This window comes from Aquila chrysaetos, chromosome 18 (genome assembly GCF_900496995.4).
Source record: "Aquila chrysaetos chrysaetos chromosome 18, bAquChr1.4, whole genome shotgun sequence".
NCBI classification, from domain to species: domain Eukaryota; kingdom Metazoa; phylum Chordata; class Aves; order Accipitriformes; family Accipitridae; genus Aquila; species Aquila chrysaetos.
Window position 1 is genome coordinate 21,821,866 of NC_044021.1, and position 144,179 is coordinate 21,966,044.

Consider the following 144,179-nt stretch of genomic DNA (forward strand, 5'->3'; position numbering starts at 1 on the left):
GCACATACCAGAAGGATGTTACTCAGGTTCATTTTACATACAGCACACCAAAGGGGTCTGTTGTCCTAGAGGCTTGAACTAGGTTTTACTTTACGTTAAAAACTTAGCCAAAAATGATACAGCCTAAGACTGAGAGATTTCTAAATAGTAGTAACTGTACTTTCACTAACACCAGAAATTTGGCAGTTATGCTTCTGGTAAGAAAATGGATTTTACCAATAACAAATATTAGTAAGAAATACTGTTGCTGTGTTTTTGTACATATGTATGTATGTATGCACATATGCACATGTACATTATGTACTTGCCTTTCTTTTAGGCAACCACACAGTGACGTCGTCCGATGAATAAGAAACTGAATGAGCAAGTAAGAGAATGGTGTGGGTTTTTCTTTTTCAGCAGTGGGAATAATATTAGTCAACTATGTGGCTAGAAATATTTTGGAGAGAGCCTTCAGCAAGTTCCCATTTATTTTCTCCTTTCAGAACCTCCACAAAACACATAACAAAAAATAGTCAAGATATTTCAAGATGACCTGTTCTTCTTGTGTAAGAGGACTTGTAGCTTCTTTATAGAAGCTATTGGTTTGTTTCTTCCAGGTTGCCTGGAGAATTACCCCAAAGCAATGAGAGACATTCTCCCCTTCCCTAGGACTCTAATATGATCCATGGGACCCTGGTGTTCTGCCAGCTCCAGGGGTGCAACACGAGTGAGGGATTCTGCCTCGGACCCCCACGTGGCAGAGTGATGCTTTTACATGGGTTTTAATGGTGTTATCCTCAGATGAATTCAAGTGAGGCAAGCTCAGGAGCTGACAAGTGCAAATAAATCTCCAAGTGAATGACCTGGTAGTTTATGTGTGTATACGTGTGTGTCCTTCTTTCCAATTTAATTTTATTTCAGGAGTGGCTAACGTCTTGTGCTGTTGTGGCTTTGTTTTCTAATCTCCTCACGGATGCCTGCCAGCTGCTGGATACTCAGAAGACGACAGTCACTTGGGCTCTTTCCTGTAAGCCATGTCCCCAAGTAAGTTCTCACACGCAGAAAAGAAATTCAAGACAACAAAAAGATATCAGTGAAAAGGTTCTTTTAGAGTAAAAATTTGGTGGAGATTAAAATAGGGCAAAAGTTCAAATGAGAACGAGCCACTGCCAAGCAAGCAAGAATCTTGGCAAAAAAGAAGGAAAAGAAACATTGGTTTAAAAGGCAAGTAACCATGGCAAGGCAAGAGCTCAATGCTAGAATCTGGTTAAGAAGTAATATCACACAGAGCTGTGATTGTTTATTCAAGGCTAGCCCATGAGAGAACAGTTGTCTCCAATGAGTGTTCTCACAGCTTGGATCCAAAATTATAACTGCGTTTTTTTAAAGCATCCAGCACTTCTTCACAACCCATTTGCTGTTAGACAAAAGAAAAAGAAAGTACAAAGTTTATTCTTAGTGTCCCTTGTGTTTTTAAGGCACAGCTTTACATATGGAAAGGCATTTCATGTCAGCTGTTGAACCAGTATCATGCTATTCTGCAGCAGTTGCCAATGGAAACTGTTGATACATTTTCAGTACCTTTCCCAAGTTTCAGAAACTGGAAGCAGTGTGTGGTTTAGGGATGTTTTGTTTTTGGAGGGCGAGAGAAGAGGTCTTGCATCTATGAGTTGCATTACTGCAGTTGCAATACAAAGCAGATAATGGACTCTGGGAGCTAACAGCTGTGGAATTAAGTTTAGGCATGAAATAAAAATAATGGCAGCTTTGATACAAGTAATAATTTACTAAAGATGTTTTGTGGCTATCAGCAAACTCACAACATATGCACACATCCATACACCTGCTTAAGTTGTGCACCTGTTGTCCTACAAATAAATCAAAAGGGAAAAATGGAAGCTTCCAATGTTCCGCTATAAATAAAAGATGATTAATACCATTATAGTGACAAACAGGTATTGGCAGCACACAGAAAGAATGGAAGATTGTCATCTAATTTGTGCTTTTGTTTCGATGTCTAGATGAGCTTGGAATACATATACAGTGCTAGAGGGCACAGCTGCAGCCCAACAGATGAGAAAGAGAGAGCAGGTCAAATTCATCTCTCACTGGAAGTCAAAAGTAGCTCAACCAAAGCAGGGATTTGCATGGAAATGAACGCAACCTGATTTTTCTACAAACTGGGTGATTTTATCGCTTACACTATTTTATTGCTCAAAGCATCTTGTGCTAAACTAAGACACAGTGGTCTGTACCGCGTCTGCAGGTCTCAGCACTTTTGGGAACCTGACTTTGCTGCTATTCTTTGGAGACGTACAGGTCTGCATGGAAGGTCTCTTTTTGGAATTAGCATGCACGTCCTTAAAAAGATCTTTCAGGCTAAGACCTAAATCACCACATTTGCACTTTGTGGAATCATTTACACGTGTGCAGAGGGCAGCTTTGAATGTTGCTGGAGTCTTTGGTCTCTTCAGGTCAACAGGGCACATGAAAATCGCTGTGTAGACAACTTCAAAGTTCCCCATTTATGCACAGGCTAATTAAAAATTAGGCAATAGAAGCACAATATCTTTGAACTTTCCTACTTCAGAGCTGGCTACACTGGCTGTCAAGGTGATTTTGAAAAAATTTCTTCTTAAAGAAGACGATTGGATTTTAGAGGGTAAAGCTAAAGTATTTCCTCTGCTCCTGTCCTGTCCTTCTCCCCATGCACCCCCCACCCCCCTGCAACAAATGGATGCCATTCCCTTCCACCAAAGCCGCTAGCTGCCTTACCTGGAATCAGGCTCTCTGGTAGGCTGAGAATGGCAGTCTTGTTTTATGGGGCAAGGCTACTATACCAAGGTGCAATTTATTTTGTTGCGTTTATGGAATCTGAAGTGTGTTTTGCCCACTCTTGAGTAAATGTAGCATATGTTAGGGGCAGATAGCTCCAGTGCTGAGAAACAGGGTGCTCAGTGTCTGATACGACTGGATTTTCCCTATGCCTTTACAGTTCGAAGGAGTATCTCCCCAGACTCCCAGCTGCCATTGTATCAAGCCAAACTGCTACAGCACGTTAGAGAGATACGCACAGTCTTCTATTCCATTTGTTTCTTTGCCTGTCATCTAACGTGAAATCACTCAGAGCAGGAGTCCCTCATCAGTCTTGCTATATGGAAAAATCATAACATTGTCTTTTTGTGGTGCTCTGGATCCCACCTGCACTGTGCTAATGTCCTAATGTCAGGCTCTGTCTTTGTATCCCTGGCACATCAATGGAGCTGCATGGGAAGAACAGAATTTGGCACATTGTTTTTAGCTATTTTTTGTTTAAGAGCTCAGAGGTCTTCAGGAGCACAGAGGCTTTACATTTATTTTTATTATTACATATACTTTGTGGGGGGCAGAGCAGGAATCACCACATTTGATCCCATGCTCTTGTGCAGGGCAAAATCTGCTCTCAGATTCTTTCTGCATATCTCCGATCTGTCATGAAGATCTCTGTGGTGTCTTTCGTATTCACAGCCTGATCCAAAGGGCACCGAGTCCCTCTCTGCGCAGATATATCACTGCTATAAACAGGCACTTGTACAGAAATCAAGAGGCAATCCAAAGCATATGTGAAAGCAGAACTCAGCCCACTGTTAGTGCATATCTTAAGGCTGCTGAAGAGGAATATATGTTCCACTTTTGTGTTATTGTCTTTTCCTTGTTTGACAGTGAGAACCTTTGGATTCCGCAGTATGAAGTGGGGACACGTTGTCACTCTTCCTTGACAACTTTCCCCTTCTTCACCACTGTCAGGAATTCACAATCCAAATGACTCATGTTATGTGAGCAAATATTGCCTTAGCTTGAATTATTTTATTTTCGTTGCAACCACCTTTGAATGTTACTATAGTAATAGCTCTGTTTTTCCTTGTCAAGGAACTGTCACAGACAATTTCATAAACCTTTTCTGTAGCTACAGTGCAAAGAAAATGATGCTTCTATTTTCCTCTTATGCTTGCCTGTAAATAAAAAGGATATTTTAAATGGATAGCATATCATTGCACCATAAGAAAAGAATACGAAGATGCCAGAATCAAGCTGGTTAAAAAAATGAGAAAATACTGGAATTAAGGTTGAGATTATCTCTTCTGCTCAACTTTTTCCCAAAACTCTACCTCGTCCCATTCACTCCTTTTTCTGGGCATGAGCAGATGGAGGAGAACTGGGAATTGAAAGAGATAGTTCCCTGGCTTTGTGCTCCAGTGACAGTAACACACTGTCCTTCAGCAACTGCAAGGATGGACTAGGTTGTACTGCTGTCTGGAACATGCCAAGTCACTTGATAACAAGACCATATAATTTGGTCTCTAGGCATGAGAGGATGAAGTGTCCTCCCTGGAAGGGTCTGAAAGTGGGATTCTTGAGATACTTCAGTTGCTAAGCTTCAAAAAGTCTTCTCCAGACATGAACATATGGTGATTTTCATTTTATATATATGTATAATTTGCCACATTTGAGAAAAATGTCCACTAAAATGGCAAACAAGCATATGCACAGTAACATCCTGAAAGTAGATACCAAGTTTCAAGCAGCACAGCGTTAGAGCATCTTAATGAAGGTTGTATGCTTTCTTTTTTCCTAAACAAATAATTTTCCTTGATTTCAATCTCAACTTAAGAAAAAAAAAAGGCTGAAGTATTTTGATTGATCCCAGTATTTCCCAGATCCTTACCTTTGGATGGATAACTGGAAAAGAAAAATATTCAGTTCGATAATTTAGTTCAAACAACTAAGTTTGGTAAAGTTCTGAGAATATGAAAGCAGGATGTTGCAATGGGAAGATCATGGAAGAAACTGCGACATGCATGTGCTCTAAAGCAGAGTTATCCGTCAGGTGGGCCATTTCAGGCTGGCCTACAGACTTTCTCTGCTGCAGAGCAATATGACACCCTGGAGGTGAACGTCACTGGTGTGTGTGTGAAGATGCCTAGATGACTAGGCGATGGATGACTAGAGACATCCATCAAGGATGGAAAAAAGACTGGAGATGGGTCATGTTGTCCACGTGGTCTTTGAGCAGGCCTAATAGCAACACCTAGTCTCCCCACAGTCATCCCCACTATTGTCACAGTAGAGGCTGTGAGACACTGCTAGAAATGTTTCCATACATCTCTCTCCTGTCACCAATAACATCCCATACTAAACAGGTCTGCCTGGCACTCCCACGTGTGTGACTTGGTGAGTGTTTTATGGGTTGGCTGCTTCATCTTGCACAAGAAATCCCAGCGTGGCTTTTTCTGAAATTCAAGAATTTGCTCAAAGCACCTGAGAAGGGGTTGATTTGTGAACCCTGCTCCACAGATTGACATGTGTGCAGTGAGCAGACCAAGACCCAGAGGGGCAATTCAACATCCCTGCAGTGTCTGGCAGGAATTCCTCTTTCTTCTCCTCTCTGCCCGCCTTGAGCTTCCTGCTGCCAGTTATCCCCCTCGGAAGAATGGGAGCACCAACAATAGAGATGTCAGAGGCTGCAGAAGAAGATGCTGGCTGCTGCTGTATGAGCAAATCCAGCCAAGTGTCTGAGTTTGTGTTTAAGCAACAGGATCTGGCAAAAACTGAATGCGGGTTTTCTCTGAGCCTGAGATGAACTAAAGAACCATCCCCACTCCTGTAGGAGTGGAGCCTCAGCAGAGCCTCGGTAGGCATCCTGAAGTCCAGTCCTGCCCTGGGAAAGTGACCTCTCTTTGCAATGAGTAGGATTTTCATGTGGGCATTAGGATTTCTCCACTGAAACCATTCCTGAATAAATTATTGTCTCTTTAAAAGCAATTGAAAGCGCGGACCAACTAGGAGAAGATACAGTATTCCCCGTGTTAAGTGAGGTTACCGTGGCAGAGTCCCACTGCTGGAGTCACAATTTTCTGCTGCTATACCGTATGCTTCCTAGGGAGGCCTGTTATTTAAGTTTCCTTATATATCTCTCAGAAAAGGATGCTGTTAGGTAACAAAAATCTGCCAGTTTCTTTATGCTTAGATCAGTGGTAGACCAAAGACAAGGATTATTGCATGGATGGATGCTTTGTCAGGGTCATGAACCAGCCCACACAGATTAATTTTATATTTTAGGCTTCTTGTGGTTGCCATTTTATCAGTCACTGTAAACAGCCAGCAGGCTCTCATTTCATCTGCGAAGAATGCAGCCTTTTATATGATGCAAATGGTGTTAGGAACTTGACATAGCTGTGGGATAAGATCTTTAAAAAAGAACATGCTTGTGCCTTTTGGAAACACAAACAAATGGCCATAACTGGCTAGGGGCAAAGGATGAAGGAAGTGCTAGTATGGAAACACTTCTGCAGGACAACTGCCAGGGGAGCTTACAAGTACTAGCTGGAGTCTATAGAGTAGAGAGAGGATAAAACATGATGGCACATGATGGGATGTTGCACAAAATGTCCAAGAGGAATGAGAGAAGGCAATAGCGAAAAGAGAAACTGGAAGAAAAGAGAACCATTGCAGAAGGGAGAATGGAGCAGCAGACAGCGGAGGCATGGCATTTAATCAAAAATAAAGAGATGAAAAAGTGCAGGAAGGAGATATTTTAGTGCTGTAGGAGGATAAGCTTGCAGACAAATTCTGTTTACTTCCTCGGCCAGAAGTAGGCCCTCATGCTTTATACAACACACAAAGCTCTGGTGGCATCTCTAATGCCAGCTCACTGAGGTTTCTCCTTCAGATGTAACCATTCTTTGTTTGTGTACCCATGGCTGTCCTCCCTGTGGCGCAGGAGGAGGGTGCTTGGGAGCATTTTGTCAAAGTCACTTTCAATGGGACAGAATTCCAGTATCTGGGGCCAGGGGTCCAACCTGAAGCACTTGGTACTCTTGAACGGTTTAACATCAACTTTTTTTTTAACAAAAATGTATTTGCACAGAGGAAACCACTGTTCAGTATTTCACTTAGCAGCCCTGAAATGAGGCCATATTCAAGTTATCTGCAGGGATGTGTTTGCAGAGATTTCATCACTAGCAAACAATTCTTGGTAGGCTCACAGTGTAAAATAAAGACTTATTATTTCCCATCTGTTTTGCCATTTAGCATTTGTCCATCTTACTCTGACACTTCAAGCTGGCTTGTTGTGATTAGCGTAGTGTGGCAGAGAGATTGCTCACATCATCAGTCAGAGCTCAGGCTCACAGTCCTGGGCTGGAGCTCTAGGTTAAATCCACACTAAACGCTCCTACTGTCGTAACAGCACTGGTGGCTTTGAGAAAAATTCTTTCCTTCTTTCTTTCGTTCATAGAAAGGTTTGGTGAATAAGGTCTAGAAACAAGAATGAGGTGTGGGGGTGAGGAAGCAGCTGTAGCAGGGGAAGGGCAGAAGAGACAACTTATTTCATACATATGTGCTGTGCATATGTCATGACTCACCAGGACATGAATCTGCAGTGGGAATTAAAGAGCAAAGGGAAAAAACAGGGTAGGTTTTTCATTTGGAGTCACAGTGACTTTTCTTATAAAGTCTCCTTGGTCTTGGCTTCCCACAGTGATGGAACTGGTCAAGGCATTTTTAATTAAGTAACAGTTCCAGCTAAAGCTGTTAGTAATAAGAGGGCTGGCTGGCTTATGTGAGCAGTGATCAGTCAGCCGGGTCACCAGTTGAAATGTGCTCAGCTTTGTATGGTAGCAGTTCTGATCGGATGTTGCTTCCAGTGGTGGCCTGTGTGTGTTTGGAGATCTTGGCCTACTTTTCCGTGGCCACAGGTCCACATCATAAAAAGGAAGGACAAGCTCTCATTTAAGAGTTTCCCTGGAAGTCTTTGCAGAGACCACAAAAGCAGAGACATAAAGCAGAAAATCCTACAAAGTGGGCAACTTGCCATTCAGAAGAAGGCAAGCCCATCACAGACCTGTCACAGCTAGGAGACAAGCTCCTGTGCAGGATGGTTGGGCACCTTCTTCTGGTGAACAGATAGAAAATGCCTGACATTCACTTTCTGTTACTGCCTGGCTGCTGTGGGAGTCCCTTTGGGCTGTAAGAACTCATTATAACAAAGGACAGTGATCATATCACTTTAATTTAGGCAGCCAGCAAGGATGGAGAATTTTGAGGCAAATAGTAGGAAAAAACCACCCATCTCCCTCAGGGAAGGCTGCATATAGAGACCTAGAGCAAAGTGAGGGTTTCCAGAATGACAACAACTCACCTTTATAAGAAAAGGAAAAGATTTAGGATGGATCCCCCCCCGCCCCCATCACTAAATACTGCTTGTATTTAGCCTGAAGCTCCTTTAACCAGGGGCTAGTCTTGGTCCCACAGAGTACAAGAGGAATATGCTTATTCAGTTGATAGATGCAGAATCAAGCCCTGAATTTCCCTGGATCCAGATACTTTAAGGATTTTTAATTTAGTAGTTTCCACTGAATTAAGAATGGATGACATTTTTTCCACCGCAGTAAATGGAAGGTACTGTTGCCAAAATTGCTGCTACTGTGTGAGCATGGAAAACCTGATGGTTTCTTGAGACATATTATCTGAATAGCTCCTATTGGCTTGCTGTGGTTTCCTCCCACTGAAGAGCTACAGTCCTTTGAAATGTGAGTTGCAGGAAAACTAATTAATACATAAGGCACATGCCATGCTAAAACCAAGGGACATGTTATGAGATGGATAAGAAACTTGTTCTCTTGGACTAAGATGCCTCAATAGGTAATCAAGGCCACTTCAGACACTCTCGTAGATGAGATAGGGCTGTCTCTATCCTTATTTTGACAACAAGTGCCAAAGGCCAGATGACAAGCTCTGGCTGCTTGTTTAAGGGACCAAGGCTGCACATTAAGTTGTCCTGTTAGTGCTTCTCAGCACAGCAACCAATCCACTGTATACTTAGATACATGACTACATGCTTTAGTTCCCTGTTGTAACAGTACACTTCTGAATAAAACAGGGTCTCAGAGGCTTCATTTGTTCACCTTTTGTAATATCTTTGAGATCACAGAATCACAGGGCTGAGGTTGGCGGGGACCTCTGTTGTCATGCGGTCCAACCCCCCCGCTCAAGCAGGGCCACCTACAGCCAGTTGCCCAGGACCACCTCCATATGGCTTTTGAATATCTCCAAGAAGGGAGACTCCACCACCTCTCTGGGCAACATGTGCCAGTGCTTGGTCACTCCCACAGTGTAAATTTTTTCCTGATGTTCGGACAGACCCTCTTGTGTTTTAGTTTGTGCCTGTTACCTCTTGTCCTGTGACGGGGGCACCACTGAAAAGAACCTGTCTCTGTCTACTTTGCACCCTCCCATTAAGTATCTATATACTTTGATCCCCCCTGAGCCTTCTCTCCTCCAGGCTGAACAGTCCCAGGTCTGCCAGCCTCTCCTCATAGGAGAGATGCTCCAGTCCCTTAATCATCTTCGTGGCCCTTCACCGGACTCTCACCAATATGTCCATGTCTCCCTTCTACTGACGACCCTAGAATTGGACACAGGACTCCAGGTGTGGCCTTACCAGTGCTGAGTAGAGGGGAAAAATCACGTCCCTTGGCCGGCTGGCAACACTCCTCCTAATGCAGCCCAGGATGCCACTTGCCTTCTTTGCCACGTGGGCACATTGCTGGCTCATGTTCAACTTGGTGTCCACCAGGACATTCCAGGTCCTTTTCTGCAAGCTGCTTTCTGGCTGGGTGGCCCCCAGCCTGTCCTGGTGCAGGGAGTTGTTGCTCCCCAGGTGCAGGACTTGGCCCTTCTCCTTGTTGAACTTCACGATCTTCCTGTCAGCCCATTTCTCCAGCCTGTTGAGTTCCTTCTGAATGGCAGCGTGACCTTCTGGCATATCAAGCACTCCTCTCAGTTTTGTGACATCTGAAAAATTGCTGAGGGTACACTCTGCTCCATCATCCAGATCATTAATGAAGATGTTAAACAGGACTGGACCCAGTGCTGTCGCCTGGGGTACACCGCTAGTTACTGGCCTCCAACTAGACTTCATACCACTGATCACCATACCTGGAGCCTGGCCGTTCAGCCAGTTTTCAGTCCACCTCACTGTCTGCTCATCAAGCCCATATGTTGACAGCTTGCCTATGAGGATCTTATGGAAGACAGTGTCAAAGGCCATACTGAAGTCCCAGTAGATACTAGCCACTGCATCTACCATATACACAATATCCACTATGATGAGATCATCACAAAAGTGCCAGGGATTGTACAGCTGAAAAAGTGGGAACATCTGCCCTGCCTCCTCGATGAGAGGCTTTTTTTGGGGGGGGAGCAGGAAGCAACCACAGGAACTCCCCATGGCACAGCCTGCAACGACTGCTCAGGGCTTCAGGTAGAGCTCCCCATCTCGTCATCACTGACCCAACGAGGTGAGGTAGCTCTTGAGTTCTCTCTCTGAAGTATTGTGCGTTATTCACTCTGGACTCTTCAAACAGAGCTAGCACTTGTGAACATTAAATCAAGGTTTATCATCTTGTTTATTTTCAAGGCTAACATTTTCTGGCAGGCTTGTGAGTGGCTGGTTATATGGACAGATCCTGAAGGGGAAACAACATCACGGAGCTAGAGCCACTGACTTCTGAAGAAGAATTTCCTTTTCTCACTCATATCCTTCATTAGTGGTGAGCCCAGACCAGACAACTGAGAGTTGAAATTGAGGCCAGCTCACTCATGAGAACGGATTGTAAAAGAGATAATGCACACTGTGAGTAGGCCATAGTGATCAGATTGCTAAGATCATATATTTTGCCCACAGAGGATAAAAGTAGTGTGTCCTCAGAGCTACAGGCAAACATTTCCTCTTAGGGAGGGAGGATACAGACCCCAGTGCTGTCACAATCCTCTTCAGTGACAGGCATAGTTTATAAAAAACCTAGACTATCAAATCACATCTGAAGTAATTCTCACCTGATACCGTCCATGGTGGGGAGGATAAGTGTCTGGTTCAGGTTGTCTCTGGTGATTTGTGAATACACATGTGAGCATGTGTATAAGAATGTGTTGGTCTAGGTAGCCTTTGCTATCTAAATGCTAGCTAGATAGAAAGATTTGTATGGTTTCAGATTTAAAACCCCTTCTCTCACTTTTTTCTGCACATTTTTAGTCCCTGAGTCTCTTTCTTTTCCCCTCACTTTCTCTCAGATGTTTCTCCAGCTACCTGGTGATCAGCCTCAGTGAAATCTGAAATACAGTTTTGACTGCTATGCAAGTGATGGAGGAGAAGCTTGCAAGTGATTTGCAAGAGCTCAGATGGTGGGGACTATACAGTGAGAGAAATTGGCTCTGTCAATAAAAATCTATCTAAGCCTTATTTTCAAATAGGAAATAACTTCAGGTTTGAGGTTCATTGTTCCTGAAACGCAGATGAATGCATGCCATTCTCTCCCCCTCCCGCCTCCACTCAGACGCAAAACTGGTATCAAAACTGGCAACTGTCTTTACTTTTTGTTTTTGTTCTTCATTCATGAACAACATGGGTAACTGACTCTGGGAAAGAAAAGATATGAAGACAGTAAATATCACATTTTGTCAGATGAGCCCTTCCTACCTTCACATTTTAGAGCACTTTGGACCAGTTTCATTAGAAAGGGTAAATCCCTAAGCCCAGAGACCAAAAGGTAACTCACGCCCCCCTCACCCTCTCCTCATCCATGGAGGAGGGGGACTACAGATGTCAAGGGTGCAGGGTGCCCATCCCAAACGATGCCCACCTGCCGTGGCATCCAGCACTCCTGAGCCACGCTCAGCACCGCCCGACCGGGAAGAAAGCCGGCACTGCAGCAGCGCGGGCAGAAATGCTCGTGCTTCTCACGGTACCGTCAAAGACACCCGACCGCTACAAACCCCGCTTTCCCTGGATGCTCGGTGAGGTGCTCCTGACAGAAACCTCCTGACAGAAACCCACTCCAGGCTCTCACAGACTGTCTCGGCCCATGAGCCGTGTGATGGAGGCCAGGCTGGTGGGACCATCCCGACCCTGTGCCTTGTCCTCATGCTGGCAGCAGGAGTGCCTCGGCTTGGTTTGGCCGCTGCACGGGGCCACAGAGCTAGCAGCCATCTCAGGTCACCCACGTCCTAAATCATTCAGGGCTGGTTCTCTCCCTCTCACACAGTTACTAGATTGATAGATTGAGATTTAATTAAAAATGATCAGCTACTGCAAGGACAGGCTTTTTCTTTTTTTTTTCTTTCCCCAGGCACTTGGTTTACATGTTTACTGTGCTAAAAACAGTTACGAGCAATCTGGATAGCCCTCTGTTAGCTGTGATGAAAACATTCTCCAGTATACCCGACGGTGCCTGCCACTGAAGAGGCCCGAGAAACACTGCAGCTAGATGGGGAATGAGCCTTGCTTTCTACAAACCATACACTGAAGACCTGATGCTGGCTTGCACCTGGGGTCAGTGCTGTGGCATCGACCCTGGTTCACGGCGAGGTCCCTTTGGTGACTCCTCCAGCCACGACACGGGTGGCGATGCCCGTGGGCTGCGCTGGGATGTACGCTGTGCCCATCTTCCCTCCACCACGCCACACCGCTCATGGAGCTGTGGGAGACATGGATGTGGCTGCACAGAGCCTGCCGTCAGGGCCTGATGCTCTTGGGGGCGACTGCCACATTCAGCGTGGGTAATAACATAACTCCTTACGGTCCCTGGCTTTTGGTGAGCTTGGGCACCCAAATACCCTTTGCAGAAATATTATCCCAACAGGAGGATGAGTCAGGACACAGTAGCAGCTCAGAGCCTTCAAGCCAGATGTGTGTCTGCCTCCGAAATGACTGACCATTGCATCCCCTCGCGGGACACAGCTGAGCACCACTGCCCATTCAGCAGCAACGCGGTGCTACGGCCGCAGCCAGCTCTCCTTCAACTCACTTCGCTCCTCAGGGCACCTCACGGCACCTTTCTCCAGAAGCAGTTTATTACAAGCCCTTTTTCTGGCTGCAAAGCTGTTTTCTGCTCCCGCGTGCCACTGCTCGTTCCCTCACCCACCCTGCAGTTCACCACCCTCCCTCTCGTACCAGTCTGGGGCCATCTGCGTGCTGGGTCAGTGTTAAAAAATCCTCAGTGGTCAAACGGGGCCACTCCTGCAAGCAGGGCTGGCAAAAAGAAAAGAAAGTTCATCTCTGCCTTTTGGTGATAAAGCATCCATGCATTACCAACTCACTGCTCCTGAAAGTCCTTCTGCTTTGCTCACAGACCTCTGCTGATAATGCAAAAATTGTCCTTCCTTCCCATCTCACACACTATATGAACATACATGCACATATGCACACACAAATACAAACATTCGGTTAATCTCATGATTAGGATTTTTTTTTTTTTTTTTTTTAGGTGCTAGTGGGCTGTAGCGAGTCAGAACATTTCCAAAGCAAAGCTGCTTTATTACCAATTTTGAAAATGCCCCTGTCCATCATTATCAAATATCCTAAATACCCATGTTCAGCAGCATTCTGCTGGTACTTAGATTATGAGTCACTGCGTAATTTAGCCCTGCGAGGGAGATTGTAAACTGTTCTCCCCCTGTCTTTTCCAGAGAGGAGATGCCAGTGGGGGACCTTCATTAATATTCACTGTAATGTACATCTGTTTGCCCCCTCAGCCACTGCATGAAAATACACAGGGAGAGGGGGAAGGGCAGAGGGAGAGCTTTAAAATGTTTGTAGCTAAGGCAGGAGCCGGGGGTGCACCCCGAGCTGTTTCTGTCAGTCTGACAGGGACAGCAAACATTTACCATCTCTACGAGCCATTCTTTGTGTCCTTATAAGCACTGAAGCATTTGAAATAAGAAAGGCGCTAGCTCTGACTGAGGAATAATAACGGAGCTCAGGTTGATAATGCTCCTCAGTGTTAGGGCTGGATCTTGGGTGTGGATGCGAGTGACCCACTTAAGATTTTTTGTTGCTGTTGTTCAGAAAACCTCACCATCTACCTTCTGTCCCATTGAGACTCAGCTACGACAGAGTCATACTTCATATTCATCTATAGGAACATCTGGCCCATGTCTAACATTTAATTTCCACACCATTAGAGTCAAACAATACGTGTACATCAGTAGATAATGTAATGCATTATCACGCAAGGCAGAGAGCAGCAATTTATTAGCCTAATTTAAAATAGCCTTCAGCAAAAAATAGTGCATCTTAATTCATGGATCTGAAAGGAATGACATATTTTCCTGTAAAATGCAAAGGTATGAACAGAGACATGCTTTTCCACAGTGGTGCATATATTATTTCTTTTTCTTGTAAATCTTTTAAAAGAGGAAATATCAGTTCTCTGTACAAAAAAAAAAAAAAAAAAAAAAAAAAGAAAAGAAAAAAAAAGAAAAGAAAAAAGGAAAAGTTCAAAACCAAGGTACATCCATAATAATACAAAAGGAGAGATCTTACCGAGGGGACAAAAGAGAAAAAGCTGCCCCAGAACACAAGCAAAAGTGACCTTTCCTTTACAGTGAAGTTGTGATCTGAATGTGAAGATCACTCAGACTTTCCATGCTCATATTTGAACAAATCCAGGCTCCTCAAGTGCACATCAAGCATTTCCTCCTCTTTTTTATCTATTTTTTTAATCTGTCTTTCCCAATAAAGGACATTCCCTAGATAGGACCAAAAATATCAAAACAAATTAGAAGCCTTTGCCACCCTAGCAAAATGAGTCACTATTCACAAGCCTTTGATTAAAGACCATAACTTTCTTCTAGGGGAAATTAACTTCCCAAGTGGCAGAGCAATACCAGGCTTACATGCCACCCAAAGTTCACTTCAGTTCTCTGAAGCGGGATTAATGTTCTCACTTTTGGTTAATAAATACATCATGGGCTCTGGCCATACTGCTCAGCTCCTATCTCTAATATACCCAAAGTTTACAGCTGTCTGAAGCTGAGATTTGTATTCAGCATCATTTCATCTATCCTTTTTTTATTTGACATCAAAATGCCATTGAAAAAATACATACGCAGGGGCCTTGGAGCAAAGTCTAACCCAATAAATCTTGAATTGCTTTTCCCACAGTGGAACAACTGTGCTAGAAGAACTGGGGGGCTGCCCTGCCCAGCCTGGGATACAGCCTGGAGGTGGGAGAGTGCCCGCTCCTGCAACAGTGCTTTAGAAGAAAGCAGTATTATGTGGGCAGCTCAATCCTGCCGGCACATATCAGGGGCTTTGAGAGCTTCTTTGGAGACTCAGGTAGGAGAACCCCCAGTTCTGGATCTGATCAGTTTGAGCCCTGCCAAAATTGAAACCACGCAATATTCGAAGCAGAGCTTTTAGATGACCAGGAAACCTTTAAGGTGAAAAAAAAAGCGTGCTTATCTCAAAAATCTATGTCAGTGCCACCCTTGTTTGGCAGCACCTGAATGGGGAGTTCCAAGATCTCGGCTGTGGACTTTGCCCCAGACAACTTAAATGGAAATCCCAAACAAAAGAAGCCTTACAGTTAGTTATTCTTTCGGCATAAAAGCCAGTTATCTCACCTTCACCACGACGAAGTGCTCCATTCGGTGGGTTTGCACAGAATAGCATAGGGATGATTGGTCATGGGGAATTACGAACATACGAAAAGCGACACAACGCTGCAAGTATGGAGAGAGATGAGTCAGCGGTCCCAGGTTCACATGGGAGCTCTTCTGGTCAGCCAAGGGCAGGACCTGCCCGAGCACCACCTAAAACATCACACCTGTGCCGAGGTCGAGGGGCTGGGCTGGGAGGGGAAGGCTGAGGGAGGCGTTAGCTGTTCCCCTTTGGCTGCTGGCAGCTTTCCGAATAGGTCGATGAGCACACTTCGGTCAGGTGAAGGACAGCCTGGCGGGGACTCCAGGGAGAGAGCTGCAAGCGCCAAGGACAGTGAAACCGGAGATACAGCCCCGCGCGGAGCATCCCACAGCAAAACCATGGCAGGGCACGCCTGTCAGCAGCGGCAAGGGGAATTCTGGAGCTGAAGCTGAAAAATTGACGTGTTTGACCAAATTAAACAAGCCTTACTTCAACCAGGGAGACAGTCTCGCTGCTCGGAGGAGGGCTGGTACTCTTGTACTTATAAAAATACTCTGCTACTGACTTAAAACATGAACAGCAGCAAGAACAGGTAGGATCAAAGATCCAGATGGGTGATCCAGCTCAGCAGTCAACTAGATCACTGCTCTTCTGAAAAGGACTATAAAAGCAGAAGGTCGTAGAGATTTAGAAAGAGTCACACTTGACACAAGTCCGCTTGACACATGTCAAGAGAAGGAGAAAAACAATAAAACTTACACCAACCAAAAGTAATCTCATCCAACTGGCTGGGGTACTAGAAGGTTTCATTTGGATGGTTTACTAATTGGCTGCAATACAGCACGGTGGCTTGGGGGGCGGGGGGGGGGGTTGGCAGTCTTAGTTTGTGTGTGAAGGAAGTGAAAGATGGCACATTAGCAAAAGATTTTGGCTAGCCATCTCAGCTGCAAAAGAAGGGGAGTGTCTTCTGCCTACCTGAGCCCATGGTATATAAAGTGGCCTGGAATAAAGCTGGTATATCTTACCTGACCTTCTGTTTATCATCCCTTTACTAAGAGGCAGCTGGACATACTCTCCTGGCACAGTTACTACCCTTGTAAGGATGTAGCTTATGCTGAGATACCTGCATCTCTCTAGGAAAGAAATAAGACAAAGAAAAGGTGCTTGCATTAATGCTGCCTCAGGGCACCAGCAAGTTACGGGTTGGTGGGTTTTACAAGACTACTTACTATGCTATTCAATTAAAAAAAAGAGCAGTTACCATAGCAACACCCACATCTAATGGCTCTTATGCTACCTCTGAGATACAAAGCACCTTCTTACAGAGATACATTGACCAATACAGCATGTCGTGGGAAGTTTTATGCTTCTAGCAATGGTTTAAGGGGGAGAATGTGCATTCCAATAACCAGACATATTTATATCCCCAGGTTGTAATATTAATTTATAACAAATTATTTTGGTTCCTTGATATCTCTTTTCTTCTCATTACCATTTCCTTTCTAATAGCGCCTTCATTTTTTCTTTTCCTCCCCCCTGGATGGATGATATTTGATTAAGTACAGGATGAGATTTGCATATGGGAGCTCAGGGATACGTCCAGCAGTTAGGTGGGTCATATCTGTCTGTAGATCTCGTATCTAGGAAATGCTACCACTTTATCACAGTCGAGCAGTCACGGCCGAGTGGAAGCCGGGGGCTAGGAGGTGTTTGTGGAATACAGTCTGATACTGGTAAAGGATGGCTTTCTGTCCTGAAAAGGGATGGAAGGCGACATTTTTTATTTCTCTTGCCCAGGAGGGAAAAGTGGGAAGGGGAGGGGGTGGTGCATCTCCCCCAGGGGTGGAGAAGAGGGTGCGAAAGTCTCTTTCTTGTCCTTCATCACAGGCTCGGTCGAATGGAAGAGAAGTTACATCACCCTTTGTACATGGCGAGGGCCAAGCTAACATCCCCACAGGCATGCTGGAGCTGGAGGGCCACAGTCAGAAATGTGAGGAAGAGAGAAGGGACAGCTGGGCCTCAGGATGTCCTCCTCACCCCTCGGCCCTCTCTGTGGACGTTTTACTTCTTCTCAACAAGTCACAGAGGGCACACGCGCTGTTCGTGGAAGAGCAAGATACTGCAGGGTGCTGCGTCCCCTGTCCCAAACCGCTGCTTTAAGTATATCCCTACGAAGTGACGCATGGCTGGACCATCGTCACTCGGGCAGGCAGGACTGGCTCCGGCCCCACGGCGAGCTTGGAGGGTGAGGAGCAATGCAAGAGTCACAGAGCTTCTTACCCTTCCCTGGGCAAAGCTCAGCTTGGGCTCTCTGGGTCTCACAGCTCGCCTGCCACTGGAGCTCCCACCATGTTTCTGAAAAGCGGGGTCAAAGCTGACAATTAGTTTCCAGAAACAAAAAAAGAAAGCAAATCGTCAATAACCTCTGTTTTTCAGTCTTCTAATTATCTAGCCAGCCCAGTAGGAGAGGAACAACATGTTTGTCCTTCCTACACCAACTATTCCTCGTAAATCTGAAAAAAATCCCAGAAGAAACCCTAATGATTTAAAGAAAGAGATAGATACAGATTAATCACAGTAATTACTATTTAGATATAGATTATCTGCATAAACACAGGACACCACTATTTTTTTACTGCAGCGTCGCTGAAAAATCTCTTTCATTCAAATTGCAAGACTATCAGTTCCATGTTATTTTTCCATGAACACAGGGCTCCATGTATTATTTGCAATGCTCCTAATTTTTAATTACCCCAAATTAAAACAATGGGATGATATATGATGAGTGAAACCAAGCATATGTTAAAAACGTCTAAACAGTTTTACCTGGGAAAATGAACAGAAACATAAATTGCTTGTAGTGCATATTTAAAAATTCAATAGCAAGCTAAAATTATCATTTGCATTAATGTATTCTGAAATATGAATTATTAAGTGATTCACATTGGCGCAACAAAAGCCAGTTTGGAGAACCTAGCTTTAGCCTGAAGCATTCCTCAGCAGCCTTATCTTCCCAGTCCCCTCTAAATGGTGCTAAATATATAAAGGAGATTCTTCTAATTGGAAAAATGTATACACAACACCTGAATGAAAAAAAAAAACCCCTCCACGTTTCCAAGCAGCTTTAAAAAAAAAAAACCTTTCAAACAAAAGAAATTCAAATATTCAATGCTATTCAAGTCTCCCGTCTCTTTTTCTCTCTTTCCTTTTTTAACCCGCTTTGTACTTTGCACTCCTGTAATTTTTTTTTCTTTGCTTTAATCCCCGCCATTGCTTGGTTTCTTTTCTTTTCTTCTTTTTATCCCTTCGTTCTTGAAATACAGTTCCATTGTTTGGAGGTCAAGGCAACGACCTGCCGGAGCGAAGCGTGGCAAGCGCCCGCGCCCGGGGTGCTGGGGGAGCAGCCGGGGGTGCAGGGGGGTCTGCGCGGAGCTGGTCCCCGGGCCCACGGCAGCATCCCGGAGGAGCACCGGGGCGGTGGGATGAGGAGGTTTCTCCACCTGTGGGGTGGGAGCGCTGGATTCCTTCTCTGCACAGCGGCGGGGGGGCAGGAGGGAGCGTGCGGGATGGGGAGGTGGGGGGGATGGCTGCAAGCAGAAACATTATTCAGTGCTTCATCCAGCAAAATCTTAGTTCACAGAGTAAGGCTTCCTCCTCCGCATTGTGTAAGAAGGGAGAAACGTGTCAGCAACATTTTCTGGGACTGGGGCTTGGACTTCGTAACTCGGGATCCCTTTATAGGGGAGGGTTTTTTTCCCCTGCCTTTTTGTTTTGGGCTGAGGAAATGAGATCCTGATGGATAGCAAGACAAACAAGTGCAAGTTAAAGAGGACAGCCCAGTGATGGAAAAGCAGCCCCAAATCACTCTTGGACTGCCGTCCTCCTTCTGATGTGCTGAAGGTCAAGCAATGAGTTTGTGGAAGAGCCAAAGTTAGCAGCCTGTATTCCCAGCGCTCTGCTTTCACTGTACAGGCTTGATTTCCCAGAACACTTCCTTAGCTCCAGTTAACTTCAGTGAGAGGACAGTTGCAAAATATCTTTGACTAATCAGGGCTGAGATGCTGCTGCTTCTCAAAACAGTTTATCAGTCATAAATGCCAGATCTGTGATGCGTGTTGTACAGCCTGAGTTTGTAGACTTCCTCCTGCACTGAGACACAAAGCTCAGCATTTCTGAAATTGAATTTCTCTTCATGCCATGTGATTACAGATATATTCTGACTCACTATTTCCATTTCTCTTATGTATTAGTAAAAAGGAAAAAATGGTTGAAAAAAATTATCTCTGTGGCATTATTTCTAAAAAAATTAATTTCATATGCGAAGTGTTACACTGCTCTGAGAAAAGTGACACCAAAGGACTTATGTGTAATTATGTCTATGTGTTGTGCATATACAAACACACACACACAGAGCACTTGATGAGCTATGCTAATAAAGAGACAAAAAGTGGACGTGACATTTACCCAATACAATAAACATAGGTCAAAAAACAAGTTGCCATGGGATCATTAGGAGCACAGTTATGCACAAATAGCTTTATATGGCCAGCAGTATTGCTAGTCCAGTATCTTGTCACCACACAAGCATCCTTAGGAACCCTGGTTCCAAGGAATATCTTAATCCTAGTCTGCACACATTAGAAAGGTATAAACCTTGAAGTTGAAGAGTTTCTTCTGCTTTTGTCAAATTTGTTAACCTGGCTGTATATTTTTGTTATCTCATTTGGTATCAGGTCCTTTAAAAAAAAAAAAAAAATTCTGCTATGTTCTTGGGCTCTGAGATCTCCTGGAACAGTGGATAGATTAGTTACATGCGTCCAGGCATAAAAAAATCATCTGTCTTTCACTAACTTTGAATTTTCCACTTTCCTATGTCTTTGAATTTTCCCATGTTCTGGTACCAGGATCCCATCACGCTCACTGGGAGAGGAGCAGGGAGGGCAGGAGCTGCAGAACAGGCACCTGCTCGTACAAAGCTCCCATGTTTCTGCCTAGGAGATCCCAGCCCAAAGCGCAGCTCTCAAGCTTGCCCAATGCTTTGTGCGTGCTCTGTATTCGTTGACCCAGGGAGACCGAACATCACTCAAAGTAGGTGGACATCAAAGTATGCGGAGATCAAAGCATGCAGAGAAACTGCTCCACGTGAGCTTCCAGGTGGCCAGGAGATGCTGACAGATGAACTGCAAGAGGAGTGGCTACTCTGGCCCACTTTGGCCACGTTTACTGCAGACGTCCGTCTCACACTTTGCTGCTTTTCATGAGATGTGGTGCCTAGTGTGAAGTGAACATGGGGAAGGTGACCTGGCCCCACCTACCCCTGAAGATGTACTCCCAGGTAAACACACTGGCCCCTGAAGGGATGCTTCCAGTCACTGGTGGTCTAGATCAGCCAGATCCCCCCGATTCTTCACATAGGACAGAACTGAGGCCAACAGTTCCCCCGAGCCATCTCATGCCTCGTCATTACCCGCATCAAACCATGGCTGCGGAAAGGGGTACCTCAGCAGCAAACCCTGGGGGCTGCGCACCCCGCTTCGCATCCCTTTTTGGCAAGATTTCCAACCTCCTACTGGCCCAGGAGTGGAAAGAACCCCTTTTGGGCATCCCATAGCTGAGTCCCAGGACCTCTCCCCTTGCATCTATCTGCTGAAAGTCGTGAACTGGGGCAGCGACTGCTGCTCGGGCCCCATCTTGGAGACGGCTTGCTCCCACCTGCCGAGCTCAGACGGGCAGTGGTGAGTCAGGGGCCACGCTTGCCCATTTCTCCACATTGTTTCACGTTCAGTTAAAAACAAAGCTGTCAGTAATTAACAAAACATGAGATATTTGAGAAACCAGATTTGCCAAGCTGCTATTTTAGCAAATCATAACGGTGTCGCTGCCAAAATCATCACTTCTCTTCTCCCCTCTGCCCCCCCCCCTACAGAATCAGTGGTGCGCTGTGAAATTGAAAAACTCTGTGCAGGAAGAAAGTGAGGTTCAAAGAGAGCTGTGGTTTTCAGTTTGTTACACTACCAATGCAAAACATGCCATAAACAAATTAATATCACCGTCTAAAAAATTCTCGCTTCTTTGAATTTTTCTTGCTGTCTGAGTAATAATAAACAAGCTGGTCCTAATCAAATAAAGCACGCACCTACCAAAGGGTTTTGTGAAAAAATTATCATTCTCTTCCTTTAAATGGAGGGAAATCCAGGCTGGCAGAGTTATAGTAATCCATACAATATGGTTTGTAAGCCAGGAGTAAAGTACACGGCTCCAAGGACCCAGTCCAGCTCATTAACTGCTGGACTGCAATGTTGTCCCCTCCAGTGGATGAGCTTGGTTGCAGGACGGGCTCCCTACATCAGAAGTTATTACAGGCCTGATTCTGCACCACGCTTATTTAGTGTTTTAAGGTGCGCATAACTCTTTTATCTCACAAACCACAACTGGAACTGAGACCTCTCACCCTGTCACCAGAGTTGCATAGTATTAGCCAAAACCCAATGAATCCTATATTCTATAAACCTTATTGTCTAGATGTGTATGTGTTTAAAGAAGCTACATATTCACCAGCCTTTAGGCTTTTTTCTGAGTTCAACTGTGCTAGCAAATGACCTTGCGATTTCTAAGAAATTAGGCAGAAGTCAGGTACTGGACAGAATGAGATTCCCTCGGAGTTTTGTTACAGGAACAAAGCTGTATGAGGTCAGACATTAAATAGGGTGGAAAAAGCCATATTAAAAGCATGAGTCAAGACTTGTTGGAGTCATCAGAAATTTTCTGTCTGACTTCTGTGGACACTGGATCAGGCTGTGAAAGTACATTATGATTTCACATTTCAGTACTCAAACTTCAGGATGTCAAAGTCAGGCTATTTACACTGCTCCGAGGCATCTGGATTTGACAGCATTAAGGTTACTACTATTTTTCATATAAGCCAAGCTAATAAGAGACAACTTCTTTTAGAAGCCATATACTAAACCTCAAGGAATTAATTTAATACTGGGATGTTAATGTTAAACTCTCTGATGTAATCGATTAGCACATCTTTGTTGACTCATGGCGACATTTTCTAAAGTGCTTAAACAGCTGAAGAATACAAACCAATTCAAATGAATTTATGTCCCTTTGAAAAAAGAAGGCATTTTCAAAGGTGTCCAGTTTAGATACCCTTTTTCCTCTAGAAATGAGGGAGAACTGAGTGTCAACTTTCTGAAACTAGTTTTGAAAACCTCACGTTTAATTCTCTCTGTGGACCATATTTTAGTATTTTTCCATCCCAATACATTTATGCAAGCACTGTCACTCTCTCTTGCTCTTCTAACAGGTACTTTCACCAAACACAGCGATACTGCAATACTCACGTAACCAAGATAACTCCTGCAGTGCTGCAGCATCACACTTCTCAACATATGAGATGACATATATCCGGGGATTTGATGGAATTTCCTGGAGTGCTTTAGCTTCTCTCGAGATTCTCACTCTCTTCTTGCTGGTTGTGTCTTATCACAGACGGTGCCTTAGAATTAAAATAGTCTGCCACCGGCTGTGAGTGCATATGTAGACACAAAGTTGCTCTGTTATTCCTAACAGTGACCCATCACAGCTGAGAACTTTGCTGAGGATTTTTATTCCATAGTGCTCCTTCGTGGGAGCTGAAGACACTCAAATCTATCTGATGAGCTGCTAATATGGGCATTAGCTTTTACAATTACTCTGACCTCTTCCTAGAGTCATTTGCATAATTATTTCATGCTAAGTAGAACAGCTTCATGTCTTGAGGAAGCTTCTTTGCACCATTTCCAACAGTGCACATGGGAGCACTAGATTTCCTTCTAGTGTTCCTTCAAAGTTGGGTGTCTTATATCTGAAGTTATTGGGTACACGGTCACTTCTCCCCTTCCTTCCTCCCAGCACTAGCCCTCAAGTGCAAGTTAGGTATGTCTGGGAGCACCTCTTTGGTTGGCCAGACCAGCTATTAAAGGCAGGGGAAACCCAGAGCTTGAGAAACCCACCGGACCTTTGATGTGAGGTAGGTCTCTGAGCAGCTCAACAGTTACATGGTCTAAATGGTTTTGCAGGTTGGCACAAGCAGAAGGGTGGCCATTGGAGGGCTCTAGGCACCTCCACAGTTAGCAGGCAATTAGAGGTTGTAGTGAGAAGGTCCGTGGTGTTCAAACACTGAAGTTAGACTGTTCTCAGAGATGCTGTTCAGGCTGCTGCTGATCTACAGCAAGATGTTGCCTCTTCTAGCCCAGCCCCAGGTGTTGGCTACCACATCCATAGGACATCTCTATGCTTATACTCCAACCCAGTTAAGCTTGTTTAACCTTAACATTTTTGATAGGATTTTTTTTATATATATATACTTAGACCATTTTGGCCAGCTGGGGAGTGACAGTGATACTGGCAGACCTGAGCTGGAAGGGGAGAGGGAGACAAATGCCTATAAGGAAGATAACTGATGAGACTGTGTTTGGTAATCCCTTAGTCCGTATCAGCTGCAGCCAAAAGTGCTGTTTTACATCTGATTACAACCTTTGTCTTCTAAAGAGCTCTGAGTCCCTTGGTGGATCGTAGCAGTTTCAAGAAATTATCTGCTATCTGCATATCCTACATTGCTTAGGTATACAAGTAAGATATTCCTTACTGCTCCTCCCTCAGACACTCTGGAGACATGAGACAGACGATTCCAGTCTGGATCCATTCCACTGCAATTATCCACTGTTTTTTTGTAACATATTTTTTATTTAAATAAATCAAGAGGTTCCATTTAGCACGTTGCGTTTGTCTTGGCATACACTTCACACATGCAGAAACTCTATATTAAGGCTTTCATACAGCCGTTAGCGAAAGAATCAGCCAAATGTATCCCTGGTGTAACTCTACTGACTTCAGTGAAGTTTCACCGGGGTATCCCCGTTCTGTTGATTTGTCCCCTTTGTTCTCATTCCAAAAGACAAAACCCAAGAAAATGTATGTTTGTATTTAGTTAACACAATGTATTCCCTGTATGATACACATGTAAACCCCTGCACTTTCCTTCATTGTCTGCTATACTGCTTGCTGGTTTATAGGAATGATTTTCACATTTATATATCATTCTGGTTTTACAACAGATGTTGTAACAACATAGATGTTGCAAGAACAAGCAGCAGGAAATCAGGAAACATTAAACTTTAAGTCACCATTCACCCCATGAACATAAGCTGGCAACCTTGAAGTGAGACTGTTGGTACCAGCAAATGTAAAGAGCAGCAGGAGTAACTTAGGTGATGAATTATGAGTGCCAGTCTCCAAGGATCAATTCTTGGCCCTATTTCAATCTAAGGGTTAAAGCAGCAGCATCAAAGAGGTGAGAAGAAGCAGATCCAATAACAGCGTGCTGGTCTGGTGTGAGAGGTGGACAGGACTTCACCTGGCTTACAATGCGGTGCGGTGCATTGCCTGGACTATCCTGTCACGGCTCCATGTTTGCTTCAGCAGGTGTCATGAGATGTTATCTCTTTGTGCCGTATAAAAACCAGGTAAGCAGAGCACTGCCTACTATGAGAGTCAGTTTAGGAAGAATTAAAGCAGAGTGACTTCAGTCAAGGAGGTGAGACTTGAGCAAGCTCCCTTACAAATTAATTTTTGCCTCTCTGCTATCAAACACTTTTATCAATGACATGGATGGAAGCATAACTGCATTACGGACTAAGTCTACCCTGACAAAAAGAGTCAGTGGGAGCGATAAAGATTGCAGATCACCAGTCTGGAGCACTTGCTAAATTAGGCACAAGCAAATGGCATGCCTGATGATACAGGCCTATATCTGCCAACAGAGAATTCCTCACGCTGAAGCGGTGCACAGGCTACCCCCGACAGTCAGTGCCCGGAGGTGTGGTAGGTGACACGGTACGTGGCATCTCAGCGTGATGCATCAGCCATTGCAGTGCTCAGTTATATTAACAGAAAATACCGTTTCTCCTGCCACTCGTGGGTCTCTTATGTATTTGGTAGTGGCAGGATCTCTGCAGTACTGTGTCTGTTTCTGGGTGTTGAAGCACTGTGAGCACTCAGAAAAGATCCCCTCAGGGGAATGATGGGCTTGGGGCCCATGACTAGGGCACAGACCTGAAGGTGAGAGTGTGGCTAGCATGTCAAGGCAAAGGCAAAAGACTTATTTAATCGCCATCAAAACAGGCAACAAAAACCTGATAATGTGTGGGCTTTTTAGTTTAGCAGATACATAACATTCTGTGGCTGGAAGTTGAAACCAGTCAAATTCAGAATAAAACTGACATGCAGATTTTTAACATTCAGGATAATTAACCAGTGGAGTTATTTCCCTAGGGCTACAATAGAGTATACATCGTTGGAGAACTTTTCAATCAAGAGAGAATGCGGGTTTGGGCTTTTTTTCCCAAACAGATATGCTCTAATTCAAGGAGGAATTAATTGAGGCCAGTATTGCAGTCTGCACAATACAGGAGATCCCATTAAATGTAACCCTTGATGTTTTGGGCATCTTTTACTGGGCAGAGAGGCCCAAAAGCAGGATCGTACGTATACAAAAATAGTCTTATTTATTGCTAACACACACAGCAGTAGGCCAGGACTAACATTATTAGGCTAAGCATTCATATGCTCAGTATCCATGGGGCAGTCACCTTGTGAGTCTCTGCTGGCCAAGGTGCTGTCAGTCAAGAAGAGACGTGTCAACCTCTGTTTCTCCTTAGAACAGGCTGATCCTCAGTCCTGTTGATGCACTGCCTTCCTCTCTGCCTCTTCTCACAGGGTTTTTAGATCTTGTCAAGTCAATGATGGTTTTCTGCTTTTTTCCCCTGCTGAATCTCTGATGATTTTACTTCTCTGCTTTAAACTGTTACTAACTGGTACTTACTCAATACGCTCACCTCTGTGGTCCCTCTTTTTTTCTGCTTTCTTGCCTTGCACGGCTTAGTTGCTTATAAAAATCTCTCATCTCCAGATTAAAGTGGGAGTGACAGCTACAACTCATCTCCATGAAAACTGAACCATGAGTCACATAAATGGTTCCAGCGGTACCTTTTGATTTTACAGTTAACAAATATACTAGCTGCTCCAAGACTTCCCCTCACAGGTTGCATCCCATATGAACAGATATCTTAACGAAAAGTTGAGCCTGCTTATGCATGAGGGTTGCAGGCATACCCAAAGAGGTAGAAGGAATAGTTCCCACCTTACCTCCGTGTAATGTCAGCCATGACTATTGAAAGTTGGAAAATCAGTAATTAAAAACAAATTCTGCTGCTGTACAAAATACTGAGTGAGGGGTATGTATGACGCATGTGCTTTAGACCTCATAGAGGCAAATTAAACTGTTAGATAAATAGACAGTACTAGGTACTGCTGTGCTCTTATGTTTCACATTTTATATCTTTCTCTATAACTATTCAGAAAACCCAAAGGCACGGCTGTGGTTGGGGATAAAGTACGTGCCAAAGTTCAAACATCTACACCAATTCTCTAAGGTGTTAGAGTTGCTTAAAAGCCATAACAAAAAGAGTGCATTTTTCCCCCATTCTCTGTAATTCAAAACTTAATTACAAACTAAAATCCAGCAACTTCATTCTGGGTCTTTCAAGGGATATATAATATTTTGGGCAAAATATTGACAGAATGATAAATGTTCTGCAAATGCCCTGTAGAATAAAAGTATTTTAACTACAGGAGTCTCCAGAATGTAAAGCAAAGGATTTTCTAGCACTGATAACAAGTGGTACCATAGTCAGTCCTTAATGTCCTGCTTCATAAGCTTCTGTAGCATGCCATTGTTCTGTGAGCTACACAGAACCTGTGCACACATCCCACTCAAAACTGCTATTGCAAGCAGAGGGAAAAAAAACTTCCTTCAGCTTTAGTGCAAGCCTTTTTTGGTGGATAGACAAGTAATGTTTGTTCTGGCTATAGTACCTCTTTTAAATGTTATCTGTTGGAGTGCCTGGAAACTCCACTAATGGCTGTGTGTGAAACTGTGACAGATGGATTACAGAGATAGATAACAGTGGACATTTTTATATACTTGTAACCTGATAAAAATATTTCATTTTTATGTCCATGGATAACTTCAAAGAATAAAACAACAGAAAAAAAACCCAACCAAAACCAAAACACTAGCAGAGATGCAAAAGAATCTGAGGACAATGAAATTAATTATACACTCATCTACACCACCTTGAAATAAGATTCAAGTGAAGTTTCAGCAAGAGTCATGCTTGAGGCTTGAGTGCCAGTCACACCACCATGTCCTGCTAGTGTGTAGACCTAAGAAGTGATTTTTCTTTTTTTTTGCACAAAGCTCAAGGGAGATGAGATGAAGCAAATTCATCCCTTTTGCACTGCTTTGAGTTTGACCACTCTGGTGGAAGCGCTGCACATCCACAGCCCAAGAGGCAGAACCCTGCCACCCCCCCTCACTGTTACCACGCCGCTGTCTGCAGGACTGCCTGTGCTCTTGCCGAAAGTTAGGGTACGCCACTAAGAGCTCTCCAAAAGCTCCCCATGGGAACCTTCTTCAGTGGGATGTGACATCCTTTCAATCTGGCTCACAAGGGAGAGCCCACCTGATGAATTTGGCTAAAGTTAAAACTCACTAATTTGAATGCCACTTCACGCCTTCATGCTTATGAGATGAGTACCTCCTCTTCCTTCAGTTTGTAGAAAAGAAACGCAACTCATCTCTTCTTCCCTGTCTCCTCATGCAAAGAGCATCAGCACCAGCATGGTTCTCAGAAATTTGTAAAAGTTGTTTATTTTTGTTCCTTTTTCAGTCAGGAAGGTTACAGGGTAACTGTTCTCCAAGCAGTATGCCACTTCTGCTCCTAACAGAAACAATACAGGGCAGATCTGTGCAAACAATTGGTTGGTTTTGCTTTAAATTAAAGCACTTCCATTCTCAGAGAGACTGTTTCGATCTGGATGTTGAGACAATGTTTGGGTTGTTTCTTATTTAGAAGTGTTCATCCATTCTCAGTCACGGCAGAGACCGAGCACAGCATTACTTCGGTGTCTGCCTGGGGTGTATGTGCGTGTGTATGTATGCATCCTATTTTTGAGCTATTTTAACTTACGCTTCATATTCTAGTGCTTTCTGATAAGTAGAGTTTATGTCAGAATAATTGGCCTGAGGATTTTTCTTTCCAGTCCAGTACATTTCTGAGGTACAGCTACATGGGATATAATGGAAATGCCTCTAGAGTATCTGTCTGACAAGGGAAATAGCAAGGGTAAGGAGTGAACACAAAACAGGGACCTTGTCAAAGAGTGTACAAGTGAATCAGTCCAATCAGTCACTGCGGGTGACGTATCTGAACAAATTGAAGCTGACACAATGGTCAATTTGACTGGGGAAAGTATAATTTTGGATTAGGGTGAACACCTTTAATCTGTCAATTGTGGCAGTCTTAAACCTGTAATTGAAAGAGCACAGCACTGCTTTACTCCAGATGTCACTCAAACCCATTCACCCTCTTCTGATCACTGATCAGTTTGCAGTCTCTTCTACATTTACTTATTAGACTCCTATTTATTTCCTCTTTAGACAAAATTCTTTGCTCCACTTTAAAGAAAATCTCTATCTAATAAAGACAGCCTTTCAGAATAACACTTGGATTCACCTGATTTTCAAGCAGATGGTATTCAGGGCACAGGAAAAACAAAACAGAGTATCGCCATGTGTTTAATTTTAGCTCTCACTCCCTGAATTGCCATTTCAACCATAAAACACTATCTTATTTTTAGTCTGCTTGTGTGCCTGAATAGTGTCAGCAATGCCACTCCAGAATTGCAGTCATGCCTCTCTAGTGTAATTCAGAATGAGTTAATTTCTGCCCTGGGAGCACCAGTCCCAGAAGATGGTTGAGTTTCTAGCCCAGCTTACTTGTCCCTCCTGTCTCAGTCTGGGACAGGTAAGTGAATGATTTCCATAGGCATCTTACCCACAGACCTGCCTGTGAAATTATGGACCAAGGATACTGACTCATGGGATGCAAGGATCCCTTAACAGCTTCAGGAGAAGAATTACTCCAGCCCTGCCCATTTGCAGGTAGATGGTTCCATGATTTATCAAGAGAAATGGTCCATATGCTGCTCACAATCTCCTGAGACTTCTACCCCAACATCACCTCTTCCAATATTTAGATTAAAGCAACATGAAACGGAGAATAAAATTAGCCTGACCTTGCAATAAACAAACAGATAACAGAATGACTTGCTGTATGAGAGGCCCTCCAGTTCTATTCAGCATCTCAGGCAAATTCAAGACGAGAATTTCCTTATCTTTGCTCATGCTGCAGGTGGGCCGTGCCCCACACTAACATCCTTCTCTGAATACTGAACCTGACGTTCTCCACAGCATTTCGAATTCTAGCCTCTTTAATTTTCTGGTCACCACAGATACAGTTGTTTTAAATGTTTGCTAGGGCCCTTCTGTTGCAGCTCGAGAGGCAAAAGGAGAGAGAAACCTCTTGTTATTCTTAACAGCAATCTTGTCTTTGGGAGGCAGGCCACAGGGAAGCACTGAAGAGAGAAGCAGATTCCCATCCCCTGGTAGGAGAAAATGCAGCAAAGGATTAAAGCAGCTAAGCAAACTCATTTCTTCAGCATGTGAGGTTGAAATAAACAGGCAAAGAAGCATCCCACCCTCCAGAGCTTCTCAAGAGTAAATCATCCAAACTATTAGTTATCCATCCTCTACTCTGTCATTATTCTCTGCCTGTCAGCTCCTTGTAGGGGCTGTCTGTTCCATCCCTCTTGTGTTATTATGGTTGCCATGCCCTCCTCTCAGCAGCTCCTATCAGTTATAATGAAACAGTGAGAGGAAAAGAACCAAACACTTGGGCTCCCAAATTACCAGGAATTAAAGGAACAACGACAAAATTGTAAAAAAAAAAAACCCAAACAAAACAACAACAAAAAACCAAACCAAGAAACAGAATAAAAGGAAAACCAAAAAGAGAGAGTGAGAGAATTTTGCAATCTGTAGATGATTTCTGCTTCTGGGATTGCATTCGTCATTAAGATTTATAGGTCATTCCAGAGCTTAAATAGCAGATGTTTTCTCATTATTTATCTTCCTGGCTAAGGCACAAGATTCCTTTTTAAGGAAGTCTGCGTAACACATGCAATGAAAATAGACCAGGTCCTAAGATCAGCCCTTCTAACCAGCTCATAAAGGCTGAGCCAAAACACCCATCAAAGAGAAGTTTCGTTTCACCCTTCCACAACAGGAAGAAATGTGCTCACTAAGGTCCGATCCTGAAAATTTCAAATAACAGAATTGAATTTTACCTTTTATCTGGCTGTCCTCTGACTATAATTATGAACATTTGAAGAGTTTCTTGTATGAACAGTCAACTGGCTAGCAGGCTTCAGTTTCTGCGCCCCATCCCAAGACCTGTGTTTTTGAGCTTTAATCAAAAGATAGCATAGCAAGTACTACGCTGAATAACATCACTGCCGTGCACGTTCTTTATAAAGCACAAACTGTTAGTACTACGCTGCAGTCATCCAAGCTGATGAAAGTGATGTCACTTCCAGAGGCATCTCTCCTCATAAGACCCCTTCTGGGCTTTTTACATATTTAGCCACAGAACTGAAACCCTTTCGAGGATCCACTTTTCTAACCATTGCACCCCTTTGTGTGCAAATCAGCGACCACTTTCTTTCAAGCTGTTTGCAAGCTATTTGCACCTGCCATCCTTTGTCATAGGGGTGGGAGGGAAAAATTAAACCAAACCAGAATTCTGAAATTTCTTCTTGTGTTCCTTATACCAGAAACACCTTCTGATTCAGAACTACAGAATATCCTTTCCATCCTGTAACGTACTTCCAAAACGTATGAATTGTACATATTTGTAACCTCCACAGCTTTTGCATATACTGTTAGGTCTCTCTTGTCAGTGTAATTGGGCTGAATAGGGATCCCACATGTTCCCAATCCAGCTGGGTCTGGATCTGACCTTGGAAGTGTTTCTAACTCTAGGACCACAGGATGGCTTGTGTGTGAAGATCCCCTTTCTGGCTGCTCTTCCCTGAGTGCAGGGCTTCACAATTCTCCTGCTCCAGGCCCTACAAGCACTGCTGAGACCACTCATGCCTGAACAACCTACTCAACAGCACATACCTCTAGGGTGATAGATTCACTTTAGAATCAAAAGTAATTAAGAGAAAAAGAAACAGATTTGCGCAGCAACCTCACTCTCAAACCACGCAAGCGTTACAGCCCTTCAAGTAAAGCACGAAAAGCCTTCATAATCCCCTGCAGTGTCAATGGCCTCTTCTTGGAAGTCTATGGGACCTCCTTGCCTCTGCAGATGTTGAGGCATGGAATAAAAGAAACTTTGTCCCTTTTCTGAGATCTCAGTTTCTTACACCAGCTGCCCTGCTTCTCAGCATCGTCAGGCAATTAAAGCCCAAACCCCATTGGAGATGAACTGGAACAATCAGTTCCCTTAAGCCCGCCTGCCCTCTTTAGCAAATCTGTTGCTCTGAGAAATACTACTGCTGACCCGCACAGCAGCTATGACGGTGAGGTGCCGTGTGAGATTTTAGCTATAAGCACTGCCCTGTACAAGGGTTGTGTAAGCATCGCTCCTCCTGGTATACGTCTATACTCAAGGACACCGTTTGTTCATTTGCTGCTGGTCCAGAGTTTCAGAGCAGTGAAGTCATGGCACCTGCCCACTCCCTCAGCGAGTTCAGACAACAGTAACTGCACAGGACGTATGAGGGGCCTCTATTTCATTCTACAGGCAAATACTTGACCCTCATCTTCCTCTCTTGACAATCAGCACACACTGTAACAAGATGGTGAGAAGCCTTTGCCCTGCCAAGAAGCAGCTGTTGTACATTAGGGCTGCTACAGCAGATGACAGAAAAGCCCCTCCTGCTGCCCACCTCAAGACCTATGGACTCTTTAGCCCCTGTTGCCAACAAACTATACGTGTGCATTGTCTTACGAACAATAGGATAACACCCCTGGACATCTCATGACTGCTCACTAGAGTTCACACAGTAGTATCCTGGGAGTATAGAGGCTCTGATACTGTGTGGAAGCAGCAAGAGCAGGGCTGCTCCCCAAGGGAAGGTGATCCGGGAGCTGAGAGCAGCCCCAGCACAGCCAGCACCCTCATCATCCAGGACCCGAGTACGGTGGGCAGAGCCAGGGGATGGTAACATGGTCCATCAACAGCTTCAGACACAGCAAGTGCTGAATCGGGTCCGGGGACCTTCCAGGGGCTCCAGCCAGGTTCAAAAGACACAGGACCAAAGACAGGACTGGAAAAAAACTGCAACGTACATCTGAGAGGGCTATCCAGAAAACAAACCACCCACAACATAGGTCCAAGGTCCATCTAGGAGACAGGGCCAGGGACAGCGCTAGAGACAGGAGCACTTGTTTGCCACTGTATTTAGCACTGGTGCAGCCTCACCTTGAGTATTGTGTGCAGTTCTGGGCCCCACAATTTCAAAAGGATATTAAGGTCCTTGAATGTGTCCAGAGGAGGGACTGAAGATGGCGAAGGGGCTGGAAGGCATGTCCTGTGAGGAGCGGCTGAGGACTTTGGGCTTGTCTAGTTTGGAGGGAGGAGGCTGAGGGGCGACCTCCTTGCCCTCTGCAGCTTCCGAGTTGGGGACGTGGAGAGGGAGGTGCTGAGCTCTTCTTCCTGGGATCCAGTGACAGGACACATGGGAACAGTATAAAGCTCCATGAGGGGAGGTTCAGACTTGGCATTAGGAAATATTTCTTTACTGAGAGGGTGCTCAGACCCTGGAACAGGCTTGCTAGACACGTGGTTGATGCCCCATGCTGGTCGGTGTTGAAGGAGCATTTAGACAACGAGCTGCTTAACATGCTTTAACTTTTCGTCAGCCCTGAAGTGGTCAGGCAGTTGGATGCGATGATCATTGTAGGTCCCTTCCAACTCAAGTCTTCTCTTCCATTCCATTCCATTCTACCTACAACACAGGTCAAACAGAGATGGAGGCCCAGGCCTGACCTGAAATGGGGCTCTTGGGTCCATGGGAAGGGGTGTGAGTGGAGGCCCCGAGTTAGGCTGGTCACAACCACTGAGGCCTATTAGTGCCCTCAGGGCCCTGACATCCATCACGGGGCATTGACCTGTCTGCCTTTAGGTATCGCAGTGAGGCACCTCAGCTAGGCTGACTTCTCTATACTTGGACAATACAGTGTGAGTTTACTTGGGTTAGCTAGATGGTGTGACTATCCCACTGCAGGTCTCACTGCCTGACGCTCTCTGGGGAAGTATGACAGTTCTTCTGTTCTTGGGGCCCTCATGCTCTGCAGGACTTTGCTCTAGGTAGACCGCACTCTCGCTTTGATCCTGCCAGTCCCAAAGTTTGCTCAGTCATTCTCAGAGCAAGTCACCCTCTGATTCTCGTCTTCAACCTCTTTCCCGTGTATCTGCGTAGTAGCTCAATGGGCCATCTGTAGTGTCAGTCTATCCAAGCTCTTTCCACTATGTCTGTGAGGAGGTAAAGAAAATGCATTTAAAAACTGTAGAGTCAGTGCTGTGTGCTAACTGCCTGTGTCCCTTGGAAAATATTTGCACTGTTTGTTATTGACATGAAAGTTCTCTTGGTAATTTGTACGCTGCTTTTAGCTCTTCAGGATTCCTTCCCTCTTTGGCTTCCCTAAAGAAATGTGCTATACAGGCTAACATGAGCGTTCAGCTGAGCTCCAGTCCGGTACTCTTCTGTATTAGGCGAAAATGTTGTTTTCATTACCGATCTTTAATCCTTTTAAAAAAAAAAAAATAAAAAAAAAAATCCCTGCAACTGAAACTGTTTCTCATAAAGTCCACATTGCATAAACAGTTGCCCCAGGTCCTGGGAACAACAGCCAGTCCACACATGGACTGCACCACAAAAGCAAGAGCTCATAGTGGTCAGGCCAGGGCAGAACAAGGACATGCTCGCTTTAAGGGACAGATGGTATCTATTTAGCTAAACATTCTTCCACTAAGGCTGTTTTAACGCCCAGATCATTTTTATCAGCTTCTTATCACATTTGGGAGCCCAGCATGCTTCTGATGGAGGCTGTGTAAGTGCTTCCCAGAGAGTGCTGTAGTTTCAGGGTTCAAGGCAACATATCAGCTTGAAGAGGAGGTGTGTGGATGTGGAGGGAGGAAATAAAAACAACCCCATGCCATGTTTGCTGATTTTGAAATGTTCTTGGATGAATTTCCAGGTAGAATATAGATACAAGAACGTGGGAGGCCTCCTTCATCTATACCTAGTTTTGCTATACGTTCAGGGCCAGACTGTGAGCCTTTAACTCGTCCATGCCTGTGCACTGTTTTGTAGGCTGACATGAAGGAGGTCTGCCAGTGCTCTGAACAACTCAGAGATGCCTCACTGGCATCTGTAGCATGGTATTAAGCCCAAGCTATCCTGGCTCACATCTGACTGCAAAATTCAGTGTAGACATGCAACTTAGCCTGGCACCCACTCCTAGGAGTGCTTCCCTTCCCAGATACTTCTGTTGCGAGGACAAGGTGTTACTCATCATCACTACGCATATCACAGGGTGCCTTACTGTTAGACTGTCAGGCAGAGCTGTCATCTGAAACCTCCAGTGCAGTGAGGCGATACAACCCCCTGTCAGCCCTCTTGAACTGTGAAAGTACCACATGCGAAACGAGTAGCACGACATCTGCACAGTGTATCATGCACCAAAACACCTTGATGTAAAGAACGGGAGGGTGTTCAGAGAGAGCAGAGAGGAAAGTGTGGGACACCTATGAAAGGCAAAGAAAAGTCTCCCTCTCTCTTTTTCTTTCTTCACCAGGGAACTGGCTCACACAGTACTACAATAACAAACACTGGCAGGCTGCCCAGCATCACTGTACTCTGGTTGTAAGTGAACTATGAGGCTCAAGCAATCTTCTGGGAAAAGTTCACACCAAATGTATTGCATGTTATGTTTTCCCCTCATTGCATTTTTTTTTTTCCAAACCAGTCTATTATATTCCTTCCCTGTTGCATTATGGATTTCTTTAAGATCCCCAGGAGCTGCCCTTTTAAAAACCAAACATTGAGTAATCGAACAGATCTGTTTTTTAAACTAACAGAGATAAACTAGTAATCCTCCTCTCAGAGACAGCCCTCAGAATAAAACCAGAGCACAAGTCATTAAATGGTGGGGTTTTCTGTTGTTGGGAATTTGTTTGCTTGGGTTTTTCTCTCAGATAAAACCAAGAAGTTAAGTGAGAGAAAGAAGTGCATTATTAAAACACTATCATTATCTATAGGATGTACATCTTCCATGGAGTGGAAGCCAAAGCAGAGTAGACTTTACAATAGTAGTGCAGTAAAAGGAAAAATGTTCCAAAGAGCATGTCCTGTGTTTGACCTGAACCTTTCAAAACAAGTCTTATGTGGGTTTACATGATAGTCCTGGTCATCTCAAAGATGCCAACTGTAACTCCCGCTGTAAATTTAATGGGTACACAAACATTTTGTTAGAAGTACATGAATCTTGAAGAGTGAAGGGAAGAGTCATGCGTTCTGTGCTGAAGGCAATAATAAGAAGCATTTATTTATTTTTGACTGTTTCTCAATGTGGCTTTTACAGAGTCATAAAAAGAAAAATTTTTTAAGTTCACAAAAACTATGAACACATTGGACATAATTTGTCCAACAAATCAGACCACAGATAGTCAGTTGGAAACTGGATAACAAAAGCAGACCCATCTACACATAACCAGCCCAAATATGTATTCCCCATTGCCCTGCAAATACAGATACTGTGAATTTATAATTTACTGTTGTTTTTACTAATTAATTTTATTGTATTAGTGCCTAGAGGCCTTTGCTAAGCTCTGTATTGCATTGTGTGAGATGTTGTACCTATGCATAGGAAGTTTCTGCCTCAGAAGGCTTAGGAGGTTAACTTAGGGTCATTTTGCAGATGTGATGGCACTGTACAGAAAGCAAACTCTCAGCAAACATGAAACAGTTCATTCAGCTTTAATTTGCAGTGGTATTGAGTACCTGTAATTCCCGGAGACCTCAGTAGGAGTTTTGGGTGTTCAGCACTTTTGAAAGCCAGACTGAAGTTCCTTGCTATGCTTCTGACAAAAGGTCCTTAGAAATCAGAGACAGAAAAGACTTATTAGGTTATCAGGCCAAATTCATCCCAGAAGAAGACCTATTGAAGTCAATGGAATTTCATTGGGGATGGATTTACCATAGAAAGATTGTTCCCTGTAGTATATTTAGAAGTGCTTTGTCCTATACAGTTTTAATTAGCTCTACATTAGTCAAGGTACTGTACTATTGTTTCAATCAGCTACCCACGCAGAGAACTGTCTCTAGCTATCCTTGTCCATGTTTCCCCTCCAACCCCCATCCCTTGCTGCCTCATTCTCACACCCTCATTATTTTATGTCTAATTTGGCTAATGAATTTCTCAGACAGAGCCTTCTTTCATGTTTGAGAAGGACCTAGCCTGTATTGAGGTTAAAAGAAAAAAACCAAAACCAAAACAAGACCAGGAAGAAAGAACAAATTCTTCTATTGAGAAAAGCAAAGGTGTTTATGAAGCCTTAAGCTTTTCTTTGTCACTCCATCCATCCATATACAGCTAGGCTACAGTTTTTCACCACATACTCTGCATTAAGATGGACATGAGTACTTTAGTTTTGACTTTCCAGTTTCATCACTGACTCACTGCATTGTTAGAACAAGTGGCTTCACTTTTCAAACCTCTGTTTTACCACTGTTGCAACAGCCATGGTCATGCACATGTAAAGAATTTCTCAAGTTGCTTCACAGAAATCAAGAAAGCATTTTAAGTTCTGTAGTGGAAAAGCACAGTAATACAAGGCAAAGGACTGTTGCCATCAGTACTACTGTCTTTTTTTTTTTTTTAACTATTCTAACACAAACATTCATCTTTTCTCTCAGTCTTGCCCAATTTTTTTTACCTTCTCTAATGAAAGTTCTAACAAGATTATAGGGAATTTGTAGTCTGTGTATGCTTTCAGTCACATAATTGCAACTAAAACAACTGTGTCGAGAATAACTGCAGAAACTGTGGGTTCAGTGCTGCCTTCTGCCAAAGAAAAAAATGTCCACAACTAAGAAACAACCTCTAAAACCACACTGGACAAGTTACTAAATCCCATCTACGTAAAGATGTGTGTGTTCACTTCTGAGTCACTGTATCATTTGACCACGCAAGAAACAACACAGTTTGCTTGAGGAATGTCAGGAAGACCAGAATATAATTAAAAAATAGCCATGTTTTCAGTTTTCTTAATGCTCTTCTAAAACAGGCACACACTCACTTTAAAATTAACCACAGAGCTTAATTAAGCCTCTTCTGATCATGCCGGGAGGGTTCCATGTTGTCTTCCTGTGGTCATTTCATCAGCCAGGGCTTTTCATGTAAGAATGTGCTGCATGCATGTCACAGCATGGGATCTCATCAGAGACACCTGCTCTCAGCCTGTGAACACAGATTTTAATCCCCCTCCCTGCAAAAATGGTGACAGAAGGGCATATTATTTAATTACTCATGCATGCTCTCCAAGACAGGGTCCACAGCTCCACTTGTTTCATATGGCTTGTGCTATTTTTGGGGGGTGATCAAATAGGATGGTTGTTTAAAAAGGAGAAAGCTTCACCATAGACTTCTTGTTGCTATTTGATGAGAACAATATATGAAAACATTGGCAAGATGAGAACAGTTAGGGCAGGAACTGAAGAAAATCTAGGTATGGTAGATATAGTCATAAAATTATGTGACTTCTTTAGCTCTCACTGTGAAGATATGCGAGCTAAGCTGTAGTGTGTAATCTCACTCTCCTCCACTACAAGACCATGGATCCAGCAAAAATTAACTGTGATAGCCACCTCTAATGTACTGGAGAAGGTGCAACCAACTTAAACTTACTAAAGCCTTCACCTAAGTTAGATCTGCAGTAGTGGTTATGTTCCCCTCAGGTGCTAGAAGGGGGGAAAACAGGAGGAAGATGAAAGAAGAAGTATTAACTTTTAGCTCTGCTTAAACAACGCATTTATTAAATCACTTCAGTCAAAATCATTCAGCAATTCCTACAAAATCCTATCGTGGACGAAAGCAAAGCACAGCTAAATGAAAGGTTATATATTGTATCTGGCAAGCAATCACCAGACTTGCATTCTCATTGCCCTCAGCAGCACCTGCATTCTTTGATCACAGTCCTTTTATGTGCTACACTGTATACAAAAGACCAAGCCAGCAATTAGCCATTCTAGCACTGGGCCCTGAAATCTCTGCAAATGCTTCAGCCCTTTAATGAATTCCTAAATAGAAGGAAGTTGCAAACAAAGTTCAGCTTGTGTATTTTATGCCAGGTTCCCACAGCACTGTAGGTTCTTAGAGCTTAATTAATGACACTTGCATCCTGTATGCCTTCCAGAGTTTTAGTGGAAATTTTACTGGTCACTTCAAACTCTGACATCTTTTGGACAATTGTCCTCAGAATATTGGGCAACCTCCCCAGTCTTTGGAAGGAAAAGACAAGACTTTGTTGCTAATCATGACTCATCTGTATCAACGGGATGGACAAAAACTGGAGGAACAAGATGTACATCATTTAAAGTAAACTACTCATCAGAAATCCTATGCATTGTATAGGAACCAAAACGGGTGATGAAAATGAAAACCACAGCCTAATATACCAGCATTTGGGAACTCTGCCAATGCCCCTAATTAAAATTTTGTACTAATCTCTTCAGGGAATCCAAGAAATTCTTTCAGAAAATGGAACATTCTTCTACGCACATCCAACTACTTATCCTGTAAGAGGGAATATAAAGGAGATTGTATACGATCAGACAGAGGTCAGTGGAGTGGAAAGGACAGTGTGAAAGCTACAGGAAATGAGCCATCTATGAATGAAAATACTGGAATTCCTTCTTGAACCCTGACTTACATAATGTATGATTTTGCTGGTACTGGTCTAAGGATTGTTACATCAATGGAAAGACTTCATTAATTTTAGTGGGGTTTTAATCAGTTCCCAAAACAGGAGAATTAAAAATAGGTATTTAAAATTGCAAGGTATGCCAACATGTCCTTTCCCTTCTTTTCCTTTTGTCCTACCATCATTAGAGAGCTTGGTGAGAGTGGTTCGAGATGAATGAGAAGTGTAGAGACTGGACTGGAGAGGGTCTAAGACAGCACCTCTGACATTGGCTTGTAGGCAATAAACAACACATTCAGTGCTGTCAGAGGTGCAATTAGAGATGAAAGGAAGGAACGAGTTAGTAATTGGTTGGTAACTGGAGAGGGAAGGGATGCTGATAGATAAGAATTTCTAAGAAGGGAAAGACCAAATCTGCTTTATTGTTAATGAAAATGAGCCAGAGATTTTAAGAAGAAAAATAGGGTGATACACAGGTGTGAAGGAGAAGGGAATAAGGTAACTAGAGCAAGTGTACAAGGCTAGGTTAGAATCTCATTCATCTGGATGGAAAAAGAGACAAGATAGGTAGGAGGCATAAGGAAAGTCACAGACAGCAGGGAAACTGCATCATACTTTATCAGTTTTCTCTTTGAAGAAACCAGCAGGGTCCCATAAAGAAAAATAAGTGAAGGCAGTAGGAGAGAACTACCAACGATGAATCTAGGCTGGCTCTGCAATGAGTAAATCTTCTGTTTAGCTATGCAACTGAGCCTCATAATTCAAACAATCCTATCCTGAGCTCGAGTTATTTAAATCTAAGGCTTCTGTTTGGCCAATGTGGAGCTACAGGGTTTTATCATTGATTGTCTTACACTTTCCATAGTCCCTGACGCTCATGCAGACTGGCTGAACCTAGCTAAAGGGAAATGGAGGTACAAGCATGTATGTCATCCGCCCTTTGCACGGCTGTACATGACGACATGCAAATCAAGACAGTGGGGACTCAGTTCCGTCGCCTAATTCTCCCAAGTGAGTAAGATCTCTGCAGTGAACCCAAACAGGACTTTAGCTCCAATGCACTTGTCATTTGCAGAGCTTTCCCTCTTCTCCCCAGCTTAGAAACAAACAAAACTTCCTTTCCCCTACCTTTTTCTAAAGGACCTTTCTGTGACTAAGCCATTTATGTGTCTATATTCCATGTAATTCTCTGATGTCAGATGAGATAACAGAGATAATCCTCATAAAGGATTTGTGGCATTATAGATTACAGCTTCCATTCGTATGTTATATGCATTGCCTTCAAGAAGCCTTGAGTGATGCTGTAAGATCTCTGTATTCAGATTATAAGGTATTTGTATTCAGCACTGCCTTATTAGAGGTTTAGAAATACCAACACCACAACTATGTGACCAGCTGTTCAGATCCTGCTGTTCTCTTAATCCATGCAAAGGTAAAATACTATTGTGGTCAGTGGGATCTTTACCAAGGTAACAAGATTTAAACCATTTTCCTTGTATTTCTTCGCCTGCCATTTCACTATAAAATAAAGCGATCACTTAGCAGACAAAACAATTTACTCCAGAAAGAAGTCATCTTTGTTTCAACTATAGTTTGTCCAAGCCAGGAAAGCACTTAATTACTGTGCTTTTGCTTTTCTTTCTTTTATTTATTTATTTATTTTTTTTTTTTTTTTATATCTAAACTCCTGTTGACACAACCAGCAGGAATCTCAACATTGGGTTTTACTTATAGCTCAGGGGCCTACCTAGGGCTTATATATTTTTGTGGATCTGCCTGAAGGTGCCCTCACTGGGTATCTCTCAGGAAAAAGCTGAATAGTTACAGCTGAACTGCTGCTCCAGAACTCAGTTTCTCCATCAGAATGAATGTGGCATTAATAATTCCAGGAGGCGATAATCCCTAGGAAGATCTTTAGTTGCGTTTCCTGCTGTGCAACGCATGGTCTTCTGGTGAAGGAACTGAATAACTTTGGGAAACATAGCGGAGCTATACTCAGCAACTTCACAATATGACTGTTCTGATACAAGGCCAACTCTGGCTCCCAAGCCTGGAAAACAATATAGCTGATCTCTGTGATACCGGATGGCGTGAAACAGTATTCACACAAAAGTATATCCTGCTTAGCACATGTGGGGTATTCCTAGAAGGAACGTGGCTGATGATAAAGTTGGGTGACATTAACACAGATGTCATGTACAATCATCTTTTGCCTAATTATTAGTGTATTTATGTTTCTTGAATCTTGCAGTGATTATTTTTTAATTTCCTCTCCGGTGAGAGCATTTAGTAGAGTGGGGGAATTTACATTTGCTCTCCGATGATGATACGTCAATCTCTACAGCAAAAAATCTGTGTTTCCTAGCCTCACCCACACTGACATTTTTCCTGCTGCAGTTGAGCTCCTGAATGTATCAGCAACGTTCAACCAACAACAGCTGTTTCCAGTGTGGAACAATGATCTACATCTTCAAAGAAGCCTAGGCACCTCGTGATTTCAACTACTCGGAAAGAGAGAGTGAATTATGTAGCATAATTCTGCTACATACAAGCAGGCAAACATCTAATGGAAATACACCTTTAGCAGCTTGTGTCTGCGTGATTTAGGATGTCACAGATCTCAGCTGTTTGTTGTCTTTCTGACTCCCCTGGCTGTGTTGAAATCACCACTGTGACAGCCAAGATGAAGTAGCTGACTGTGTGAACATTCCTCGTCCTTTCCAATACACAGCAAAACTACTTAGCTTAAATCACCACTGACGGGAACTAACTTCTTAAACAGGTTTGAACTTGATCCTTGTTGAGCACATCTGACTGTGCCCCAGATTGCCTAGTTCAGCTCAAAGCCAGCACACGTACCCTATTATCAGCAGCAGCAGCTCTACATCAGTCAGCAGCTGGCAGACGGGCCCTTGGGGACTTTTCTAGCCAAGGCTAGTGCAGCCCTATGGCTGCTTCAGTATATTCTCCGTGCGCAAAACAGGACGTATCTCTGTGCAAATGTTGTTATTGCACAATGGGTGTCATTGATAGCAGGAAAGAGACAATGCTTGGGAGCTGGACATGTTGTTCAAACATCATTCCAGTCTTTTTATATACTCTGATTAAGGCCCTTTACTTAGAACTGCCATCATGCTGTTGCTGGCTACTTTGTGTGCACAGAGAAATCTCTTTTTACCCTTCTTTAAAGGGTGAATCGAACTGTATTTCAGTGCCTGAATTTCTAGGGTTTGCGACATTCTCGTAATGTAGATTCTGGCTTATCTATATCCAAATACATACAGATCTACCTACGTAAACAGGTACATCCATAGTACCCATCTTTTCAAGCACTGCATACATTTTCACTATTAGCCCATTCAGCTTCTCCACTACATTTCCAGGTCATAACCCCACTGTTGTCAGCAATACTTAGCCCTTGACTCCCTAGCAGTATTTCTTCAGCAGTGGCAGACAGGGCTGTTAGGCAACCAGGAAATCTAAAACAAAGGAAAACTGTTACAAGAAGAACATGGGACAGGCAGAGGAGCAAGTGGAACTAACAGACGAAAGGCCCAAGGGAAAGATGAGAGGCCGGGAATAAGGACAGCAACATTCAGGAAGATTTGCTCCCGGTGCAGGCAGCGGCAGCAGCTGCCGATACTGCTAGGGACAGTGTCAGATCAAGCAGGAGTTCACCTGTCATGGGTACAGCACCAGCACAGGGCTAAAGCTCTTAGCATCCCGTGTTCAAAACAATACACAACTAAGCACAAAGATGTATGACTGACTGGCAAGATTAATTTCCTAAACCCGGATGCCTCTTTTAGATGCCCAAAGTCTCTCCCACGGGACTTGTGATGCATCTACCAGCCCTGTGCCGATGTCTCAGATACCTCAGATCTCTACCACTGTGTCCTGTCTTTAGGCTTTGACCCCCTGCTCCTCATCCTCAAAGTGGGACAATGAACAGGGACCAATTCCAACCAACTCGAGGCAGAACAGCTCTGTGATGACCCGGGTTGTACCTGCAGCTGGCTGGTGGATCTGACCCAGGGTAGTGGCAGCTCAGCTCCCTGCCTGGCTCAGCCACGTGGCCACCTCTCACAGCTTACAGCAACCCCTGCTCCCCGTCACGCGTGTTGGACACAAACCCTGCAGCTCAGCACCGTCACTTCCCACAATCACGGCTGTAGAACTCAGAAGAAACGGCGTAATCAAGCACCAGGCATCCCCCATTACCATAACCACACGATCAAAGCCTCGCCACGACGCAGCCTTTTTCCCCTACCTGTCCGGTCTGCTTTTACCTGGTCTCTTTCAGTCACTGCCTTTCCTTACCAAAGCTCTCAAGTGGCCGTGACTGGAATATCTGAGGAGATGAGATAGAAGCACCTACAGCAAATAAATAAACCAATAAAGCAATAAAAAGACAAAGAGAGAGAACAAGGGGGACATGAGCTGTTCGGAGGCTTCAAGGCCAGCCCATAGAGTCACTCAGTCTAGACTCCAGATGTGAACGCAGAGCCTCAGTGAGTGCAATACGGGACTGCGTAAATATCTCAGCCAGATGTCTCAGGGCCCAAGCTACAAATCCTCACAAATGGTGACAGAGTTGGCTGTTGCTGTTTGCATAGCTCTCCTTCCAAGAGAATCAGTGGTCATTCAGTCAGCAGCAGTTCATTTTTGCTGCCAGATGGGAGGGAAAACCAGGCTCAGAGTTGCAGTTAGTCTCATAGCAAACTCAGCAGTCGGTGGATGGGTCATGGAGCCCTCTGTGGGTACTGAGGTTAGCTCAAAATAGCAATCTGGGGAAAGAGCTGAAAAGATTATAGTAAACATAAAAGCACATGATCCCAAACTCCTAAATAGACTAAAGTAACGGGCTGCCATGTTAGGCACCTGAATTCAAATGTAGATCTTCAACACTTCTCCCATTTGGTCAACTAAGTTTACAGATGCTTAACGTTACACGATGGAATTACCTTACATTTCAGTTGCTGGAGATGTGCGTTACACTGGCTCTAAGGAGCTTGATGCTTGTAGCTGCACTTTCACAAATGAAGCATTCCTCTGCCTGACTTTTGTGTTCCCAGAACTTGTCTTGTAGGTGGGTGCCTCACAGAAAGCACCTGGAGGGAACATGACCACCTTCCCATCTATCAGCAGCTGGATCTGTCCCTTGGGAGGCTGGAGATGAATTTCAGCTCCCTCTTCTGCCTGAGTTGGACCAGAGTACCGAGCCTGTTTTTCTAGGAAACGTCTCTAACTACTAGGCTATAGTGTATTTTAAACCAAAGCTTTCCCAGTGTCTTGGATTTATTCCATACTCCGTAAAAAAACTAAGTATTTATTGCAGCAGGGGATAGGACCTGGGGCTCTGCAGTGAAAGTCCTTATATAATCCACCTTGTCACTGGCCCAATTTAGGATATATCAATTTATGACCCAGATTCACTTCAACAAGTCACCCAAAATTGGAACTGGCTGAATAATTTATGAGACGATTTGTAAGCAAAAGCCCTGAGTTGGGTTACTCTGATTCACAGGGATAACATTATTTATGATTTTTTGTTCAGACATAAGGCATGAATATGTTTTAGGATGGCCAATAATTGTCCCAAGATTTGCAGAAGGATTATTTCATTCTCCTGTTTTAGAGTGCCAATAGCAAAGTGACTCATGCAGTATAAAAGATGAGCTTTTGAACCAAACAGCCCGGAAAAACTTGACAAAGAGACATGTGCTACTGTATCAGTCTCCTGTTCCTGTAGGTGCAGTTACAGCCTGAGGTCGGGCCCACTGGAGAAGTATCTAAAAAGGCCAGTGTTCCTCTCTCCTCTTCAGACGTAGGCTCACAGAGATAACTCAGAGTCAAAAAAGATTAGGATAAATTGCATTACTCCATACTCGCCACAGGCTAGGAGCTCGCGTATGAGCAGTAGCTGATGCAGGGTGACTAGTTAAGCTGCCGCGGCAAACTGCTTGGGACTGTGAGCCCCAACTCACAGCCGCTTTTCTCTCATTCCCAAGGTCCTAAGGGAGGTCAGACTTGCCAAAAGACGTTCTGAACAACACCGGGCTCCCACAGTGGTACGTTTCCTGTAAAGGCTGCAGGGGCTCAGTCTGATTTATACCTGTACCACATCTGACCCTCAAACCATTGTTGTGATCCACTTACTTCTCAACAAGACGTTTCCTGAGCTGCCACATTCAACCCTGGGTCTAAATCAGATTTATCTGAACTGGCAGGTGTGTGTTTTTAAGGTTTAATTCATTTCCCTCCCTATCCTGAACAACATGATGCCCCAAAACAGTACAGAGACACCTGTGCTGGACACGTACGTCCTTTTCCTTATTATTCTGCGCTTTCTCAAGAGAAAAGGCGTTGAGTATAACAGTCTAAATAAGAGTTAACTCCAAGATCTAAACAAGTATATTGAACAATTTATTCAGAGTACATCATGCTGTTCTTCCACCTCTCTGGTAATGAATGCACAGCATCACCGTGGCTGAAAGTTAAAGGCGATATTTCTTCTGGCAGCGCCCTCCAGGTCCCTTAGGCTGGCTTATCCAGCAATTGTGTTGGCAGTTTGGAGTTTTTCCCAGGATCTTCTATGGCCAGGGATGCTACAGGCCATTTTATTAAATGTCAATGCCCATTGCTGATTAATTTTTGGAAAAAATCAATCTTAGAATATTGTTTTTCCTTCTGCTCCACACCAAAAGCACATCTATTTCAAGGTCTTTTCAGAGGGGCTCCTTTCTTTTGGAATAAAATAGCATGAAGGAGTTGTACTTGTAACCCTGCTGTGCACCACTGACTGACCACACCGGGAGATAGCAAATTTTCCTTGTCTTGCCCTCAAATCTGCAGCAGTGTTGCAACCCCTCTTGCAGCACAGGCTCAGAACTCACCACATAAATGCCAGCTCCAGTGGGTAAACAGTTAATCAGCAAGTAGACAGAAACGTAAGTGAAACTTTTCTTCTTGCTGTACAGATCTCAGAGAGGTGGAACTCATGTAGATCAGTAAAAAAGTAGGTGTTGAGATACGATGTTGGAGGAGGGCACAGAAATTCCAGAATCCTTATCTCCATCCCTGGAGAAAAATCAGTCCCTCCAAACACAGACCACAGCACGTTCCTCTCTGTGGAAGATCAGATTTATTTTGCCATTCGTGCAAATGCAGTAGCCATCTGACAGACTTCAAGCTGCATTCCTTGATGCCTGTGGCCACATCAAATTTTTGGGAAGACATGAGGAACCATTTTCAGGAAAATGGTGCTTCATTTTCTCTTTGACTCGCAAAGAATGTTTTGTCTTCCTCTCTGTTTTGTGAAGCGCTGTCAACACTTACAGTGAAGTTTATTGTAAATACACAATAATAACAACTGCGCACATTCATCTCTGATTCAATTCCTATGTAAATTTATGTTAATATGTATGCAGATTAAGTCTGCCCCCCTTGGTCCTGGAAAGTTGTCAGAATGACACATGGGTTCTGAAAAGGTTGTGTACTACTGATCTGCAGTTTTTGTATAGTATTCAATAACTCGCAAACAACAAGAGACTGCGGATATTGCTTTCCACTTTTGCTGGATAAATCAGTGGAGTCTTCTAGACAGAGTTAAAAAAAAGTCTCTAAACCCAGTCTATAAAACCATGACCTGTCCATTTTTATTTCTATTTCACAACAGAACAAATATTCACAGGTGGGATCTTTTGAGGAATGGGGTGGTACAAGGGAGTCTTGTTAGCAAGCCTTCAGGAACTGATATGCCATCTTCTAGACAGAAAAGCAATTTTTCTCCCTAATATTTAGTAACCGCTAAACCAATGCCTAGAGTTTATGGACAGTCCTCCTCACTTTTTGCTGTCTAGTTAGTAATTAGTGTAGTTTTTAAGAGCGCTCAAAAAGGTCACTTATTTTATTCTGTCCTTCTCAGCCTCCGTTTTCTCTGTTTTGACACAGAAATACACTGACCTTCCACCTGTGTGCGCAGCCAGAGCTGTTCTGAGCACTCAGGTCACACCAGTGGTGAGGTAGCTGGAGTGCTACAGTTAGCTGTTCTCTGCTTTCCTGCCAGGGATGTTTGGCTATGACACTTTCTGGTACTTTGCAGTAAATAGAAACTAATCTTTAGTTCATCCCAGGGCTGAGTCCCTACAAGGCTCCCAGGCACTTCTTAAATAATCACAATGGGACATAAATTGGGACTTCAAGAGATACATGTGCTCTTTGCACAGGGATGAATTTCCAGTAATCCAAAAGGGGATGGGGAAATTGCTATCAGAAACAGCAGGCGCCACAATTGTTGGCTAGGAACATACACCAGACAACAAAAGTCCAATTGCCAGAAAGTATTTGTACTCCTGCAGTTCACAGCTGAGGACTTGATCCTGACCTTTGATACACAAAACAGATTTGCTCTGCAGCTGGAAACTCAGTTGCAGCATTTGTGCTTGGAGGGTAAGATTGCGCCCAGACCTGATAAAGGTGGGAAATGAGTTGTCGGTTCTGAAGTGAGGCAGCAATCTCCTGACCAAAATCACTTCCATCCTAATAACACTTAATGGACTTAGAAGGCCAGTGATTTTGGGGAAAAAAAACCCAAACCAAACCAAATAAGAACAGAACTGTACTCCATACAGCGATAAGAAACTTCTGTCACCCATTTCATTCAGGCCTTTCAGCTGGTTTAAGACTGACACTGAGAAAAACCCTTTCTTCTCCAAGCTCTTCTCACTTGACTCTGGTTTAGGGTGTTATTTCACTCTACTTTTTTAATCTCATTTTATTGAAGGCAATCTTATCCCCAAGAGCAAAACAAGTAAAATAAAAGCAATTAAAGCCTGGAAGGAATCTGTATTTTTTCTTTGAAATAGAGCCCCATGTCAGACAGCTTTCCACGTACCTTGTTCAGTGTAGGTTACATTATGGCATCCCATCAGGCCCATTCAAACCAGGTTGCAGAAGTATTGTGGCTGGGATCCAACGCTGCCTTCCTGCTTGCAGTAGCTGTTGGTGGTGATTTCATCTCAATCATTTTCTCTCTTTCCACCTCTCATGCAGCTGCCTGCCTGTCTTGATAGGACCAAAGTGTAGCTCATGGAATCTATATGATAATCACAAAAATAGTTATTTCTGCTGAAAAATGGATTTAATTCCTCCTCTAAACCTTTGTGGATTGCCAACTGGGGGTGTGAAACCAGCTGGCAAAAGATGCGTTCATTTCAATTTCATGACTTTCATATACTGCAGCTTCCTGACTTTAAATGGTTCCTCCCCTCTCTAATGAGAGCACGAAGGCCTTGATTAACAGCCCTCACTTTAAACAAAGTTTTGAAGAAGCTTCTTTTCATGGTGACTTCTCTGGGGATGTCTGACAGCCTGCTCAATCCAGGGCAGCTGAATGCCTCTTCTTTCACAGCATGAGCATTTGTCAGAGAAACTAGGAGTCGGGCTTGGTGAAGATTTGTATCCCTGAGTACTCTGCAAGTAACTTGCACAACAGCGTGGGAAGGAAGCTTGAAAGTAGTGCTGGTAAAACAGTGAAAAACTAATTTCATCAATGTTTTCAAAATGCAAGGGCTTGGAATGGACTCTGTTTTGCTTTTTTAACTCTTTCAGCCTTTTTTCTTATAAAATACATTTTTATTTGCTGAAAGTCTTGTCTTCAGTACATTGTTTGCTAATATTTTTAGTCCAAGTAGGATTTGAGAGACATGACTAGGCAACATGGGAGAAAAGCCTGATACGTTTTTTTGACCGTTAATCACAGAAAAGGGAAAGGCTATCTCTTGGGAAAGAGTCTTTCAAGCCAGGCAGAGCCATCTGGGCAGAGCCTTTAAATGGTTGAATAGTGATTTAGAATGTAAATATTGGAATTAAAGGTATCATCCATGCAAAAGTACTATTTGCTTGCAGACTCTGGCTTTTCAGACTCTTCCAGCTGCCCACTTAGTCAGTAGAAGTCTTTAACAGACAGTAGATAGGGCCTTAATCATAACTGAGTCCTTGAATCTGGACTTACAGAGATTTTAAATGGGTTCTACGGGCAAGCTTGCTTGAAAAGGACTGCAGTATACATCCTCCCTGGTCACAGGCCAAGATGTAGTCCCACTTTGTGACCTTGCCTCCTTTTCACTGATCTCCCCTGGGAGACGGGAGAACAGCATGGCCCTCACAGTGCAAGCCTGCTGACAGTACTTGAAGTTATGTCTAAATTGCAGTCATATGGTGGCTGCTGTGTAGCGCAGGCTAGTATGTAGCCCAAGCTAGACTTAAAAACTATCTGCAAACCAACAGTAGTTGTGTCAACACAGAGCTCAGCAAACCTACGTGAAAACGTACAGCTAATTGCATGCTGAGTACTGCGTTGCCGTAACTTGACTGCTACCAACATTTCAACTAATTCAAACCTTCCTGGATGTTTCTGTACCAGACTGCTATCACTGTGGTTGCCACATGCAGGAAAACTAGCACACTGCTACTAACCTGACAACTCCAAAGGGCATGACTGAGCTAGGGTTAGACCAGAGTTTTTGTTTAACATTTAAATGAAGTTTTGCTTTGGTTATGCTTATTTATAAGTTTGCTCTTGGCAGTCAGAAAGTTTCATTTACATACAGCCAAAGCATGAAAGGAAATACTGGGGCTTGGGGGGGTGGAGGGAAAATGGAGGGAGCAGGGGAAAAAACAACTCTAAACAAAAGCTCTGGTGAAGTTGATAGCATCACCAGACTAGCAAAGCAAGCAAAAGAGAGTAAAAAATTCCAGACACAGAAGTCAGAAGCCGCAGCTCTTTTCCAGGGAAGGAATACACTGCATCTCATTTCTGCTGCACCTACTGATACCATCTACAGAAAATCCATCACCAGTTGAAAGAGGGCTGCATTCATTGTCAATGCATTCCACCACTTTGGTGTCCCAGCTTTCATGAGTTTATTAGATGCAGAGTCATGGGCCTTTCTATGAAATAGAAAGACAATACAAGCTCCTTTGCTGTTGTCTTATAGAACCTTTAGGAACTCTGTTCCTTTATATATTAATTTCCCTCCTTTTATTGCTTCAGCTGTCAACAACTACTATAAATTTACCTTAAACCAAACTGTGGCATATATCTCTCTATATACCTACACACACACAAGTGTGTGTATATTTATATATATATGTATATATATATACAGACACACACGCAAATACATACATATATATACACACATATACACACACAAAGCCCAACAGTGAACAGGAGAGTTTACTGAAAAGCAAGAAAAAACTAGCATATTCAGAATCAGGAGATAACTAATGCTTGATTATGAAGTATTACAGCTTAGCTATCTAATATCTTTCACATTTCCTTCTTCTTCTGTCATAATTCTGTTTCTATGATTATCATGTTTTCTTCTTGCATACCTGTCCTTCAGGAAGATAGCCTTTTGGAAGATCCCACTGAACTGGGATAGATCATTTTCTGTATCTAGTTTGTATAGAAGGAAAGAATAACTTTGGAATCAAGTGACAGAAAAGAGCAAGACTAAAGTAAAGCTTAGATTACAGCACCGGCAGTGAAGAGTGGTAATAGCTATGGAGCCTTTGTCTTTGAACAGGAGCTGAAAAGGACAAGTAGTTCAAGCTAACAGTGCCAGAATGGCAACTCAGTGAAGTCATTGTACATGTCCATCCCCACTCCAAGGAGCTTTGGTACAACATTAGGACTTGTTCCTGTGCTATAGTTTCTTATCATGTAATACCTCCCTCCATACGTTTTTGCTTCTAATGGCACTATGGATACAAACTTCACTCAGGGGAGGGATAGGACTGGGAGAGCAGAGCGTGCTTGAAACCTGATTTAACAGGACTCCAGTAGAGTTGGTGTCAGGCCTTCCATCCCTAACACTTAAGAAAATGGTAGGTCTCTGATCATCTTAAAAGACTCTTCTGTCTTGATTTGAATTTTGGAGTATCTGCAAGAGTCATAACAGTACATTCTCATTTTCAGCTAGTCAGTGCCAAGCACAATGAATAGAAAATAAAGAAAATCACCTGCAAGTAATTGCTGTACCTCATAAACAGAGTACAGAATCGTTAGTCACATTAAAGATAATAAAAGCGAGATTCTTCATCCGGAGAACCTGTGAAGTCGCTGCTTGTGAAACATCAGTCAATCCTTGTCCTCAGCCAAAAATGATGGGAAGCAGAGCTGCTCTGCCTCTTCACTGAATGAAGAGCTTTCAGCCATTAATACAACACACAACCAGAGTCAGAGCTCTACTAATGGACTTTGCCACTGGCGGGGGTGGTGTGAGGTCCATGTCAGGATCAATACTAGAGATTTTGTGTTGTAGTATGCCCTTGGTGCACTGTTAGTAAAACATTATAGTCTCAGGCTCCAGACCCAAGGCTGTACATACTGTTTCTCTTAGCACTTCATTATGTACAAGAGACAACTGTTATATAAACCAATAAAGATGTACATATCCCAACCCAGAAGACAAGACAGACATGCAAGTCCCACATGTAATTCAGATTGAAACATTAGCCAATGTGGCAGGCATCCCAGGACCCTAACTTATAAAACAAGCATTTCAGAGCTTTCACCAAAAAAAAAAAAAAAAAAAAAAAGAAGAGAGAGAGAGTGAAAAGAAAAAGAAAAAAGAAAAAGGAAATTAAATACTACCCCGGCATCCTGAAAGGAGGCAGTCACCTCTTCAGGACTTCTTCCCGAATTCAGCAGGGCTCCTTGCCTGGGTTGGATAGCAAATGCAGTTTCATAAGTCCATGTGTGCTCAGACATCTCTAACACAACACAGTTTATTCCATAGCCAAAAGACATTTTTACTTTCCTTGACTAGTGAGGGGACAGCTCAAGCTGATGTCACTCACCCTTTGTGTCTCACAAGACAGTTCTAATATAACAATGGAGGAAAAGTATAATTGGTGGGAAAGGAGGAATGAGGGGAAAGGAGGGAAGTAAGTTTGACCTTATATAAGTCACTTCTATAGCCTTTGGGAAGATCTCACTGAATGGCATTTTCTTCATGTGTTGGTGAAGCTGGACCTGCAATCTCCTCTGTCTCCCCCCAAAATCAGCATCTTTTGTATTGAAAATGGGCTCGTTTTGGTTGCTCTGTCCTAAGCAGAACACCATAAAAAATGATACAACATAGGATCCTCCTCAGAAACATCTTTTTGTGTCAGAGGATCTCAGAGTCTAAACATTTCCTATCAGACACTTGATTCTCAGAGGAGCCTGGCTTTCTGCAAGAGTCCTTTGTAGTCCAGCTGGATGTCATTACATAATTAAGCATATGAGCCAGGAGGTAGTCTTGAGCATGGCAATTTTACAACGTAAGATCAAAATGTTATTCTTCCTTTCAAAAGATCTAGTGCCATTTGTTGCAATACCTTCATGCAAAGGATCAAATATAGTATTGATTATTCATTATTACCTTTAAAGAGGTCAGGAAGCTTCTGGAATTCAGAAGACTTCTGGGGATTGGAAAGGATATAAGGCCTCAGGGCTTGATGACTCATCTTGACCTGAAGCTTTGAAATATCACCTGCTGTCTGGATTGTTCCTGCTTGCTGCCTGGGATTTCAAAGTCTCTCCCTCTCCCTTTTTTTCCCCTCAAGGCATCAGTCTTACAGACATTGCCAGATCAAGAGAAGCAAAGAATGCAAAAGAAAGTGAAAGTGAGAAGACCATGAGTTGGGAGCCCAGCTGTTACACATCTGCTTTGCTAAGCTTGAATTGAAAATGAGCATCATTATTCTTGTTCTGCATGCATCCTACTGTGTTTAGTTATTGCATTGCATAGAAGAGGCAATGGGCATATCCTGTCGCTAGCTTCATTGTGTTCAACATGGGTTAACTCACTGTTCAATATCCTAACACAGGGAGTTTTTCAACCTTTCTGTGCCAATTTGATCTTCAGGCATGTTCAAATGGAGGAATGTTTAGAGAAGACTGGGGGTGTCATTACGTGGAGACCCTGACAAAATTTAACACGTTATCTTTATAGACTTAAGAAAAAAATTAATGTCATACTCATCTAGATACTGTATTAAAAGTTTCCATTTTCAACAACATAGCCTGTATGTTGTAGAATAAACCTCCAAGAGTGCTTTTTGGCAGATGGTTAAATATTTAAGTAGTTGGCCACAGATTTTAAAAAATTGAGATAATTAGAAGATTTGAAGCAGTTAATATTTATTAGTCACAAAGAGTTTGACAGATTGGATGTTCTCCTACCCACACATTCTCTAGCAGAAAAAAAATAAAGCCCTTATCTTTCATTGTATATGAAGCAAGTTTTTACATGAGGCAGAAGGCATGGACTTCCCAGGTTTTCAGTATGAGACACTGAGATTAGTGGCTACCACTTAATTCAAGAACAGGCCAGAAAACAACGTGGAAATGATGAGGTCTCTGTGGAAATGCACAGAGTTCACCCTGGAAAGTGCCCAGGACTGAAACCTAAGGACTGACTCTTCCGCGCCACTTCAGCTTTCACTATAAATTATGGTGTCTCTAGCAAGGTTGCGGGGCTACTCCAGTCACTGGGGATTATGAGACAGCCCATTTTCTATTAGATTTGCCCCTTCTGTTGGCCTTCCTTGCAGGAGAGGAGATGCATGGAGCAAAGGCAGACCAGTTCTGTGGCACTCCAGAACTGCATAGCAGAAGACTCCTTAAATGGTGAATTAAACTGGCAAGACAGGAGGCCAAGAACTGACAGATCAGCAAGGCTACTTTAGGGGCCAGTTTCACCAGACATGCCCTCTTTTATCTGTCCGGAAATCTGACTGAAAAGAAGCGTTGGGACATTTGCCTAGGCTTGCTGGCTGCCCCACAGACGGGTCCAAGCAAGAGCAGTAACACGCTTCTCACTAGGCTGCAGATGTCCAGCTACGCTGAACACACCAAGGAGCACAGCTCAGCATTTCCCATGCCAAGTCAGGCCAATACAACTGCACTGAGCCAACAACCAACCCACAGAGGCAGCAGGTTGGATGAGCTCAGGATGGACATACGGGCATCTGCACAGCACATACATGGTAGGTCTAACGTGTTATCCATCTGTCAGGCTGTCAATACGTGCAAATGTTCAAACAGTAGCTGCGTGCAGACAAAGCCTGTGCAATGGACGTACACGTTACTAATGTATAATAGAGCAGCCACTTGAAGCTCTTCCTTCATAAGATTGATACTGACTTTGTCAGTGATTCGTGAAAAACATGAAAGTAGCATCAGCGTTATACTACGTAGCTGACTGGCTAGAAAGAGACGCATCTCCATTGTATCTTACCTCTCTTTTCTTAATAGCACCACTGAGTGGTCAGTACGTGCCCCAGTATGAAATCCCTTGGGATCCTTTATATTCAAAGGCAAATAGAAAGTAAGATAAACCCAAACAAGGCATCTTAGTAATGACATTTGGATGTATCCACATGCAGCCTTAAAAAGAATGGGCGCATAGGATTAACTGTAGCAGGCAGGGGGATCAGTGAAAATGATATTCATCAGTGTCTACACAGCAAGGCCAAAGGCAGACAGTAGTATAAAATACATGTGCTATAGCTCTTATCTAGTACAAACCAGTAGGGCAGGTCCAACTGCCCTGGCAGGCTGAACACAGTCCTGATCTGGAATCACCCCAGCACTGCCCTCAAGCGAACCCAAGAGAAAGATCGGAAAGCAGCCTTGGATACCAACCTGTGCCAATGCCAGTTTGCTCTCTAAGGGGATGGTACCTGGAGCCGAGCGATCCCCTGGCTACATCCTCCATTACTGTGGACAGAAGAGATGAACTGCTGAAATCACTGACAGGATTTTTCTTTATCCTACAAAAATCCTTAAGGGCCATCCCTATCGTATACAAAAGGATAAGATATTTTTTCAGCTTTTTTTTCTTTATTAATATTATTTTTGAGATATTTTTCCCAGTGCCTTCTTTTCAGACAATAGCAATTCATGCTTTATTTATCTCATTGCTATAGTGAGACTCTGGAGGACTAGAAAACTGGTAGGGTTATGAGATACAATGAAAGCAAAACCTGTTTTAAATGAACAAAGACTCAGAAGTCTCAAGCTTTCATAGGCTTTCTTTGACTGCTAAAAAGCATGTTAGAGAAAGTCTGTTAAAGTTTTGGTATCCTTCCTCTTCAAGGAGGGATCCACAATCCTCAGCCCTAAGAGCTCCAGCAAGACTCATTGCAAACCAGGAGACAAGACAAGAATAGAACCTAGCAATAAAAAGAAAAGCTGCAACCTTTAAAAAAACAAATATCACAGGATTCCTTTACGCACCATAAAGAAAAACGGAAACGAACCCACATTGTTTCCTCTGCAAGTACCCAGAAGAAAAATCTGCACCTTAAAAAGGTTTGACCTCAATATAGGCCATAATGTAAAAATGCGAGGATCTTGGAAACTTGTGCTGTTCCTGGACTGAGGCCCAGATTTTGTAATATATCTTGCCTGTTACTATTTTTCTTGCTTCTTCCAAAGTAGAAAAGGCTCTTTTGAAGAAACGTGTTTTCTAGACACTTTGATACACCATAGTTCGGGTCTGTTTAAATACTTCAAGTTTGATATATACATATATAGTTGTAACATTTTCTGGATATGAGCCCACATGCCTGTCTGGATCCAGTTCTTACTATCAATATGTTGTGAGACACTAGTCAGAGCGGTCTCTCCCCTAATGTGTAGAGTATATGCTAGGCCAGACAGATAATAGTAAGACAACTTGCTGTACCTTTATCTTCTTCACCACAATTTCAATGAACAGCACCTGAAAGAATTTATGCCTATATCGAAATCTTCTAAGTGAAAAGAGGACTGCTAGCACACACACTGGAAGTGCATCACATCTGCTGAGAAAAAGAACTCTTTTTTTTTTTTTTTCTCCTTACTTCACACAGGGAAATCTGTCAACATTTCAGAGGCCATTTTGCTGGGCTGACCACAGTGTGCTTTTGCACACTGACCTGCTCTTGTGTTCCTGATGCTCTCCAGGCTGAGCTGAAACTGCGGCTACGAACCATTAAGCCTACTGTAAGCAGCACACGGGCTGTCATGTACATCTCTGCTTGCTCTTTTTGGTGTCTAGAGAATATGTATGCAAATGCTTTCCTGTATGCTATCTCATACCAGTTGACTGAGGGCATCAGAGCAACTGAGAGACAGAGTCTGATTAATATTTTTTTCTCCATATACACCTCTGAATCCAGCTAGAATGAGGCCAGCCATACAATAACTCATGTTTACTAGCCCCACTAAAATTAATTCCTGCCATATCTTATCAAACAATCGGCCATGAGAGAAAGTTTTCCCTACTGGTACATGCATAAGTCACTCTAACATTTGTGGCTGTGAACTGAAAGCAATTCCTTCCCCACGTTCCAATGTTTGCTCAGGTGCAGTTTAGTTTCTACATGAACTGATTGAGGAGAACTTGCCTCAACCAGTAAGCTAACGGGAGTCACCAACCAACTTGCACTGACTGCAGAGAAAGTCCTCATCTTGAAAGAGTCTGTTACATAAAAGTACACTGCATAAAACCGTCTTTGTATTTGTGACTTATTGTGAGTCCTTAGGTGATTTGCCTTTAAGGATGACTACATTTTTAATCAATCAGCAAGGCATGCAGTATGTAAAGTTCATGCTAGCTTGAGTGGCAGTGGACTGTGGTTTTCCCCTGGTGAACAACCCCCTCATAGCCCATGAGCTTTAGCTGGTGAGGTTACGCAGCCTGCCTATTAGGAGTGCTCTCAGCCACATGCCTGACTGCACTCTCAAGTCTCAGGGCCAAGAGTAAACTTTAAAGGAACTCTGCCAATTAAATGTAAGCAGAAAACAAAGACCGTATTTTTAACCAAAGCAAAAAGTGATCAGAAATGTTCTCATGATGCTGGTACCGATAATTTTTCTTACTATTTTGCATTCAGTAAAGACAGCTTTTAATTGAATTTGAATATTAAAATCTGTCATGAAAATGAAGCTATCTAAAAATCAGAGTTGATCCAATTGTCCACTGGCCATTGGAAGCAAATTAAATACATTTTACTAGTGCTGAAAAGTAAGCCTAATTTCAAAAGACAGTAAAGATTTTCTGTGCCAAATGTTTTATAGACTTGTTTTGTGGATCTTACGAGGGGAAAAAAAAAAACCACCTAGATGGCATGCATTATCTACAAGAGGCAAAGACAAAACATTGCAGAAAGGTTATCCCAGATGAATTCCAGTAAACCCTTTATATCATGTCATAGTCCAAATAGACTACAGCAGGTTGCAGAAAACATATTTGAAGAATGACATAGAGTGTTTTATAGAATATACTTAGATTAGTTCTTGTACTCTCTCTATTTTGAATATAATTGATTCAGTCCTCAGTTCAGATAAAATAATGTTCCAGCTTCAGTGTTTAACTGTTCTGCTGGATTAGGACCCTACCTACAATGAATCTAACTGCACAGACAGACTCCAAAGAGGTTTTCTGGACTTAAAAATGTCAACATTTTCAATCCCTTTATCTTGTTTTTCTTTTCAACATTAAAAGCAAGTGGTGAGCAGACTACTAGGAAGCTCCTCTCCAGTGCTCAAAAGGCCTTGATTTCTAATCTTGTCACACTATGAGACAGCTAAAAGCTATGACAAGGGAGATGGTCATCTGTTTGTTAGAGCCTGCCCGGAGCTTCTAGTGCAGGCTGGGCAGCGTACTACCAGGAAAAGTAAGAAGCATCTAAAAAATCTCAGGGTGTCCAAAACAGACGCTGGGTTGCCTGCTACACTGCATCAACAGATTTCTTGGAAACAGATCTGGCAGGAATGTATTGGATTCATTTCTCCTGGGGCCTCCTAACACCCTCCTGAAAGTCTCAGGTACATGTTTAACAAAAGGGACAACAAAGCATTCTGCCTTAAAACCCCTTTGATCAGATGAACTTTTGCTTAAAAGAGAAGCGAGAATGTGACCATTCCAAAGGGATCCTGGTAATTTCTACCATGATTTCCATAATTCAATACCTTACAATTATGCATTTCAAAGTCATCTGAAAGAACCAATAAAGACGGATTGATTACTTTATTTGTATACATCACTATGAGACATTATCACTCAACGCTGCCAAAGCCAACTCCATGCCAGCCCTTGATCTAAAATTAGGCTAAGGACAAGGAAGTGTTCTTTCCTCTACAATGATCACCTGAACCCGAATGAGCCAACAGAGGCTGAGAGTCTGCAAAGCAGTCAATACCAATGGGTGATTACTGATGAAAACCCTCATGACCTCAAGAACAGGCCCCTCAGGACTTTCCTGAGAATGTATACGAATTTCAGCACCCAGTAAGCAAGGTGCTCAAAATATATAGTAGGAATAGGTCTTGAAATTTACTCAGGGAAGGTAATTAGGCAGGGAAGTCAGACATCTAGTGCAGCAGCCTGAAGTACTGAGAGTGGTTCTGGTTTCCCAGAAACCATAATCGGCCATAACAGAAGTAGAAAATATTCTGCACGGGCCTCTTCTCCCCGGAGTTGCTCCGCTAGGAAGAACAGAGATCTCACAGTCTCAGTCCCTGCAGTTCTTCCCAGCCTGAACAGTGTGGAAAATTTCAGCCCTGTATCTGGGCGGAGGTAGCGCCAATTAACCGAGCTTCTCATTGCTCAGAAACATGCATGCCATTTCACAGATACTGAGCGGAGGTCAAGGAAATGTCTTTTGGCTCTGACTTCTGCAGACAGTTTTAGCACTCCTTCACACCCATCTGATTGCACTTGCATTTCAGCACTTGCTTAAAGTCAAGAATCTCTTTGCTGCTCTGTGGAAGACAATGCCTTCCATATAATCACGGCCTAACATAAATATAGGCGAGCACTAAGCTTCTACCACAGCTGCTCCAACTGGGACCACCTGTGAGGGCTTACACTAAGCAAAGGATTGTCCTCATCTAACTCCACAACTGCTCAGCCTGCTATCACCTTAAAACACAAGATGGGTTTGTACATGTGTACGTAGGGACATACTCCTCATGTTATTTTCTATGCATACTTCACGTGCACGCAGCGCCCATAGGCCTAGATCTGTGAGTGTGTGCGTGCACGTGGATAGATAAACAGATAATCTGGAATTATTTCAAAGCAAGTGGAACGTTTTTCTTTCTTTCTTTCTAGTTGTTTCGCAACAACTTGGCCTTGGGATCTTCCAGGGAGCTGTATGTATGAGTGACACACTTGCCTGTTTTTACAGCTCCTGCCTTATGTCAATTTAAGCATCTTTCCTACACCTGGAGGAGTTCAACAAACATCAGCTCACAGGTGTCACCCTCCATTGGCTGAAGGCTGGCTCCAGAGAGTCTAGCCAATATCTGCTTTGGCTATTAACAGCCTTGGAGAGGCCAAGCTCGGTGTGTGGGGGGAAGCGGGGGGAGGAGAAGGTGGAAGGAAAAGGAAGGGGGGGTACATGTATGTGCATGTGCATTTGCTGCTGCTTTAACTTTCCATCCATTTAAGAGTTTAAATACTAGTCAAGCACTTAAAATAACATTAGGACACATTCCAGCTTTCTCTGCCAGTCAGAGGGAAAAAATGTTTGAAACCCTGCATCTCAGCACCCCAAGGGCTTTATGATTTGTTAGGTTTAGTAGTTCAGAGGATTAAAAAGACAGAAATATTAGTAGAAAAAGAAGAGGAAAAAGTCAATGTATTCACTGAAGCAAATCTAATGGGTTGCTGGGCCAGAGAAGAAAAGGTTCTACTACCTGACTGAATCTTATTTATATTTCTTGCTCCACAATAAAAAATAATTTTCTAGACATTCCGCCCCCCCCTTTTTTTTTTTTGCTATGCTAGTCACATTTCCTAAATCCTTTATCAACGGCTGCTCTGCATATGAATGGGCTGTAATTGAACTGTCACATTCATGAAGGTCAGTAACCTTTCATTAGGAAGAATGTGTCTTTCTTGATAAATTGGAAAGTCCCTGAGGATTTGAAAGCATTTTTTTTTTATTTCATTCTTTCAAATATACCTTAAAAATCTAACACAGATCTTTCTCTCTCTTTCTCTCGCTCTCTTTTCATAGCACTCTGACAAACCCCTCGTCTTTGTCTTTGTCATAGCAGTTCCATGCAAAATATTCAATCACAAGCTTTCACTGTGACCTTCTTAAAAGCAAAATGGGAGGCATAAGCCCCCCACCCTCAACCTCTCGCTTTGAATTGCAGATAGCTGATACTTCTGCTCAAAAAGAAAAAAACCAAAACCTTGAGATTAGAGTTTTTGCCATGTTCTTGCTTCTTCAGACTGACTTGAGTATCTCCTGTAAAGTGACCTAAGTCAAACTGTGTTGGTACCAGTATATCTGACCATCTTTTTAGTGTGTCCATTTATTTGCAGAGATGGACAGCCAAACACCTCAAGTAGTGACAGGCTGTATGTAAAAAACAAATTGTGGGAGAGAACTGTGCTTAAAAAAAATACTTAGTACTGCAGACAGCTTTCGATCCCTGCCACAGGTTAGGGAAGACTGAGTTGTACAGAGCTATCTAAGGAAAATAAGCTCTTCAGAGGAATGTTTTTGCACCTTGATCTGCACCCTGACACAGCAGGGTCTTTAAAAGAAGCTTTGTGGCTGCCAAACTCGTAACTGCTGCCAGAAACTCAATTCCTTCTCCAGATTTTGATCAGAAAGCATGCAGCAGGATACATGGAAATTTGTTGAGCTTCCCGCCCTTACCAGTGCAAAGGTGCCTTCAGATGTCTTAAAAATACTACCAAGGCTGCTGATCAGAGGGGCAGAAGCCATCTGCTCCTGTAAATCCCAAGACTAGGCCACGTTCTAGCTAGCTAAGCCTAGGGCCCGTCTTCAGTCAGTTGACCGGCTGGGTGTCAAGGGGTCAGAAAAAAGGCAGCTTGGTGATAAAGTCAGTCATTACCAAGACAGAAACACCAGCATGGTAAAGGGGAGACTTGATAAATGGAAGCAAGCATCTGGCCTTTCGTCTTAGCTAGTCATATACTTCAAGAAGTAACATGAATTACAGGTTCTCCAGAGCTGTCAGAAGACAGTCCTTTTATTGTCAGCACCAACAAAGTTGTGGCAGTTGAAGATTCACCACTCTACGATGGAATACAGAAGAAAGGGGAACAAGGTATAATTGCAAAGCAGCTGGAGTCCTTTAATGGTGCAGGTCACACTGGAAGCTTTTCAGCTGGAAAGACGAAAGAAGCAAAACATTTATTTTGATTTTTGCAGGAACGGTTGCAGAATGAATACATTCGTTAATTAGGCTTAACTTACTTTTCTCAAGCCCTCTCTCAACTAGTGGACTTCTGTTGAGTTTATATGCCCAGCTTTGAATGGGAATCCTTTACTGCAGTGCCACAATAGGGTTCTTCTTATGCTAGTAAGGGGAGCCGTAAAAAAGATTCTCCCAAAGCAAAAAAAGAAAGGTGCTACCTGACTTCCCTATTAAAGTCCTCCTCCAGCAGCAAGAGTATGTTTGAATTCATATGGAGAGGGTCTTTATTGAAAACCTAGATGTCCTCTTACGCTCCAGTTCTGCCACCACTCTTTAGACTCAGAGTTCATGGTGGAGGCTAGCCAGGTGTGCCCAGAAGCATAAATCAGCCTAGATCGTCATCAGAATTCTCTCTGCCACTGGTGAAGTGCCAGTACCTGTGATAACACTATAAAGAAAAAAGACCAGCCTTTACCAGTGGCTAAAGGTATGTGGCAAACCCTACCTAGGACTTTAAAATGACAGAAAGGCCTTCACAGACCATTACTTTCAGTGCCGTGTTCAGGCTGCCCAATGCAAGACCCTAACTTAGAAGTGCCCACTACAATGGCTCCTAAGGTCAATAAGCAAGGAGGGATTCAAACTCCCACCTTTTGTGAGCAGCAGTCGCAATGCATCAAGAAGGCAGGACTGACTTCTCTACGTGCCTAACTTGGGTACGAGGATGACTTTTTTTCCCACTGACTGCACAGGAAGCCAAGGTCTAGCAACTTGGCATAACAGGTGGTCAGAATTGCTCACCACTCTCTTGACCTGACATGCTGTCATTGCTCCCATGTTTCATAGCGGGCAACGGGAACACAGCTCACAGTTTCTAGCTCTCAGCATGATCCTTGATCTGTGGCATAAATAGATATATTCTTGTGTGGTGCTTTTCAACCGTATGTCAGGAGATGACTCTGTAGCAAGCCCCGTTTCAGAGGCAAGATCCTGACAGCTTTACTAGGGAGAGACTAGTAAGCAAAGAAGAAAAGCAAAGTTATATTTTAATATAAAGCACAGTTTATGGATCAGTTTTCCCAAGAGTTAATTTGGAGATCATTGCTGTTCTAATCTCCTGCAATGTATGTGGGTATGCCAGTGGTCTGGAGAATGGTTTCATGCAAGGACCCAAACATTCAAATACATTCAGTTGCCAAAAAAACAGAATTAACTGCCAGTCAAATCAACTCAAGTGGAAGACCACAATCCTGGGAAAGAAATCTCGTAAAAATAAATATTTTTAAAGATATTTTCTAGCATGCCTGGCTTAAAATACCCCTTGGGCAACGCTTCTTATGATGTATTGTTACTTCTCTTCTCAGATAAAAGGTTAATAGCCAAGTGGATGAGAGGTAACTTCTTACACATCTCTGGAGAGATTCTGTTCTGCTTCACACTCTTGTGTCCTCTGTCCAGAGTACCCAAATTTCTTCCCTCACTTGAAACTGGAGGTAGTTTCCTGCATCTCAGTACTTGGATTCATACACAGCTAAACCTTTTTTGTATATCAAGGAATTTGGATTCCAAGACTTCACTTCAGGACTGTCTCAAATGAAGCTCTGATAACTGCATATGGAAAAAACAACAGAGTGGTATATCACCTCATTATATATATCCAGACCAAAACAATGAGGCTTCTCAAGCACTCTGCACTGTGTATAAAATAAAAGTGGTTAAAGAATTTGTTTAGAAGTGTGTTAAGCATTTTGCAGGCAGGCGGTGAATAAATCCACTTTACCACTTCATGGCTTTACAAAGAAGCCCATCCATTAACATGGGAACCCTCTTGTTTGCATTTCTTAACAGCTGACATTTGTACCTTTCGAAGGAAAGTGAAGGGCATCTCATTGCCTCATTGTTTAAATCAGTGTGGAAATAATGGGGATGATAGGGAATTGGAGCTAATTTCCTTTGTCTCCTATTCAGCAGATAATGGTGGTATGTGTGGGATGCTAAAGGCCAGGCAGAGGAGGTGACCTGAAGATGACTTCATTCTTATGAGGTTTATCAAAGGCTCCTGTCAGTCAAATGCATGCTGAGAGATTGGGGACTGGCCATCTGGTCCAAAGTTAATCAAAGAGGAAAAAGGAAAGTGAGGAGGTGAAAAATCCCCCTGTCAGCTTTGCGCAAGGTGGAGGGAGAGGCAGAGAGAAGAGGGAACTCCGGTGCTCCAGCAGCCCAGCACCCAGGCTGGATGGCCACGCTGCATGCAGAGGAGTAAACGCAGCAGAGTGGGGTGGAGGAGCGTGGGGGAAAGGCAAAGATAGCGTTGTTGAATTTTCACTGGGATGATCCCACACCGGTTTTAAGTGGCAAGCCTGAAGGTCACTGCTGCTGTTAGCCATGCAGAGCAGAGGCAGAATTGTTTCACTTGTCCTCAGAAAAAAAAGGGGGAGTGACTGACTCACAGTAGGGAATCGGTGTAATATAAAACACAGCGTTTTCTGTCAGAGCGCCAGACTTCCTTCCTTGGAGTTTTGTTTCTTGCAAGCAGGAACAAGAGGTACAGCCATGCCACCTTCATGTCCTGCGGACACAACCTTACCCAGCTCCTCACCTTCCACCCCCTCCACCCACTGGGCTCAAAACCAGGTGTCCTGCAAGCGCTAGCCGCTTCCGAGAGATTTGTGTAATTGGCGCATAACGGCTTCCCTGTCAATACTGACCCACGTACGTTTTTACACTGTGTGTAAGCTAAGAGGGGTATAGAGAGGGGATTTAACAGCAAAGCGTTTGGTTTGCTTTATGCTGAAAGGGTATCACACAATGCCTGTAAGACTGAAGACACCAATCAGGCAACTGAAACACTGTTTAAATGTGTGTGTTACGTAAAAACGCATTATTTCACCATAGATGCATTCTGAAGTAAAACACCCGAGTGTGACAGCCTGTTAGTCTGATTTCCATAACCAGCCCTGTTCAGCTGCTCAAATCAGCTAGAGACATATTTTTAAAACTACAAACGTCCAGATTGTGAATCCCTCCCTCACGCTGGCAAGTAGTCATGCTAATGAGTAGTCTCCTTGACTCCAGGGGAAAAATTCTTGCCAGCAAAGGTTTCACAATCCCAGCCCTAAACATTTCTAAAATGATTAATCAATGTGAACTAACTTAAAACAAAAAGAAAAGAAAAAAAAAAAAGAAGAGGAAATAGGGGAAGGTTCTTTTGAAGGGCTGCAAATTAAGGCTGAGCACTAGGACATGTTTTTGTGGACTTAGGCAGAGCAAGGGATGAACGTGTGCTGCCTCTACTATTTGCACGCACACACATACCCCCCCAACACCCTCCCCAGGACAGAAACATGCTAAAACCGGAGAAAACGGGAACAAAAGGGTTTGGCTGTTTCATATACCTGGGGTTGGACTCACTTCTCCGTTGAGTTTCCATTCTGCTTCCTCCTCCGGTCGAGGTCCAGTCAGGCCCCCATAGAGAGGAACATCTGGAAAACAGCGGCAGGGAGTTCTGCTCTACCTGAGCTTTGCTGGGCTGCGCCTCCTCCGATGCGCTGTTTGGGAGCATCGCTTTGCATGGCCACGCGCTGTAAAACAGAGCTGAGAATAGCAAGAGTGGAAGCACGGAGGGCTTTAAAAAACAAAACCAAACCTTTACAAAGCACCTAACCCCAAAGAACCTCTGCTGAACAGAGGATTTCAGCCAAGAACATACAGCTCTGTCTGTATATACACAGTATATACACAGCTATACGCTGCTTGCTGCCCTTATTATTTTTAGTGAGTTTTTAAAATGGCGAGCAACCTGCTGCACACTAGGCAGCCTGAAACAGGCAAGGGTGGAGATTGGGAGGCCTTGGATTTTCTCGCTGCTAATGGCTGACATGACTCTTATGCATGGGAATAAAAGTCAGTGAAGACTCTCACGGGAACCAAACACACACTTCGTGTGTAATTCTACTTACCCCGACTTGTACTTGCTATCTACTGAACTTCCTTACCTGAGCTGTGATGACTTCAGAAGGAAGGGAGTTAGTAGGAGTAAGGTTTTTTTTGTTTTGTTTTTTATCTGCACAGCTCTAGATCCGAGAGAAATATGACTAAGAAAATGATCTTTCCCAACCTCTGGAAAGAAAATGCAGCCATGTGGATCCCAACATAAAAACAAGCATTGGCATGTCTGAAATACTGTGCCTGCTATAATTAAAACTCACAAGCAACTACAAAACAACTCTGTTTCTGGCTTTACGGCATGAAACCTGCAGACTTTTAGGAATGGGCTGACAGAAAAGTCAGCAAGGAAATTTCACCAGAAACCTGCTATCCCCTGGATGAATTAGGGCTTTTTATCAGGCAGCAAGCCATTATCATATCTTTATGATTCCCCTTGCCCAGTTCCTGCTGGATCTTACAAAAGGAAAAAGCTTTAGACTTACCTGTGTCTGCAAGGATTCCTAGTCTAACACATTGGTTGGATACACAGGCATGAACACGCTGTCATCAGCATGTCCTCCTCCTTCTCGTGGGCTTGGAATAATTTGACATGCCAAGTTAGACAATGCCTTAAATCAAACAGTAGCTCCATTTTCTTCAGTGGCTGAGACTACTTCCAGAAGCACGTAAGGGATTTAGCTACATAAACCCAAACTGATAGAAGATAAGTGACTACATCCCCTTGAAGACATTGAGAACATCCAACTGTGGTCCTTTCCCCACACCCTCCACAACTCCCTTATTTCTAGTTAGAAATCATGTAATTGCAAATATCACAATATTAAGTCCTTCTTGAAGAACCTTTTCAACTTTCTTCTCTGTTATACTGCACGGTCAACAAGCAGCATGCCAAACATATGCTTTAATGATTGCCACAGCAATAATTCACAGAGAACCAGTTTTCTTTCAAAACACTTCAGAATAGCAAGGAGTTGGGGGAGGGAAGTTATCAGGATGCTGGAAAGCACTAATACAATTTATTAGACAAACCCTGTGTGGATGCAATGGCAGGTCTGCTATCAAAGGCAAAAACCTTCAGGCATTTTACATCCCATAATCCCAATGAAAGCCTGTTTTTGCAGATACCCTGCAGTTCATGAATCACTGGCTGTAGCATACAAAATCCCCTATTTAAGTAATTACAGTACAATACACAAATCTGCACAGTGGCTGATGTTATATAAAATATTCCAAGGCAGTCTCAAAACTACAACATTAAAAAAAATCCCAATTGGAAACAAGTGTCTTGCAGTAAGCGTATTTTGTGAAGTAGGAGACGCTCTGATCTAATTGTATTAGGTCTGTCCTGGGGACTGGAAGAGGTCTGGCAACACAGGGACCCAAGTGAGCCACGGACAGAGAATGGCTCCTGTCCCCAGACATTGTTCTCCATGTGTTTTAACTCGGGCTTCATTACACCCTCAAGCTCCCTATTTTTACACATTTGAATGGTTTTGTTATTGCCACCTCAGTTTTCAAACATCAAAGAACACAGAAAGATCTCACATCTCAACCCTGACCTTGGCCGTGCATTGCCCCAATAATGGGGATGGCTTCCTTTTCGTCAGCAGACTGAACCAAAAGCCTGGTATTTTAGGAAGATACCTAAATTCTACCAGGCAGTATGAAGTCTTCTCTCTGTACTCAGTTCTGATTTATCTCCACACCTGGGCAGTTCAGCTTCTGCATTCAGCAATAGGGAAAGTAGGCTTTCTTTCATGAAAAGCCCTCATTTGCCTAACTTTGGTTTCATCTACAGACTGCATATTTCACCAAAGCTTGTACCCTTCAGCTAGTCTGTAAATCAGACTTGGAGTGACAAGTGTGTGGCATTTTGCCAAGTCACTTCCAGATCAGACCAGCAACTCTCAGTCATACCCACATAACCAGAGCACCAATGAAAATGGATAAAGGGCAGAATTGCATTATGATTTACAGAGCATAATGAACATATTCAATTCAGATTAATTAGGAAATATGTTCTACCCCTCTACTTGCAATTTAAGATCTGGCAAAGATCACAGCAGAAAAAAAATCTGAGCTGGAAAAGGAGCATTATTTTTATCATAAGAGTTTGCTGACTTCCTCTTTCAGAGGAAGTACACAGTCCTCCTTCAGTGGAAGTGACTGTTTTAGAAATGTTGATCTGAATCAGACTTAGCATTTTCAGAAATCTTCCGTACCTCCCACAAGGTCCAGCTCTTCAGTACAAACTTTATCTTCTTGTTCTTGGTGGAAGGCATCTGCAGAACAATCGGAACTTGGTTTGCAAAGAGAAAAATTATAATGGCCCCCAAAACGTAAGGGTCAAGTGTTTTGGAAGTGTTCTGTGAACTGGAAATCTTTCTCCAAAGTATTTTGCAACAGCCCAATAAAACATTACATGCTGGCAGAATTTTATCCTGTTAAAGTTGGCAAAGGTTTCTTCACCAAAGAGTAAGTTTTGTTCAGGTTTAATTTACTTTCATACTGCCCCCAAAATCAATGTAATTGCTCAGGTACAGGTTGAAAGGTTCCGGAGATAGTCTAAATTAAGTGACCCACAGCAACCAAGGCACAAACATCAACTGCACAGTGAAAATGAGGAGGAATAGCAATTATCATCTCATGCAAAGGCTGTCTGTGTTAGGTTTGCGTAGAGCTCCCAGGGCAAGCTTTGAAATTAGACAAAAGTTTTTGTTTGAAGGAAGGCAGAGCCATGATGCAGAAGGCTTTCCTAGGTTAGGTCTGCCTTTTGCTACAAGCATCAATCACAACGAGTGCAAGCGGTTTGAGTTAAAGACACAGTGAAGAGTTTGGCAGGAAGTTGGACTGCTCTGTATGTGGGATGTTGTGATTCCTCCAGCTGCGAATCCCTAGGATGCATTTCACCTAGCCAACACCTGACAGGCAGTATTTAGGAGGTTATAAGTCTTCTTTAGAAGAAAATTACAGCAGAAAGACGTCCAATATAACAACTAAAACATGAGAAAAAGGTTTTTCACAGTTTGTGTTCCAGGTGCCCAGCTGAAATCCTGGCTCCATAAAAAGTCTTTTGCTGTGCATTTCTAGGAGGCCAAGTTTGTCAAAGTCTAGCTAGCTTTCATATATATTTGACTTGCTATGTTGCCTAGCATCATAGTCAAAGAAGAGTAGATTCAATCTCACTGCGAAGAACAAATATAGTGTACACTGAGATGGAAAACTCTTTGGTTTGCATAGCCCTATGCACCTCAGCAGGCAGCCATCTAGTAATACGAAGAAGGTGTCCCCATCCTATTCTCATTTACTGGATTTATTTGCCAGAGGCAGGGAGGCAGAACTTTGAGACCATTTTTTTACATAGTTGATGTGTTGGTGCTGATTTTATTTTTCTCTGAAGAGTTTTATTGACTCAACAGAATACCAAGAGTTTTGATTCAGGGATCATATTGCTACAGCATGACAACTGATTTGTCTGCTATAACAGAGAGGAGTTGTACCACAGTATCTAATCATCCCTTTTCATATGTATATAGGTTGTTTTATGGCTTTAATTTAAAGAATAGAGCAAAAGATCCAGCCTCATTAAAAAGGGTAGTTGTGGCTGTCATACAGATGCTTTGCTAAAAACCCCTGACTCACAATCAAAGGAGATCAGAGGTGCAAAAGAAAGGGTGCAGCTTATTCACTCCTACCATTTTATGTCAGTTTAACAAACCCATTGCTGTCAAAAATGCAGCAGTAATGCAACAGACAAGATAGCCAGTATCTTCTCCTCGTCTTCTCAGCGTCTAAACACAAAACCCAAGAAACAGAAACAAAAGTTAAAAAAGGAGGCAATTTTTTCATGAGGCATGTCCAATACCTAATATCTGCCTTTTCCCTGTGTTCGTGGTCAAACTATCAATGTGAAAGAGCACTGAAATGAGCGTGCATCCTGGTAGGGTGGATGAGCTCATGATTCCTGAGTAAGATTAGACCAGACCTTCCAGAAAAAACAGGTATTAATCTATGCCCCTTTTCTTGTACTTCCCCTTAGCACCCATCCTTCCAAAATCCAGGGAATTAAATGATCATCAGAAGAAAACAGCATTAAAAAGAAAGATAAAAACCCCACAGTTCTGCTAATCACTTGGAATAGTCTGTATAGCCACCATCTGAAGAAGGAATCTTTGGTCTATTGTGGTGTATTATGTGACTTCAAGAAAATGAGATGGGAAGGTAAATATACAAAGTAGGATTTAGCAAGGCGCTGGGTGAAGAGGGACAAAAACCATTCTTACGGTTGTCAGTAAAAAGGAGGGTGACACTCTTACAGAGTTAGAGGAGGTCAATAAATCACCATCCTTATCTTGCAAACAGAGCCTGTGACTTCAAAAATTAGCTCATTTATTCTGCACAATTAAATTTATTGAAGTGTGACAGAAAAAGTTTAGCAGTCGCTGATGCAGAAAGGCAGCAACAACGGAGGCAGGCAACTGACTGAATGACACAATTAGTTGATTTTCATTTTATTTATCAATATAATTATTGAATTGTATTTATCCTATTTCACAGATTTTTACCATTATTAGAGCCTGGGCCTCAAGGGAAAGAATTAGTTCAAATTTTCAGTCTAACTTAATGTGATTATAGAGCTGCTAATAAAAGAAAAGTTCTGTAAAGTGCTACACAATCTTGTATTCAATGTCACCCCACCTTCAGGCTCTGAAATCCAGAATCCTTTCACGTAAAGGCAGTAAATTGAATATGAATTGTGAATGCACTACGTTCCCTAGATGGCAACCAAACATATGTTTGCAGGATCCCACCTTGATGCTGCCTCAAAGGAGCCAAGATCCCTTCTGAGTTTTAAACTCAGGGATATGTTTCTTTCTTAAAATAAACCAACCAAACAAACAAACAAAACCACCCCCCCCAAAACCCTCTTTGTCCCCACCTCTACTTCAAGCTTCAGTAAACTTATTTGGAAATGTTGTGAAAAACATACAGGAATACTGGAGAAAGACTGCCATGCCAGAGGAGCAGCGGATGAGTATGGTTCTTACACAAAATTACAGCATTGACCATTTTGGTACAGACTGAAAAAAAAATATAACTCCAAAGCTTCTGACAAGATTTTTTAAAACAAAATAAAAGCTATTGACAAATTAGAAAGGTATCTGCTAGCAAAAGTTACTTTTCTTCTTGTCCAGTCCAGTTTAGAAGCATCTAGACTATTCCAAGTTGCTCTGGCTCACTTCTTGGCATGCCTTTTTGTCATTCACAGTGTCTGCTTTGGTCTTGAACTTGTAAGAGACAGAATGAGAAATGCTGGACCTGACTCACGCACATATTCCACCCTTGCCTTCTACATACATGAGGAAGTAAGCATGTGTTCAGCAGTAAGCTATATAATAATTCATGTCCTTTCTCACAGGTTCAGGAAATTAGACCACATGCTATTGCGAGTGTCTAACTTTTCCAATGTTTTGAAAGACTATTTCCATTGCAACTAGCTTATTCAGTTCTACCCTCCACTTCCATTCCATAAAAATTAATTTATTTGCTCTGAGAAAAAGACATACAGGCCATTTTTCTAAATGTTGGTCAAAGCGTCATGGAGCACTGCCTAAAACATTAAAAAATGGAGAAGGCCCAACATAATTCTATAGCCATAATTAATAAGAATGAATATTACTACTTACAATAAATAGCTGACTTTGGGTGATAAGATACTTCCAGAATTCCCACTGACTTAAACAACATATTCCAGTCACTGGCATCTTGATATCTGCGTAGGCTCAGACTATATTTTGGGAATTTAGTATAGTGACTTCTGCAGGAATAGGCAAGAAGGGAGGTTTAAGTCTGTGAGACATATAAATTATTACAGCTAATAAACTGGATCTCACTGGGACTATTTGAGTTAAATTTGACATGCACCATCTACAGAGAAAGGGATCAAAAGAAAGAAAACCATATATTGCACATTTTCTTTTGTGTGTTTCTTTTGGGTAAAGCCTGGAATGTTGCCTCTCCATTTATGGACAATTATACACCCCACTGGGACCTGGAGTTGATGGAAACCATTCCATAGCAGCACCATGCAGTGATCTGCCCACCTCCAGAGGCACAGAAGCAGAGGTGGCCCTGTCTCCAAAGAACCTTCACTTCAGCATCAGAAAGGATATAACAAAGGGACAGATGGGAACAAAAAGGGATCAAAGAACAAAAGATAATTTTAATGGTTTAATTGACTGAAGATGTCTCCATTTCAGCCAAGACAAGCAGAATCTTCGTTGCTTTTGCTTGTATTCAGTATCAGCAGGGAATAGCATACCTTCAAGGACTAACTTCTTACAATCTCTGCAGAATTCGACAAGGCTCTCATCAGCAGGGAGAAGCTGCACAAGAGTGCAGAAAATGGGCTTCTAGACCTGAGTGAGTATTCAGCAGTTCAATAACTATGATTTCACTCTTCTATGGTACTTTTCACTCCAAGAACACCAAATCATCAGGCAAAGAAAAGCATCCTTGTGTTATGAGATCCCAATTTGGCAGGTAAACCTCCATTATCCAGAGCCCCTCAAAAGAAATAAGAAAGGCTTTTGAACATAAACCAACTGGATTTTACTAGAATATAAATTAGAATCCTTAACTTCTCAAAGCAGTGTAAACTGCACTGGCTGGGTCAAACACAATCACCATAAAATGAATAACATAAATCAGTTTTTCCCTGCCCACTGCATCCTTACAAGGATGCGTTCAAGCATGGTTTCATTCAATTCAGTCAATATTTGGACTGCAGCAAGCCATGCATAGTCCCTTCTGGTCCCTATGAAGCTTCTTCTTCCCATCCCAAAGACACTTGATTGTGATACTGCTTCTTGATTCTCTGCTACCTCCCAACCTGCCCACTGGACTGGAGGCCTCTCTTACTGAGTGGCTGCTCCCCTCTGTCTGCCATATCCTACCTCTTCAGTGAAATCACCTCCTCCTTGACACTACTGCACGGATATAAAGGGTAGGAGTACCCATTTTCCTCTCACAAGAGCTGCAGCTGAGCCAACTATGTCTTTTTAAAAAGAAATCTAACCTATAAACTGAGAACAAATAAAGCAGACACTGTTCATCGGACCTTGGCATTATCCCCATTTTCCATTTGGGAAATAGGAGCCGAGAAAGGGAGACATCAAAGATAATAAAGATTACTGGGAGACTTCTGCCTTCCCAGGTGTGCCTTGCCTGACCCTCCAACCCCACTTTGCTGGCTTACGCAGCATGCCATAAAAACTTAGATGAGTCCATTTTAAAGTCTTTCATGTGCTGGAAGCTCTAGCAAAGCTTATGCACTCGTCACTCAAAAGGATATTGTTCACATGCATATATAGAGCATTGGGCTTGATCCATCTGATGTACAAAATCTTGTGTCTTAAAAATGTCACAAGCCTGGAGGATGCTTTTCTCCACCTACAGCAATCAACATTGCTTTGTTTTTCTCTCTATTTCCCAAAATAAAAACTTAACCAGGACAGTTTTGTTCAGGGATGAATTTGCTTTTTGACTGACTTCAGAATCTTCCCAGATTAACCCTGTGGACTGCTGTATAACCGTCAGGCCTCTGAGCTCACTTTTCATTCCAAATCAATGTTTTCTAAATAATTATTTACCCATGAACAGGTCACAGAGGCCCTACAGCAATATTTTCCTCCCCCTTCCATATGCAGAATCATTACTCAAAAGGGCAATGTGCCTCAGGTTTCCAGACTACTCACCAATTCATCTTTTCTTAAAGCCATATTATGCATACGTATTAATGTGCGGCACCAAAGCTGAAGAAAGCCTGTCCAACTCTTCAGAGGAAACTAATTAATTGAATAAAATCAGTGAGAACAAAATTCAGAGGAATCCTGAATGTACAAAGTTCCTGAGCCCCTCCTAAGCTTTTCAGTCAACAGGGGCCCAGGCAACAGTAAATAGCAGTTCTGCAAAGCACAGGGAGCCATATAATTTCATCATTCTATATATCAGTTTTCTTATCCAGAAAGTGAAGATTTAGCAGTCAGGCTGAAACACTCAGCACTCCGGTGCTACAGGAGGCTGCCAACAGGGATTATTCTAGGCCTGAAACTGGGCGAGCTGGAGTAAAGGGAGAGGATCACAGAGGTGAGTCCACAGCATGGAGGGGTGCAGTCGAAGAGGTAGAGTTGCACAGCGTTTTGGGGTGAAGGAACCCACTCCTCTCTATATGGTTTCTGCTGAATTAAACAACACCTCCGCTGGACCTATCCTGAGTTCAAACACAAAGCAAAATTCCCCTACAGGAAAGCTCAAGTGCTACAAAAACTGGTTCAGCTCTGTCAGCTCCAGCTTCCCCACCAGTGTTCTGCCCACCACTTCCTTTGCAGCTTTACTCTAATTATAAATAGCTCTGCATGACAGATCTGACCTTCACCTAGGTTGAGCTTAGTTGGTGGAGGGGCAGGTTACTGCTCCTTCAAAGCTAGGGACCTGGACACGACAGTGGGCTATATGTCACTCGCAAGGGACAATACTTGGAGCCAACACAACTGAGAGTGAACAGGTAGCAGGGCCAGGACCCGAGTTTGTGACTCTTCTCCCAGTGCTCTGATGAGAGTATGCAGAGCAGGATGTGCTTGTACCACTGCTTACGCAAAGTTTGACAATAAATAAGAAATATTAAAGGAATACAGCCTGAAACAGCCAAGTTATAACCCCAGATGATTATGGCTAGAAGTCAGATCCTAAGGGAAATGGGGACTAAACTATGGAAAATGGGACAATGAAAGCCTCTGTGGGAAGTAGTGTTTTTTCCTGTGCCTAGTTGCAAACAAGATAAACCAATATAGATCAAACAAAATGTTGCTTCCCCCCAACTCTCAGAATCTTTGAACAGTAGGAAACCCAGCAGTCTGAGGTTGAACAAAAAAAATGCTTTGAAAGGAATGATGCAACTGAGGGAATAGGCCAATACGCAGATTTTGGAAAAAGAAACACTGTATTTAACATCCATTACTTGCCTTTATACCATCTAAGATGTGAGAACACTGACGGGGCCTCCTCTCTGCATCTCAGTCACCAGAAGCTGGCGGTCAGCAGAGCACCCCGTTGCTGAATGAGGAGGTCATCAAGAAGACAGAGCCAAGATCTTCTCTTCACAGTGGTGTGTGGTGGGAAGACAAGGCATAAATTGAAACAAGAGAAGTTCATACTGGCTATATGGATATTTATTCCATCCCCCCACCCCCCGAGGAAAATCAGGGTTGCCCAAAGGTTGTGCAGCCTCCTTGGAGGTTTTCAAGGCCCACCTAGATAAATCCCTGAGCAACCTGGTCTCGTCTCATGGCTGATCCCGCTTAGAGCAGGACGTTGGACTAGAGACCTCCTGAGATGTTTTCCAGCCTGAATTATCCTATGATCCTACCTGCACTGAAATTGTTTGCCTACCGCATATTCACTGATCCTGTATGAGAAAAGAAAGCAACTCTACATTTGGTAGCAAGGACTCTCTCCTGGTATTGGAATATTTGGGTTCTGGTCCCTTTTGTAATGGCCAATTAAGTACTACTACAATTACCTTACAATTGAGATTAAATTTAGACGTGTAATACCTCTGTATTAATACCCAAGTTTGACTTCGGTGTGTCAACAAGCAAGTAATTTCCAGCTCAGAAAAGTTTGCGTGCCGTACACTGCCGTACATACTACATACAGCATGGTGTTTTGCTACAGTGATCCATAAGAATTAAAAATACATGCACATGGGAAATTAAGCTTCATCTCCTGCGGCTGAAGCTGTTCAAATATCCAAGGTTCCATCAGACTCTTCCAGCACAGCGCCATCTTCCCTTGCATTTCTGGGGGATGAGGACATAAGGAAATGCCATTCCTTTTACAGCTAGATCGTGCTATTACTCCAACTACTTCTGAGATACTGGTACTGTTTGTTCTCCTAGCAGCAACTTTGAGGAACTCAAACAGTCACATATTGCTCAGAGAAAATACAGAAGAAAAACAAGCCAAAATTTTGGTGAAGACCTTAATTATGAACACAGAAGGTGAAGTACATTTTTCTTCAAGTCCAGGATGTCCAGCCTGTACAACACAGCAAGAATTTCTAACCCTTCTCAAGTAATGTCATTGATGCCAGATACTTAGTGCAATGATTTCAGCAGTGAATGTCAAATCACTCTCAAATATTTGTATGTTTCTTAGCTCCTAAACTGACAAGCTTTAATTTAAGCAGATATAAGTGAAATCTGCCACAGCACATGTTGGTTAAGATATTTAAATGATACAGGCCACAATGAGAAAGACACAGAGCACATGCAATCCTCATTAGAATCAGTGTGGCAGGGGCTCTTCTCATTACAGTTACTTAAACAATAAATTAATTAAAAACTCCTCAAAAAGCCCAAGCCCAAAACTATTCAAGATGTGTGGGAAAAATGCCACACTCTTGCAATCTGCTTTTCATGGAAAAAATGGCAGTCCTTTCTTTTAATCTTTATTCTCATCTTTATTTCTCTTTTCCCTACAGAACCCATGTGGAGTATATAATACATAACTAAGCAAATGAGGCAATGGAAAGTGCGAGGATATTAATTACTGCATCATACCTCTGAGCAAGCTCATTTCAATAGACCCCAGCAGTGTAGATAGTGGCAAACTTAACTGGGGGTCTCATCAAGTTGCTAAAAGAATTCCCCAGTCTTTCTGACATGAGTCCTTAATATACTATACCCCTCTCAGTCCATACTCTTGTGTTTTGCCCATCCTTTAGAGATACAGTAAGCTTCATAGGACAGACACTATGTCCTTTTCATTTTACTTTTCTTGGGAAAGCGCTACATGTCAGCCTCTATCTATCTATATTCTCTCCCCACACCAAAGCCTTTTGAACCTGTTGGCACATTTCAAGTCAATCTATAGAGGACTAAGAGATAAAAGATGAAATTCCACAAATATTGTGAAAGTAAGAAGGCAATACAGGAAATAATTGTAGTGCTCTTAACAAAAGAGACCTCTAAGAAGAACTCTTTTATCGTATTTATTAGTCACCAGAGAATCCCCAGGGGCAAGCACTTTGAGGAATTTTCCAAGCACAGCCAAACCTTGGAATAGAGCTCGTACCTTCTTAGACACAGGATAATTCCATCACAAGATCCAAAGCCATAGAAAACCAGGCTTCACATGTGCCGCTCATTAATTCCACCTATCAGACCCTGACTCCAGCCCTGCATTTGGATAGAACCAATTGGTTACCTCCACCTGTCAGTTCAAGCCCATAGAGGACAAAGGACTGGATCTAAGTCTCCAGTTAGGTGCCCACAGTGCCACTCAGATGGAGCACAGAGGCCTGACAGCAAGTAAGTGATCTTCTGTCCCTCCCCTAACCACTGGGTCCTCCTCCAGACCACTCACTGGGGCACCTTTAATTCTTCTGCTGTCTTGACTATGTTGGGCCAAATGTCCTGGAGCCTTCATACCCCAGAAGCCATTTGGGACTTATGAATTAGGTCCTCTAGTGCTGATGTTCGCTTAGCACACGGCTGGTGGGGAGGAGATAGTCCTGTTGAATCTGTCCTGTTACACAACCAGCAACAGCTCAGTTCCTAGGGCTGAACAAGACTGCACAGGTGGGATTCTCTTTTTTGGATCTAGTCACTTTCTGCCCAAAGTGCCTACATCCCAGGTAGCTTTCAGAAACCTTCTCTTGATCTGAAGCTGAGGGAACTGGAATTGGCCAATGATGATAATGATTAACTACAGATGCCCTGTTAATGCCCTGCTGAGATGATCAGCCAATAAATTCCCATCTGAAGATAAGTGCCTAAGAAAATGGAACATAACTGGAAAATGCCAATCTCTCTCCACTGACTGAAGAGGCAGCCTAGATCATTAAACCTCTATCTGCTACACAGCTACCTTTACAATCTGTCCTTTGGACTCCTAAATATCCAACTCACTTCTGAAATCCTTTGAACTTGAAACAGTTTTATTTTTAGTAAACAATCCAGGCAAACTTGTCAGATTCAGTTGGAATACCTTTCAGACTCTATAAATAATGTTCACATCTCTACATTATAAATTTAGCACAGAATTTCAAGTCTTACTTTTCAGATGCCAAATCCTTTTAGTAGAAAGCTTTTTAGATAATAGGATCTTTCTTGTGTAATGCATTCATAAATATCCTTCAGTGATAGGGGTGTAGTTCAAAGATCATCTCAACACTGCTGATTAGTTTCTTAATTAAATTATTGTGTTTAAAAAGGGATAAATAAATACTGGTTACAGTTTAAAGGGAAGCAAAAGTGGGTCACAGAACTTGAAAAGGCTGCCCAATGAAATAAAAACAACAAAACATTGCATTTTTCTCTCTGGAGAAGTGCGTTCGCGAACAGGGTGATGTGTCTCCCTCCCAAGAGGTGGATTAGAAACCTTGGGCTGAGCTTTCGTGAAAGAAGGGGTCAATCAAGGGTGTTTTGCAAGGTGGGGAATGAGATTTACAGGAACATGACCAGTTGGCCAGTTCATCGTTACACACTACACATGTCCTAAATTAGGAGAGCATGAAGCGGGTGGATACATTACACTGTTTGCCGAGAAGCATATTGGGTGAGTTGTTCTTATTCCAGTTCTTTGAGAACTCAACACCACATCTCCCAGGAATCTGTAAATCATCAGCAGGTGATATTTGTTGGCTGTTATACCATGGACAGTCAGAGCCGGTTACGACTTTTACCAGGCGTTTTTTCTGTTCATGTTTTTCAAGTTCTCTCTTCCAGGAAGCTGCAAAACAAACCACAAACCAACAAGTAAAGTAGCACAGCACAAAACAAAATTCCAGAGATAAGAGACTTGCTGATAACATAGCCTTTGACATTTGTTTGGGAGCATTGCTGAGTTAAATATCAGTCCTTTACCAGATTAATAAATGTATGCCTGCTCTCTCTCTCTATTCACCTATGTAGCCCGTCAGTGCAGTATCTGAACACCCCTGGAAACACCAGCGAAGTTACCCTCATAGCATCCCTTTGAGGTAGCAAAATACAGAGATTAACAGACTTGTCTGAGGTCAGATGGGAGGGAAACATGTGGCAGAGAAAGGCCCCAGAATTCTGGTTCCTCATAACCACAGCAGAAGCATCTATGTTGTAGGGTCCCCCATCTATCTGGTACATAAAAGGTTGTTACTGATTGCCTCTGTGGCCACTGAGGAGGGAACAAGATTTGCATCAAAGACAACTGTTGGACATCAGGGCAATCTTCTAACTGCAGAGAAATGAAGTACTGGGACAGGATATTCACAGCAATGCTGTGGCATGTCCTTCATACAGGTTTTTAAAAAAGGGCTGATAAATAATTCTCAGGAATGGGTCTTTTGAAAGATTGAACCAGCCTGTTGTGTTCTACACTGTGGACATGACAGCCTAGAATATTACCTAGTTTGTTGCGCTACCGTTAGCTTTGCATTGCATATCAGAACTTGAGCGGTAGACAAGTAATGGAGACATTATCACCACAGTAAAATAGGGATGGGTCTAATTCTAGTGTGTCAGAAGATATACAAAATAATATACCTCTTCAAGTCATTAAAACAAATCAAGCAGCTACAAAGGACCAGAGACAGGCACTCTCAGCAGTGTTGAACCGCAGTAAGTGGAGTGTGAGGGAACATCTCCATATAAAGAGACTAGGGTTTCGGCATGGACTATAGGTAGTATGTAAGGTGTGCTGAAAATTAAAGCAACCTTCAGGAATTCTGTCAGCAGCTGATCAGTCAAGAACCCACAAGATGAAAAAGCAAATGAAACTGCCACATCTGCATGGAAGATGAGATCTGTTACGGGTCCAGCCCAACTCCTTTTTTAATTCAACAGAGCACTTCCATCTGACTTCAGTAGATTTGACGTGGCTTCCCCCTTAACAAAAAGTGACCCAAACTTCATATTTTATAAAGGGCTGAGTTCCTAGGGAATGCCAAGAAGTTTAGCACCCTCCAATGGAGTCTTTTGTTAGAGCACATTGGTGTGGGAATTCTGAACGTCTGGAAGCCTGGACACCCAAAGTCATGGACAAATAGCGACTGCACACATGCAACAAGTCAGATGCAGCCAGAGCGCACACAACTTACTGTACGTGCACTCAGCAACTCACAGTGCATAAGCACTAAAATGCAGGCATCACATTTCTGAGCTGGACCTTCCAGTCAAAAATGTATCTGTGCATGTATTCTTGACTCACGTGACCCAGCCATAATTTTGCAATGCGTCTTCCTCCCCTTCCTTGTTTGGATGGGATTTGCCTCTGCCCTGTTTATAGAGATAAAATAGTAACAGTGAAACAGTTGACATAAAGCATGTGTTCTGAATTATTTATGTGTTTCCTGGTGGAGTTTTTTTTGTTTGTTTGGCTTTTTTTTTTTTTAAACTGGAACAGAAAAGAAAAAAAAAGAACAGAAATACCAAACATACCTGCCTAGCTATGCAGCAGAAATGGACTTGTGGATCCAGTAACAAATACAGCCCAGTGTGAAACTATAGGTTGCATTTTGTGGAGAAAATACATGTCACATCATGTATGGGCATGTGAGTTTTCTGTGGATTAAGCAAACATCACCCTATGCTGCAGGCCCCCACCCAAAAAAAAAAAAAAAGTATGTGTGTGTGTAGAGATACAGATATCTATCTCCTTCTGCCGTTTCTAACAGCATGCAGTGCTAGAGTTCATAGCAGGATCTGGCACTGATGAACCAACACGTGCATGTGAATGTGGCCCAGCAGAGATGGATACATTTGTTTGTATACTTCTACTGCATCTGGGGTGGAATATGCATTTCATTTCTTCTCTTTTGGTTAATTTGGGGAAGGCTCAAGCCACTAAGCCCTAGTAGCATACCACCTGACAGGGCATTCCTGACCCAAGCCACAAAATCCTCTGGGTAGCCAAGCTACAGGTATATACCCGAGAGTTTCCACAGCCCAGCTCACCACGCTGGAGGATCACAACTGTGATAACATGGTCTTCACTATTCCCTAGGGGGAAATCTAATCAAAAGCTTTGCAGAACTACAGGCCTCACTTTTCTGTTCATGGGAGAGACCATTTATCTGTGGTCATGGTATGCGGTATTTATCTGAAGATTACATTCAGCTGTTCCCTTTCCAAACCTTTTGGTACAAGTGCCAGTAGATGTTCACTGGCCTGTCAAGGATAAAACGAATGCAGGGGAATCTTGGAAAGACATCAAGCAGAGAGGAACCTGGATCACAATAATGAGCTATCAAGTGCGAATAAAGATCCAAACTTATCTAGGGCCTGGTGTTTAATTGGTCCCTTTCTGTCCACGACATCGATGTTTACAAAACTCTCTAAATTTTTAGACAAGCACCTTCTGTGACATTGGCCATTGAGGAATTCATGCTGGTTTTGGTAAATGCTGGGAAAATTGGCCTTTTTGGCATGGAGTTATTACTTTTGCCTCTGGGAAGCAAAGAAAATAAAAATAGATCAGTAACTACAGCTTGAGAGAGAGGTTTACATAGCCCATGTAAATGAAAATTTTGGCCAGACTTCTTTTATTTCCAACTCTTTCATCTTCATACTATCTTTTCAGCTTTACATTAAAGATGGTTCTTATCACAGAAATCGGACTCAAATCCAACGCTAGATGTGGAATATCGTCCACCTGGGTCAGCCCCTTTTAACCCCACTCCTGCCCATTACAGTGTTTAAACCCTGGTTCAGAACCAGCCACAGCTTCCAGGCTGCCCTCCTTTAAAAAAAAATAAAATTAAATCTCTTTCTAAACTTGCTCCCCATAAAGCATTCCTTAGCTTCAATTTAGGCTGGCTCCCTGCAGGCCATCCCACGGTCATTCCAGGAGAACCTGTCCTATTGCTCCATACTTTCTGCCTCCTGGAGTTAGTATGTGCTGTTCAGGAAACAAAAGCAAACACTAGTTTTCTAGTGTGACGTGACCTTATAAGTCGCTTGCAAGCCCATCTCCTCCCCTTTCTCCCTGTAAGGCCAGAAACCTGTTGCTACAGACTTTTGGTACTCAAGGCTGGAGTCAACCATCAGAGTGATGAGGGTGTACGCAGCAACACAGCTGCTCTCCGCTCACATGGCGAGTGCTAAAGGGGAGGCTACCGGCATCTCTGTCCCTACCTCGATAAACATTGCTGTCCAGATATCGAAACTAGTTGCAGATCTCCCCTTCGCTCCCATGATGAGCGGATCCAGACCACTGACTCAAAATCTCCATGCTCTAGGATCCCTTTCCTGTTTTAACAAAGACAATTTCAAAATCTGGTAGCTTGGAAACTCCCAGGGCTCAATACAAATTACTTTAAGTCCCAGTGGAAAACAGATTCTTCCGTTTCAATAACATACAGTTTGTTTAGAGAGCTGGCAATTCAGAGGAGACTGAACCATGATTCCTGCCAAGCCTGGGCCTCACACCACAGTGACGGGGGCAGTGAGTAAGGATTTATTTTTTCCCACAGCGGTGGAATTGAGACATCATTCATGTAGATATGTTTCCCAGTGTTTTAAATGACAGCTGTTAAAGGATGTCCCCCACACTTCAGGAAGCTGAGAGTGCCTCTTTGTCAAGTCACCTGCTCGGAAAAACTCTGATCAGGTCACATACCTCCAGCAATCTCTTGGTTTGGATACCCAGCTGGCCTTTAAAACACAAAACAAAGTTCTCCTAAGATTATGTAAAGGAGAACCTCAATAAAACATTATAGATGGAAAAACATTTCTTCTCCTCCTTCAATTAGCACCCGGCAGCCTTCTCACTAATTTCATCCATCATCACGTGTAAGCCCCACTCTTACAGCAGTCCATCGCTGTCTCGGAGACCTTCTCCTCAGCCTGCTAGAGGCTTACGCTAAATACTGACCTTGCCTTAGTCCCATCCAACCAACCATCAATACCTTTAAACACCTTGCTGACTTGCTAACTGCAGGGAAAGGGGGATTATTCCTTGTCATCCTCAGCCCAGAAAACACCATCCTTGTTAGTCGCAGGAGTCCAACACCATACAACGTCTCAGGTCTTCCTTATAGGCAGTGGTTGCTGTTACAGCCCTACAGGAACCAAATGTATTCCCTCTCTCCTCAGGGCAAAATGCCAGCAACACAAAGAGCCTACCTTCCCAAAGCACTCGGGAGTTAACACAGCAATCAGCAAGAGCCAGAAGCTTTCTATAGAGTCCCAGAGCCAGGACTGCCGCTAGGTTTTAACAGTGTACAACACAGGCAGATATGGCCAAAGAAATCCAGCTGCTGCCAAGCTGCTTGCATTTTGGGTGCAACTGGGTCTTCAGGCTGGCCAGTGCTTTGAGGTGGTCTTCTCGCACCTTTTCCTTAACGTGAGCAGCCCAAGCCTGCCAAAGGGGTGAGGATCTGCAGAGATGTGAATCCAGGCTACTCAAAACAGAGAGAACACGGATCTTAGAACAGAAAAAAACCAGTCCCCTCCACTCCTTCCCCACCGCACCTTCCTGGCCGCTGTGTGTTCACACACTAGGGAGCTCCCAATCCTTCTCTCAGTCCCCAACAGTTTTCCGCGCGCTCTGCTCAGCTCCAAGCCCTGCACCGTTCCCGCTGGCTCCCAGGAGACCCTCTACGAGGGCCACGTGGGGACGTCACAGCTCGGTGTCATGCTCAGGAGCTTCCCATGAGCTCTGCTCCACGTTTGGGGGGTGTGTGTCGGGGAGAACGGGATGCCCCACGCTGCCCTCTGTAAAAGCTCTTCTGCCCTCCCCATAGCCTTCTGAGAAGGGGCGGTTTTCCCCTCTCTACAGAATTGAAGCAGGCAGAATAAAACAGCCTCCCTCTTGCTGCTCACCCACAGCTTTTGTAACAAAACAGAACATGCACTAGCTGCAAATGAACGAAATAAGTAGCTACCTCCCTTCACAGTGAATTATACAGCTTTTCCTGGCATACTTTTCCGCTCTAAAACCATCCCAAGAATGAAAGCAATAAGTGGGCACCAACAGGAGACTGGGGACAAGTATCAGAACAAGTTCCACCATAAATCACTTGTGTAGCCACAGATACACATACAATGATGAGGACGGAGAAAAGCCCATGAGGAAATCAACCATTTTGTCATCAGAGCAGGGCTTGAATATTGTGCAGTAAATAAGGCTAGGGGCCACACACTGAGCAGCAAGGAGAAAACTAAATATTAAGTTGCTGCTCAGTAATTGAGCACAGCCCATTCTGTGCACGAAATAAGGCAGGGATGAAAGAGGGGGGAAATAGCAGAAGCATATGTAATTAAAGGCTACAGCAGAAAAACATTCACAAGGGGCCTAACTGAAGATACCAGGGGTAACCAGAGTTCTGGCGTTCACTGACTTGGAAGCATCACGCACATGCGTGTATGAGTGCGTGTGTGTGTGTGCATGCTGTGCACATTTGATTACCCCACGCACAGGTAATCCACACAAAATCAGCGGCCAAGTCCCTTGAGAGGCTTCTACAGGGAAGGGAATTGAGGTTGGAGGAACAAGTGTCAGAGCTCCAGCAGCAAAAAACTATGCAGAATGTCAGAGTTAAGTGTTTCCTTATACTGCTCGTGCATATATATAATTCCTACTACTGCAGAATTACACTCAATTTGCAGATTACCTGCCAGAAAACAGCAGCCTTGCCTTTGCAACTCTGAAGGCATCCTTTAACTAATTTCTTTTTTAATGTGTATGCATTCAGCTTCAGTGTGAGCAATGGCTGGAGTAGGAGAAATTCATGATACCTAACTTCTAGTGATAATCTTTAGTGGGAAGCTAGGCACCTACCCGTCATTTATACCTTTAAAAAAAAACCTCCTCCAGAATGCCGTTTGCCTGCAGATCATGCAGCTCAGCTGGCTTTGACAAAAAACAGTTGTTCCAATTTCTGGGACAGGCTAGAAAGAGTGAGCGTAGTTATTCTTCCCCAAGGCAAGGCCTGGGTGGAGCTGGAAGAAATGACAGCAGGCAGTGAATGGGAAGTGAAGGTAGCCCAGCAGTGGAAGCAAGTACTGAGGTAGCAGCTGGGAAGAGAGGGAAAGCAGTCAATTTTAGGGGAGAAGAGAAAATAGAAGAGGGAATGTTGTTCTCTCTAGGCGCTTTACTGCAAATTACAAAAAGGAGCATGGAAACGGGAAATCAGAAGGCAGCCCTTGTTCCTCTGATTTCTGGCAACCTGGTAAGCCTTGTTCTGCTCATTAAAAAAATGACCAGCCTATAATATAGTGAGAGAGGAGGGGACCAGCCTGGCCATTTTTTGGGAGGCACCAGCCACCTCTCTTCTGAAACTCACAAAAGCTGTCAGAGATATTCCCACTGGTTTGGGCCTGGGGGGCCAGAAAGCTGATTGTTAATCTCTAACACATGCGTTGTCTCATCATTTGTAGTGGGGTGAGGCACAGGGGTTTTAATTTCTGCTTTACATCCTTCCTGCTAACACCCAGCATGCCTCTCCCTTCACCGCATGGCTTTGCTACCTCTACTCCGACCATTTTCCAGCTTCTGTTTCCAAAAGTCAGCCGCAGGGCCGGGGAAGGTGGTGAAGCGCCGTGCGGGAGCAAAACCCGAACATGGCCACTTAAAGCAAATATTATTTTTCAACTGAAAGACTTTTAAAATTTTTTTCCCGGTTTATTTTTAGAACAATGGTAAAACATACAAACCCTGGAGGCCTCAAGCACTTTCCTGCTGTGCTAGTGACTTAATTTATTTCTTTAATTTGTTAAAACCTCACCAAAATAATTTTATCCTTTGGAGACTTCGCTAGCCCAAGTTTTGCATGTATTATTTGCTGCGAAAGATTAATGAGGTAGCAGAGGCAATTTTTAATGGATTCCCTTGGTTTTCTCTCACTCTCCCTCACTTCTTCTTTTTTTTCAACACACATGGCAGTCCAGGTCCATGAATCTGTTAAGTGCTCTCTACAGACAGGATACAGGGTGCGGGAAGAAAGTAATGAAATCGAAAAGCCTCTTTCACAACAGCTTCTCCCCTTCTCTTTCACCGCCCAGAGATAACCGCATTAACCACCGTGCTGCACCAACCTCCGGCAGATCAAACGCCTCCGCAGCCCCTGTCCTTCGCAATGCTCTGAGGGAACGGACGGAGCCGAACACCCCAAGTTTACAGGAAGGCTGCGCGTGTGACAACAGCTAATCCTACGCATAGTTCAGAGGTGCTGTCAGCTAGCCAGGCGATCCGCTGAGGCCCTTCTTTTGGCTCGGTTAGAAATCTGCTGACACTCCCAGAGACTCTCGGGGAGCGTTTTGGAGCTCAGCCGCAGAAACCTTCCCATCGACCTGCTCCTCTTACGGGAACTGAGCGCTGCCTGGAGCACAGCAGCAGCACAGGCTTCAGTGGCGACGGCTAAGAGTCAGATCTGTTTCTCTTTCTTCACCCAGAATAACCAGGCTATTTGTCAAGAAGACGCACTGTGCTTGGAGGTGTCTAAATCCTTTCTCCTCTCTCGGCCCACATGCAGCCTCTATTCCAGCACAGCTCCGCAGGGGAGATTTTGCCTGACGGGAGGTGAAATGGAGAGAGACACGAGGAAAACAAAAAGTGAGGGAGCACAGGGAGAATGGGTTAAGATGCTGGGGTGAGGGCAGAGAGAGAGGTGACAAGTTCCTCGCTATAGCTTTAGAGACAGGGTAGGTCTGTGATGGGGTAAGGGTATGTGAAAGGGGAAAGAAATCACAACTCCCCCCTCCAGAAGTGAGGAAAAGGAAGGTGCAAGTCTCTTGAAAGGCAGCCAACAGAGGCCTCTGCTCTTTCTCCACATGCAAAGCTGATTTTTTAACCTGAATGAACCAAACAGAAACTGTGAGCAGCCACTCTCCTAGCTTGCCTCCCTGCCTTTGGGGAAGTCTGCTTTTTGCTTTAGGGCTGGAGACTCCTATTTGCAGAAGGACTGAACTATGAAAGCCCTTCAGCATGACTGAGACCAGGCCACTCACCACATTACGGCACCGAAACTGCTTGGAGCAGTTTGGAAATCTGTCCAAACTGAACCACCAGAGAGAATACCCTGAGTCAGGGATACTACATGTGGTATGATTTCATTCAGGCGTATCAGCTGGTGGCCCAAGGGCCACGTATGGTCTATGGGGCAAATCCACGTAGCTCAGTACCTTTTTTGCCAAAGCCTCAACCCTGATACTGTCAGGACCATTGCCAAACACTTCTGAGTGTGCCACTGGCGTAGCACTGAGCCTCAGTCAGCATTTGTACCTTCATCAGAGTGTGTTGGCCGTGATCAGCCAGATTTCTGCAGGCATTTGCACACTCTGTTCTGCTCACCTAATTGCCCTGCTTCAAGTGTCGCGCCACACAGGCACAAAAGTTCTTCGAGAAATCTGGACCCTACAGTGTGCTATTCAAGCAAATACACCAGGCATTTTTCTCACCCTGTATTTTTTTCCTCATGTAGTAGATAACACCACACAGAAACAGCAAAGCAGAGCAACAGTATAGGAATAAGGAAAGGACATGAGAATACCTGTTGGGAACAGCCAGCTCAAAGGCAATGACACCCAATAAATAACCCTTGTCCTGGTTTTGGCTGGGATAGAGTTAATTTTCTTCCTAGTAGCTGGCATAATGTTGTGGTTTGGATTCAGTATGAGAAGAATGTTGATAACACACTGATGTTTTCAGTTGTTGCTCAGTAGTGTTTAGACTAAGGCAAGGATTTTTCAGCTTCTGATGCCCAGCCAGCGAGAAGGGTGAAGGGGCACAAGAAGTTGGGAGGGGACGCAGCCAGGACAGCTGACCCAAACTGGCCAAAGGGGTATTCCATACCATGTGACATCATGCCCAGTATATAAACTGGGGGGCAGTAGGCCGGCGGGGAGGGGGGGGATCACTGCCTGGGAACTAACTGGGCATCAGTCGGCGAGTGGTGAGCAATTGCATTGTGCATCACTTGTTTTGTATATTCCAATTCTTTTATTGTTATTATTATTGTCATTTTATTATCATCATCACCATCATTATTTTCTTCCTTTCTGTCCTATTAAAATGTCTTTATCTCAACCTATGAGTTTTACTTTTTTTTTTTCCCTGATTCTCTTCCCCATCCCACTGGGTGGGTGACGAGTGAGCGAGCAGCTGCGTGGTGCTTAGTTTCTAGGCTGGGGTTAAACCACGACAACCCCGAACAATGAAAGACAGGGATGTCATTCTCTGTCATGCCAGAAATGTCATAAACCACAACAGAGACGTGTCAATGGTTTGAGGACCCTACAGAAGATTTTTTTTTTTTTTATAGCACCATATTTCCTAACTTCTTTTGCTATCTTGTGGGCTCAACTTCCTGACCTTTGTCTGCCTCTGCCTCCCCATTCACTGGCATTTACTCAGAAACTCACTGTCTCCACTGCCATGGGTATATTCAAGTTGCTGGCTGCCCATCCCCAGAGGCAACTACTTCATCTGGTGCACGTAAAACAGAGGGCTTCATGCAACATGCTTAGTGCTGGGATCCAAAGGAAGGGCTGCTGAGGGAGACAAAACCAAAAGATAGCTCAGTTCTGGTTCAGACTAAGAAGCAAACTCACCTGAGAGGAAGTGTCCCCCGCGTATTTATCAAGTGTCAGAGGCAAGACATCTCCCCACACCAAACTCTGTGCTATCAGACAAGGCAGCGTAAAGCTGCTTCAGGCATTTCTAGATGAGTTGCAAGCACAGCCTTATCCCCTCTAGGCTACCCTGAAAAAAATATAAACAATTACTTCTACCAACAGAAGTTTGAAATGTGCAGAAGGAGCCCTAACACCTTTGAATATCACTGACTGGATTCCCCAATATATCACTTTGATCAAAAACTAATCAGGATTCCCCTTCTGCATTTTCTTTGGTTTTTTTGAATGGGATGACACATGATCAACAATACCACACAGGTATAGTGATGGTACTTAAATAATCCCATAAACAGCAAAGATTCCTGTACACATTCATTTAAAGTTGGCTTGAGGCAAGCCAAATATACAAACAATTAGAGATCTGTAGGCATGCCAGGAAATATTCATGCAGCATATAGGCCCAAGAGAAAAATATAAAGAAGATTAAGAATATTATTAACACATATATGGAGGTAATAGTATTTGATGGATTTCTATATGAGTACCTCTGTGATCCTGGCAAACCCCAGAAAATGGACTGGACTGACATTTTCAACATTTACCTACAGCTGTCAAATCTGTAGCACTTCAGTAGCAGCAAGTATCTGAAATTTAAATGGCTGCTAAGCCATCTTCCTTTGTTTTGTTACACAGTAATTAGATCCACCTCATTCACTCAGTTCATGACAAATATTTCTGCTTCACTCACATCCCAAGACAACTTCCGTTGCTTTTTTCTTTAATTTTTTTTTTTTTTTTTTCCACAAAAAGGCTTTTTTTTTCCCCCAAACCTTGTAAGTTTTTTGTTCCCGTTACAATCTTTGGCACACAAAGCAGGTGGTATCAGAAGTGCAAATGCTGCCATATTCTTTGAATTGCTATAAACTGATGTATGGTTTTGTTCATTTTAAGTACCCAGTCTTTTGATATCCTGGCCAGTCCATTCCGTGCTCACAAGTTAACAAGACTACAGGCACGGAGAGATACAAGAAAGGCCACCCAATTAAAGGGAGAAAACGAAGATCAAAACAGGCTACTTACTGTCGTATGGTCAGGTGCAGAACTGTACCTGGTGCAATCACTGATACCAGGCTAGTTAACATTGCACCTGTCACTTGGCCATGACCTTCACCAGTCACCTGGCTCTAGCCTTATGAGAGCTGACTAACTTTTAAATTAAAAAGGCTTAGATTAAAAATATTAGTAACCCTTGAAATCCTCAAACAGCTTCACTGAAAACAACAAGAGGAACAAATTTGAAATCACAAGTCCTGTGGAAAGGACTCTGCCTAATTTGATAATGGACACAGGTTATTTTCTTCTCCATTAAACCACAAGGAACTGAGCGCTGAAAGCCCATGCTTACTTGAGGGATGGGGGACCATCCCATGTTGCATGTAAGCATGAGGTTACCCAGTGTCCCTATCAATCCTTGGAGCTGCTTAGTGCAAGTACATACTGTTCTCCTGATCATGCATCCAGAAACCACAGCATAAGCAGAAGGTCACAAGCAGGACTCTGAAATGAAATATGTCATGAGCACCCCAGAATGGACACGGGTCCCACTGCTCTAGGGATTAATGCCATGGGGTGAGCGCTCCCAAACTCAGCATTCCTGTTCCTTCGTACACGGAGTGTGAAGTGAGGGCAGGCAACTCACTTTTACACAGAGACACGGGCCTTCATTAAAACACCACAATGAAGATCATTTACATTTCAGAGAGAGCTCACACCTGAAAATTATTAGGAAAAAACAGGACACAAATCTTATTTTCAAAAACAAACAAAAAACAACACCAAACTTCAATGGATTCTCCCTTAGAAGTATTAAAGGAAGGATTGCATCTTCCTGCAAATGGAGGAGCTGAGAAAGGTTCACCACACATCATAGCAAATAAAGCTTTTTTTTAAAAACAGAATTTTTTTTTTTACCACAGAAATTATTTATTGATGTGTTCTACTGCTTTTGACCAAAATTCCTGTGAGTTCATCTGCCATCAGAGTATTAGTGAAGGAAAAGAGGGAGCCTAAAAGGCTAATAGTTCACCAGCACCGCTAGACGTCCCAGTTCACAAAAAGGCTGGCCAGTTTTACCTCCTTGGTATTTTACACGATGAGCTGGAAGGAGTCCACCTTAAATAAGATAGCTAGGAAAATCCAAATAACTGGAAGGAGAGTACAGGTAAGATTTTGTTACCTAACACATCAAATAGTTTCACAACTGGTCTCTCAAAAACAAAGGGAAAAAAAACCCATCAAAATGCTGAATTTGGCTTCCACAATGCAAAGAACAGCTGGAGCATTTCTGCATGACTTAGTTTAATGCAGCAAGATTGGAATTTTTAAGTTCCCAAGGAAAAATAAACAAAACAAAACAGAAGCAAAGTTGCTGTTCACTTTCTGCTATCTGTACCAGTTACCACCTGGATCCAACTATTTGCCACCTAGGATCCAAGTATTCAAAAATCCACATAATTAATTAGTATCAAACCAAAGGCCTGCAAAACATCTGTACTCCAGGAGTGACCTTCTGATGGGAGAAGACCAGTCCTTGACTCCCCAAGTCCTACAGCTCAGACTTGCTGCTTGAAAAAACTATTTCCCATGAGATGCCTCTTATCAGCTCCAAGTCCCACCAGCCTGGCAGTGAAGTGCAGGTAAGATATAAACACACCCAGGGAAAAGGGAGACATTTCTTAGGCATTTTTGTAGGTTCAGCAGGTTTCACTAATTTGCCTAATCTGGGGACATCCAGACCCCTTTTCCATTTCTTCTTCTCTGATACCTTCCCGAAACCTACAACGCAACAAACAGTGCATTAGGGAGGACAGCTTTTGTGCCACCAGAGTCAGCAAGGGTGGACATGGATCTCATCCCAGCAAGGGACCCGCGCAGTGCCACGGCAACAGCTGGACAATGACGCGGGAGTTACGTACCGCATCAGCTGGAGATCTTTATGGGGTCAGAAGAGCAAGGGAACTAGAGACCTATTTGCCCCAAATCTGCCCCCAGATTCCACACTTCTTCCTATGGAGTCCTCTGACACACCCAGACACGGGTACGGACACAGCGCGTATTGCTGGATACGATTCTTTCGGACACCAGTCACACCACCGCTCACAGCCGGGCACCGGCACTCCTTCTTAATCTTACAGGGCTGTTTCACCTAACGGCTCCCCACCTGGCTTCCTGAAAGCAGCAGGGGACAGCTGCCGAAACCCCGTCAACCCAAAGTCAACATGACCTGTGGACGCGGTCCAGCTCTGCCAGGAAGGGCCCAACGACAGCCAGTGCGGCTGAGGAAATATTATTGCAGCCTGGGCGCTTTCTCATGCAGGGTTCTATTTTGGTGCACCATTTCTTGTCGCGTGAGCACACCCTGGGCATTTTGGGAACTCCAGACACAGATAACACTTAGCTGTAGGTCGCAATGTTTTTACTGATACAGGTTTCTCCATCCTGATTTGGGTGCGAATGCGTGTGAACGTTGCGGTATTATATACTGTGTATGCCGTGGCCCAGAACGTACAATGCGCCCACCAAAAAGCACAGTAAATAACAGAACAGTGTTTCTTGCCAGTCCAAACAAACATTTTTCTATTGCTAGCAGAGCAAGACGGTACTAACCCACAGAACTGCAGTGTTTTAGGACTTCATTTAATAGTACAAAAAAAAGTCACACTGCTGCGAAGTGACAGAGAAACATGCATAACACAATTTTGTCGTCAACACAGAAGCAGTGGTTATATACAAGGAAATGTTTATTTGATCTATTTGCTAACACACAAATCAACTTGATCTAAAACTATTTCATAATACGCATTCTCAAGCAAAGACCCAATTTGAGGCGAGCTATTTGAGGGTATCACTGTATTTTTTCAGGCAAGACAGCCATTTGAGTAACCAACTATGGCTTCTCTGTCCACAGACTGCAGAGTGTGCACCAGGAAGAGGGCTGCAATGAAAAAAAATTAACCGATTTTACTTGATCCATGTTAATTATTTTTGCTTGGAAAAAAAAAAAAAAAAAGGAAGAAACTCTGATTTAGCTAATGGGAAATCCTCAAGGACTTGGATAAAGAAGTTGTGTGTATCCACTTGCCCTAACCTTTGTTTGGCCTTTTGGCTAAGTACAAGGGGCATATCAGTTAAGTAGCTGATGTCTTCTCTCTGGGAAACTCAGTGAGTTAGTAAGTCATTTCAAACTATTATGATTTTGATGCATGGAAAAAAAAACCACTTGGCTTTCCTCAGACAGTACAGCTGGGTAAGTACAGAATTTCCCGGCACTGTTTAAGCCTGGGTGGGGTGGGAAAAAGAAAGAAGAAAAAAAAGAAACAAATGAAGTTTATAAAGAAGGGGAAAAAAGAACAGAAATCTTGCCAGTAGTTCAGGAAATCTTTCCTTCCTTGTTTTGCTTATGGAGATCAAATAATCCAAATTAAACATGAATCCCCTTGGAAAATGCTGATGACTCTACTCAAACTAGGGCAGCTAAGGTGCTGAGAAGCCACGAAGTTCAGCTCCAGTCCTTCAGATATTCATATAAGCAAGTAGATTAAGTGATTGGTCTTGTGTCTTCAGGATCAGCACTCCAGACAGACAGTCCCTGAAGGAGGAACTGACTCTTGTGTATACCTATAGCCCAAACCAGCTATATCCAAGTCCTCACTGTAGTCCTCCGGGCACCTCCACAGCACAAGTAGAAAATAGCAACTGCAGATGAGATCATATGACCACAGCAAAGCCGCTGCCATGTTTCAGGGAGATCTCACCCCCCAGCAAAGGAACACGCAGAGGATTGCTAGCATCTTTCCCAACATGTTGCACTCCAAAGTAAATGGGATAACCCACTTTGCTCAGAGCTGCAGTGGACGAGACTGTGCTCACAGCTATGCCTGGGCCTTCAGGTGGGAGGATGGACTTCCAGTCTCAGGAAAGGACCTTCTTATTGCCTGTTAACTTTGTCTTTTGTCAGCCTGTAGCCACACCCTCAAATCAAATCTACAATTTCATTGCATTAAAACACCTATTTTTTCACCTGAGCACCTCAAAAACAGTCAGCACATGCTTTTCAAGCCCTACAAAATCTACGTATCACACTACATGTCCCTAATTATAAAAAAACAAGTAGCGCACAAAAAAATTAAGTCAACAGAGGGTGTGTGGCAGAAGTCAAACCCACTTTCTGAGGCCCATTTATGAAATGACTGCTCTTCCCTCCTCTCACTTTCACTGTGGCTTCCCTAAGCTACAAGATTTTTCTACCTAGGGTTTTCAAAAGACACAAATATCACTTAATATGCACAGGAACAAATTCAGGACCATGCCTACACACAATATGTGTTTATGAATATTTGTTCCACATACTGATTTTACCAATATTAGTGACTCCCCTGACTTGCTTCCTGTGGCCAAGCAAGAACGAATAATTTTTTAAGAGAAGTCTGAAGTTAGGAAATATATCGTGCAGATGCATGCAAGCCAGTACCTCCCCCACACACCCAAGTTTAGCAGGCAGATCTTTCAGAACCAGCTTGCAGGAGGTGGCTCTGCAAACATGAAGACTTTTTAAAGCGATGCACAGGTACAGGGATGATTTTCATGTCAAGAAAATAATGCTACCTCCATTAAAAAAAACTGATTACTGTAGTGGTTCGCACACCTGTGAAGTCAGAAGAGACCATTGCGATCCCACCCAGTGCAAAATACGGCCCGGGGGATTTCATCCAGTGATTCCTCCATTAAGCCCCTAACTTTTGACTAATCTCGAACCTGTCTTCCCGAATTGAAATCAACTCAAATTCAGAGACTTCAAGGCTAAGTTGACACTGCCTTATGTAACGCAGACCTGGGGGCAGGCCACTAAAGCATGACGACCATGCAACCATATTGTTAAAAACCTGCTGCTCAGCTGCCTCCAAATCCCACAGGGCTTCTTGGCATGCAGTAGGAACCTTTCCAGGAAAGAACTTGGCCAACCCACCTGTAAGGGGACATCTCCTCAGGTTTGACAGGATGGGCATTGGCGGATTCAAGCCAGCATGGGTGTATCTCAAGAAACGCCCTATCCTGAACCCAGCCTATTCATAGTGCAAAGATAAGTTTCTTTCCTACCACATCGTAAAGCTGATCCAAAGCTAGTGTTCGGTTTGGACATAAGATGAACTGGAGAACGACTCCAAACTTGGAATCATGCTCAAAAGGCAGCCATAGTCCACATGCAAGAAAATCCACCATCACTCCTTTTGTCACATTCCCTTCATCTGAAGCACTCCCATCAAAAAGCAAATGCATGAAATCCCTCCTCACTGATGGCATAATTCTGCAGGTTAAAGAAATGATCAGTATAACACTGTTTCAGGGGAAAGGGTGCAGTTATGCAGTGCAGCCCTATTAAAATCAGCCATATAAACTGATCACTGATATAAGTCATTGCAGTGTTTGGCCCACTTGCTCCAGCGAGTTTCTGCTTTGTACTCAGCTCTGCAGCTGCCTTGCACCTCCCACTCTTCCTTCTTTACTGTCTTCATGTAAATCAAAAAAATCAATCAAACCTCATTTCATCAGTAATAAATCAATCACTTGGATCACTCGACTATATAACAACGACCTTGTGGCTGCAAAGGCAGAGTATGTGCAAGCATGTGGATGACAGCAAGCAAAAGAGAAAAAAAGTATTTTTATATATCTATTTGCTGTAGTTCACAGAGAGTCTTTTTTTCTGGCCACATCTGAGCTCTCCAGAAGGGCTGTACTAATAGAAATTCTCATTTCTTGCTTGCCAGTCACCCCCAAACAAATCAAAGCATTCCTATCCTCTTTCTGTGTTATTTTCTCAGATTGTATGCTGTATTCATACCTTTTTTTCCTGAATACAAACAAATACAAATGTCAGAGGCAGACTAGAAATGTTGGGGCACACACAGTACATTCTTGGTTTCTTCTAAAGATCAGACCATATCACCAATTAAAAAAAAAAAAAAAAAGGCACTCAACCTCCATCTACCCGCTTCCAAATCAAGATAAGGAAATATCTCAAACTTTCCACAAAGCCTCATATTACCTCCCATCCAAGCCGGAGGCCTGAGAATCCGTCCTATTGTTTCCCTTGCTAGCGCTGCATTCTTACAGAGCTTCTGCATTTGTTCGGAGCTTCTTGTTGTTGTTGTTATTGTAAAAGCTAAGTGTTACACAAGACAGAGAGCTTGACAGCTTTCCCACAATCCTCAGCATGTGGGAATAGCAAGTAACAAAGTGTTAACACCTGCCAACTGGTGGTTAGGTGTAAATGTCTCTGTTAACAACAAACACTGCTGCTAGCAGTCATCAGAGCAAAGCAGCAAATCTGTTCCCTTCTCCAATGTGGAAAACACCAAACAATAACAAAAAAGGCACCTAATTGCTTGATTAAGATGTATCAGTGTTGGAAACTGCTGATCTAGAACATTGAATTTCTGACATTTACTTCACTCTTGATTAAACAGAAATGTTTAAAACTAGCTATTGTGCAGACAGAAGCCCAGAGCACTGTGTAAAATCCAGGGAATTGTGACAGTGAAACTTTTCACAAAGAAACAAAATCAGAACCACCTCCTCTCCGCTGTTTCATAAAAGCATCAGCTGCTGAGACCCTCTGGCTATTACGAAGAAGGGATGGAAGAGCACTAAGGAAGGGTTAGGAGTCGGGTAACTCCTTGATTCCCTTCTCCCCATGTGGAACTTCAGGGAAACCTTGTGGAAAAAGTCCAGCTCCTGCTCTGAAAAATGCTGCTGAGCAGGGAGGTCAGAGCTGTTTCTTTATGGAGAGAAGGATTAGTTGTGTACTTTTAAAAATCATGTTTTCAGTTGGCAATTTCCTAGGCAGCTTCATGAGCCAGGTGGCACTGATTTATCACTGATTTGCTTATGACTAATGTCTGAGACCTGAGGCTAAAAGCCTGCTTACTCTACAGTCGTCCTCAGTAGCCAGCTTGCTTGTTTTATTGCCCTTTCCCAGTGACAAAAAGGTAAGGGAGAAGTGGGTCAACTCACTTATCTCAAGTAAACTACAGATTGCCAAGTCAGAAGGTGGTAAACTTCATTAATCTACACTACCCACAAAAGCCCACTGCTGCCCAAATCTCCCTACTGCGCACACAGAAACTCCAGCTCAGCTGGGGAGGGACATTAATCCTGGTTTCCATCAGCCTGCATTTCTTCCGTAATTGCTATCAGGAAAATAAATTATCCCATTCTTGAGGGGTGGGGGGTATTTCACATTTATATCTTTTCCCTAAACGTACTATCTGAAATACTTCAGACAACCATGATTGTACCTGATCTATCAGCTGGTGACCAGGACAACAGATAATTCTAACCTACATGAGTTCCCATGGAAGGCACGGGTCACTTCTTTTGGTAGCACTACCAATTTATGCCAGCATTAATGATGCATGAAACAAAGACTTTCAATAGTCAGCACCTTAAAACAGAGGACGTGTTCTCCTTATTTCCTGAAGCATCAAGTATTTGAAAGTTCTACAAGTAGTAGATGGTTAATGTAATAAGTTGGCTTACAAAGACTGCCAGAGCATTGTTCTGACTCTGAGCAACATTATTCACCAAATGGCTACAGTGAAGGCTCAAACAACATTCGATTAAAGTTTCCTGCAAATGGTTCTATGAGTAAAAAATGGACAAACAATTGTTTAGTTGGCCAAAAGTGGCGTTCTCCACTAGGAATGGGTGAATATTGAAATATTGACCTATTTACTGAGCTAGATGTTTCCAAACAGCAGTTGGAAAGTTTTTTTGCCATAGGAGGTTTAGGATCACCTGCACCAGAATAGTATTAGAGACAAATTTCCAAGTTTCATGCGAATATTCAGGCCCCTCAGCAGCTGAATTTAGACTCTCAGTCACACGGTTTCTGTGACTCAGCCATTTGTTAGTCATCCTCTGCCCATTATATCTCAGGAAAGTTACAGATACCCATAATTAGAAAGGCAATCCCCCTCCTTCTGTCTCCTTTCTGCCTGCTCTCTAGATATCATGTCCTCTCACTCCCTTACTTACCAGAGGTCATGTGCTATTTCATTTCCATTCCCTTCCTAACCAGATTTATTTTCTTAAAGTCTCACCCATTTTACACCCTTACAGCAGTCTCTATATCTTACCCCACATGCAGAATGCTCCAGAATAACTGATGCCCTCGCACCCCCTTCAACCCTCCTTTTTCTGAACCCAGCAGCCCTGCCCTGGTCCTTGTCTTTCTCTCTTGCACAGGTTTTTAATCAACAGCTGCCCTCTGGGCTCTCACAGGCCATAATCAATTCAGTGCCATTCTTGCACAGTCTGGGAGCATAACGCAAGAGAACTCGGTTGCTTCTGTCTAAACCTATCCTGGACTAGTTTCTCTAATTTGTCCGAGTTGTTGATCGGTAAACCTGGCACTTCGGGGCTTCCCTCAAATCAATGTCACTGCCCAACGTGTTATTTCCACTCTTGCGCACTGTTCCCTCCACGCATCGTTCTACCAGCTCTCCCTCCTTCACTGCAAACAGCTTTCTTGTTTTTGCCTTCCAGCCCACTATCTTCCCTTCTTGCTGTTCAGACAATCAACTCCCACCATCCCTCTGCCAGTGATAACTGCACTGATCACAAGCAAGTCTGGTTTTCCCTATAATCCGTAACAGATTTCGCAGTTTCACAATTTGTTCTTATTCTCCATTTGGTAAAGAACAGAGATCTCTGAACTAGCAAAGCCAGAGGGACAACTGTCCATATTCAGCCTGAGACAGCGTAGCTCCTGTTCACTAGGACAATCATCCAGAAGATGCTGGCGTCAATACTCAATGTCTGATCTGCAGCAGGCAAAGGGGAATACTTGAATGTGCAGCCCTTAAATCTCAGATTTACAGTGCAGGTGCTGGGAAGCAGGAGAAGACTGGGATGGACAGGTACACACATGTCCTTCTCACATTCAGCACATTCTGAATCCAAGGATGAGAGTCTCCCTCACACAAAACCCCATCCCTTTTAAAACTAATGGGTAATCTTCCCCTAAGAAAAAACATTTTGGTGGAAAATTTCCAACCAGTAGTAATCTCTCACCTACTTCAATGCCATAAACATTCCAGCTGTAATGCCACTGCCCCCTTCCAAATTCTTCCTGACTTACCCTTTGTTTGGTGATAGAAGACATTAGCTTTGTTATTGCTTCATTCTCCCACTCTTTCCTCCCAAACACACACAGGTGTATTTTATCTGAGAATAATCCCATCTTCTTCAGGACGGGACACAACATGACAGCCCCTTGCCCAGCACCACCCCTACCCCTCGGTGGGGTTGCTGGGCACTGCCAGTCTGCCAACGCAGCAGTGCAGGCAGACCAGCGCACACCAGAGCAGTAAGTCTAGCTTAGATCCTACAGGTCTGAACTTTATCCATTGTGTTTCTTTTTCAGAAAACCATCTCCAAGGCAGCAGAAGAATCTTTCTCTTTGTTCACCTCGGAGTGCCTTGAGACCACAATGCTAGAATACTCCAGCGACACAAGAGCTGAATCTAAATGCAGACGAACCAGCACAGCCTAGTAGTTAAAGCACAGAGCACACGGTCTGGATTCCTCTGTTGTCTTTGACAGGGCATTTCTGTAGTACCTTGGCAAGGGCACAAAGTAAACTATCCAGTAGCAGTTCCCCCCTCCCACAGATGCACAAAAGCCTGTAAAAGTGTTGCAACTAATTTGCACCTTTGGAAGCCTCCCCCTTTCTCTGCCCCAGAGCTCTTTCTGTGACACAGGGGTAAAGCTGTATCTACCACACAGAGTCTGGCTCCATCCATCGCTTTACCAGGTGGTAAGGGTTCTGGCAAGCTCTGATTTGGCACAGGTGGGGTTACATGCTTTCCCTACTGACACATGCACATTCCTATGTTTAGTTTTAACGCTAACAGGTTAACGAATCTTTCTTCTCTGTCTATATTCAAATGATGACTGAAAACTACATCTGCATAGTGTTTTCCCATTAGGTCAACGGCAGCCAATAAAGGAGCACTTGCTACTGGTTATTTAGCTGGATAGGAGCAAACAACAATCGGTACAATATTAGCCCAAAGAGGGAGGAATGTAGAGAACCTGAAACAGTACTGCCAACAAAGTGACCAGCAGCAGGGATGGGGTGGGCACCTGCCTGCCTGCCCTGTTCATCGACCTCACGGAGGGAGTCGGTTCCCACGTATTCGATAGCACTCAGCAGCACTAGCTGCGAAGTTGTGTATACAACTATCTTAGAAATAAATTGCTCTCCCTGCACTTTAGGAAACAGTTCCCTTAGTCTTTGAACAAAAGAGATGTGTTGCCCGTTCTGTACCACACCAATCTTAATAGTTTCCACTACAGGCTCTACTACATTACTTAAAACTAGTACTGATTATTTGTCTAATTGAAGGGCAGCTGTGAAAGAAATAGTTCTGTTAGTGATGGGATGAAAGGCTCAAATGGACAAGTTGGAATAACGTAAGGACAACGTAAGCATATGAAAAGTACTTCAACACCTACCTCCTAGTGAATTCAGGGGTGTTGCCCAGCTTGGATGGTTCCTTGGAGGGTTTAAGGTCTCAGTGCTAGGCAAGGCTTGTTTCTATTCCTGTAGATCAAGGCTCCAGCATCGCGCTTTGATGTCCAATAATGCGCACAGCTTGCCTTTCGTCCTTCACCAATGATATGCAACCTTTTCACTGTTGAAAATCAGATAATCAGAGGATTAATAAAAAGGAATATTTTGACATGGTTCTAAAAATCACTCAAGTGAAAGGTGCAGAGGTTCACTCTCTGGACTAAATGCAGTATCTCTCCAGTCTAGAGCAATCAAAGCAGTCTTGCAGAATCTTGCTAGGGCTTGTCAGGTCCTGAACATTGGAGTTGTCCTGATCGTAAGCACTATAATTCAAAGAACAGACCTAGCAAGAGGCAAATACGTAATCACATGTCACCAACCCTTTGGGCTATACAGTTAGCCAAAGGCCCTGCATCTAAGGCAGAGCTAAATTTGATATCTGTGTGATCAGATCCTTTGTAAGCAAAGGACACTGTGGAAATAGTCACCTCTTATATCTAGCTCCTTCTTTGGCTTCTACTCTTCAGCACGCAAAATGATGTCTCTCTTACCCAAGGCTGCCTCAAGCATCAGTACAGACAGGCTATGTCTCCAGATCCCTTTCTGTCCTGTTGTCCCACTTTTTAGTTTTCTGCCTGTAAGAACACAGCCATTTGCAACACCAGAGCTATAGGAATTCCGGCAGTGAACGAACGTCCCTGTTAACGAAGGGTCTTGGGGCTATTTGCATCTTTGGGGGATTTGGATGCACTGCAGGACGAGGCTGGACCTCATTTTAAGAGAAGGCTCCAGCCCACACCAGTGCCAAGAGGCTGACTAATGCAATTATTTCCTTGTGAAGCAGCATTTTTCAAAGTGCTGATTCTTATTAAGAAAAAGGAACGGATTTGGAGCTCATATTTTGATCTGGTGCCCAGGATTATTTGGAAATTCTTTTTCCTGGAACGAGACTTTTTATTCCAAATTTCTCCATGGTGGGGAAAGAGGGTTTCCTGGGCAGAATTAGGATAATGATTACAGCCTGTACACAATCAGCTCTAACCACTGTGGAACTCCAAAAATGAATGTTATTGCTCAGTGGCTTCATTGAAAACAGAAGTATTATTTAACCAGAAGGATGGCAACACATGGAAATAGCTCATTATCATATTTTCTCCCTATTTGAAATGTCACATTGAGTATGTATCTTTCACGTCCACTACACTTTAATTAATTTGGACTGTGTTTAAATATATTACACAGCATGCTTTATTACAAAATTCTGACACATTCCCATTGATGAAACAGGCGTTTCTTTCAAACACATGTAAATGGCTGTAGGAGTTACCCTGCCTAAATATTGTTTTAAATACAATAAGAATACCACATCATCTCTGTGTCAGCCTGTGTTTGTCTGTGGCATGGAACATATATAGCAAAACCAACATTACATCCAAAGCTTGCTGTTTATTGAAGGGACAATGATGTTAACATTATTATTCTAGGTCTAAATCTTAACCACTTACCTTATTTACATAATTGCAAGACAAACATATATTTTACTCAATGGCTGAATAAGATTCCAGCAGTGTGATTGCCTAGAAATTAAAAAGTAGAATTGCAGGGTGTATGCGTAAGATGAAAATGGCTTGTTTTAACACAGCTGGTGTATCTTATCTTCTGAGCACTTTCAAACACAGCTCTTACAAAGGATGGTTGCCCTCCTCCACCCAGGTCTCCAACTAAGTGGAGGATTTACTTCATTTGCAGACCTTCCTCTGGAATGCAGTCACTCCAAAAGTTACTCCTGATTTATACTTGCATAAGCAACTGAAGGAATCAAAGCAGTCTTTAAAATCATGTAAAAATAAGAGAGTTCACTCAAACTTTAGTGTTTCTTGGACTTATATTACATGGAACTCTATGTAGAACAGGATCAGGGATTTTGTAGAAGGTATGACTAATATCTGACTGCTAAGGTGTCATCTCTCCACTATTGTCTCTGTTGAGACACTTATGAATTAGCTACTAAACTACTGTAAAACCATCTTAGTTTGAAGTGTCTTGGGTTCAGCGAACACCTCACACCACATCCCACCAGCTGCCTCCTCAGGGCAGTTCTATCCCACTCTCTCATGCCAGTCTCACTAGATGCCACCAAGCGCTGATGATGCTTATACCAGGAAGAAATCTCCTTCCTCACTACTCGTGCACTGTTCAGGAACCACTCAGAGCCAAGGGTGGTGAAGGAAACCTGCTTCATTCACTGGGAGCCAAATGACTGGTGTATCTCACACAACAAGCCTCTGCATGACATTACAGTCAATCCCAACAGCTTGTTCTAAACTGTGTTCCAGGGACAGCTCCTTGGACCCTTGCTTCCTCGTCCATCCTCCTAAGAGAGCAGTAATCCAAGCTTTATGCTCTGAATCATGCACTTTTAAATTTTTTTTTCACTAGCAGTTGAACTTTTTCCAAAATAATTCCTCAAGCAAAGATTCTTATCATGGGGAAGGTAATTCTGTTCTGAAACAAACTCCCAGATGGGACCATGTGGAACAGTACTCCTGGAATACACGTGTTCTTCCTTAGATAAAGGGAAGCTGTCAGACTGCTGATCACTGTGTGCATGCTGCCATGAAGGAACAGCACGAATCCGCTCTGTGCTATTAGATACTCTACTACTACTTCTTCCATCCTGAGTGTTCTCTCCTCACCCCATGTAACCCTTTCTTCAGGAAACATTTACACTAAGAAGAAAAATATTTCCCAGCAATTGAACAACAACAAAAAAGTTGCATTTAGATACAACACATAATGTCTGTCTTTAAAAATCTGGATTGGTTTTATATTTAATTCATTCAGTGGGTTGTAATAAGTGAATAAACATAATTTGGAGAGGAATAATAAAAAAAAAAACAAAACAAAAACAACTGCGTTGCTGGAGCCAAAAGCAATAACTGCAACTTGCTTTCTCCCGCTTCTTCACTCCTTCGGACCCAAGCATTACTGTTGCAGTCCTTTTTATTTTTTTTTTTTTAATGTGTTTTGTTTTATTTGATGTCTGCATTAAAGGAACACTCCAGTGTAATATAAAAAGATACTATAATCACTATGTCTAATTACAAAGAAGAGCTAAGTGTCTAATACAAAAACATGCAATAAAAAAGAATAATTAACAATCAGATCGAAAGCCACCAACACGGCAATCTGATGAGGTAGGCTAGGAAGCGCTACTCAGCTCTCCCCTCACAGTGTATGGGGAACCAGAATCCTTTGCCATGTGAGAAGCTGGACAGGGCACTAGGTAAGCTCATCTAGGCTCCCTCTCCCATGAAAGGTTGGACCAGATGACCTTTTGAGGCCCCTTCCAACCTGGGCTGTTCTGTGATTCTATAAGATGGGAAGATCTGCTCTATAGATGGCTTTCAGCTTAATCACAGCTTTTCCTCCTTGGTTTCCTTCTAACTTCAAGAGCTTGCTCTTACTGTTGGTTTTTTGGTTTTTTTTTTCCTGATTCCCCAGAGTAGCAAATTTGAAATTTTGTCCTTTTGGCTGCTAGTGGGCAGGATCTTGTATTCTTTACACATTTAGATTTTTCACCAAAATCATCAGGAATGTATTAAAACAAGCAGGGCAGTTTCCACCTCTTGGTACAAGTCAATGAAGCATTTAGATGTACAGGGAGCGCAAGACTGAGTATACGATTGGCAGCTTCCACAGAGGAGTAGATCATTTAAAAGTGTTCCTGAAGGAGTAGTATTTCTTTATCTGGCCACAACCACCCCACTAAGAGCAACAGTAAAAATACACAGAGCCTTACCATCCACAGTTTCACTCAAATCAACAAGCAATTTGGGTTTGTTTTGTAGACCTCTGGAAGTCCAAAGACCACCTTGTATTAAAGGTAGTTCATTGCTCTCATCCATATGCAAGTGGATGGGAGTCTAATGTGCCAAATTCCAGCCTGAGAGACTGTTTAGCCATAAATCCTCTCACCAGAGACATGAGTGACTTTGTTCCTTCTACCTTCAAATCCAACAAAGGGAAGAATTGGAGCCATGGGAATGATTTTTCAGAGGTTTTCAACACCATCAGCCCGGAGCAACCACCATACTGATTTAGCAGAAGATACCCTGCAGCAAAAAAAACCTAGATACTTTTCTTTGCATCTTATGTGTAGGACTCCATGTACACTTGTTTCTGTGTAACTTGGCAATGCAGCAACAGCAGTTAGGGAAAATACCAACAGAATATTCATCAGGAACCATACTGACATCTGAAGAGGCATACAGTCACAGGCAGTATTTTGCCTATTCCCTTTAACCTGGTATTTAAACCCACAAGGTATAGATGTCCCTTGGATAATGCCATTTTCCCTGTACACAGATTTGTGTTGTCTGTGCATTTAAGATAATTTCAGCACTGGGCAGACGTTTACTAAAATCCAGATAATGATGCTATAATTATGAGACAGACAAACAGAAGCATGCCAGACAGCACTGGTTGGTTTTGTTATCTTATTTCTATTCAGCTTTTGAACCAAATTTTAAATAAGTATTTTTTTTAGCAGAGGACAAAAGGCAGGAGGCAAATAATACTTCTTACAAAAGGATTCTCTATAGATCAGTTCCTGCTATGTCATCTTTCCATTCACAGACCTTGTTCATTTTCCTATGTTGATTTTGCAAAAGTTATTAAATAGCTTTAAGAACAAAAGAATTACACATGTTCTGAGGAGGGGAGCAGCTTTTAGATAGATACAATATGTTTTTTTCAGAGAAAAGTCGGTTACAACAAATTGGCTACAAAGATGACATGAACATTCAAATCCTTGTGCAATTTCAAAATATGTTGATTTAACAAAGGTTTAGGGAACTTAAGTACATTGCTCAGGATAAATCCTAGTCCAGGGGAGTTCTGACTACATACGCCAGGCAATGATTTCCTCCAATATTTGCAATAGTGTTCATTTCTTTGCTCTAGTATTCCCATTCTGCATGCAACTTTTCTTGATTTTACCATTACTGCAGTTAATCGTCCTAAATCTAAAACAGTACTGGAAACAGAATTTAACTTAGACAAATCAGACTTAATTTGCAGGAGATTCACTGCAACATAATCTCTGCTGAAATGTTTACAAGATGCCTGTAGAGGAGAACTAAAAGCCAAGAGGGATCTCAGAAAGAAGCCTGCAGAAAGAACAAGTTTACCTAACTACATATGCTACGCCATGATTGTGCTCTTCTGTCTCCAGGGTCTTCAGTCCTACTGAGATTTATAGTATTTGATTTCAATTCAATACACTACACCTTCCATTCAAAAGAAGAAAAAAGCAGATGAATCTGCTATAAAGTGGTAGGTGTGCAAAATCCAATTGCTACCAGCAGCCTGATGCAAAACCCTATGTAAGTCTAAGAAAACTTTATCCTTTGTTTCTGTGAGCTTTATCACTGAGATTTGTTTGCTCTTAGGGTGTTACCTCCAGTGCTCTAATACCTGCATGCTCTACCTGTGTCTCCGAGACAACATGATTCTCCCCTTGACTTTTAACTGCATGACTTACTGTAGCAAAACCTAATCCAAAGAAGAAGAGATACAGATTTATCACCAATTCAGACAAGGGGCATGGTCCCCACAGTGTAACTTTCAGAAGCAGAAATCCTAGCTGCTACCAAATGAAATGAAACTGTTTCTAGAAATATCAGAAAAAACACTTTCCTGCCTCCTCTTTGCCAAAGTGTACAAGAAGTTAAAAGTATGTCAAAGGCTAATATATTATTACCTTGACAGGACAAGGTGCTTTTTTGGCTCTCAGTAAGATTGAGCTATTAAAGTAAAATTCTTGGAAAATTTATATACTTATTTCTAGATGGCTCTAGAGAATTCATGGCAAAGGGAGTCTTTGATGATGGGCTCTTGCTGTAGAGGGAAGCTACCCATCAACTCTGAGAACGTTCCAGGAATTCTGGTGGTGGCTGGGTTCACAAAATAAAGACAACAGTGCCAGGCACAATATCTCATCTAATATTACTAAAACCTTTAAAAACATGAAAATATGAACATTTTCTCTTGCAGAAAGAACACACGACTCTGGGCACACTGGACAGTACTTAAACCCAGCAGTATATACACACTTTTACAAACATAATGTGGTCTTGCTCCCCAAAAGTTTGGGGATTTTTTTTTTTTTAATTAGTATTATTTTTTTAACACCAACACAAAACTTAAGTGTTCTGAGAACGAGGAGGACATGGACAGGTTATTTTTTAGTAGAATTAATAATCTATAAGTTGAATTGGTTTGTTGATTATGGTTCCTGGACCAGCAAGAAACAGTGAAACTGCTGAGTGATGCTACTAATGGCTTGGCAGGCTCCACGTGTAAGAGGGGTACCTGCTTGTATGGAGAATCAGCCTGCTTACTGGCAGGCACAAATTGGGCATGCTGTTAAGGACTCCATTTGGCTCCCTAAAAGATATGTCTGGCTTTCTGAAATTATGAGGGTCAGTTCTGGATTAAAAAAACCCAAATGATAAGGCATTTTAAAGAAGATACCAAATATAAACTATATAGCACAATAAAATATATATATATAAATTGCAAATGAAGATATATGACATGCACATCCAGGGTTAGAAAGAATGGAAAAGGAGAGGAGGGCTAGACTGGGAGAACAAAGAACATGTCCAAGGTGGGTAGAAATGATCTAGGTTACCCTTCACCTTATAGATGAATCGGAACGTTTCTGAGTAGAGAAAGATGACAGTGGCCTTAATGAGAGGGAGCACATGAAGGTCAAAAAACACATGGGTCTTAGAGACTCATTTACTGATTTAATCCAGCATTTTGAATTCACTAAAGCTTGAAAACAGAGATGCTGGAAGCCATTAAAGAAGAATGCTTTGAAAACCAATGTATGAAGCAACTAGAGATGTTCACTGATGACAGCATATGAACAACAGAGAGCTCCACCCAAATAATGTTCCATTTTTACATCATTAGGCTGGATGGAGTGAGGATGTGGCTAAGAGCTGAACATTAATAATCCCAATAATCTGTAGGCAGAAAGATCCATAATTCTGATGAACTCTGGGAAATTACAAAGAAAGTGGCTATTAGATTATGGCATCCTAGAGACCACAGGGAAATTGGGGCTAAACAGTGGAGAAAATGGAAGGAGCAAAGAAAGAAGTGAAAGTCTGAATGAGTAAGATGACAGAATTTGGTGCCTAAAGGCATCCGATTTCTCAGTATCTCAGGAAAGCAATAAGGTTGTAAGCAAATCCTATTGAAACCTTGATTATTGCTTTTGCCACTGAGCGCATGTCCCAGTAGCACATTCTGCTTGAATCAGACTCTAATGTGAGACATTTTAATTGTGATTGCTGGGCCAGCAGGGTAATGGGCTGCTAATATTTAAGTCAAGTCATCGAAGAGAGAGAACATGCAGAGCAGCGTGAAACACCAAAGAGGAAAAGAAGTGACAAAGTAATAAGTTACCTGGGGTCAAAGAAGAAGGAAGTTGCTGGTAGAAGCAGAGGTAAACACGCCTTGGAGGAGGAGACTGACTTCCTACTTTTGGGCTGTTGGGTTCTTTTAAATATATTTCCCCAATCTGTTGGTGGTGGTGTGACCTGAACTATCTCAGTTTAAGTTCAGAGTGATTTTTTGGCTTCCGTTTAGTTTCCATATAGAGGCATATATCTAGCAGAATCCAAAATCAAATTTACCTTAAGTAGGGAATAGTGCAAAAATTACTGATTCAAAGAATCGCTGAGGTGCAAAGAGACCTCTGGAGATCGTCTGCTCAAAGCAGGGGCAACTAGAGCAGGTTGGTCCAGTAAGGTTTTGAGTAACTCCAAGGTTGGAGGCTCATCAACCTCTCTGTGCAACTTGTTCCAGTGTTCAAGCACCTGTACAGTAAAAAAGTTATCTTTTATGTTTAAAGGGAATTTCCTGTATTTCAGTTTGTGCCCACTACCTCTTGTCCTTTCATTGGGCACTCCTGAGAAGAGTCTGGCTCTGTCTTCTTTACCCCTGCCCCACCAGGTATTTGTACACATTGAAAAGACCTGCCCTGAGTCCTTTCTTGTCTAGGGTGAGAGTACCATCTCTCTCAGCCTCTCCTCAAATTCAGATGCTCCAATACTTCAATCATCTTCATGGCCCTCTGCTGGACCCATTTCAGTATGTCCATGTCTCTCTTGCACTGGGGAGCCCAGAACTGGATCCACAACTCCAGATGGGTGTCACCACGACTGAGCGAAGGGGAAGGATCATCTCCTTCGCCCTACTGGTGATGCTCTACCTAGTGCAGCCCAGGAGGCCGTTGACCTTCTTTGCTGCAAGTGTGCACTGCTGGCTCTTGGTCAACTTGTCCTGGCCAACAAACTCTCTTCAAAGCTGCTTTCCAACTGATTGACTCTCAGCCTATCCTGGTGCATGGTGCTGTTCCTCCCCAGGGGCAGGAATTACCATTTCCCTTTGTTGAACTTTATAAAGTTCTCTTTGGCCCATTTCCCCAGCCTACTGAGGTCCCTCTGAATGGCAGCACACCCATCTGGACTATCAACCACTCCTCCCAAATTTGTATCATTTGCAGTCTTGCTGAGGATGCTCTTTGTAACATCAATGGGATTATTAATGAAAATGTTCAAGAGTGTTGGCCCTGGTATCTTTCCCTAGGGTATACCACTAGTGACTGGCGTCCAGCTGCTGATCACAACCCCACAGTTCAGCTAGTTTTCAGTCCACCTCACTGTCTACTCATCTAGCCTGTACATCTTGAGTTTGTTTATGAGGATGTTATGGGAGATGCTATCAAAAGACTTATTGAAGACAAGACAAACATCATTAACTGCAGTTCTTGCATTCACTGAACCAATCACCTCACTGTAGAGGGCCATTAGGTTGCTTAAGCATGAATTCCCCTTCATAAATTCATGCTGACTACTCCCCACCAACTTGCTGTCCATCATATGTTTGGAAATGGTTTCCAGGATTATTTGCTCCACCACCTTCTCAGGGACTGAGATGAGGCTGACTGGCCTGTAGTTCCCTGGATCCTCCTTGTCCTCATTGATGATACCAGCAACATTTACTTTCTTCCAGTCTTCAGGAACATCCCACAGTCTTCATGATCTTTCACTTACTATTGAGAGTGGCCTCACAGTGACACTGGCCAGCTCCTTCAGCACTCATGGGTGCATCCCATCAGGCCCCATGGACTTGTGTATATCCAGTTTGTTTAAATGTTCCCCAAGCTGATCCTCCTTCACAGAGGGCAAGTCTTCCTTGCTCCAGACTTTCCTACTGGTCTCAGAGATCTGGGATTTCTTGAGGCAAATCTTACCAGTAAGGACTGAAGCAATGAAGGCATTCAGTACCTCGGCCTTCTCCATGACCTTTGTCATCAGGTCCCCTGCCCCATTCAGCAGTGGGCCCGCATTTTCCCTAGTCTTTCTTTTGCACCTCATATACCTGTAGAAGCTCTTCTAGTTGCCCTTCACATCCATTACCATATTCAATAGGAGGTATTTGGCTTTCCTAACCCCATCTCTGCTGGCTCAGACAGTGTGTCTATTCCTGGGTCACCTGTACCTGCTTACACCTCTTATATTCTTCCTTTTTATGTTTGAGTCAGAAGATCCTTGTTCATCCATACCAGCCTCCTGGCACCTTTGACTGACTTCCTGCACATTTGGATGGACCCATCTCAAGCTTGCAGAAATAATCCTTGAAAATCAACCAGCTCCCTTGGATCCTTCTCATCAATGCACTCCAGAACCCCCCTGGATTGCTTTTGCTTTGTTGTGTTGTCCTTCCAGCAGATATCAGAGTGACTAAAGTCCCTCACAAAGACCAGGGCTTGCAGACATGACGATTCTTCCAACTGTCTGAAGAAGGCCTCATCTACTACTTCCTCCTGATCAGGCAAGTCAGTAGCAGACACCCACCACAATGTCACCCACATTGTTCAGCCCTCCAGTCCTGATCCACAAGCTCTCAGGTGGCTTTGTCCATCCCTAGGCATAGCTCCATGTGTTCTTGCTGCTCTCCCACATATAAATAAAAGATAACTCCCCTCCTGCTGTCTGGACCTGTCCTTACATAAAAGCCTGTATCCAGCCATGGCAACGTTCCATTGGGAGAGTTATCCCACCACATCTCTGTGATCCCAAAGCAGATCACTGACATATAACTGCATGCAGACCTGTAATTCTTCCTGTTCGGTCCCCTGGCTGTTTGTGTTAACGTAGAGGCATTTCAGACAGGCACCCAGTTGTGCGGATTTTCAAGATAAAGTACAAGTGCTTCGCCCCTCATGCTATCCTATAGGCACTTCCTCATTTGTGTGCATACATTTGGGGCGGTGATCCTCCTTTGATTCTGTTTTGTTGGTCTCAACAGGTCTGTCTTGTCCACATCGCCCTGTACCCTTCCTTACCAGCCTGGATGACCAATTCCTCACTTGACTGTGGGTCACTCTGTCTCTCCCCTGTCATTCCTAGCTTAAAGATCTCCTCACCAGGTTGGCCAGCCTGTTGGCAAGGATGCTTTTGCCCCACTTAGGTGGATCCTGCATCTTCCTAGCAGTCCTTGATCCTCAAAGAGGGTCCCATTGCAGCTTTTCTTTTCAAGCTCTGATTACCATCCCTTCTCCAGGACAGCAAAGACAACAGAACTATTGCAGAAGATCAGCAAAGGAAGACTCAGCCTATTACATTTGCAGAGAAGACTGTGAGGGGAGCAGGGTGACTATGTTGTGTCAACAGTCCAACCTGGTTAGATCAAAATAATCTCACAGGGCTTCTCCAGTATAGACCATTCTGTCTTAAATATATCTTTCCCACTGACTATGGCAAAGACTCAGCTCCAAAAAGCAACATCCCAACTAAATTTTAAGAAATCCTTCATATTTTTCAGAATTGTCTATCAGAGTTGCTCACAAACTATTAAAAGACATAGATTAGTACAGCAGCAGCATAAGAGGAGCTAGCATGATATACTACAACTACAACAAAGACACCTTTTTCCACATTAACTGTCACAGCTGATGAGAAGGAAATGCAGTACTTGTCAGAAGCTAGATAGAAATCACCATCAACATCATGAAGAAATTTATTGCAAATTTCAGAAAAAACTTCTTATTTTTCCAGGGGCAAGCTTAAATAGCATGCATAAGCCAAGATGCATTTTTATAGCCCTCCTTTTCCTCTCTCATTATAGTGCACACCCTCCTGCCTGTGAACAAAGATCTCTGTAAGGTAAGAGTCACAACAGGTGGTAAACACTCCAACATTTAAGGGCTTGTTTAGATGGTAAATGGAACCAATCCAATTAAATCAGTTGTAAATCACACCCTTAGCATTTCAGTAGTTAGCATGAGACGCAGATTTCAGAGCCATTTCAGTATAGCTTAATGTGATTTCTTTTATCAGCTTAAATTACATCAAAACCAGGGTCTACAAATAGACCTTAATCAAAATATTATGAATTAGAATGCAGTTATTTCCTTTGGTTCTAGTTACCACGTAGACTAATCCTAAGACCTTATAAACATATGCATATGCACACAGAACACTCATTGGTTGAGTTGGGAAGACAGATTACAAATTACTTAGTGCTGCCAATTAGTGAACAAGCAGGAAAAAAAAAAAAATCTGCAAATAGAAGTAAAGCAGAATGCTTCACAAAATGTATGCCATTTCTTATATTTGATAAATGTCATAACTGATACTGTATAGCATCTTACCAAGAGAACCAATGAACACCCTGTAATACTAGATATTAGAAAATATGTAAGAATATATAACATAGAGGAAAGAAATTCTCATTACAGCACTTTGTTACGTATTTTGCAAAGATTCTCAGAAGAGACCTGTGAAGAGATACATATTAACAAATGGCAAATGAGGGAGTTTTTATGCTGATATATTGACATGATTACTCAGGAATACTGCAAACAAGTTTCTGCAGGACCCCCTAACACAAATCAGTGCTACTATATACACAACCCCCTGTTAAGTTTTCTACCAGCATTTCTGTGGTCATGTTAAACCAGTGCAAATGTGCAAGAGCAAGCAAATCTTTAACCCTGCATATTCTGCAGAAAGTTTTCAAATAACTTCCTGTGAGGATTCAAGAGAAAATTTTGACTCACTAAGCTTATTCAGTCAGGGAAGACAAACTGTGCCACGTGACCAATAACAAACAGGCAGCGCGGCTTGAATTACCAATATCGAACACCTCCACAAACCACAGAGTAATTTACAACACGTCATTCAGCTGCAAAGACTTTTGAGGAAACTGCAGCCAACCAGGAGATGTTGCGTAAAAAGACATGGAGGCAAGATTCAAATAAGCAATTGATTCAGCTTTAATACGTACATAGCTAATGCAGCATCTAGATTACTTTCACTCTTCTGTCAGCAAGTGGGACTGTTTTCCGTGGAACACGTACAGCCCGCGCTCTGGCACGGAGCAGCCTTCTGTACCAGGGAATCCTATGCAATGCTCTGCAGGGGGGTATGGCCAATAAATAAATACAACTTTGCAAAATTAGCATTACCAGCCTCCACTCAGAATCCAGTCCTCAAAGTACAAAATACTGCAGTCACAGTCAGGATGACTCCAAGTAAACGCCATATCCACTGTATCCCAGGGGTTAAATGTGAATGTTTGGGTGAGTTTGTGCCACCCCATAATGACCTTATATTGTAAGATGCTGGCTCAGCAGCAAAAGACACGGAGAGGGACGTGATTACTCTCTGCAAATATACCAAGGAGAAATTATATGAGGGGAGGAAAGAAGAATGTAAAGACAATGTTGGCACAGCAATAGGGAGAAGTCAGACAGATATGTGTTTAGATATTAGAAAACAAGGTCATAAGCTTCAGGAAAAGTGGCTCTAAGGCAGACTTTGCATAAAAATAACAAGGGAAAAAACCTTTCCTCATTTTTTAACATGGAATTTCATCAGTTGATACCAAGCATGATACAATGCAGTTACTTGTGACAGGAGGGGACAGGCCTGGGAAGGTCCCTCTACTCCTGCCAAAACTTGTATACATAGACAGACAGACATAGATACAGGTTTGTTATATATAGCAAGGTGAGCCTCAGAAGAGTAAGATCACAAAGGCAGATTTATTTTCTCAAGGAAAAAAACCCAAACCAGCAGTAAGTAGCTAACATAAACAACTGCGTTATAACATTGGCCATTGCTTTTTCAAAACATTGGCATGCTGTTGTCATGCAGCTATTATGAAGAAATCACACTGTGAAGCAAGAAGCCTTCCTGCAAACCAGGATGGGAAGCACAGAATCAGCTGCAGTTTTTTCACTGCAGGGGTTTCTCTAAAGAAAAAAAAAAAAAAATCTGATCATCGGTTTTGCACGCACTAAGAAAAATTCAGTTTGCAAACAATGAACATCCTTTGTGTTCAGCGTTGGCAAAGCAATTGATTCTAGTTTGAGATTGGACCTGTGCCACTGCAAAAGCAGTTTGTCTTTTCTGTTCTGAAAAGTATCGTAATGAAGAGCTTCAACAGAGGGGATTTTTATCATTAGACTCAGGCTATGTTTTCTTTCAATTTCTCTCACTTCACAAAAGAAAATGTATGGAATCCATCATTCCAGCATATTGAGAAATAAAGTAACTCCGAGATACTGCAGAAAATTTTAGGACTTTATATATAACAAACAAATAACTTCCAACACATTATCTTCCTCCTTAACGGGGTTTTCCCTGCTTTCTCCACCAACATTCAGGAACACATTATGAGGATATGGCTTCCCATTGGATGAATACAAACGTTGATGCAAAAATTTGACTCTCTTAAAAGAAATAACCTCTTTTTTAATCAGAAAATTCAATGGATATTTCTTCCAACGGGTCTCAGTATGCATGCTATACACTTGGAGGAATAACAGAGAAAACCCCACATCATTGTCAGACAAGAAAGGGGGTCACACAAATGGAAAACATGCTTAGCGTGCCAGAGAGATTTTTTTTTTTTTTTGAACCCTTACGTGTTCAAGTGCTTACGCTCTCTCTCAAAGGAGAGATTTTTGTATGTCCAAGCAAGCAGGATGAGTCCACTTGGAAGAACTCTGGCCTTCAAATGGCATCTTTATGATAAAGTATGAGTAATTCCCTATAAAAATGGGGACCTTGCTACTGGTTTGTAAGCCCAAAAGCTGCTTTTTTTCCTAACTGTGTCAGCATGTCTAATAAAAGATTTCACTTCTCCCTGCGAACCTTGCGTCTCTCCTATCCTCAGACCATCTTGACTAGAACGACCCCACTGCATTAAAAAAGACTCACAGCCTTAAAACTTGACAGACATTTCTTTTTAACACCTTTTTATACAAAAGCAATAACAGCAGGTAGTAAACCAACACTGCCGCACAGCATGGTGTAGGAAGGAAGTGCTATAAACCCTATCACAATTATTCCAGTGAAAGACAAGGCCATCATTAGTACCGTATTGATCAATCTCCCCCTCCCATCTCCACTGTTTGGAAATTCATTCACATTATTATTGCTGTTCCAGACAGTATTATTATAACAGACTTGCATTATACAATAAGAGGCTTTGGTATAATTGACATCTGAAGCACCGGGGAGCTTGAATGTTTGCTACTGGTTAGAATGTGGTCTCCAGAGGGAGACTTTCCTTCTCACAAAAGGGGCTATCACATAGTCATTGCAGTGTGTAAATCAAATCCTCGGTGACTGCTGTTTTTTCATTACTCGTCTGTGACCTGGAACTAAATCTTTGCGACACTGTACTGCTGATTATCCACCTCTGGAACCCACAACAATACACTGCAACGATGAACCAATACCTACAAATGGGGTAAAGCAAATGACCTACCTGGGTTAAAACAACAGGAACCTGTTTATTTTTTAGCCTCATTAAATAGGAAATTGAAAATATAATCCCACTGTTTGGGCCCTAGGTGCTGTGGAAAATCTCTGGCTTCCACGCATAGCTGGGCAGAGGCCGGACGCAGGAAGCGCAGGTAGATTTAAAGCATCCATTCCCCCCACCCCCAACCAAATTAAGCTTTTGCCAGAGGTGGTCATTAAAAGACCCACATGTTGCACATTAAAGGCCACGTCAAAATGAAAGACAACCATTTACATAGGGTTTCTGCTACAAGAGCGACGGAGCGTGGTGCGAAAGCCCAGGCGTGCCCGGGACCTCAGTCCGGCGGGAGGCTGAGCACAGGAGCTGACGCGGGCAGGTACGCGTACGTTCCGATTGAACACCATTCCCCACCGGCACTGAACAAAGCACGTGAGAAAAATCAGGGTTCAGCCCCTAGGCAACACATGAGAAAGACCAATTTTTAATGTCTGTCCAGGGCCAGCTCCTGCTAGCGGTAATGATTTGTAAGGGGGAATTGAGCCCACAGCGCTGTCCTCTACATTTGCCACGACACGGGGAAATCCCGCTGCGTACCCCAAAATCAACATAATTCACCAAGTTCATGCTCTGTGTGAGCAGGCCTGAGGAGGAAATCCGCCCATGCACCATTCGCGTGGCTTCGCAAGCCCAAAGACCTCCAGATCGCTCATTTGGACGGTGACTCCCCGCTCACATCGGGCTCCCTGGGTGACTGTCGGCTCCCCACCCTGCCCTCGTCAGCTGCGTGGGGCACAACCAGAGAGCAATGCATGGCTTCATTTTCTGTTGCTGTCACAGCTTCAAGGAAATGCTATGAGCTGGCAGAGGTCACAACCATTTATTCTTAAGCCAGGACCTGAAACAGCTCTGCCAATACCAGAACTGAGGAGAAGGAAGAAGAGCGCGGGGGGGAAGGCTGAGCAAACAACTGCAGTTGTCTTAGAGGCAGCCAACCTTCAAACCCCATGAAGGGGAGCTTTGCTCAGGACACATGAAGGAGCGTGAGGTCCTTTGCCCTCAAACGAGCCACTTCCAGCAAGGTACGCTCATGAGTTCACGTGGCAGGAGAGAGATCACACTACTGCATCCGCAGCCCGCTCCCCTCCCTAAAAAGACTGCTTTTGCCCTTCCCTCAGCTAGGCAAAATGAAACAATTCTGCAGCATGGACCAGTACCTCTTCCCCATGCCAAACTGGATTCAAAGCCTGATACCATGCTCGTGGCTTGTCGCTGCTTGGCTTTGATTTACCGGGCTGGGGTGGGGAAGCAGGAGGAGGAACTTCTTGACCCGGTATTGAATATGCATCCTTACAGTCAAACGCAACCCTAGTGCTTTGTGAGTAGTGAGTCAGGGAAGGCAGGAGGGGGCTGCTTGCCATCCTGTTAGGGATGGATGTCTCTGATTAAATAGGCAGGGAAGTAAGAGGTGCTGGAATAGAGGCCAAATCCAGGAGAAACAGCGTAAGTCTGCTGCTTGCATGCAAGCAGGGCACATGGATCTAGTTCTGCCCACAAGCCAGCAGTCCTGCGCTTAAGAAAAAGAGGGGAGGTGACTAATGGAGTTTCATTTAGGAGGAGGTGAGAGACCAAAAGGCCTGGCTGCCACAAGCAGGGCGCTGGGCTCAGTTTTGCCAGTCACTGCCAATCCCCTTGGCTCCCTCTGACAACAGTGGAAGACACAGGCGTACACCGAACCGCGTAGATGATCCAGCAGCCCCCACACACCAAGGCAACAGTGCCAACATTTGTTTTCAATATTCAGGAAAGCCAAGCAAATAAGTCTTAGTGTTTAGTACTAAAACAAAACAACAGAAGTCATGGCCCTGAAACCCCAGTGGTGCTCCCCTGCAATTATTTCAAACGAGACCCATCTTACTCTCCTGTATTTGTACTCGGCAGGGGGAGGTGAACTTATCTGCTGCCTGTGATGTGGGCTTAAGAGCTCTGCTTAGGACACCATCATAATTCTTGTCTTTCTTTTTTGCTAATGGTTGCATACCTTTGATTAAAACCTGCATGGTGCATTAAAGGCTAAAACAGATGATGAATGCCACGTAGTACTTTGCGTTAGATCAGAGTTGATTAGAATTTTTGATGATCCAGCAGCTAGAAGAGGAAACTGCATGAGTAGTAAAAATATTCAGCTGTTACTGTTGTAGGAGGCAGTGGCTTTTGTTTGACACAAGATACAAAACAGTAACTAAATGGACAATGTACTCTCTTGGTCAATGAATGGCTTTATACCACAAAAGAGCTCTGTAAAGAAAAGCTGGTGAATTAATCAGTCCAAATATTTGTAAGACTTCTTGCTTGTTTTCAAGTGGGCAGCCCTCCCCCACCAACGGTTTTGGAGCCGGATGCTAGTTAGTTTATTTTTCATCACTGCAAATATAACAGTCAAGTATTTTAAACAAATAAGCAAACAACAAAGCAGTGTGGTAAAAGTTAATGATACTGACCCAAGTGCATATCATATCAGCATCCAGACAAATATCTTTAGTAATCTCTGCTAGCACACTGGTTAAGCAAAACACTATTGCTGCTCTGGGTGAAAAGATTTAGTTAAACAGGACAGACAAGTTGCAGAGGAGGAAGCTGCCTGATTAAACGCAGTACTGGCAGAAAGCTGGCAGTATGAGCAGACCAAACTTGCAGCAGAAGGAGGTTCACTTTCTAATGTCATCCAAAATTTGGTAGAATAGTGCCTAGAAAAAGTGCCTTGAATAAGAACAGAAGGAAAGAGCCAGAGATGTCTGAGGAGAGATGGAAGAGAGAAAAGGGAAAAAAAAAAGGCAAACTGTTTTTATGGTGCTGTCTCCAAACAAGGAGAGTGGATTTCACGTTCTCTTTGGTGTTCTTTATTAGCTTAAACAAAGAACATCAGGATTTTTTTATATGTAGCTTTTAAAGATCCCTTCCTCCATAAAACAATTTTCAAAGAAAGGCAGTTGATGCAGCTATTTTGCAAGACTGGGCACAAGTTATTAGCTCACTATTTGTAAAAATGCTGCTAAGTATGATCAATTACCTTTCTAGTCCAACTGAGTTGCAGTAATTATCTCAACCTTTCCAATGCACTGATGTTGCAATGGTTTCTTTTGCAGTTAATACCCTGCATATACACTTCTAAGCTAGATCATGGCACTCAGATCAATGGATGGCTAAGGTTATATAGTTGAAGAGAATTTAAATCCAGGACCTCCCTACTTCCACTACAGCTTTAGAGCAGAGTCAGATGCAGGAATACATAATTTTGGAGAAGTGTCTATACCTTCAGGTTCACAAGCCAGCTATTCTAGTGTTCAAGTTAAGAGTTAGCTTTAAAGTCAGTTACATGTACGTAAATTGGGAATAAACCACCAAATCTCCTCTTAGATTCAAGAAGGGAGAGCTGGGTAGAAAGTATACTTTGAGAAGCCCAGAAGTAGTAAACGAAAGCCACAAAGGCCACAGAAAGTATAACACTTCTATCGGTAGCACATAAAAAGCCACTTCCACAACTGCAAGAAAGGTGTAGCTTGCTTTTGCTCCAGGCTCCCCCAGGACGTGGGTTCCAGAGATCTGAACCCTCCTGGACAAATGCCTTGCTCACCGTGTGGACAGCTACAAGTCCTTTCTCAGGCAAGCTCTTGTCTGAATCCCATACAGAGGATGCTGACCAGACAGCAGTGCCTCTCTCCTGCATGTACTTCACTAATCTTAGATCCTTGCTTGCATGATTCTTTCTGAGGCAAGAAAATTTCCTTGTGCATCCCATTAAGACTTGGGTGCCCAAAGCAGAAGGAAGCCATCACAAGGCCTACTTATCTTAAATATTCATTCAGCACATTGCAGAACATCCTGTCGTATCTAGGCAAGTGTGAGCTGGGAGATCTCCCATCAGAGTGCATCATTACTGCTATCCAGACATGCTTTTCCTAAAGTAGGCTGCTGTAATCAGAGGAAAAAGAAAAAAACAAACAAACAAACAAAAAAAAAAACCAAAAAAAAAACAACCCCCAAAAAAACCAACCACAGCTGCATTTCTAGCTTCAAATCATACCTAGTGCTATCTCCAAATATGTACCTTTTTCCAGTTTTTGCTACCCACAACTCTGTTGCAGCAGATTACGTGTTTAAGATGCATAAGTGAAAAGGAAGCCGTCTTAGAAGGAGAAAAAAAAATAAAAATAGGCAAAGTACTGCAAAGTACATCACAGACATCACTGACAGCTTCAAACAAAACTAGTACAACAAGCCAAAGTAGTAACTAAATAATCTCTTCTGTTATGGAGATAATGGGTTTTGATTCCCCCAAACTGTATCAAATTTTGCATGTATTTGCACTGTGTTATGGTTAAGTGCTCTTTCCCCTTAATGTTTGAAAGGGAACATACTCCAAAGGCACACCAGCTAGATTACATGGACACATTATAAGTTTCACAATCTTGAGAGCATCCTACTTTGATCTCAGAAGTTGATTGTTGGAGCCCCACAGAGCAAAAAGATAGCACAGGAGGGTCTTTTCACTGATACACACATAAGGAAAAATTTACGAGATTTCTGTGAAATTGCTTTGGTTTAGAATTTTTCTCAAGTGTTTCATTTCAACTATAAATAGAAAATAGAATCTCATGACAAAGATGTAGTTGACATAGTGTGCAATTTATCATCTGTGAGCACATTTCAGAGTACTTGTCTCAAAGCTGACATGCTGTGTGGACTGTGGAATATGACTATTTTAATATATTCCATGACAAATGCAAGCAAAAGTAGCTGGGATACAAACAATCCAGAAAGAAAATTCTCCATTGGCTCTCCTGATCCAGACTTCTTTGTGATAACAGATAACCTTGTGGAGCCAAAACTCTTCCAGCATAAATGGAAAAAGCGTTGCTTCTCTGGCTCACTTCCTACCATGCTTTTGCTGTGACTTGTAAAGACCTATTTCTGGAAGCACACTGTTAAATAGGTTTGAGACTTCTTCCCCACCTATAAAAATACCACAGACATGCAAATGATCATTAACATATACGTAGACAGCCACTGAAGACAACAAACTAACATAAACAAAAATGAAAGCATCTGATTCCAAGGTTGTCACTCCCTTTCACAGCATCTTTCTCCTGGGAACCATTTCTAGCAGGAATGAAAAATAATGGTCTATAGTAAGTCGCTTATGCTAAAACATTCGTAGTCTTCCACATCTCAGACAGCAGACCCACAAGTGTAAATACAGGTTTACTCTACTAGTACCAGCACAACTGAAAGCAGCAGCTGACCTCAACTGCTAAAATCCAATGTACCATGTCAAAGGCTGTAAGTGATTTAAGGCTACAGCACCCGGGAGGTGAGGTGCCCAACCTCAGAGAGCAGATGGTGACTATTACAGAAGAGGGTTCTAGCTTCAGTCCACTTGAATTTTGCCTTCAGTGACTGTACAGTACTGAAAGCACTTGGATTTTCACTGAATTTTTTTTTTCTTCTTTGCGCTCTAAGAGGCTGCCCATATGCTGCAAGGGCAAACTCATAACTTTACCATAGATTAATAGTCAAGCAGTTTAAAGGTTGCCCCGTCCCTCCAAGCCACTTTCCAACTTTTTTTGCACAGGTATAAATCCAGAGTGATGAGTCTGGCTCCAGCAGAAGTCTCTGGATTCACATGGGGATAACTGATAGCAGACCTCGGCCCATTGTTTTTGTTTTACAATTTTCATAATAAACTAGAGCAACAGCAGACAACAGTTGTTACAAAATAAGGCCCTGACCAATATTCACCCGTTTTTTCTCTGCTTTCTGTAGTACCTCCTTCTCTTACACAAGCAGCATATACTGCAACTGGTAACAGCAATAGCCTTATACTCTGGTGGACATGCCACCAGAGGGCAATGAAACACATGGACTGTGTCAGCATCTCCCAGATGGAGCTTTTTGGCCCCAAGTCTGGGAGGTGAAAAGCTCCTGTGTTAGGCTTAAACACACTTAGTAGCTGCCATGAGAAGACCCGGATCCATTTTAAGACCACATGCAGTCTGTGCTCCTGTCCAACATTTCAAGAAGAGGATCAGGCTGCAACTTCTCTTCTTGTACTGGTCAAAGCTAGCAGCTTCCATAGTCACAGCAGACAAAAATTCACTGGTGACCTTAGAGTCTGAGGGCCGTACTTATACTGGAGAAACCTTACCCAAAGCTGTCAATATGCCTCACGCTCATTCACAGCCCTGCACCTCCATGCAGCTCAGGCGAGGGGGAGATCCAAGTTCTGCCTGAGCCCTGCCAGCCGGGGAGCAGCTCGTTCAGATGAATTTGATGTTGCTTGGGAGGAATTGTGATGTCCTGTGGCACATGATAAACTGCCATGGAGTAGTTTTCACTCTTCTGTATCTATTATTCACAACTGCTGCTTTTGAAATCCAGTCAGAGGCTAAGAATTGGCTATACATTTTTTAGTGCTAGGAGATTATACATAGAAATGTATGTAATATACCTCTGGTTTCAAGCCACCTTCCAACGTTTTATATTTTTGAAGAGCGATACATGGTCATTGATTAACTACAGATCAAAACTGAATCTTGCATCTGTGGGTGACTAATTTTCTAATGACACCATTTAATCATCTTCCTTGGGCACCAGAAACTACTACCTGGGATTTTAAGCACCAGATACAGAATTTGGGTGTCCTAGGTAAATTCAAATTGGCCTAATCCAGAAGCTAGCTAGTTCCATTTATATGATGAGAGCACTCTGAATCAGCTGCCTATTTTGACAGTCCATATATTCAATTCAGAAGGTGTTTGGGTAGAATGTGCACAGATGTGGCCTGGTATAAGAACACGTGTCCTACACACATATGTATGACCTATGAGTAGCTGGCTGATAGCTCTTCAGCTCTGCTGGTCTCAGCTCTGGATTACATCAGAACAAGCTCAGAATCATGCATGCAGCATCCAGGTATCGACAAAGTCTTCCCTGTTTTCCTTGTCACTAATCTGGGGTCTGATCAGGGAAGGTGTTGAAGTCCATGGGAGCCAAAGTGATTTCACAACTTTACAGAATCTACAACTTAATCACATTAAAAATTTTTCATTAATACAAAGCCAAGGAATGAAGGCAAACACTTACCGTAAGTAATTAGAGCTTTAAAAAGCAAGTATGCTGTCTGCTAGACAGTATCAACCAGAGTAACTTTTGTCTTCCAGGCATGAGTCAGAAGGTTAGATTAACTTTCAACACTACTGTACTGGCATTAGTGATTGATATCTCAAAGACTGGTACCGTAGTGGAGTTTGCATACTTACCAATGAAGGAACACAACTCCAATAGCTACAAAAGTAGAGTTCAATAAAGTCTGAGAAAAATAAAGAGTTCAAAAAAGTCCGAGAGTGCATTGGTCTTAACAGAGGGGGTAGGATAAGGCTTCTGTAAAAAGAAGGAAAGTAGTTGGGCCATGTAAAAATGAAAATATTTAATAAGTAGGGCGAGAGGGGAAGGAGAGAACTGAGACTGGGATTTGGAACACGTTTCTGTAAATGTTGCTTTAACTATTAATTGAAGAGTAAAGAGCCTATTAAATTCTTATGGAATATGTGCATGAAAAGCAGTAGCACAAGTCAGATCTGCCCCATGTGGATGTTGTTTATGAAGCAGCCTCCTTGGAAATGTTCTTCAGACTTGACAAATGAACTTTCTGTAGGTTGTACGTTTGAACACGGAATGCCTATTGTTTCCATCTGCCTTTGGCTTGTACAGTTCCTTGGGGGCTTAATACAGAGACAGACATTTAGTGGAAAGAAGGGTTTATTGAGTGGCAAAAGCACATTCTAGGAGAATGCACTAGGAGGAAAAAAAAAAAAAAAAAAACAAAAAACAAACAAACAAAAAAACCCAACAAAAACAACCCACAACCAACCACTGATTTCTACAGAAATGACACCACTGCAGAAGAAAAAAGGCTTTTTAAAAAGTGTATACATTTTTCATGGAGTGGGCCTAAAGCACTTATTTATATTTCATCTCTGTATGACACGGGTTTGCTCATCTAATTCCATTTAGAACATTACAATTTTTGTTTCAAATGTCTCTGTGCTGAAATGTATTCTCTAAAGTGCCCTGGAGCTGCTGGTATTGTGAATGTTATCTAAATGACTCATTCGAATTTTTAAGGACAACTCAGCTTAGAAATACAGTATTCTGTTTTTCAATTATTTTTATTTTAAAGTTTTTAGTTCAGGGTGCAAAGAAAAAAAGATGTAGAACAACAGATAGCATTTGAATGAAGTCACACAATTGCTGCTGTTTTCTACTTTACAGGATGAAGCCAGACACATGCAAGTGGCATGGTTTCTCCTGATATGCACAGGGTGAATCTTGATTGCTTGCGGCATTCCTGCAAAGGCCATTTCATGAAAAATACAAATCTCTCTCTCTTTGATTGGGAAGTGAAATACAACTATCAAACACTCCTGCTTATATGATGTCTCTTTCTATTGTGCTGCTACACATTCTATAAATAGCAGAACTTCAACTTAGCATTTCATGCACACATTGTCTTTGCACTCCTGCATATTACCTGTATGGTGAAATTCTAGCTCCAGTGAAACGGAAGTTTTCTTAAAATGCATACTATACCATAATATTATGCACACAAACACTCACAAATACTTGCCTGCATATAGAGCAGGTCAGACTCTGTGTCACGTATATCACAGGGCCCCTGAGGCTGCAAAGCCTTTATTTTGAAGGCAGGCTTTGTTATTTTGCTGAGGTAGACAGACTTAAGGGCTAAATTGTATGCTTTTTTGAAAAAGGATTTGAACTCAGGAATACCTCATTGACTTCACTAACATTGAAAAGTCACTGTAGACATGATACTCCTACAGTACCAGCACACAGTAAGACAGGAATTCATTGGCTATCTACCTACTTTAACTATAAGAAGAACACTGAGTTATCTTTTATTTCACACTGGTTGTTTCTGTACAGAGCCAGAAAGCTAATCGAGTGGGATATCCTTTAGGACAGTACAGATACCTAGTCAAGATAAATCTATAGAATTGCATGTTTTTACACGTGGAAACGTACAATCTGAACGGTGTCGACTGGTCTCTGCAATTAAACTAAAGCAAGCTGCACTTCTGCTCAATAGAGATCAAGCTTTTCTCAGGCTGCCAGGACAAGCCATCTGAAGGAGTCAGGCCATTTTTCAGAACAGAAGAGCATGCTTTCCTAAATAACCACTCCAGCCTTAACCAATCAGACAGCATATAGATATCATTCCCTAAAAATTAACGCCAAAAAGGATACCAGATGCACCTACTGTATATTCACAGACCATTAACTTTAACCAAAGCACCCTAGTTGATGCCCAAAGACTTCAGTGAGGAGAAAGCACTTCTGTGCTTAGAAAACTATCTGCCACAGACACAGGGTTGGCAAGACCTGAGGAAGCCCTGCGATGGCAAGGAATTAATCATGCGAGATGTACACAAATGATCCTAGCAGACGAACCACACCTCATGCTATATGAGGTGAAAGATCCTCAGAGCCTGCCAACCTGACCCAGGGAAAATTCCCTCCCAAACCAACTAAGGCAATCCGTAATCACTCTCTATACCACCTACAAAGAGATCTCCTGCTGTGGCCAATCTCTAATGCTGCAGGGGAAAGCAATTAATAACAATGAAAAGAAGCAGCATACAGAAATCTTTGTTCATTGTGCAAGGGAAGAGATGAAAAGAAATCTGCCCTGATCATCTTCAGACAGCTCACTGAAAACCTGAGCCATGACATTCGGGTCTGTTAATTGTCTTAATAAGGAGTTGCTGGCTATAAGCTTTTGAGCGCAATGCTTTCCGCTAAAGGAAAGGGACAAGCAAGGCTAGCTGCACAGGGACACAGCCGTCCAGCCCAGGCTTATCAAAAGGCTTGAAGCGATCACAACTCTGTCTCTTCCCCAGAGAGACACTCTCATGTTCAACAGACCTCGCAGCCAGAAAGTAACTTCTTATTTCAAGACTGAATTAGCTGAACTTCAGCTTCTGTCAGCCAGGTGGAAAAGCCTCTGCTATCAGGTATCTTCTTCAGAGTGGCCTCTCAGCCTGCTCTTCAATTAGCTGAATGCTCCGAGTTCTTTAAGCCCCTCATCCCAAGGCTTGTTTTCCAGTCTTTAACCCATTTTATAGGCGAGCTTGGGCAGAACAGGACGCATTGTCCTAGGAGGAAGCTTATAAACAGTACTAAGCGTTTCTCTTTTTCATGGATCACATCAGCTCTTTTTTGCCATAGCGCAACAGCAAAAAATCAAGTTAAAGAAGTTATCTGTGATGCCACTTAAGTTCTTCCTCAAGCCACTGCCTTCCAAAATGTGATTTACTCCATTCTCCATCCCAATACAGGGCTCGACTGTATTAAAAAACAGTGTTTTGTTGAAACAGAAATATTAAACTAGGTGATCACTCTTTACCTGGCCTTATTTTTCATTTCCTCACTAAGTTTTGCATTGGACTTGACAAGCAAATGTTATACATCACTGACTAGATCGCTGATCAAGATTTGCCCGCCCCACCCTCCCAGTGTATGGAGAATAAATTTACAGTAAAAAGTACCTGAAAAAGCCTGCATGAATTATGGGGAAAGGATGCTTGCCTATAAAGACTGTCACAAATGGAAGCAGAGAAAGATTATTGAATGAGTATTTTAGGCGGTGGGTAAGCTATAAAGCTGAAGAATTTTTCTTCACTCGTACAGAGAGAAAAAGAAGTAGAGGAGAGATTTTGCTCAGGGGACGTCAACTGCATTGCTGATTGAGGTGGAAAATCTGTGAAGGAGCCCCTTGTTAGAACTGTTGGCAGTGTATCATCCAGCGCTGTACATGCTTTCTCTGCACCAGGCAGGGATTTTTCATTTCATGTATCATTCAGAACTTGCTGTAACGCTTCCAAAAGTCACATTACATTGTCATACACTCCCATTAACACAAAGAGCTTCGCTTCATGAAGAAACTGGCTGCTCTGGAAGACGGGCATAGGGAGCAGGTGCTACAGGTGCCCTTTTCACGTTGAGATGCTCCACCAACATGCTCAGCCAGGGAAGTAGTGTTTCCACTGAAGATAAATTGGATTTCCCCAGTTTTCAGCACCTGTCTTCTGCACAGGGCTTTGTACCTGAGTATTCCAGATCTTTCTAACTTTCTTTTCCACCACCAGCCTATCCCGTGCCAATTCTACTACTTACAACATTTCCAGCCAAATTAAACACAGGAGTTGCTTCCAACAAACAACAAAACTTCTGAAACGTAAGGAAAACTCAGCAACGTATCTCGAACTATTGACTACAACCCTATTCCCTAAAGAGAGGAAGGCCACGCCATGTCATATTTCCTTCATAGGAAGGACATCAATTTTCCCCTCAGCAAAAACACTACAAAGTAAACCATGTCAGAAGTAGATGCTGTACTGACGAAGACCTCACTTTTTAAATGAGTTAACAAAGGTCTGACCAGTAGAATCAGAATATCCAACAGTAATTTTTGCTCCAGAATTTACACATCAACTCCAGTTTACTAGCCAAATGCCAACCCAGGTAGCTCTATTCTGCCACCTGAGGGGGGGGGGGGGGGGGGGGGGGGGGGGGGGAATCTTGCTGCTGATTCTGTTGAATAAATTGGTTTTTACTATTGTGCACTAGTGACATATGATATTACACAGTTGCCACACTCTATCCTAGAAACAGTCATCACTCATGCATGAACCCTCTTCACATCGCTCTTACACCAGCTCTTTAAATTCTTTGTGCATCCTGTGGGATGAGACAAAGTTGCTACATAATAGGATATTAGTTATGCTGTTATTTAGACACAATCTTGTTGATTCTTCCTCTGACTTCTATATCCAGTATCACTTGAAAAATTAGTGCAACACAGTAATAGAGCTCTGCATCAACCCATACAAAATAGTAATTAAACTGAATTGAACTCACGCCTAACAAGCAGATAAATATGCAAACCATTCACTGTCCACATTCACAACAGACAAGATCAAGGCTCACCTGGGTTAGAAGAACTGAAAAAGGGCATTTTAAGGTGTGACTTTTGGCTTTTTGCCAATACTAAATGAAACATCTCGCAGGACATGCTACACGATTCAGCACTACAGTGCTGATTCTACTGCAAGTATAAGCTAGTTACTTTGCTTCCTAAAATCTAACCATTACGATGACAGCATTAACTTACCAATCTCATCTTGCTTCCTGCAAAAATGTCCTGATCACCTTTTTTTTTTCCTCTGTCAGAACTGCTTCCTTTCCAAAATCAAGAAGTCTCTGTCTATGGAAGCAGTGTTGGAGACCAAGAAAGCCAATGACCAGGCAATGCTGAGGCATGTTAACTCTACTACTCTCCTATTCTTCGCTCATGTAGTAGCCAAAATAGTACTTTCAGTGGTCAGGAATGCCAGCACATCAGTGCTTCAAATTGCCATTGTAAGAAAATTAAATAAACATAAGTCAGATTATGATTTCTAAATTTCCACACCTATGTTTTTGCCCATTGCATTTACCTGAATCTGCTTGACAATTATCTTTCAAGGTCAAAGAAAAAAAAGCAAAATTTAGCTTGACCATTGTTTTCCTTTAATCTTTACAGTTTCCACATGTCTGATCTTATCAAGGTATGAAAGTATTGCCCTGCTACAGAGGCAGAAGTGACCAAGGAAGCTGCATGAACATTGGATATGTTTTTCAGAATACAAAGAAGGAAAGGCTGATAGGGAAAGCAGCATAAGCTATATAATTTGTTAAATACACCACCCACCCCCTCCAAACCAAAACTGTAGATATTTAACAAGGTATCAGTTAGTAATTAGGCAAAATGAGATTATATCGATCACTCAATCTTCATTGACACAAAGAATAAGCTAATTGTAAATATCTAATGTTAAGAGAAGTTGTATAACTGTACACACTGTCAATATTCAATTATGACCCACAGGTAAATATTACGACCTTAAATAGTAGTACCAAATATCACTGTTTTAATAGCTGATTTGTTAATTTCATGCGCAGCCCTTGCAATCCTAAACCCACCTATTGGCTATACAGCCCATGAAATACTGTGTTCAAAGAATAGCTTTAATAGCAAATCGTAAACAGGCTGACGGAGAAATATCAATGAAACCTAAAGAGCAAAAGAAAAAACAAAGAAAAGTTATACCACTTTGAGCCTTGGTGGCCTGGCTACTAGCAACTCTTGGATCTTTACCTTAGCCCTGGAAGAGTGGCTTGAAGCACTTCACAAAAACTTTTCCTCCCTCTAAAGAGTTGTAAAGTTATAGTTATTGTCTGGGCCAACCAGGTCAGAGCCAGCACTGACGAGTGAGTGATATTAAACACCAGTGCCAGTGGCATAAGGTGGTATAATGCTAAGACAGTCAAGCCCTTTCTAAAAGGGCTCAAGTCATCTGAACGCGCAAACACATCCCGCTCTACTGCTTTGCTCAGACATTGTTCCCTTTTAGTTTGATAATGAATTTGCTTGAAAAAGTACGCCAGGATTTGTACCTCTATAAACTCATGTATGCCTCCGTTTAGTCTTGCAGGATAAAAATCTTCTCCTGATGTTATTAATCACAATTAACAAAAAAAAAAAGGGGGGGGGGGGAATCTTTCTAAAGATCACATATTAGATAGAACAACAATGGTTTTCATGTGCTTTCACTATGGGACTCAGTTTTAGAAAGACTCCACTGTGAGACAGAGTAAAATTTGCACAAGCAGCTCAGAAACACTAACTACATTCGAGACACAGTCAAATTCTTCTGTTTGATACGCTGCTTGCCCCCCAGTTGCTGTAGGCATTTGCTTCAGGTATTTTCTGTTGGAAATACTTGCCATTAACAACAGCTAAGAGGAGCAGCTATGAATCCAGAAGTAGTGGTGGCATTCAATTCCCCCAAATCTCTTACGCAGCCCTGTCCATGCACTGGATGTTCACACGTTACAAGGAAAGATCTTAGGGAAAAAAATAAAAAGAAAAATAAAAAATCTTATAGGCAGAAAGAAAATTTCAGGAGAAAAAAGTTAAATCGCTAAAGAGAAAACCTCCACCTTCATCATGGACAGACATTTTTAAATTTCTTTTCAAACATACTTATTCTATATACTTTTTGACAACATACTAAAAAATGTCTTAAAGCTACAGACCTAAACAGAAACTCGAAGAGCTGAGAGTTGATGGCATGCTGCACTTACTGTTTTGATGAGTTTACACTCCATGAAGAGGAAGGAAACATCCCCCTGCACAGCATATGGCATCACTACAGGAGATAGCAACAAGAAACGACCTTCAAGGGACCATCTGCCAGTTCTGCTCCAGTCACACCTCCTCCTTGCCCACAACATGACCCTTATACCAAGGAGACCAGCAAAGGATGCACATGGGAAACATCCTAAACAGTTAAAGCTCATGCTAGGCTTGCATCATTCACTTCACCTTTGTTAGAGTTTTTCCCATCAAATGCCAAGAGCATTTAACCTTTAACACTGTTGTCCAGGAGCATCTGAACATACCACTGAAACCATGGCCCAGAGGTGGTTATCCATTCCTCACTGCTTCCACATCTTCAAATATTGTTTCAAAGAATAACAAAGGGAGGAAACTGCTAAGACAAAATGTGATCTTTATGGCAGATGGTACCACAGGATAAATGGCTGTCGGTCTGCTGTAAATAATTCATCATTGTCAAGTGTGGTGCCCGAGTCATCTCAACATAAGTATATGATACTAAGAAAAACGTAGCATTTGTCACAGAAGTACCACATACATCATGGGGCTTTCTTTTTAACCCAAGTTAGGCACAAGAATATGATTTACAGTCAAGCAAGACTTCAAGGATGCACAAGAACAACCTTCCTTACACACACCCCCCTGGTGCAAGCTGGCTGACCCTCATACCCAGAGAGGAGTAAGCTGAATGGCACTGACTTTCCATTCACTTGTGAGAAGGTGAACAGAGAATGAGAGGAACGGACAGGAGCCTTGTTCTTTTTCTCTCCTAAGCCCCCAGCGTGGTAGCCAGCGCACATCACGTCCCCTGCGCTTTTAGGCCACCAGCAATTTATTATGCATATCCTAGAGAAAAAGTGAAGCAGGGAGGCACCTGGGACTCACAAGACATCACTCAGGCTCACAACTACTAGCGCAAAGCCTGGGACAGCGCAGCTCATGCCTCACCCCTCTACCACTGCATCCAACCTTCTGGTTTGGGGTCATATGGGACCAGGTGGGGAAACAAGCAGACAGCAAGTAGAAGACGCGTTTTTGAATACTGCCCTTATGATGTAGCTGCATTTCCCTTACACAGATCTGAACAGTCCAGTGCTACAAGAACTATTATTCCCAAATTACAGGGAAGACCAGCCAAACAAGGAACAGCATTAGTCAATGCATGGGGAAAAATCCAGGTAAAGAACTGCTTACAGAGTTACATGTTCCCCACACTCATCTTCCCAGTAACTGTACAGAGACCACAGGCTGCCTGACCTGGAAGGGTGGCTTGAATCACCTATTGATCTCCTGCCAGAAAAGGTCCCTTAATCCATCTTAGGTGCTGAATGGGACCATTGAATACATCCTTAGGGGTCTCCTTCTTCTGCACCTCCTACAAAATATAGAAGGCTGTTCATCTCCCAGCTTGAGAGTATGGCTATTTAGCTCAAGATAAAGTGATTTTTTTAATCTTCCGCGTTTCTGGCTGCTGTTGCTTGTGCACTCCAAGCAACAATGAGAAAGGCTTCCCTAACAGCCATAATGGATGTGGCACAGGATCAGCCCAAAGGATCTCCAAGACCTGCCCTAGGCAGACACGTTCCCCTGAACGGCAGGCATGGATGGGCTGCCCGTGCTGTTCCAACCCGTAGAAATCACAGGGAGATCTGAGATATGGGATCCATATAGCATTCGCCGAAATCAAAAACGCTTGTGCAATTTTGTGAGAGGAGGTGGGCATAAGTAGTCATGCCCCCCCCCCCCTTTTTTTCCCCCTCTTGTCACTTTTCTCATTTCTGCTCATTTTACCCACATTACAGCTGTAGCTGTATAAATGACAGGCTGCGGCCTAGCATCATGTGACAGATCATCCTACATCAGCTCTGAAAAATGGAGATGCTGTCAACTGTCTGGTTCTCCTCACATTCACTGTCAGCATCAGTGCATTCAGGCAGCATGTCACAGTCATCTGAACAAGATGAATACAGCACTGTGAACATCAGCTTGGGAACCAAGTCAATCAAACATGTGACCACAACCACACAGAAGCGTTTGTGCTGAGAAACTGCCACAGAGAAAGGATTTCCAGTGCCCTGCTATGTACTGCCACTGGTAGTTTTTAATTAAAATATCTTCTCAAGCTAGTTTTAAAAACAAAGAGGGATTTTTGCGATGAGGCTTTTTATGTAGAAGCTCGTAAAGAAAATCTCAGCAGCCCCTGGGGCTGAAGACAACCTCAACATGGACTAAAGCTGTCAGGGACCAGTCTTGCTATTCTTAATCTCACTGGACTAATCTCACTGACAGGCTCCCACAGTGAAGCAAGGGGATTGATTCTCCTGTGCTACCCACATAAGCCTCTAACTGAGGTAGGTCAGAGGAGACAAAGTTGTCTCCTTTCCCCCACTGTTCAGTACAGCTAATCCGGAAAGAAGATGAAATTAGAGGGACCAACGAGGAGGCTGTTGTCACTTGATTTCCATTTGGAAGAGCAGAAATAGCGATGGGCTATGCGATGGTTTAGTGTTACTCTGTTCACCAGACAACGTGGGTATGCATTGCCTCCTTTCCTATCACCCCCTCCTCAAGGTCCCTGCGCTGCATATCCCAGCCAAGTCCATTGAGGGTTGTGCACTCCTTATCGAAGTGCCTTGAAACAGGGGCCTTTCCCATATAACAAGGAGCTGCACATTGAAAAACCGTGTAGGGCATGAAACGGGAAAATTCCTGTTTCTCCTGTTCCATTGTATTTCATTAGACAACATCCACAGTTTTTCATCCTTCCCATCTTGCCTCCCTCTGTCCCTAAAATTTTCCTCTCAAAAATATGTGCAGGTCTATCTATTTTCTCTCTTGTAAAATACCTGTATTCCGTTGCCTGCTACGGGTTAGTCTCAGAGCTGCAATCACTACACAAACAAGCAGGAAAACATTAACCCATTGTACCTGTGCTGAAATTGGTTTCAACATCAACGAACGAAAGCAGTGGTCTGGGAAAACAACAGAAAAGCCTTTAGCAATGCAGTGATAAAAGGCAGCATTCGCCCAGCTGAAGTGGCATTTATGGGCAAATTTTTGAGCACTGTCCCAAAATGAAAAATGTGCAGTACATTAAAACGAGTATCATAAAAACATCAGGAAAAATGCCAAAACAGCAATGACTTTGTAGCAGTCAGAGAACAGTCCTATTCAAAGAGAATAGGACTTCAGCTCAGACAAAAGATGACTGTTTCAGCTGTGTTAGAAGGTTCTCCAACCAGAAGATCGATTTGAATTGTCAGTGGAGGTCTGGACTCTCTCTGGCAGCTAACACAAATGTTGAATCTCTTTCTGGGTGGCAGAATCTCTGCTCCATGGTCATGCTACCTACAGCACAGAGATAGGGGAAGAGGAACTTTATTTTCAGCTACAGAGGCACTTCTGGCTTTATCTTCCTAACACAAGGTGAGGGGGTAAACTGAAGGAAAAGCTGCACAACACGCCATTAACAGTAAAGTGACTTCTTGATTTCCAGGACTGCTTCTTTCAGCCTTGCCCGGATCACCATCTCACTTAGTACCTTAATGAGAGCACCATCTCATTCAGTACCTTATCTGAAAATGAGAATTTACCTGAGTTGTTTTCAGAAAAGTAAATCACCTGCACAGCTATGCCCCTATGCATGGTCATACTCAGAATGGGAGCAGATGAACGATGGCTAAAGACCATCTCCCTCCAGGAGGATCCCTCCGTGACTCTTCTGCCCCTAATGCGGCTCCAGACAAAAAGAAAATGCTCCTTGCCTTCTAGACGTAGAATGCACCTGCAACTCAGCTAGGCAATGTATGTGGAATACAATACCCATTATTAAAAGCAGCAAAAATGAAGACAGTTTACTTAAATTAGTACAAATTTTCTCCAAATTCCAAAACACAACCACTGTAATTCCTGCAGACTTCTCTACAGTCCTTCTCCCAGTCAGCAGGGACAGCCACACAGAGAAGTTATGTTCATGTGCAACTGTGGATATGAATCAAATGAAGAGCCTACTTCTGAATTATATACCAAACTTTATAAGCTACTACTGCTCTGTGATTTGCCTAAACAAACAGATGCATTTATTTAAATAGCTCCCTGCACTGACAGGGACCTCAAAGCAGCTCAGCATTAACACATGAAAACTAGAAAGTGAAATTAGCTCAGAGCTGGGGGGATCATATAAATTGTGGAAAGTTTCTTCAGTTTTCTATGACATCCCCTGCCCCTGCCACACACACATAAGAAAATAAGCAGTGAAGCTAGGCTGGGACCATGCTTGATTCTGCTAATATCCAGGTGTCCAGACTTAGTCCATTTGGGAGATAAAACAATTCTATTTTAGTTCGTGAAAGACAGAAAAAAACCCTGAGTTTTCTCCTTCCTACCAATAGTATTTTTACCAGTAACACAGGGCACCTGCAAGAGATTTTAATTTGTGTTTAAGAAAAAAATAATACGGCTATTGAAACTTCAGAACAATCTATGTTAAAAGAACTAAGTCTTCAGGACCTAGCAAATCAGACTTTTATCTGTAATAAGGGACAGTTATTCCTGACATATTATCAAGTTGATGGATATTTTTTAAGTTAGATCTCATTCTAAAATGCAGGCTCTCTGCTGCCAGCATCTGAGTAATGCGCTGGCTCATTAACAGATCTCTTTGTACAAGAAGAGGTAGAAGATTATCCCTAAGCTCACGTCTTCTAGCCAAACAGACACATTATTCTTGCTGTGCTCAAAGTTCTGAATGGTCATTTACAGTAAAGGCAACAGCTTTCACTGGAAAACAAGTAACTTGCCAAGAAATTATTAAAAAAAAAAAAAAAAAAAAAAAAGAAAAGAAGAGGAAAAACAGATCTATTGCAAATCTCCAAAAGATGAAGCTTTGTCAAGGAACAAACTTGAGAAACACTGTAACTTGATCATCTGTCCCATACTTCAAGAGTCCTGCTATTCCTTTGGGTTCTACCAAAAGGAATACAGAAATGTGACAGAAATGTAAGCATCAGAAGATAACGTGACGACTTTTTTTTTTTTGGGGGGGGGGGGGGGGGGGGGGGGGAGTTGGAGAGTGAACGGTGAGAGGGGAAAAAAAAGCTATAAAATGTGATAAAGGTATAGTGCCAAGTAATACAGTATTAAGATGAGCTGACATTACTAGAACAGTTATAATTCCTGGCCCTATTTGATAGAGCTTATTCACTGTGTTCATCACTTCTTATCCAAGCTGTCAGGAAAATTGTAGCACTTACCATACACAGTATTAACAAAAAACACACCTTTGAAAACTGTGTTAAACAAACTGAGATAATTCATGACAGAGTTGCTAAACTCGCAGGAAATGGGTTTGTTTTCTGACCACCGAGCCAAAATCTTTAAGATTTTTCATGACAGGCATTTCTCATATAACCATTGCTTACGTTTTTCTTGTCAAGAAGCTTTCTCAAATCTCAGTCTTGTGGGGTAATTGCCAAGAAAGTAGACAACTTCAAAGTCTTCCAAATCTCAAGTGTTAACTGGTGGGTCAAATAGAATCTAGTGGGTCATCCGTGTACCACGTCACCACTCTAGTCAATAAGAAGTAGTACCTAATGGACCTAAAACATTTGGGATGTTTGTTCATGTTCTTTTAAATTAACATTGCATGTAAACCATTCTACATAACGGAGCTCTGGGATACCATTGTGATATTAGGGCAAGATTTGAGCCAGTCTCAACTGTCATTACTGCACTAGAGTAGCATAAACACAATACCCAGTACGGAATCTGATCACATTTGTTTGACAGTTGCATGCAGAGAGCGTGCCTCTCTCATCATTTACATCTCTGCAAGGGAATTAGAATTCTGTCAACGTCAATGGAGTCAGACCAACGTATAGCCACAGTGAGAAAGAAAAGAGAATCAGCCTGCGTCCCATACTAGATGGATAAAATAAGTAGAGCTGGTCAAACAGTGAACTAATTCAGAATTATGTCATTAAATGAGTTAGCTCTGATATTATTCACTGAGTTGCATTATTCATTGTATGCAGATAATTGCCAGGTCATTTGCAAAATACTTTTGGCTCATGATGATTTCACAAATTTTAACCATAATTCCTTTCTTCAAAAAAAGCTTCAGTCACCCAATGAGGAAACAGGAAAAAAAAAAAACCCAAACGTATGAACTGGATAATCCATTATATATCACAAGCATTGTCTAGCTGAAATGAACCTGTCATGAATAATCCATAGACCAAAATAGATGCACCTAATGCTTAAAATCAACACAGTCAGAGATAACAGGCTTGGTTTGCAAACAATAGAAAGTAGGTTGTTTATTGTATAATTTATTTGCAACAAATAATTCAGGGTGCTGATCTCTTTCCTAGAACACATTTAAAATAATGTCTATTTTGATAATAGCAAAACCATAAAAAATTAAACACACAAATTAATTAGATATATTTTATAACAACTCAAAGAACTTGAAGGTTTACTTCAGAGCTAACAAGGAAAAAGTGTAAGATTAACAAAAATTCTATTCATGATTCTATATTGCTCCTTCTTCTGGATGATAGAGAAATGATATTCAACACAGTGACAATAAACTCATAAATTTGCTGAGAAAATAATTATTGTTGATAAAAAAGATAGCCCACTACTCTCCATCAGCCTCAAGACTTCATCAGGCACTTTGCTACATGCACAAGACCATCCTGAGTACTACCTTCAGTAAGGTAGTTCCAGTGGTTAATATGTTATCAAGAGACAGTATCAGGGAAAAGACAGTCGTGAAAAATCTAAATTACTGCATGCAATAATGATTCACCACTACGAATAAAATAGGGCTTTACTCTTCTAAGGATGTATTTTTGCCATCTCCAGTTGTAGTCTCCTCAAATGCCAAAGATTAATCAGAATTAGGTGTCATCGGTCCTTGAATTGTGAGAAATATGAGCTTAAAGGACACAGGGCAAATGATTCAGACATATTCTCCATGGAATTCTTATCACTCTGAAATTTTTCCACTCAAGTTCCAAATCTGGGTCTTCTCTTAATGATCCAGCTGCCTAGAAAATGGCCACAGTTTGCTTATTTTCATCTGGTTTATCATCAAGTACCTCCTTAAAAAGCTTTCTTAATTTTTTTTAGAATGGGAATTAACAAGGTCGCTGGAATCTCCAGCATCATGGAGGTGGCAAACTCCCCTGCCACCTTAAAACCTACAATATGGCCTGGACTTTAGGTTCCACTAAAACACTTTTCCTCAATATAAGGAGTAAAAAAATATGGTGGAAGTATGTTCCAAATCAGACCATTCTAATCTGCTTCTCTCTGTTTTTTCTTAGTATCTCAATTTACAAAATCTGTTAAACTTCCTGTCTGAAACTTGGGGGCAGTTGGGGATGACCATTAAAGGGAGCTGTACTAAACTAAAACCAAGCAGCTGAAAATGTGAGGAGTGGACTGAACACTTAATTCCGCATCATCTTATTCAGGTAAGCAGTTCTTAATAATGTGAGTATCTTAACTTCATGTGAAATTTCACATGAGGAACGGCTTGCAAGACTCTGTGCATATTTTGCAGTGCTCTGGAATGTTTTCTGATTAAAACCAGGTGTGCAAATTGTCTTTTGGGTGTTTTCACTGTAGTTAATAATGGGCAATAATTTTCAAGGACAGAAGTGGCAAGTAAGAGCCTGGTGTACAGCAATCATCTTCAAAATACTTGAGGGACCAGGGCAAGGCTATTCACCCACTCTTATGTACAAGGAAGAGAGTGTAATCACTTTGCGTAACTTCCTTGAGGATGTTGAGGACAAACAGAAACAAATCTGAGGTCACTGCAGGCTAACGCTGCAATTACCTTATCCTCCTTTTTCCCAAGGGGTGTCCCTTGTGCCTTTATGAGTTTCAGAAGAGTACTCAGCAGATGCTTAACATCCAAAATAAAGGCTTATGTCAAGGGTTTGCTCACATGCAAACCTGAAAAGTTAGGGGACAAGGACATGCTAAAGCATTGATTCAGGGCTTGGATGAATAGACAAATCTTCAGACTTTTTTCAAATCTCTTATTACTCTGCTCTGACTCCAAAATACTCAGTGACTTAAATCATGTTATGTACATTACGTTTTGCGTTACATGCTCATAAGTACCCCTTCTACTTTTGGCCTAGCTTCTTCTGTTAGCCTGTATCTTTTTACAGTTTCAGAAAAATTCCGGAAAACGCGCTTGCCTTCTACTTTTTGGTTTGTTTTTTTTTTCCAAGTTCATTTTTTCATATTTCCCTCCATGCTATGTCCCCTTGGGTTATATAAGTCAAATCCATAGCAATTAATGGCTGTAAATAATGCAATGTCATGTAACACTATGAAAATACGAAAGCCACGTGTTAGAAGACTGTACTTGGAAACAGCCAGAATTTAGTAAAACATGACAATATTCTCAAACAGCTACCTAAATCAGATTGGTAGTTTTACAAGGAATATAAGATTTTGGTCTAAATCTCCTCTAATGTTGTCTGGACCCCAAGCGTAATCGTCTCTTCTTAGTCATCCTTCTGGTTTTGGACCCATATACAGTGCTTTTTATACACGGGGAGAAATAAAATGCAAAGGGAAAGGGGAAGAGAACAATTAATATGATTTATTAATACCAAATATGCATTAATCATTAGCAAGCCATTCTACATTCATCACTTACAGGAAGGCTCATCATTCAAACCATTTTTAGTGCCAATGTTAATTGCCTGATCTTGGGGCTGATCTCTCTTCCCACTGAAGTCAACAAGACAACAACTTCCCCTAACTTTTACAGGAACCATACCCATTTTGCCAGATATATACCCCTTCATGGCAGCTGAAGAGCTACCCCCTCGTCTTTCCTACATTTCCAAATAAATTACCTCCCAGGCCTCTTCCTTCTTCTTTGTTTTTTTCATCATGACATCTGTACACTCACCTTTTTAGCCACCATTTTAACCTACAGCAATTGCTTCGTCACTGAAGCTGCTGAGAACATCACAAGGTTTTCTCTGTGTATCACTTCACTATTTGCTCTTATGTTTGACTTTCACATCTGCAGCCACTACAAATGTAAGGTCTGATCTGAACATACGCATTTAATGTTCACCTGCCACTAAAATCACTACTTTGGATAGCACAACAGAGTAAAAATAACACACACTTCCACCAGGAAGCCAACTTAGTAGAAGGATAGTACATCATAGGCAATATATAAAATACATCACCTATCTGTCATCATAGCAGATGACATCTGCTGTGTCATACCTTTCTGTAAGAGAACGTCTTGCTTTGCTTTACCCATCAGACTGCTGATTTCAGAGGCTGAAAAATCTTCTGGTGCTCATACCTTACTGCTGGAATAAGGGTCAATCGACCATTACCTCCTCCAACAGGCACCAGCTTGCACAGGAAAGCTCTCGTGAGAAATTGCAAACGTACAAGCATCATGGTCCAGGCCAAATCTAGAAGTTCACAAAAGCCTGGGGTTCACTACAATCCAGAGCTTGTACGTGAGCTACTTATTCGGGATAGTGGCTTAGACAGACTTGGAAAACAACTGGACAACAGGCAGCTAGATCCATGTGACTCAGATATACAAGCATATTTCTTTTAAGGTATTATGCTACATGCATCAGCAAGCAAAGCAATTGCACAATTCAACTCTGCGTCTCAGAGAAGGTTTTCCCTCTCCGCACACGCAGTACACATTTATCATTAAAATAGTCCCCACAACATTTTTGTCACTGAAACAGCATTACTGGAAAATTGTCACTAATTCTTTTTTCATCTTTCAGAAGAAATACTTCCCCCATTATTTTATTTAAAATGTTCACATCACTTTGAAGCAATTTTCAAAATCACTGACATTTTTATTTCACCAGAAACAGTCTTTTCTTAGCCTTCACTAAACAAGAATGTAACCCCTGCTGTTTTCTGTGAATTGGCATTTTCAAAAGTTGTTTTGAAAATTATTCAAAAATTGTTTTTAATCTAGTTTTCAGTGAAACACAACACAGAAAAGTTGATTGGAGATGGATCCATTTCAAATGGTGTGGTTTGGGTTGTTCCAAACACACACACACAAGAAAATCTCTCCTGTACTTTCTGATTGTCTCATTAAACCTATGATAATTTCTATCAAGAGCTCCTGAATGTGTTCATTTCCCTTGACTTCAATGGGAGCAACACACTTCAGCATCTCACAGGAGGTAACTGGCACCACATGACTGGATATTCAAAGGACAGAGTTTCTCAAACTACCTTTGTCCTGAAAGAATTCAATTTAGTCAGCCCTGAAGCCTGTCTCATTCACACAATACAAGTTTACAATAAAGCTATTTCTCCCATTGTCCAGTGCACAACTTTCAAAAACAGCTATTAAATGGCTGCCTCCTTAGTCCACAATCTCTTTAATTTGCAAAACTGCTCATCTCTTTACTGGAATGTCACCAGAGCACTTGACCATTGTCTGTTAGGGAGTCTCTAACTCCAGCTAAAGTTGTAAGAGCGAACAAACAAAAAAGGCAGGTTTCTGACAAAAAAATAAGCTGGTTATTGGTTGCACAATGTAAGAGAGGTTTGAAGAATTCAAGCCAAGTTAGAAGGTTCTGGATTTGAAACAATGACAACAATAATAAAAATCACAGAAACTGAATTGACTAAATCAATTTTCTTGTAAAAGTGTCACAATTACAGATGGTAACAATCTGGAAATAGCTGCAAAGAGAAAATAATTACAAAGGGATGAAAATGTATTAATGCTCAATCGTACTGGATGTGTGGGAAAGTATATTCTGATATATTCCGGCTGTCCTTAATTCATCATCCGACTGTACTAAGCGCCCACTTTTACAAACAAAAACATTGCCTCAGTTGTTGAAAACCTTTATTTAGTAATCTGTGTAGGCTGAAATGTTGAAAACGGTTTCTAAATTCCTGGCTTCTGAATCTGTCTTCAAAAGTTGTCTTTGTCTATATTATCGTACAGCTACAGGCTTTAATCAAAGGTCATTAGATTTACCAATTTCTGTCAAACATCCTAAGATCATTCCTTCCAAGGAAATACCTACTATTTTAGAACTTGCAAATTCAAGGAAATGCCTCTTAATCCCCAATTTTTCTAAAATAACATCACACAAACATTCTAAGGCAGGAAGAGAAAAACCTTGGAATATTCTACAAAGTGGGTGTTAGTATGCCTTAAGAAGCTGGAAAAAACGACAACGATTTAGCCAAAAACCCAAAGTCAGCAGACTTTAGGCACCCATGACACCATGTCCTTTTTTAGGCACCTGCAATCAAGCAGTGCCCCACGAACCACTGCTCAGCTCCTGCAGAACCTATCAAGTACCTCACTGTCAAAAATTGCCTAGGCTGTCAGTATCTTCTGCCTCACACGCTTAAACCCAAGCCGTTTGAGAAGTCCAACCCAGCAGGCGTGCTAAAAATTCACCTACGCATCCACAGGATCAGGCACCTTGCAGGGTGGAGCACCACACCTCCAAAGTGCATGCCCTGGCCAAAATGCAGACAGCAGTGCTTCATGCAGGTACTTGTATAGGCAACCTCCAGGTAATTCCATGTAATTCTCTTGCAAAAGACACTGTATCACATTCACTCTCTTGGGTTAGATCTGCAATTCCATTCACATTAAATGCAGCCTTGGAAGAAGTGTGACAAATCAAGTATTTTCACCCATTTATAAATCATAAATGGCTAGTCTGATACATACATGCTCGTAAGTGCAGGGAGGGCATTTGCAATACCCTCTCTTTTGTAATGCTGTCAAGGTAGTAGGCTCAAAGAAAGTCCCTGATGTTTAGGACGTTTGAGAGCTGCCAGTGTCAGTAGAACAGGAAGAAAGCAGCAACACGTGTTGATGGGATGCACCACTCAGCAACAATAAATAACTGCAGCTTCTCAGGAGGTGGCACAGCTACTTAATGTCCCTTGCTGAGGTGATGTCTTTTAACCTCCAACAAGCCCTGAGCAAGGATAGACAAAGCTTTCCAGAAATGGAATCATACTAATGATAATATTATTGGGGCTAGTTGATACCTGTGTCTACAAATGACTGCAAAGTGACCACACCATAATGCACAGTAACAGATGCACAAACATGCTGCTGCCTGGACTGATAAAAGCCAACAGCAGCACTGTATGGATCTGTCCCTTTGCACGTGAAAACAACACACATACACACTTTATCGAGTTTTTTATTTTTCTGCTCAGACCATAAGCTGATCTACTTTAGACCATGGCCCAAATAGACTAAATGGTTTATGGACCTCACCAAAAATAGCCTGCTCTATTGAGCTCAGCTCTAAATCCAGGAACCACGGGAGACACGTTCCTCACCATTCTCAGTGCCCTCTGCAATACCTGACACCATCACAAACAGAAAAGATAGAACAAAACTTAGTACAAGATCTAAGCTTGTGGAACACACACAGCAGATCCCTTCAAGTGTCATGGTCAAAGAAAAGCAATTCCACCCTCAAGAGGTGGAACAATTTGAGTTTTGTGAAGATACACATTACAGGATGAAGTTTTGAGCACACTCACCATGCACTGCATGTTTTCCAGCTGTCCAGGCATTACAGGACTAAAACAGATGTTTACTACATGAAGAAGCTCAGCTTTCTTTCCAAGCAATGTACATTCAGAAGACCTGCTAAACACTGGATGCCTTTATGTCACTGCCAAGCAGTTGTAATGAATGAAGCACTTCTCAATCCCAGCTAAGATCAAAACATTATTGGTGAAGAAAAAGAAAGGTCCTTCTGTATTAAATAAACCAAAGCTTCTGCACTGCCAAACAGTCCTTTGGGGAGTTCGAGTGGAGACTGAGAGGGACGTGGTAGAGAACACAATACTCCCTCTTCTGCAGAAGCAAAAGAAGAGTGCTTTCCTCTTTTCTAGGCCTGAGAAAGCGGTGTTACCCTCAGCTCCCACATTTTCTCAGCTGGTGTTATAAAAGGTTCCATCTGCTTCAGCCACGGACTCGGTTATCTTCTGATACTTACTCTATGCAGGCACTCACACTATTACTGAAGATTAGTGTTCATTACTGAAACTCTATTCAAAGGCAAAAAGCAATGAGTGTTTTATTCTCAAAAGAATCCCAATGGATACATGCCCCCACCCTCATCATTACTTAAGTTTTTCCTCCGCGTTATTTTGAGAAGATGAGATCATCCAGATAGATTCTTATCCTGATAGTCTAACTGAACTGAGATCTGGCTTTCTGAGTATTAGCAAAACGGGTTACAAGCAGAATATTATATGCAACTACGCAACAGCATCAGTAGCATATTTGTTAATTTTCTCTAGGGTTTTCGATCAAGTGTACGGACTACTGTACAGAATATTGAAGACTTTGGTTACATTCAATTTATTTATAAATGGGCTTGTTTTGCTTGCATTAGACAAAGGAATTTTATTGTCAGAGGGAAGTTTTAGTTACTGTAGTTGTAACTTGGGCAGAACTGTGCGCGGGTTAATGGATCTGCCCATGAAAGCTAAATAGTTTTAGCCACTTCAAACACAAACTGTGAAGATTTGTTATACCCCGAATTGCAGCTGCAAAAGGCTCCTTAGCATCGTTTGCCTAAACTATGGAGCATTTTAGCTATGTAAACATTACTTCTTCAGAAGATTAACACATGGATAACAAGTTCCTGTCATGATGAGCTCATAAGTGGAGTTAAAAAAAAAAAAAAAAGGCACTAGAACATTACTTTCAGCAAAACTGTAGCTTAGGTTCCTGCTGCTATTGTGCTATTTCCCAACTGGCACCGGGCTTCTCAGAACAATAATCCATCATAACTCTCCTGATATGTTTTTACTTTGTTGATCAAACTGAAATAAATAGAAATTATAAAGAAATAAATGAAAACAAATAAATTTTTTTTTTTTAAAGTTCAGTCTTTTGTTACTAGTAAAAAGGACTTTAAAAAACCCCATATATCAGTAATTGAGCTCACACTTTCCTGAGGGATTTAATTGTTAACACAAAATGAACATTAAGTTTACCCTTTAAGGAAAGCTTAGATTGGACATTTATGGCAGGCCTTGTAATACCTATGAAGCACACTCTTGACGTCAACAGCAATAACTATGCCAGGGTTCTACAGGTGAAATCCTTTGGTGTCTTCAGCAGCTTCATTGAGTAAGTCACTTTGAGTAACTTTTGTGTGCAAAGTTCCACCTGAAACATTACTCATTTCCAGGTTTAAAAAAAACAAATGTGAAACTTCCCGGTTATTTTTTCCATACACTCTTCCTTATTCACCAAGTTCCCAAGAGATATTAGAAACATGGAAGAAAGGGGTTTTTAACTGAAGTAAACGGTAATTATTTAGTGAAAACTAAATAACAACACCTAAGATCCCACCCTCTCAGTTAAGCAGCATGACGGATGTCTAAAGCTATGGAACAACAAGATCATTTCCTTTTAAAAATCCCAGTGGTACCAAACTGGGGAAGCAATTTCAGCACCTGTAGAAAAATGTACAGTGAAACCAAGTCCAATGAAACAAATAATCTCTTGCAAATACAGGCTAATTCACCAAAGCAGGTTTTCCCCAGTGCCAGCTGTTCGGAATGAATGTTCGCATTCCCCAGAAGCCACCGCTCTAGCACAAGACCTACTGACCAGCAGAAATACTCACCCTACTTGTAAGACCCTGCTTGTCTTATCTTGTTTCCTTAAACCCTAATTAACATGAACACACTAGCTGTTAAGTCAAGCTAACCTGCATTCTGCTGAGCATCTCTTTCACGGTTTAACTGAAAGAGGTTGCTATTTTTTCCTGAACTCAGAACACAAAGAAAGATTACACAACACAACACGCACCACTCCACAGAACAAAGCTCAAAGATGATGTTGCTGCACATACATACTGTATATAAATAATACTGTGTGTGTATATACTGTATGTAAATGAAGATTGTCAATAGTTAGCTTTTGCCCTTTCTTCTTCAGAGCAAGCAGAGAGCTTTTGGTATCTAACCTTTCTTACCCAGAGCTTGTGCATGAAGGAATGGTGAGGTGGCCTGTTCAGAAGATCCTTTTTCTTACAGTAACCCATTTCCCCAGGCCAGCTATTGACAAAAGGTTTGTACCAGACGTAGTCATGCTTTTAGTACACTTGAAGCATCAAATACAACTAATGACAATACAGAATC

At 42.6% G+C, this 144,179-nt stretch overlaps 4 long non-coding RNA genes across 5 annotated transcripts in view; 1 reads left to right on the top strand and 3 right to left on the bottom strand.

Moving 5' to 3' along the window:
* The window catches only part of LOC115353068, an 18,266-nt gene extending 17,246 nt beyond the window's left edge, over positions 1-1,020 (top strand). The window contains exons 2-3 of the long non-coding RNA XR_003927402.1: positions 320-367; positions 904-1,020. This is a non-coding gene — a long non-coding RNA (uncharacterized LOC115353068). The remainder of the gene's footprint in view (positions 1-319; positions 368-903) is intronic.
* Positions 1,021-35,989: 34,969 nt separating this feature from the next.
* Positions 35,990-48,634, bottom strand: LOC115353087. 2 transcript variants are annotated; one of them, XR_003927413.2, is made up of 2 exons: positions 48,287-48,634; positions 35,990-36,562 (listed from the first exon to the last, which is right to left on the bottom strand). It is a non-coding gene; the product is annotated as an uncharacterized LOC115353087 (long non-coding RNA). The 2 variants fall into 2 exon arrangements; XR_003927412.1 differs by lacking the exon at positions 48,287-48,634 and adding an exon at positions 37,768-41,227.
* Positions 48,635-61,298: 12,664 nt separating this feature from the next.
* LOC115353086 lies at positions 61,299-69,927 on the bottom strand. Its single transcript, XR_003927411.1, has 4 exons — positions 65,017-69,927; positions 63,028-63,229; positions 61,840-62,069; positions 61,299-61,591 (listed from the first exon to the last, which is right to left on the bottom strand). It is a non-coding gene; the product is annotated as an uncharacterized LOC115353086 (long non-coding RNA).
* A 615-nt stretch (positions 69,928-70,542) lies between these two features.
* On the bottom strand, positions 70,543-99,940 carry LOC115353085. The gene is made up of 4 exons (XR_003927409.1): positions 99,766-99,940; positions 79,733-79,887; positions 76,706-78,364; positions 70,543-75,429 (listed from the first exon to the last, which is right to left on the bottom strand). It is a non-coding gene; the product is annotated as an uncharacterized LOC115353085 (long non-coding RNA).
* Between the last annotated feature and the right edge of the window lie 44,239 nt (positions 99,941-144,179).